The following is a 122047-nucleotide window of genomic DNA, read 5'->3' as shown; positions in this document are numbered from 1 at the left end:
ATGGTTCAATATTGACATTAATTCTTTGCTTTACTGCAAAGTAGAATAGTTGGGGAGGTGCTGGTGTAGTGGCACTACTACACCATATGGATGGCTGATCTAAAAGTTTAGAGCCCATGGGATCCAGGGCAAATTGGATCCAAATTGGCTTCTTATTAGGAGGCAAAGGGTGATGGTGGAGGGCTGCTTTTGTGATTGGAAGCCTATGAGCAACAGGAATCGGTGCTCAAACCCTTATTGTTTGTTATATAGATTAATAACTTGAATGTGAATGTAGAAGATATAATTCGTAAGTTTGCAGATGCCACAAAAATTGGTGGTGTTGTTGATAGTGAGGAGGACAGTCTTAGGCTATAGACTAATGCTGATCGGCTGATAAATTGGGCAGAGCAATGGCGGATGGAACTTAATCTGATAAGTGTGAGGTTTTGTATTTTGGGAGGTTTAATAAGAGTCGGATATACACCGTGGAACATTGAGAAATAAAGGACTTGGTGTAAAAGTCACTGTCTGTGCGGAGTTTGCATGGCCTCCCCGTGTCTGTGTGGGTTTCCTTCGGGTGCTCCAGTTTCCTCCCACAGACTGAAAGACGTGCAGGTTAGGGTGCATTGGCCATGCTAAACTCTCCCTCAGTGTACCCCAACAGGTGCCAGAGTGTGGTGACTAGGGGATTCTCACTGTAACTTCATTGCAGTGGTAATGTAAGCCTGCTTGTTACCCTGATCAATGATCTTTAAGCCTTGCTGCAGTGCTGGTCAATGATGTTGACCAGGGCTGACGCTGAGCTCCCTGCAGCCCGGGTCAGCTGGTGCTGGGGGGCGGGGGGTTTCCCACAATGCCGCGGGGCGGGGTGAAGATGGCGGCGCTCTGGTTGTCTGCTCGCTGCCGGCTCCAGCTCCAGAGGCGCCGTCTCGCCGCGCTGCTGCCCGCCGCCGGCTCTCACCCCTTCCTGAGGAAGCAGGGGGTTCCCGTCGACAGCCACCGGCAGGTGAGCAACCCCGGAGCGGGGAGCGGGAGCGGGGCGGCGGGGTGGGAGAGTGAAGGACGGTCAGTTATTGAGTCAGAGAGAGAGAGAGAGAGGGGGGAGAACCGAGAGCAGCAGTGACCCCCATCAACCCCCTCCCTCCCCCCCCATCAACCCCCTCCTCCCCCCCCATCAACCCCCTCCTCCCCCCCATCAACCCCCTCCTCCCCCCCCATCAACCCCCTCCTCCCCCCCCCATCAACCCCCTCCTCCCCCCCCCATCAACCCCCTCCTCCCCCCCCCATCAACCCCCTCCTCCCCCCCCCATCAACCCCCTCCTCCCCCCCCATCAACCCCCTCCCTCCCTCCCCCCCCCCCACCGACCCCCTCCCTCCCTCCCCCCCCCACCGACCCCCTCCCTCCCTCCCCCCCCCCCACCGACCCCCTCCCTCCCTCCCCCCCCACCACCGACCCCCTCCCTCCCCCCCCACCGACCCCCTCCCTCCCTCCCCCCCCACCGACCCCCTCCCTCCCTCCCCCCCCACCGACCTCCTCCTCCTCTCCCCCCCCCCACGACCTCCTCCTCCTCTCTCCCCCCCCCCACCGACCTCCTCCTCCTCTCCCCCCCCCCCCCACCGACCTCCTCTCCCCCCCCACCGACCTCCTCTCCCCCCCCACCGACCTCCTCTCCCCCCCCACCGACCTCCTCTCCCCCCCCACCGACCTCCTCTCCCCCCCCCCCACTGACCTCCTCTCCCCCCCCCCACTGACCTCCTCTCCCCCCCCCACCGACCTCCTCCACCTCTCCCCCCCCCACCGACCTCCTCCACCTCTCCCCCCCCCACCGACCTCCTCCTCCTCTCCCCCCCCACCGACCTCCTCCTCCTCTCCCCCCCCCACCGACCTCCTCCTCCTCTCCCCCCCCACCGACCTCCTCCTCCTCTCCCCCCCCCCCCACCGACCTCCTCCTCCTCTCCCCCCCCCCCACCGACCTCCTCCTCCTCTCCCCCCCCCACCGACCTCCTCCTCCTCTCCCCCCCACCGACCTCCTCCTCCTCTCCCCCCCCCCACCGACCTCCTCCTCCTCTCCCCCCCCCCACCGACCTCCTCCTCCTCTCCCCCCCCCCCACCGACCTCCTCCTCCTCTCCCCCCCCCCACCGACCTCCTCCTCCTCTCCTCCCCCCCCCCACCGACCTCCTCCTCCTCTCCCCCCCCCCCACCGACCTCCTCCTCCTCTCCCCCCCCCCCCACCGACCTCCTCCTCCTCTCCCCCCCCCCCACCGACCTCCTCCTCCTCTCCCCCCCCCCCACCGACCTCCTCCTCCTCTCCCCCCCCCCCCACCGACGTCCTCCTCTCCCCCCCCCCCCACCCCCCACCGACCTCCTCCTCCTCTCCCCCCCCCCCACCCCACCACCACCACCACCACCACCACCACCACCACCACCACCACCACCATCAACCTCCCCAAACCAGGCAGGGCCACCCGGAGAAACAGTTCAATAACCGTGTCCCCAGCCCCAGGAAGCACTGGCTGAGGGGTAGGGGTAGGGGTAGGGGTGGGAGTTGGGATCGGGGGGAAGGTTCAGACAGAAGTTCCTCTCAGCCTTTGCCTATGTGCTCTCAGTCAGGTTTCTGTCCAGCAAACTCCTCCTCCACTGGGCAAGGTTGGGAGTTTCCATTCAGTGGAAAATTACAGTGTGATCATTGACCCATCAACATGCTACGTTATCACGTGCATTATGTTCTTTCAAATTAATCTTTTTTTAAAAAAATCTTCTGTCTGGAGAGTGTGTTTAAAATGTGTGTAGTATTCCCAGATTGTGCAAGTGTTGCGTATTCTGTCAGTTTTTATAATGGATTAGTCACAACTAAGGTTTCCTGTAGTTGTCATCAGGAAGTGCTTGTAACCTGCCTCATTTTATCTTTGAAAAATTACTTTTGATAATCTTTCTAGCAGATACTTGACTGTGTTTACTTCTAAAACTTGGTGTCCTGAACTTTTATGTTTTGTTCAGTCCTGATGGCTGAGGAAATGGCTTGCCATGAGTGCACTGTTTGTTACCTAGAGTCAATAATGTCGAATTTGGACAAAATGCCCAGTGAAAAACAATAACATGTGACATGTTACTCTCAAAAATAGATGGAGCTGTATATCTCTTGGTGAGGTCACTCAGTCTCAATTTGAATGTGTCCCTTTGAGGGTTGAAAGATCGCAAGTTAGGAAATAATTTTCCTGTTGTTCTCCATAGCTGCTGGTATTTTGTGAAAACCTTTAATAGACAGCAAAACGTCATTATTGAAATTGTAACTTGAGAATAACTTTTTTCTTCAAATTTGCTTTTAGAGTAGTTTTGTTATAAACGATTTTCATAAAGTCTTGGTCAACCTTTTCTCTTTGAGCATAGAATAATAGATTCCATTATGCAGAAGGAGGTCACTCAGCCCAGTGAGTCTGCACCAACTCTCCGACAGAGCATCTTACCCAGGCCTGGCCCATTCCCCTGCAACCCTACATATTTATCCCACTAATCCTCCTAGCCTATGCATTTCAAAACACTAAGGGGCAATTTAGCACAGCCAGTCCATCTAACCTGCACACCTTTGGACTGCGGGAGGAAACCCGAGTACCCGGAGGAAACCCATGCAGGCACGGGCAAAAGTGCAAATTCCATTCAGTGACCTGAAGTTGGAATCGAACCCAGATTTCTGACGCTGTGAGGTAGCAGTGCTAACTACTGTGCTTCCATGCCGCCCAGTCTTATTTTATGAAATTTGCCCTATTTCCAGTTTCTTCAAACTTGCTGGAAGATATGCAGCATTTGCAAAAATGTTGGAAAATGTGTATCCTGCTGCATGTAGGTTTCTTGACAAAAGTATCCCAAGTATTTCCGCAGAAGAAAATATGTTTGTGGGAGAGGGCTGTAATGTTTGTAAACAAGTTTACTACTTTGGGTCATAAGGTGAGGAATGAGTTACAATGACTTCTGATCTAAGGCTGCAGATGATCTCATAGAATAGGTGAACCAAATTGGGTTTCTGATGACCATTGATTAGACCACAGATTAGACTACAGTTGCACCATCACTGTTTACAAGTCAAGTTTTATTACTTGCTGATGTAAGTAGTTTTTCTCCTTTTGTGTTTAGAAGGTGTTGTGCCCTTGCTGGGTATTTTTTCTGAGTTGATGGGCATCCTCCTGTTAGTATGTGCTCTTTCACCTGAGTCAAAAGACTATGGGTTCAAGTCCCACTCCAGGTTTTGAGTATCAGCTTTGTTTTTCATGCTCCAGTGCAGTGCAGAAGGAGTGTTGCAGTATTGGAGGAGACATTAAACCAAGGCCTTGTCTGTCCTGTCAGGAGGATGTTACTAAGATCCATGGAACTGTTTTGAAGAGTACGTGAGGTATTCCATTGTCCTGGCATATATTTATTCCTCGACCAACAATACAAAACAGATTATCTGATTACCTTGCTGTGTCCAAATAGACCATCATGTTTCTGACATTGCAACTGTGACTACCCTTCAAAAGTACTTCCCATTAGTTGTAAAGAGCTTTGAAACTTTCAGTAGTTGTGAAAGGTGCTATATAAATGCAAGCCTTTCTTTAATACATTAAATTTAACCTGATTGTCCTTTTTTGTATGTATTGGAGCTGTATGAAGTAGAATAAAGGGGGGGCGGTTTAGAACAGAGTTGAGGAGGAACTTCTTCACTCAAAGGGTGGTGAATCTCTGGAATTCTCTGCCCGTTGAAGTGGTGGAGGCTACCTCGCTAAATATTTTTAAGACACGGGTTGATGGGTTTTTGATAAGAGAGGGGATTAAAGGTTATGGGGAGAGGGCGGGAATGTGGAACTGAGCCACGACAGATCAGCCATGATCTTATTGAATGGCGGGGCAGGCTCGAAGGGCTAGTTGACCTACTCCTGCTCCTATTTCTTATGTTCTTATGTAATATTATTGCTTTTGCACACTATGCAGAGGACAGCATTCCATGTATGTCATGTTATTCTGCAAAGTGTTTTTAAGTAATAAATTAAATTTCACTGTAAACTCAGTGATTCCACCATAATCAGTAATCCTCTGACATTGTGAACCTTCAACTGCATATATTAATTTGGCCACTCTTTTTCTGCCATAACTGATTTTTGGTTTCAAGAGAATGTTTTGCTGGAAATATAGTGGTGAATTAGAAGGTGTTGTGTCCTTGCTGGGTACTTTGAAGTGGAATAATAGAATGGTAGGCAGTCTGAGAATCGGACCTTGGATGAGACACAAAGGAGGAGAGTGACATGAGGGTGAACTGTCTTAAGCTCTATAGAAAAATTGAGAACAAACCAAGCTAATATGCCTTGGTCAATAGACGTGAAAGGTATTGTTACAGGTTTAGTGCAGGACAGGAAATTTAAGTAGGGAGTTGTAAGAGAGGTAGGCTCATGACTGAAAGGTTGATAGCACGTTTTAAGGGAAGCGGGTTAGTGATTAAGCAATACTGGGAGAGAAGTTAAAGCAAACCATTTGAAGAGGGAATTAATAATGGCAGCTTTGAAAAAGTGAGACAAAGTGGTTCGGTAGAAGGAGACTGAGCAAGTTGGAATCGGGAGAACTGGGAAAATGATTAACTACATTCTCAACTGGCTCGCAACCTTGAATGATTTGTGCATGAATACCTCCAGATTGTGGGAGGGTAGGATCATGGATAAATGGTTTATGAGTTAGGAGCATGCCAGTTTGTCCCTGGAGCCTGCTCCTCCATTTGATAAAATGATGGCTGATCAGATTGTGGCCAAAAGTCCACTTTGCTCTCTATCTCCTATACTCATTGAGGAAAGATGTCCTTGCTATAGAGGGAAAGCAGCAAAGATTTACCAGGCACATCCCTGGGATGGTGGGACTAAATTGGTTAGGATTATATTCTCTGGAATTTAGAAGAGTGAGAGGAGAATAAAATTCTAACAGCATTGGATAGGGTAGATTCAGAAAGAATATTCCTGATGATGGATGGGTCCAGAACTAGGAGTTATAGTTTGAGGATAAGGGGTAAACCTTTTAGGACTGAGGTGAGGAGAAATTTCTTCACCCAGAGTGGTGAATCTGTGGAATTCACTACCACAAAAAGTAGTTGAGGCCAAACTGTTGTGTAATTTCAAGAAGGAATTAGATTTAGCTCGTGGGGCTAAAGGCTGGGGGTTGGAATCAGGATATTGAATTTGATGATCAGTCATGATAATGAATGGCAGAGCAGACTCAAAGGACCAAATGGCCTACTCCTGCTTCTATTTTATATGTACATACTGATGCCCATGAAATTAAAACCCATTTCTCCTGCCATAAGACATAGAAGCAGAAGTAGGCTATTCAGTCCATTAGATGTGTTCTGTCATTCAGTGAGATCATGACTGATTTGATGAGATAATCCTCAGCTTCACTTTCCTGCCTTGTTCACTGATTAAAGATCAATCTGTTTCAGCTTGAACATACTTAGCAACCTAGCCTCTACAGCACTCTGATAAAGAATTCCACAGATTCACTATCTTCAGGGAGAAGATGTTGCTTCTCCATCTCTCTTAAATGGGCAACCTCTTTATGCCATCTGGTTCATGACACGCTCACAAGGGAAACAACCTCTCAGCATCTACCCTGCCAAGCCCCTGAGAATCCTATGTCTCAATAAAGTCGCCTTTCATTCTTTTAAACTCCAAGTATGGGCTCAACCTCTCCTCAGATGAAAATCCCTCCATACTTGGGATCAATCTACTGACTCCTCCAATGCCAGTCTATCTTTCCTTAGATAAGGGGACCAAAACTGTTCACAGTATTCCAGTTGCATAATAATTAGTGTCTTGTGTGGTTTTAGCTAGACTTCTCTAATTGTATACTCTATTTCCTTTGAAATAAAGTCTAATATTCTATTTGTTTTCCCTATTATCTGCAGAATTTCCATGCTAGCTTTGTGATTTGTGCATGAGGCCCCCCCCCCTCCACCAATCCCATTTGTGCTGCAGCTTTCTCCATTTAAATAGTATTCAGCTCCTTTATCCTCCCTACCAAAGTGCATAACTTCATGTTTTCCTACATTTATATTCCATTTTCCAAGTTTTGGCCCACTTACTTGACCTATATCCCTCTGCAGACTGTGTCATCCTGACCACTTGCCTTCCCACTTATTTTTGTGTCATCTGCAAACTTGGCAATAGAACATTTGCTTTCCTCATTCAAGTCATTAATATACATTGTAAATAATTGTGGCCCAGCACGGATCTCTGTGGCACTCTACTGGCTACAGCTTGCCATCCTGAAAATTCCCCTTATTACAACTTTCAGTCTTCTATCAGCCAACCCATTGCAAGTTCCTCTCCAGAGCATGTGTCCTGAAGCCTGTTACAGGCCACACAACTGTCAACTCTTGACTGCAGAGAACTGTGTCTATTCCTTGACTGTATTCCTATTTACTTGAATAGCTTCTTGTATCATGGTCAATTCACTTTTCCATCTTCCAGCTCTCACTCTTATCCATTTAAGATAAAATAACCTCAAACCTGTTGGACAATTGAGAAGGCTGAGGCTTCTCCACTTCTACCATACTCGCCTCCCTCACAGTCCCATTCTTCTGTCAATAGACCAAATCGGAAGACCCTAACCTAAGGGATGTGACTGCCTCCTGGAATAAAGTGTCTCTAACTTCCCCCTTATTAATCGTTAACAATTTGTCCAGGAATAGATTTAACATGGACTGACAGTTTTAATTGACAAGAACAGAGACATGGTGCATAAAAAAAAACTGCACTGTCGACAACAATGTGCGTTTGGAGGTTTGTAATTCTCCTAGTCTGGCAACACATGCTTAATGATATTGTTACATCATGGTTGGCATTATCAGCACGTGACATGATGCATGAGTCTTTTTAAACAAAGCACCTAATTACTGTATTTAATGTCAGTGTTTGAGCTGTGAAGTTGATTATAATATGCAGATGCAAGATTTTTAATAAGTTTATGTTTTAAAATGAGAACTTTTCCTATATTTTGAGTGAATTTTATGTGGCTATATTCCTTGTGAAAATGTACTTTTTTGAAACCACTTTTGTTCTACTTCATCTACACACTGCTCCTTAGTGACGTCATTCAAAACACAGCATTATTTTTCACGTGTATGATAATACCCAGCTCAAACCTCACCACCACCACCACTCTGTAAAGTTATCCAATGGGAAGGCAGATTACTATCTGGCCATAAATTGAGAGGGACATGTGCGACAAGACCTGGGTGTCCTCGTACACCAGACACTGAAAGTAAACATGCACGTGCAGTAAAAAGGGCAAATGGTGAGTTGGCGTTCTTAAGTACAGGAGCAGGGGTGTCATGTTGCAATTATACAGGGCCTTGGTGAGGCCACAACATAAGAACATAAGAAATAGGAGCAGGAGCAGGCCATCTAGCCCTTCGAGCCTGCCCCGCCATTCAATAAGATCATGGCTGATCTGTCGTGGCTCAGTTCCACCTTCCCGCCCTCTCCCCATAACCCTTAATCCCCTCTCTTATCAAAAACCCATCAACCCGCGTCTTAAAAATATTTAGCGAGGCAGCCTCCACCACTTCAACGGGCAGAGAATTCCAGAGATTCACCACCCTTTGAGTGAAGAAGTTCCTCCTCAACTCCGTTCTAAACCGCCTCCCCTTTATCTTGAGGCTGTGCCCCCTAGTCCTACTGTCTTTTTTGAGCGGGAAGAGTCTCTCCACCTCTATCCTATCCATCCCATTCATCATCTTATACGTCTCAATGAGATCTCCCCTCATTCTTCTAAACTCCAACGAGTACAAGCCTAGTTTATTCAGCCTCTCCTCATAGCTCAACCCCCTCAACTCCGGCATCAGCCTAGTAAACCTCCTCTGCACTCCCTCCAGGGCCAAAATATCCTTGCGCAGGTGCGGCGCCCAAAACTGCACACAGTACTCCAGCTGCGGCCTCACCAATGCCCTATACAGCTGCAGCAAGACCTCCCTACTTTTATATTCAATCCCCCTCGCTATGAAGGCCAGCATCCCATTCGCCTTCCTGACCACCTGCTGCACCTGCAAGCTGGGTTTTTGCGACTCATGCACAAGGACCCCGAGAGTTTTGGTCTCCTTATCTGGGGAATTTGATTTGATTTATTAGTGTCACGTGTATTAACATTGAGTGAAAAGTATTGTTTCTTGTGCGCTATACAGACAAAGCATACCATTCATAGAGAAGGAATTGAGACAGTGCAAGATATCATAGGTAGGTAGTAGAGAAAGATCAACTTAATGTAAGATAAGTCCATTCAAAAGTCTGACAGTAGCAGGGAAGAAGCTGTTCTTGAGTCAGTTGGTACGTGACCTCAGACTTTTGTGTCTTTTTCCCGAAAGAAGAAGGTGGAAGAGAGAATTTCCGGGATGCGTGGGATCCTTAATTATGCTGGCTGCTTTGCAAAGGCATCGGGAAGTGTAGACAGAGTCAATGGACGGGAGGGTGGTTTGCGTAATGGATTGGGCTACGTTCAGGGCCTTTTGTAGTTTCTTGCTGTCTTGGGCAAAGCATGAGCCATACCAAGCTGTGACACAACCAAAAAGAATGCTTTCTATAGTGCATTTGTAGAAGTTGGTGAGAGTCGTAGCTGACATGCCAAATTTCCGTAGTCTTCTAAGAAAGTAGAGACGTTGATGGGCTTTCTTAACTATAGTTTCGGCACGGGGGTACCAGGGCAGGTTGTTGATCTGGCCACCTAAAAATTTGAAGCTCTCCACCCTTTCAATGTTCTTATTCTAGAGGGAGTGCCAAGAATATTTACCAGACTGATTCCTGGGATGGCAGGGCTGACTGAGGAGCGATTGAGTTGGTTAGGATTGTATTCACTGGAGTTCAGAAGAATGAGGGGGGATCTCATAGAAACCTATAAAATTCTAACAGGACTAGACTGGGTAGATGCAAGAGAGACTTTTTAAAATTATTCTTTCATGGAACATGGGTTTCGCTGGCTACCTTAGCGTTTATTGCCCATCACTAGTTGCCTGGGGGCACTTGAGAGTTAACCACGTTGCTGTGACTCTGGAGTCACATGTATGCCAGACCAGGTAAGAACAGCAGATTTCCTTCCCTAAAGGACATTAGTAAACCAGATGGGTTTTTCTGACAATTGACAATGGTTTCATGGTCATCGGTAGATTCTTAATTCCAGATAGTTTTTTTAATTGAATTCAAATTCCATCATCTGCTGTGGCAGGATTTGAACCCAGATTCCCAGAGCAATAACTGAGTTTCTAATAGCACCCCATGCTGCCATGAAACTCAAGCACTGGCAGCGGGACCTGAAAAACCTGCTAATGTGAACTCTAGAATTTCCCCTGTATGTTTTCAAGAAGATATAGCATGTGGGGCAAAGAAGATCAAACGATAAAGGAAGGGGGGGAAATCAGGATAGTGAGTTGGATGATCATAATGAATGGCGGAGTAGACGCAAAGGGCTGAATGACCATTGAAGGATAGATAGTTATACTCCCTGTCTGTATCTGTGTGCGCCTGTTCTTGCAACTTGCTTTAAAATATAAGCGTTGGTTTATAATAAGGTTTGGTAGGTAATAAATCAATCACTGAGTTTATTGAACGCAGAGGGTAGTGAATTTGTAGAACTTGCTGCCCCATAGTGCAGTAGAGTCTGAATCATCGAATAGTTTCAAGGAGATAAATATATTTCTAACAAAAGAGGATAAAGAGATACGGGGAGCTGGTGGGGAAGTGGATTTGAGACCAGGGAGAGATCAGCCATGACCCGATTGAATGACGGAGCAGGCTTGAAGAGCTGAATTTGCCTACTTCTGTTCCTGTTGAAGACATTAGGTTAAAGTACCTTTATTCTGGCTTTAACAGAAGTGAAGGTAAACAACTGGCCATTTTGGTGAGTGATTTTAAACTAATGGTGTGACCTGCGAAGTAGTGGGGCTGGATAAACTGCACACTGCTCCCATCCCACTCGTAATGGTTTTTGTTTTCCTGTAGCATTTTTCTATTTACTCCCATATTTATTAGTTGGGGAACTAGTGTTTCTGTGCAGATAAATGGCATATGGCGATTTTAATTTAATCAGATGGCAATGTGTCTGTCTGATCATTTCATAGCGTTGGTGTGAAATTTTAATGTGGAAATTCTAAGCTTCATGAACAGCCCTGTGTAAATATGCAAGGGTGTGTTTGGAGGACAGAGATCTTCAGGAAGAAAACTAGCTACGTTGAAATAAAACAAGAGATAAGGAAAACAAGAAGAGGCTGGAAATAATCAGCAGGTCAGGCAGTGACCTTGGTGAGAGAAACAGCTAACATTTCAAGTCAGTGACTTTTCATCAAAGCACAGGGATGATCAGTTGTAATGATTTGGCAACCTAATTTCTGCATTAGGAATTTTCTGGCAACTTGAATTAGATTGAAATTCATAATATACCCTTACCCCCACCCTATCTCAAGAAGTATGTCGAAAAGCAGCCAACTTTGAACATCCATCTAAATGTACAACAAGTATCAGCTGATCGGATATTTTGGACTGCCACATTGCCATTTTGTGGCACTTCAAACAATTCCAGGAACTGCATATAGGTAGGTGTGCACTGCAATAGTGTTTTGAACATTTCTTTTGCCTTAAATCAAAAATCTAAGCACTAATACAACATCACTGACCTCAGCGTTATATTTTCTGGGCACAAAGGACATTCAACATCTTATTTGATTTTACAAAATAGCATTGCTAGTTTGAAAACTATTTTGTTCAGATTTGTTTAAATGGGTCTCTTTCATTTACCTTTTTTGAACAGATGATATTTGAAATATTCTCATTTGATGCCTCTGCATCTGTGTCGAAATAATCGTTTTCACTTGGTGTCTGCTGTTTTAAACTAACTTGTTCCATCATATTTTTTGAACATTGGAAAGCAATTTTAATGTAAAGGTCATTTTAAATGCAGTATTAAATTTTGCAATCAAATTTGCTTAAAAAGTTCCATTTCACTTTTCCATTAGTATAACATCTACAGATTCAGACTTCTAATGAAACCACTACTTTATTTTTGATTCAGTGCTCTCTGTTTTATAGATTGGGATGAGTTTTAACACAGGCTATGAATCTGTATTGAGAAAATGCATTTTTCCCTTGCATAGCTGCCACCACTGAAGCTTCACAATCTACTGATGGGAATTAAGTTTCTGGTATTGACAGATTTGCCCTTCCCTGCTATTTCAAACATTTAGATAGCTTGTCTTTCCATTATATTTTCTCTAGTAAATTACATTCCTGTAGTTACATTGCAATTACATTGCAGCAGGACATAAATAGGATGCAGGACTGGGCGGAGAAGTGGCAGATGGACTTCAACGTGGATAAATGTGTAGTCGTCCATTTTGGCAGGACCAATGGGATGAACGAGTACACTATCAAGAGCAGGAGTCTTAGCAGTGTTGAAGAGCAGAAGGATCTTGGGGTCCGGGTCCACAGGACTCTTAAATCGGCCTCGCAGGTGGAGGATGTGGTCAAGAAAGCGTATGGTGTACTGGCCTTCATTAATCGAGGGATTGAGTTTAGGAATCGGGAGGTAATGCTGCAACTTTATAAGACCCTTGTCAGGCCTCACTTGGAGTACTGTGCGCAGTTCTGGTCGCCTCACTATAGGAAGGACGTAGAAGCTATTGAAAGGGTACAGAGGAGATTTACAAGGATGTTGCCTGGATTGGGAGGCATGCCTTATGAAGATAGGCTGAGGGAGTTGGGACTCTTCTCCCTGGAGAGACGAAGGTTGAGAGGCGACCTGATAGAGGTTTATAAAATGTTGAGAGGAATAGATAGGGTGGATTCTCAGAGGCTATTTCCCCGGCTTGAAATGGTCGCTACGAGAGGACACAGATTTAAGGTGCAGGGAGGCAAGTACAGAAGTGATGTTAGGGGTAAGTTTTTCACTCAGAGGGTGGTGAGTGAATGGAATCGGCTGCCATCAGTGGTGGTGGAGGCGAACTCGCTGGGGTCTTTTAAAAGACTTCTGGATGAGTATATGGGATTGGGGGTTATAGATAGGTCTATGGATTGGTAGGTATTGATGTGATCGGCGCAGCTCGTGGGCCGAAGGGCCTGTTTGTGCTGTAGTGTTCTATGTTCTAATCCTTGATATTGGCCTATGGCATTGCTTTTGGCACATTGTAGATGCCTTTGTGCACCAACAAAACAAATTCAGACGGTAAACTTTGAGAAATTGCTGTGGCACAGAGCCATACAAGCTGATAAACTCTTTCATTACATACTTGCTTACTGGAAATAATCACTAACCCAACTTTGATAACCAGGACTCTGAACTTTAAACTCGGGCGATATCTCATTGCAGGTGCTGGCGATACTTCCCTACGTTTGAAAGAAATTCTATATTGCCTGGCTTCCATAATGTTCTTAACTACAGAATTCCTTCTGTGAAAGAAACATAAGAACATAAGAAATAGGAGCAGGAGTAGGCCATCTAGCCCTTCGAGCCTGCCCCGCCATTCAATAAGATCATGGCTGATCTGTCGTGGCTCAGTTCCACTTTCCCGCCCTCTCCCCATAACCCTTAATCCCCTCTCTTATCAAAAACCCATCAACCCGCGTCTTAAAAATATTTAGCACTTGCATTTCTAGAGTACTTTTCACAGCCACCAGATCATTTCAACCAGTTAAGTGCTACAGAGTAACTGTAATGTAGGAAGAAACAGCAGCCAATTTACGCACAAAGTTCCTATGACCAGCAATGTGATAATGATCGGATTATGTTTTTGTGTTGACTTGAGGGATGAATATTGGCTAGGACACAGGATAACTTTCCTATTCCTCTTCAAAAATAGTGCCATGTAATTTTTCTATCCCCATCTGAAAAGGCAGATGAAGTGGACTTTAAGTTTAATGTCTTATTTGAAAATGGTACCACTGACTGGAGTGTCAACTTTGATTTCTGTGCACAAATCCTGGAGTGGGACTTGAACCCACAGCTTCTGACTCAGTCAAGAGTACTTTCCACTGAACCACAGATTAAGGAAGTATTTAGAACTTTACTGAGTATATAGCAACACAACCCCTGTATTAAAACATAATAAGGAAATTATGCTTGGAGAATTACAAAGTATTATTAAACTGCAGTATACCACGAGCAATAAGTGCAGAAGATGTCTCAAATATTCATACGATCTGTTGCAAATGTAAAAATTCTATAATGTCGAAATGATTTAAATTGCAGATTTCCAAAATGTATAATGCCGATTTCTGAAAGGAAATTGTAGATAAAAATCCTTCAAGAACCAGGAAATATTGGAATCAACACCTGCAACCTCTGAGTGAATCTTTGTCATTTTAACCAAAACCACTTTACTGTGGCAAAATAATGCTTTATGTATTGTATAGTATTATACTCCTCCCTGTCAGCTATCATTTTGATTTGATTATTGTCACATGTATTGATATACAATGAAAAGTATTGTTTATTGCACGTATGCAGACAAAAAGCATACTGATCATAGACTAGGAAACCAGAGAGTACAGAATGTAGTTTTAGTCATATTAAGGGTGTAGAGAAAGATCAATTTAATGAAAAGTAAGTCCATTCAAAAGTCTGACAGCAGCAGGGAAGAAGCCGTTTTTGTGTCGGTTGGTACATGACCTCAGACTTTTGTATCTCTTTCCCGAAGGAAAAAGATGGAAGAGAGAATGTCTAGGGTGCGTGAGGTCCTTTGCCGAGGCAGCGGGAAGTGTAGACAGAGTCAGTGGATGAGAGGCTGGTTTACGTGATGGATTGGGCTACGTTCACGACGTTTTGTAGTCCCTTGCAGTCTTGGGCAGAGTAGGAGCCAAACCAAGCTGTGATACAACCAGAAAGAATGCTTTCTTATATCATGACCAGATTATCTGTTTTTGTGTTGATTTGAGGGATGAATGTTGGCCAGGACACAGGATAATTCTCCTATTCCTCTTCAAAATAGTGACAATAATAATAAAATAATGTGACAATAATAAATCAAATCGTAATGATGGTTGACAAGGAGGTGTATAATATTATACTATACATAAATAATTTTTCCTCTTCAAAATTTTTTTTCATATCATCCATCTTGCTATAAGTGTTGCTAGTAGAGATCCACGAGTATCTTTACTATCATATCACATCCATTGGAGTCTGCATCCTCTCATTGCTGGCTTCCTAACACCTCTGTCATCCTTAAACAAATGCCAGGATAATGCATACATCTAAACTATCCATACCGACAAAATTACTTGCCTTTCAATCATCCTAGGACCAGATAGTACTGCTCTGCCCTTTCAGTAGTTGCTCAATTTTATTTTAAATTTAAAATTGCTGAATAAATTTGAAATGCAGCCACCTGCCTGGTTTAACCCTGTGGGAAGCCATCTTTCTGGTTGCTTTTCCCCTAGTCACATAGGTTAAAGTCCCCAATTACTTGCTTCTCTCACTGGTATGCTAATTTGTATCAAAACACCCCTTCGGACAACTTCTCATCAATCCTCCTTTTATAAAATCTCAATTTTCTAATCTGAATTTTCCTCAATTCTTAACAGTATTAGAATGAATAGAAAATTGGTAACAGACAGGAAACGCTCGAAACAAGTGGATCTTTTTCAGAGTGGAATACGAGGTGACTAATGAGATCCTGAAAGGTTTAGTGCTTGGGCTGCAGTTATTCACAATATGTACCAATAATTTGGAGGAGGGAATCAAATGTAATATTTCCAAGTTTGCTAATGTCTTAAAACCATGTGGAATTATGAGTAATGAGGAGGAAGTAGAGGCTTCAAGATGATTTAGACTGGTTCAGTAAGTGGGCAAATACATGACTGATATTATAACGTGAATAAATGTGAAGTTATCCACTTTGGATGGAGAAACAGAATGATGAGTGTTATTTAAATGGTAATAGATGGTAAATGTTGATGTACAAAAAGACCTGGGTGTCTTTGCACATGAGTCACTGAAAGCAAGCATGAAAGCAAGTGGTATGTTGGCCCTCGTTGCAAGAAAAGTTGAGTACAGGAGCAAAGATTTCTTAACTGCAGTTGTACAGGGCCTTGGTGAGACCACTCCTGGAGTAGTGTGTACAATTTTGGTCATCTTTACTGAAAAGATATACTTGCCATAGAGGGAGTGTAGCAAAGAGTCACCAGACTGATTCCTGCAATGGTAGGATTGGCACAATGAGAGTTTGGGTCAGCTAAGACTGTGTTTACTGGAGTTTAGACAAATGAGGAGATTTCATTGAAACAATTAAAATTCTGATAGGGCTGAACAGACAGGCTGCAGGAATGATATTTCCCCTTGCTGAGGAGGGCTCTAGAACAAGGTTCTCAGACTCTGGGTACAGGGTAGGCCTTTTAGGCCTGAGATGAGAAATTTATTTACTCAGTAGGTGGTGAACCTGTGGAAGTCTCGACCACATGAGGTGGTGGTGGCCAAGTCACTGAATTATCTTTAAGAAAGAAGTAGATTTCTATATACTATGCTTCTAATAGTTATAGCTACATTTTGCTCTTAAAGATATAGATAGTCCTTCCTTCTGGCTCCCACTGTAGCCTGCTATCTCCCAGCACATTTTTAAAAAGGGGCTTTCATTTAAATAGCAGGTTTCGCAACCACAGGACATCTCTTGAGTGCTTTATAGCCATGGCAGTACTTTTTGAAGTTTAGTCACTAATGTAATATAGGAAACATAACCACCAACGTGTATACAGCAAATTATCAAACAGTAACATGATCAGGACCAGATAATCAATATTTGGACATGGGGTAGGAAGAGAAATGTACAGCATGGAAACAGGCCCTTCAGCCCAACCCGTCCATGCCGACCAGATTTCCTAAACTAAACTAATCCCATTTATCTGCATTTGGCCCATATCCCTCTAAACCTTTCCTATCCTTGTACCTGCCCAAATGTATTTTAAATGTTGCAATTGTACCTGCTTCTGTCACCTACTCTGGCAGCTCGTTCCAGATACACACCACCCTCAGTGAAAAGTTGTTTTTGATTGGCCTTTTTTAATATGTACTCTCTGTTTAAAAGCTGTGCTTGTGTATTGCATGCTTTTTATAGTTCTAGTCAATTGCCTATTGGTGTTGCTAAGTCCATCATTTTTTACTGTAGAAGACAGAAAATGCAATTGTTGTTGGAAAAATATAAACACTATAACTTACAAAATGGAGTGGTATCCTTCCATAATATCTCAAATAGTATGCTATGCTGCAGTAAGCTTTTGTTCACCCTTATTAGCCTGCTAGATATTAACATTGCCATTTAATTTTGTGACAAGCATTGCTACCATCACTTAATTTGACTGATATTTAGCTGGTTAATTTTCTGGCTGGTTTGGAAAAAAAAGCTGTATCTGTATTTACTAATAATTTTGGTGAACTTTTGGGGCAGTGGCAAGGATTAACCTAATAGTTTCTGTGTATGAAAATTATTGATTCTTCTTCTTGTGTTGTTCTTTAGGCTTCTTCGACATATTTACGATATGGGACTTTGCAAAATTTGGGAGGAGAAACTGGAAGGCATATACTGGAAGTTGCAAAGGTTGGTTTTGATCTGTCATTTGTCTCTAGTTACTGTTAGGAAGAATATTTTGTGATTGGTTATTGTAAATGTATATAATTGGACAGCGGCAACAAGTCATCTTTAGGAGAATTAAAAAGTTTGTTTTACAAGCAAATTTGGCTCATTTAATTATGTAATTTATTTTGACTATTTTCTTAATACATAATTTAGTTGCTGGCTGCCTGCAAAGTACAATTTTTTTTAAACCTGGAAAGATGAGTTTCCCTATGGAATTTTCTACCTTTTCTAATTATTTCTCATAATCACCGAACTAAGACAATTACTCAAGTAACTTGCATGCAGAGCTCTATTAAGTTTCAGTGACATTGGGCAACAAGGATAAACATGAAGGCAGTCCAGACTAATGATGGAATAGTATAACCATCAAACTTGTGCTGGTTCTTACAAAGAGCAATCTAGTTAATCCTGTTTTTCCAATTCTTTTTCCAAATACCTGTTTTTTTTGGAAGCTGCTACTGAATTGGCGTTCAGGACTCTATCAGTGCATTACAAATCCTAACCACCTGTTCCTTAAAAATTAAGTCCCCCATGTTATCTCAAATTCCTTTGCCAAGTCACCTTAATGCTCTGTCCAATTATTTTTCTGTTCTGCAAAAATCAGCACTTCTGCAGTTTGGCTGAGACTTGAGAAAGGGATGTAGTGGACCGTTCATGAGGGGAAACTCTCATCCCTTCAGGAATTGGTCTCAATGTTGGGGATAAACCTCAGAATCGATAAACCAAACCCTGTCACCTGTTCTTTTTTTCATTTTATTTGACTAATTCACCTTTCACAACATTCGTCAACAGCTCTATGGATAAGTACTCTTCAGTTATATTGAACCGCACAGAATGGGAAGGTTCCAGTCAACCGAGTTGGTTGAATTTAAGTGAGGCAGCAGTGCACGTGTTATAATTGGCTTCAATGGTTAATTCTTTGGGCTTGCATATTTTGAATGGCTTGGATGAATTCCTGAATACCTGCCAACATTTGCAGATGTTGCACTCAAATGTGACTTGGCTTCATAAAGGGAAGCGAATATGATACAAAAGGCAACATCTTGAAGCTTTATTCTACTCAACCTTGCAAAATACATACGATTGGAATTCTCTTGCCCAACTGCTGGCATGTCAATCAATCTGCTACGTCTAAGCTACCAAAATTCAATCTAATCATTTAATATAAATAATTTATGGCATTCATTGCAGTATATTGGTTGAAACATTTTCAGGAAGGAGGAATTTGATTTGCAATTTTCACTAGTTGACCTTTAAAATCAATAAATTACTAGAATTTATTCAGTGGGCAACTCATATATTTCCAATTATATGGCAAGGAATAATGTGTCTCACTGCAACTGGAGGATAATAGTCTGAGGTTGAATAACCACAAATAAAAGGAAGACATGAAGGTGTTTATTCATTCTCAAATTTTATTGACTAGCTCAGAAGTAATTGTGTGCAAACTTGCTGGGTAATTGTTGTATTTGTTAAATTACTATAAATTAGTTTTCAATCAAACGTTGATATACAGGTTTAGAATATGGCTATTTAAAAACCACCTGATAGGCAAACATGTAATAATTTCCTTGTCTTAAAATTGTTTTCTCTGATCTTTACAAATAAAGTTGAATTTTGCCTCCTTGTCCATCAACAAAACAAAACCTACTCCTGGTTTTTCAATTTTGTGTAAACTATGTTTGAGCTGTTGTATGTTTAAAATGGTTTATGATTCAGAGCTGCTCAGACACATGGGACAGAATTTTACCATCTCGCCAACCACAGGAATTGTAGCGGGCAGGACACAGACCATCCAATGCTCTGTTGACCTTGGGGCAAGTGCGGCTGAAAAATCCTGTCCACTGGCTCTATTCATCCCTTGACTTTGTTTTGTCACCCGTACTATTGGTCAACCTAGATTGGTGTGTGTGTGTGTCCCCCTCCTTCATTTCAGTGGGCGCAAGAGTGAAATTGAGTCTGTTCGCTAATGATGACCCTTGAATAAAATTGAATAAATTTAATATACGCCAAATATTTTGTAAATTATAGAAAATGTTTAATCATTCATACATTAAAAGAACTGTCATTAACTTAAAGTGGTTAAAAACAAAATATACATTTACATTTGATTGGATGCAGAGGGAGCGCAAGGTTCCCACAGTCAATGTGTGCCATCAGCACACACATCACTTGTGTGTCTTTGCTTTAAGTGTGTATCGCTTAGCCACGCAGTAGAGAAAAAACTGCGCGAATGGAAACCAGTGGAACCTGGCAATCTGTGTATGGGCAACAATTGGCAAAGTGTCTCATGGGCCACATGTGGCATTTGGGCTGTACATTGCCCATGGCTGCTGTGGGTTGGACTTGGTCTGGAGACAAAGAGTGACAGGAGGAATTTTTCCCCAGGGTATCAATGTATAGTCCTGGCAGTTCAGAACAGCATTGGCATAGATTAAACTATTCACCACCTTTGGGCTGACAATGCTTTGGAAACTGGAGGGGAGGCAGTGATCTCTAACCTCACAATATTAATATAGCCATTTTAAACATAATAAGTGCTGCCACTGCTGATGCTGGAGGGCGCCACAGTCACATTCATTGCAGTGAGAAAACATGGGTGAGGTCTCTGCCTTGCCCTCCTGCTACTTTCTCACCTCCCCTCTAATAGATTTTAGCTGAATTTGCCATCTGTTAAGCTTCTATGCGCATTGTATTTTTTATATAAGAAGGAGCTGGAATGAAGTGCTTCCCTTGTTTAAATTATGCATGAGCAGCACTCCCAAGTTAATCTTCATTTTTTTTCCTGACTTGTTTAGCTCCAAAAAAATGAGCTAATTAAAAACCAGTCCCTATCAAAATCACATTGAAGGAGGGCAAAGCAATGGTTCGGTGCTAGGATGCCAATGCTTGACCGTATTTTTCCTGCTGTTGTCATTTTTTTTTCTCCGTTACTGGTTAAGCAGTCAGCAAGGTTTGAAAAGCAAGAGCTTCTGCATGCTTTCACCATGGATGTTTCAGCTATAGATTGGAACGTAAATGATATGCAAGATGTTTTCTAAGTCTAGTGTCCAATGAGTACATCATCGATGGTTCTGCCCCATACCTTGAGTGTTATCTAATTTTGTACTTGTGCCTTTGCATGTTGTAAAATCTGCTTGTATAACTTGTTTTACTTTTGTTTTCAGGGACATCAGTGGTTGCAGTTGATAAGTAAAAGGACAGGTTGGCATGGACATGCTGGTGGAGGCCTTCACACTGACCCCAAAAATGTAACTGTTGTGTGTTTGTGGTTGAGCATAAACTCTCATTGCAATTTTATCTTCAATTCTGATGCCTTATCTGAAATAGGTATTGTTTTCATGAAAAGGTGTTTGTGTAATTTATATCCTTGTAAACACATCGGACTTAATTTAATGATGTTTTCATGAAGTAACTTTTGTTATGCTAAAGGTGCTGTAATTACCATGTCACGATCCTTAACAGCATAGATTGTATAGATGAAATAAGAGTGTTATCTCTTAATTAGACTAAAAAAAGATGGAGGGGAAGGACAACAAATAAGAAATAGGATTTTCTTCATTAAACTGTTTTGATGCAGTTAGTGGATTTAGAACATAGAACACTACAGCACAAACAGGCCCTTCGGCCCACAAGTTGCGCCAATCACATCATCACCTACCAACCTACAGACCTATCTATAACCCTCAATCTCATTAAACCCCATATACTCATCCAGAAGTCTTTTAAAAGACCCCAGCGAGTTCGCCTCCACCACCACTGACGGCAGCCGATTCCATTCACTCACCACCCTCTGAGTGAAAAACTTACCCCTAACATCACTTCTGAACCTCCCTCCCCGCACCTTAAATCTGTGTCCTCTCGTAGCGACCATTTCAAACCGGGGAAATAGCCTCTGAGAGTCCACCCTATCTATTCCTCTCAACATTTTGTAAACTTCTATCAGGTCGCCTCTCAACCTTCGTCTCTCCAGGGAAAAGAGTCCCAGCTCCCTCAACCTAACTTCATAAGGCATGCCTCCCAGTCCAGGCAACATCCTTGTAAATCTCCTCTGCACCCTTTCAATAGCTTCTACATCCTTCCTATAGTGAGGCGACCAGAACTGCGCACAATACTCCAAATGAGGCCTGACAAGGGTCTTATAAAGTTCCAGCATTACCTCCCGACTCCTAAACTCAATCCCTCGATTAATGAAGGCCAGTACACCATACGCCTTCTTGACCACCTCCTCCACCTGCGAGGCCGATTTAAGAGTCCTGTGGACCCGGACTCCAAGATCCTTCTGCTCCTCAACACTACTCAGACTTCTGCCCTTGATAGTGTACTCGTTCATCCCGTTGGTTCTGCCAAAATGGACGACTACACATTTATCCGCGTTGAAGTCCATCTGCCACTTCTCCGCCCAGTCCTGCATCCTATCTATGTCCTGCTGCAGCTTTTGCCATCCTTCCAGATCATCCACAACACCACCGACCTTCGTGTCATCAGCGAACTTACTTACCCATCCCTCCACTTCCTCATCCAGGTCATTTATGAAAATGACAAACAACAAGGGTCCCAGAACAGATCCTTGAGGCACTCCGCTGGTGACTGACCTCCATTCAGAAAAAGCCCCATCCACAACCACTCTCTGCCTTCTGCAGGCAAGCCAGTTCTGGATCCACAAGGCCAAAGGCCCTTGGATCCCATGCCCTCTCACCTTCTCAAGAAGTCTTGCATGGGGGACCTTATCAAACGCCTTGCTGAAGTCCATGTACACTACGTCCACGGCACTTCCTTCGTCAATGTGTTCAGTCACATTATCGAAGAACTCAACTAGGCTTGTAAGGCACGACCTGCCCTTGACAAATCCATGCTGACTATTCCTGATCATGTCAAACCTCTCCAAATGTTCGTAAATCTTGTCCCTCAGAAGCCTCTCCATCAGCTTACCAACCACTGAGGTCAGACTCACCGGTCGGTAATTTCCCGGGCTATCTCTGTTCCCTTTCTTAAAAATAGGAACTACATCCGCAATCCTCCAATCCTCTGGAACCTCTCCCGTCTCCATTGACGACGCAAAGATCATCGCCAGGGGCTCTGCAATCTCTTCCCTCGCCTCCCACAGTATCCTGGGGTACATCCCATCTGGTCCCGGCGACTTATCTACCTTGATAGAATTCAAAAGTTCCAACACATCCTCCTCCTTAATATTCACGTACTCAATCCTTTCCATCTGCTGCAAATCCATAACAAAATCTCCCAGATCGGCTTCCACCGTGAATACTGAGGCGAAGTACTCGTTAAGCACCTCCGCCATTTCTTCTGGTTCCACACAAACCTTTCCCCCCTCACCTTTTATAGGTCCTATCCCTTCTCTTCTTATCCTTTTACCTTTCACATATTTCTCGAAGGCCTTGGGATTCTCCTTAATCTTACCCGCCAAGGTCTTCTCATGACCCCTTCTGGCTCTCCTAATTTCCCTTTTAAGTTCCCTCCTACAGTCCTTATACTCCTCAAGATCTTTAACATCTCCTAATTCCCTGAACCTCTTGTACACCTTCCTTTTCTTCCTGACTAGGTTCAACACATCCTTTGTGCACCACGGTTCCCTCGACCCACCAAAACCCCCTCGTCTCATCGGAACGTTGTCATTCAGAGCTCCAGACACACATTCCTTGAATATCTGCCACCTTCCTTCGGTACTTTTCCCTAAGAACGCCTCCTTCCAGTTTATTTGTCCAAGTAACTTCCTGACTTCTTCGTATCTCCCCTTACCCCAGACAAACACCTTCCTAGCCTGCCTGATCCTATCTCGTTCCAACGCAATTGTGAAGGAGATAGAATTATGGTCACCATATCCAAGATGCTCTCCTACCGAAAGATCCATCACCTGCCCTGGTTCATTTGCCAGTACCAGGTCAAGTACAGCCTCTCCCCTCGTAGGCTTGTCCACATACGGCATCAGGAAACCTTCCTGAACACACCTAACAAACTCCTCCCCATCTATACCCCTTACCCTAGGGATATTCCAGTCGATGTTTGGGAAATTGAAGTCTCCCATCACGACAACTCTGTTATTAAAACATCTCTCCAGAATCTGTTTCCCTATTTGCACTTCAACTTCCCTGTCACTATTGGGCGGCCTATAGATTACACCCAGCAAAGTTTTTGACCCTTTGCTGTTCCTAACTTCCACCCACAGAGATTCTGTAGACAATCCCTCCACGACATCCTCTTTCTCTGTAGCCATGACACTATCCCTGATCAACAGTGCCACGCCACCACCCCTTCTGCCACCCTCCCTGTCCTTCCTGAAGCACCTGAAGCCTGGCACCTGAAGTACCCAGTCCTGTCCCTGAGACATCCAAGTCTCCGTAATGGCCACCACATCACAATCCCAAACAGCTATCCACGCCCTAAGCTCATCTACCTTATTCACTATACTCCTTGCATTAAAATATATACACTTCAGCCCCTCAGTCTGGGCATTTCCCATCTCCACCACCTGTCTAACCTCCCTCCCATACTGCCTGTGGTCCTCCCCTACCTGGGAGCGAACCTCCTCCGTCCCAGTTTCCCCATCACAGTTCCCTCCCCCCATCCTTTCTAGTTTAAAGTCCCCCCGGTAGCCTTAGCCAGTCTTCCCGCCAAGATACTAGTCCCCCTGGTATTTAAGTGCCACCCGTCCCTCCTATAGAGGTCCCACCTACCCCTAAAGAGGTCCCAGTGATCTAGGAACCGAAATCCCTGCCCTCTACACCAGTCCCTCAGCCACGCATTCACCCTCCACCTCATTTCGTTTCTTCCCTCATTCTCCCTTGGCACAGGCAGCAATCCTGAGATTACTACCTTTGCTTTTCTCTTCCTCAGCTGCCTACCCAGTTCCCTATAGTCCCTTTTCACGAGTGCCTCCCTCTTCTTACCTACATCAGTAGTACCTATATGTACTACTACCTCCGGTTCCTCACCCTCCCCTTTCAGGATGTCTGGGACCCGCCCAGAGACATCCCGGATCCCAGCCCCAGGGAGACAAACCACCATCCGCGACTCCCTTCTACGTCCACAAAAACGCCTGTCCGTGCCCCTCACTGTGGAGTCCCCTATTAATACTACCTTTCTGCTTCCCTTTTTGATTTTTTGGCTCACTGGCTCAGCTCCAGAGAGCTGGCCATCGCTTCCTCCCTCAGATGAGCTGTCCCCCCCAGTAGTACTCAGGATTTGACTTAGGAGAAAGGCTAGCTTGAAAACCTGGTTTTGCAGATCATGTTAGCATGTAGGAGAGTGCAGCATATGCACCAAAATACTTTTCTTTTTCATTGTAAAGACCTAACTCTAGCATTATCGTAAATTCCAAACTCCAGCATTACTTGAGTTACTGGCAAAGCAGTTGGATTTTGTTGCCCACAGATTGGATAAGACAATTTAAGATGATGCATAGAACCATAGAAGCCACTTGGTCCATCAGGTCTGCACCAGCTAAAAAAAATTACCCACTATCATCCAATTTTCCAGCATTTGGTCCATAGCCCTGCAGGTTACAACACTGAGGTACATTTCCTGACATCTTTAAATGAGTTGTTGCTATCCTTTTCAGATAGTCAGAACCCCACAATCCTCTGGGTGGAAAAAAATCTTCATCTACCCTCTAATCATTCTATCAATCACTGTAAATCTATGCCCCCTAGTCACTGACCTCTCTGCTAAAGTATATTGGTCCTTCCCATCCACTCTAACTAGGTCTCTCTGTGTTATACATTTCAATCAAATCTGCCCTCAGCCTCCTCTTTCCAACCTTTCCTCATAGCTGCAATTTTCCAGTCCTGGCAATATTCTGGTAAATCTCCTCACTTCCTTCTCTAATGTAATACATCATTTCTGTAATGTGACCAGAACTATATGCACTCAGTACTCCAGCTGTGGCCTAACTAATGTTTAGAATACTTCCATCATAACCTCCCTGCTCTTATATTTTACACCTCAGCTAATAAATGAAAGGATTCCGTATGCCACCTTAACCACTTTAAGAATCTGTCCTGCTATCTTCAGGAAACTGTGGACTTTGCTCCAAGGCCCCTCACTTCTTCTACACTCCTTCAGTATCCTCCCATGTATTATGCAATCCATTGCCTCGTTTGTGCTCCTCAGGTGCATCATCTCATACTGCTTTGGGTTGAATTCCATTTGCCACTTTACTGCCCACCTGACTAGTCCATTGATATCTTTCTACATGCTGGTATATAAATGCTGTTCTGTTGCTCACGCTTAAAATTCCTTATATCTTATGTTTCTCCTCTCTCTCAGCGAGCAACTTTATTCTTTTGTTGTGGCCTTATAAAATCTACCCATGAGTTTCAGGCTGGTATTCAGTTTGTTTTCTTCATTCTTGAATGGAGGCATTATATTTGTAACCCTGCAGTCCTCTGGTACAACATTTCTATCCAAGGATATTTGAAAGACTTCATTCTGAGTTTCATCAACATTTTCAGCAGTAATTCCTTATCTATAATTATTCCATGTAATTGTTTCAACTCCCTTGTGTATCTTTTAATTCACATTGAGGCATGCTTTTATGAAAACCGTGAAAAAGCATTCGCTACCATTCTTTCTTCCTCCATTAGACTCTTCTTTTCTCTCAATTATTATGTTATTCTTTTTAACAATTTAACATTGTTGATAAAATCCTGTCTTATTTCCTTTTTATATTCCTTCCCAGTCTGTCTTTGTGCTCCCCTTGGCTTTCTAATCTTTTACTTCTCCTTTTGTATTTTCTATTTTTATGTTAATCCTGCAATTAATATTACAATTCACCCCCCTCTCACCACGAATCTGGCTAAGTTAGGGGTTCCATTCGTAGACACGCAGGGTAGAATAGGTGTAGGGTGATGCGGCGGCGCGGGCTCGTTGGGCCGAAGGGCCTGTTTCCCGTGCTGGGTTGTTCTTTGTTCTTTGAATACACACACACACACACTCTTACACGTTTATTTATCTGGATTGCACCAAGTGTTAACATTGGAAGATCTGATCATAAAATCATAGAAACCCGACAGTGCAGAAAGAGGCCTTCTGCCCCATTGAATCTGCACCGACCACAATCCCACTCAATGCCTACCCCCATATCCCCTCACATCCACCTGCCAATCCTCCTAACCGACACATCTCAGGACACTAAGGGGCAATTTTAGCATAGCCAATCAGCCTAACCCGCATATATTTGAACTGTGGGTAATGGCTAGCACAAGGGGACATAGCTTTAAACTGAGGGGTGACGTATATAGGACAGATGTCAGAGGTAGGTTCTTCACTAGAGAGTAGTAAGGGCATGGAATGCCCTGCCTGCAACAGTAGTGGACTCGCCAACATTAAGGGCATTTAAATGGTCATTGGATAAACATATGAATGATATTAGAGTAGTGTAGGTCAGATGGGCTTTAGATTGGTTTCACAAGTCGGCGCAACATCGAGGGTCAAAGGGGCTGTACTGCGCTGTGGTGTTCTACATTCTATTTGTGAATGACAGCTTTGAAATGGAAAATGATCCTACTACTATAACAGAAACTAAACAAAGAGGTGATCCTATCCCAACTTAGAAGAGCTCGATTCCCGGCTTGGGTCACTGTCTGTGTGGAGTTTGCACATTCTCCTCGTGTCTGCGTGGGTTTCCTCTGGGTGCTCTGGTTTCCCCCCCCACAGTCAAAAGATGTGAGGGATAGTTTGTGAATTAGGTACCAGGTCTCTAGGTTTCCAATGCCTGCGGTGTCATCAGGGAGGGTAAGCAAGAAATCTCACAGCAAACCGAGAAGTAAAAATTACTGAGTTTCTCATTTTGATCAAAATTTAAAATAATCGATTGGGATAAAAGTAAAGCTTCAAACTTTAAAAAATTAATTTTAAAAAAATAAGAAAACATCAAACTGGACAACTTTGACATTCCACAAATGTAAGATTAGGTTTTCATGGACACATTGTTCAGCAAAAACAGAAAATGCAGGAAAACCTGATGAAGGGTCACCCTGGCTCGAAACATTGGCTCTGTTCTCTCTCCACAGACGCTGTCAGACCTGCTGAGATTTTCCAGTATTTTCTGTTATTGATTCAGATTCCAGCACCCGCGGTATTTTGCCTTCAGACGCATTGTTCATCGGTAGTTATGACCTTAGTACATAATTAAAAATCCAATTACACTTCTTCTACCAGGCGTAACTTTTTCAAAGGTTTCTAAACCTCAAAACTAATAGCGTAAAGGAACAGGTTTTTGGCAGCTTGGTGCTTTCTACTTCATTGCAGTATAGAATCATAGAATCCCTACAGTACAGAAAGAGACTATCTGGCCCATCGAGTCTGCACTGACCACAATCCCACCCAGGCCCTACCTGCATATCTGTACATATGTATCCACTAATCCCTATAGCCTACACATCTCAGGACACTAAGGGCAATTTTTTTTGGCATGGCCAATCAACCTAACCTGCACATCTTTGGACTGTGGGAGGAAACTGGAGCATCCAGAGGAAATCTACGCAGACATGAGGAGAATGTACAAACTCCACACAGACAGTGACCCAAGCCGGGAATCGAACCCCGGCCCCTGGAGCTGTGAAGCAGCAGTGCTAACCACTGTGCTACCGTGCTGCCCAATGTGCAGTACCATGCCACCAGTATGTGTGGCATCAACTGCACACCGTGTGGGGAAGTATAAAGTCAGTTACTTTTGGTTTTGTGTTTAATTGAGTGTGCAGACTCCTGAAGTTACTGAGAGTTTCAGAGGAGTAATGACAGTGAAAGCTGACAGTTCGTGTTGTAACTACTTCAAAATCTAGGCCATAGTTAGTTAGTATTGCTGCACATTATTTTTAAGTCTGTTAGTTCTTTAAATTTTTGCCATTTCATGCAAATATAGAAAATGTTATACAAAATGTAGGTTTGTGTTGTCTTTGGCGGCACAGTGGTTAGCACTGCAGCCTCGCAGCACCAGAGCCCAAGTTCGATTCCTGGCTTAGGTCACTGTCTGTGCGGAGTCTTCATGTTCTCCCTGTGTCTGTGTGAGTTTCCTCCAGATGCTCTGGTTTCCACCCACAGTCCAAAAGACATGCTGGTTAGGTGCATTGGCCATGCTAAATTCTCCTCATTGTACTCGAATAGAACCGGAGTGTGGTGTCTATTTTCACAGTAGCTTCATTGCAGTGTTAATGTAACCCTATTTGTGACACAAATAAATAAACTTAAAACGAGCTTTGAATTTTTTGTCTATAAAGGACTACTATCTCTCAATATCCTAGTATTTTTAAGATGCTGCCTCATTAGATCTTATTTCAAAAATTATATGATTAAAAGTAATTTAAAATGCTTTGTTTAATTCATTTGATTATTTTTATACCTATTGAGTTGCAACATTAGACTTGCTGAACCCAACTCTTAGTTAAATTTGTAGTGATACAATTCTATACCACAAAAATGACTCAGCAGCTGCAGCTTCTGTTAAATAAGATAATTTAGATTGTCTGTTCAGTCACTCTTACAAACTAGAAACGTGATGTCATTAGCCCTTGCTAATCCATTATTTAAGTTTGAAAATGTCCTAATTTGGAAAATTTATCTTTCAGTTCAAAGATGTTGATACAGGAAAAATTCTCTCAGCTATGTTTACACATGTTTGGCCAAAAGATAGGCCTGATCTTCGTGCCAGAGTGGCTATATCTCTCGGTCTTTTAGGTGCGGCGAAGGTCAGTAATTTGTCATATTTTAAGAATATGCTGTGTTTTGTAACCATTTTTATTGTGCCCTCATGCTTCTTTGTGAATGTATAGATTTTTCAATAAATTCCTTTACGGTAATGTCATTTCATATTTTATTAATCCAGCGTAGTGAACAGCTTGATGTTGGTTTAAATTGAGGGAATTTAGTCCCATTGTTAGTAACAAAGCCAGAATGGGACTTCTCTTTGCAAAGGGTTATGTTACACATTAGTGGAGTTGTTATAACTCCATTTCCACAACTAAGTAAATTCTGTTCACTTCGCAATTTTGCTGTTGCATTTGATCAACTTTGAAATGGATAGGGTGACATTTTAATCTCCCAACTAATATATCAGGTTGGGACTTCAAAATGGAAGCTCTGATTTAATTTATTATTGCCACATGTATTAGTATACAGTGAAAAGTATCGTTTCTTGCGTGCTATACAGACAAAGCATACAGTCCATAGAGAAGAGAGTGTGCAGAATGTAATGTTACATTCCTAGCTAGGATGTAGAGAACTATCAACTTAGTGCGAGGTAGGTCCATTCAAAAGTCTGACAGTAACAGGGAAGAATCTGTTCTTGAGTTGGTTTGTACATGACCTCAGACTTTTGTATCTTTATCCCAATGGAAGGAGCTGGAAGAGAGTATGTCCGGGGTGTGTGGAGTCCTTAATTATGCTGGCTGCTTTTCCAAGGCGGGGGAAGTGTAGACAGAGTCAATGGATGGAAGGCTGGTTTGCATGATGGACTGGGCTTAGTTCACCACCCTCTAGTTTTTTGCGAGCTTGGACAGAGCAAGAGCCATACCAAGCTGTGATACAACCAGAAAGAATGCTTTCTGTGGTGCATCTATAAAAGTTGGTGAGTGTCGTAACTAACTTGCCAAATTTCCTTAGTCTTCTGAGAAAGTGGAGGCATTGGTGGGCTTTCTTAACTATAGTGTTGGCATGGGGTTGGGGGAACAACAACTTAAGAAAATGAAATCTAAAGGAAAGCGGAGATTGCTACTTTTGGTCAGAAAAACAATCCATGTTTTGTTTGGGGGATGGGGGTTAAGGGTGGCAGTGGGGGTGGAAATTGTGTTGCTTCTCAGCTTTCCTGCAGAAGGTTATGCTTTAAATGCAGCTTTAAATTTTGTGGTGATTTTTTTGCCCGGCCAATAATGCTATGTGTTCTCCAACATGAACCAATGATTGGTGCACAAAGGTGCACGTTAACTATTAAAGGCGTATGGGAAAAGGAATAGTTGTGAGCATAACGCCAGAGGATAAAGTTCCTGAGCTTGATTATTGCCCAATGTAACTCTGTCCTCCCCATTCCCCAAAGTTATTAATAGAGTTTAGTATGATGGTTTGATTTTCTGGTTTACACGTTGAAGCATTGTTTCTTGTAGCTAATTAATCAAGGCATATTGGCATCCATTGTTGTCAAGTCTTGGCCTTGTTTGCCTTGTTCGACGGAATTACTTTTGTGGAGGCCGGAAACTGAAAAATAAAAAGGCAAAGGGGAACAAATGTACATACAACTTTGCACTGAAATAGGATTTTGTGGAAAAGTTCCATTCATGAGGCAAAGGCATAGAAAATAGTGTGCCTAAGACAACCTTTTCTACCCCTGAGAGAAGGCTGGAGAGAGACACTAGGTAAATTGCTCCTTTGGATAAACAGTGCAGCTATACCAGGCCAAATGGTCTCCTGTACTGTAAACTATTATATGATTCTGTGAGACAGAAATGTTAGAAATATACAGTGAGAGTTGTTAGCATCTGAATTAGAGAGGTGAATATTTCAAGTAGACGTCTCTCCTCAGAACCTTTAGAGATCTATCCACAATGTTAATCTCTTTCAGAATCTGAGAGTGATTTTAAATGGGGATATTTACTTTTGACAACAAATGGAGTCTAATATTTAATTATGTATTAGAAGATAGTGCACTATATTTGCCAAACTTATCCTGATCAAAATAGGAATTATAATTAAAATCTGCAGTCTGTCCAATTATTGCTGAAACCTTTTTTCTGTGCTTTCGAGGTAAAACACAATTTTTCTCATTAAAGATGCATTCCAAAATGATGCTGGTATTCTATTTACAGTTATCAAGTGTAGTTATTTGAAATTAACTGTATACCCTGTGCCCTGAAATACTAACTTTATTCACGTGGGAATGTAATTTACATAATATCCACATGACTGCATTGCCCCTAAGCAATTAGGTCTTCAGTCCTCATGGAATAAATCTCATTATACGATGCACTGTGGCATTCTCTGTTTTTTACATGTATGGAATTTTTTTTATTACAAACTCTGTGGTGATCCTAATTTTAAATGTTAATCTGAATTGATGTGCAGTTTTAAAACTTGTTTATTGTTGCTGTCCTGATGTATATTTTATTTTTAACTTGATCCCTAATTTAAGGAATACAGTCTGTTCCACTTGAAAATGCATCATGTGATTTTAGCATGTGACTATTTTTCTCATCTGTTTCTATGGAAGCTTGCTCTCTTGTGTATATTAAGTATGCGCCTGGCAATCCATATGCACAGTAGGTCTTTTAATCTGTTAATTATGCAATTAAACAAGTTGACTACTGTTTACCTCACTAGCGAGTGTTAAATTTCATCATTGGATCAGTTAACCAAACAAAAATCCAATGCCTGACTGGCTTCTTGACATTCCCTATTCGTTAACGCCACTGGTAGACTTTAGAGATTCCAAGAATAATTCATGGTTTCAATCTTTGCCATTAGCTATCAGCAAGCTTGTTATTGGGCATCCATTCTACTGAGTTTTCAACGAGAGTTTATATTTGTGTAGAATCTTTAATCTAGCAAAACATCTCAAAGTTTCTCTCAGGAGTGTTATCAAATACAATTTTTGACACTGAGCCACAAGGAGATATTAAGACAGGTGGAAGTCAGAGGTAACTTTTAAGGAGCATTGTGGAGGTAGAGGGGGTTTAGGGAGGAAATTCCAGAGTTCTGGGTCTTGAAGGTATGGCCACCTATTGTAGATCAATTAAAATTGGTGATGCACAAGAGACCAAAATCAGAGGAGTGCAGAACCCTTGGAGGATCCTGGGGCTGGAGGAGATTAGAGATGGGTTGGGACAAGGCCAGTTAAAGATTTGAGGGAAAAAAAATGAGAATTTTAAAATCTAAACACTGATTAACCTAGGAACTGGTATTGGGTCAGTAAGCCCACGAATGATGGGTCTGGGTCTGAGTGAGGACCATGGCCATCAGAGTTTTGGATGTCTTTTACTGCAGATAGAATGTGGAAGGCCAACCAGGTGCACAGTGGGATAGTCCAGAGTTATCAGATGTTAACCAAATTTGGGTTCCAGCATAAATCTGTTACTCTTATTTCATGTCTTGTAATGTGAGCCAGGGCTATTTCAGGCTGCATTTAACAGTTGAATGGAATTCATTAAAATACAACTATTGGGGTTTATTTTCCTCCTTTTAAGCAGTATTACCTGGCCTTTGTTACCGCCCACTGCAGTCATATTTACAGTTAGGAACTTGTTACATTTCAGATTTGATGTATAGACAGCCATTGAATCACTGGTGATATGTTGAACATTTCTTGAGAGTTGTCTTTGGGCAAGGCATTGTCTGGGACTTGGTCATCAGGAAATTACAGAGTACTGTGGCTTTATGAAGTTTTAAATGGGTTGGACAGAAGAGATGTTAACTTGCAGGGAGTGACTGTTTTCCTTACTTAGCTTGTGTTTGATGTACTAGAATTTAAAAGCACAGAAATGCTATGCAACTTAACAGTAGATCTATGCTGGCCTCAATGCTCTCCCACTTCATCTCACCCGATCCTATATCTTTTTCTCCCTTCTGTATTTACCTAGCTTCCCCTTAGGTGTGTGATTCCTCTTCTTCTATTCATGGCACGTTTTGCCATTTTCTCTGCTGCTTGTTGTTCCTGAGAGTTTTGAGTGAATCTGAAGCCTCAGCTTATAGCAGATTCTGCTGAGGCGGAAGGGCTTTTGAGTAATGTTGCCGCACAGTAATTCAATTAACTAGTGTGATTCTGATGTGGAATGTGTCAACATTTATTTTCCAAAAACGCTTTTCTCACTATCTGAGGCAGCTGCTAATTCCTAATTTACCTGGGAAAATCCTGATGTGAAAAATTTTCCAATAATTTCACATCGCAAGTGCCATCCCTACAGATTCTGAAGTGTTTATTTTTGCTTTCCTTTTAAGTCATGCGTTATGCTTTTGTTCATATCCTATCAGCAAAAGAGGGTGGGAACATAGCAAGAAATGAGTCCGACATCTGTGCCTACGGCTTACTGGGCGATTCCTATCACTGACTACATCTGCAGAATGTGATCACATGGAGTTATTTTCTTTCCGCCATAGGCCTCCCAAAGTTTAATTGGTCTGGCACTATTAAAAAATGAATATCTGTCTGCGCTTTCAAAATCAAAATCCACAGCTGCCATTTTCTGAGATCCTGTTGTGAAGTAAATACAGAGGAACAATAAAATTCATCATTTCTCTTTTTTTTAATTCTCGCCTCTTTCTGGCCTAACAGTGATAAGAATGATTCCAGCACAAAAGGAGACCATTTGGCCCATCTAATTTATGATTTCTGAAACTTGGAGGGAAACTGAAAGAACTTAGGGAAATAGACCTGGATCTACTGAATATTGCACTGGGGCATCTGTTGGTGATGTGATAAGGAATGGCATTAGCAGAGGTCTGCAATCTGTAGGGTTGGTGGGGGTTACAATTTTTGCCCTGATTTCGCAGTATACAGTAGGTACCTGCATCAAGCTGTAAGTGAGATTTTTTTTTAAATGTAAAGACTGGCATTGTATTTTTATGATTGTATTATTTGTTTTAAAATAGGACAACCAAAGGTGCAACTGTGTACTTTAATACATATTAAAGAAGCTGCAGCTGTCAGCCTCTTTGTTGTTAAACGCAGACATGTAAATACAGTGAAGCAATGATAATACTAGCATCAGCTGCCAGCTATTAGATGTTACAGTGAATTAAATCTTCACTGCCAACTTTCTACAGCACTAAGGACTTGACATTTCAAAGTGCCTCCAGGACCTTTATTCAGGAAGCTGTAAATCAGTCAAATTATTCACTAGGTATAGTGTTCAACCTTTTGTAATGTTTGTTCCTGTGTCTTCGCAGCTCATGAATATAATGGTTCCCTTCATGTTTAAATATGCAGTAGATGAACTCAACCAAATGTCAGGTAGTGTTTTGAACCTGAATGATGCAACTAGTACAGTCATCACCATGGCAACAGCTGTCCTTATTGGCTGTAAGTAAAATATTTTAATTTGCTTGACAGATGTTGACTTTCTTACAGTGCAGGTTGCAATGAGTAGCAAATGTTTCTGGCAAGAGAATTGCAGAGATTTTTTTTCACTTTGCATAAATTTATATTATAATGTGCAGTAGTATCTTGATGTAGTGATTTGAGTTTACAGATTATATCAAAATACATGTAAATCATGCTGCTGTTGCGAAAAGAAGAAAGCGAGGCAATATGACAGGGTATTATATCTGAAAGAGTAATGGATTTGCAGTTTAAAATGTTTGTTTGAGAATACACAAGTAGGGTGGGACCTTGAGTCCACTTCATGATGACTCAATTCTTAGTTTGTTTCGCTGTTGTGGTAGAAGCTGTAATGGTGTTGGAGAACCATGTAGAATAAAAGCAGGTTTTTCCACCAAATAGTTTGTGTTGGCTTTTTGCTAGAGCTATCCAGTTAGCCCACTCCCCTGCTCTTTCCTTAGAGGCCTGAAATTCTCCCTCTGTCAAATGGATATAGACAGAATTGGATAATATGGAGAATTAGAATAGGTGAAAAATCCATGAGGCTACTGCAGCACAACATGAAATTTACAACACTGGCCATTCTGATCATTTCACTTTACTGCAGTGCTGGATCCATTATTCACAAAGAATCAGCAAAGGTCTTGACCATATGTCTTCTGTGCCAATTATACCTTCATTTTGAGAATGCTTAGCATTTGTCATTCCTTCTCTGATATTTCTCCCTTAAGGGTTTTGACCTCTTGTTGAGTTGCAGTTACCCACGTGCAAGTTGTCCTTCGGTATCTTATCCAAGCCGCAGTTAGTAACATATGAATTTTAATGGGGAATATGGTGGTCTATGCCGGTAAAAGCATTTGAGACAACAATTATTGATCAACATGAGCATAGTTATTGTCGGACTCACGGGGCGGTGCAGAAATACTTTCCAAAGAAAAGTACAGCACAGGAGTAGGCCCTTCGGCCCTCCAAGCCTGTGCTAATCATGATGCCCTAGCTAAACAAAAGAAAAAACCTTCTGCCCTTGGTCCGTATTCCTCTGTTCCCTCCCTATTCATATACCCATTCAGAAACTGTTTAAATGTGGCTAATGTGCCTGCTTCCACCACCATCACCACCTCTTGCAGATTGATTTAAGCATCCACCACACTCTGCATGGAAAACTTCCCTCGCATATCTTAAACTTCCCCCTCTTACCTTGAACTGTGCCCCCTTGTAATTGACACTTCCACCCTGGGAAAAAGCCTCTGACTATCCATCCTGTCTATACCTCTCGTAGTTTTGTAGACCTCAGTTTCCATCTTTCCAGTGAAAACAATACTAGTTTATTCAACCTCATAACCAACATCCTTGAGACCAGGCAACATCCTGGTGAACCTTCTTTGCACCTTTCCAAAACTTTCACATCCTTTTGCTGGTGTAATTACCGGAATTGCAATACTCCAAATGCGGCCTAACCAAGATTGTATATAACTGCAACATTATTTCCCAACTTTTGTACTCAGTGCCCCAGCTGATGAAGGCAAGTATGCCATATGCTGTCTTAATCACCTTGGCCACCTGTGCTGCCACTTTTAGGGAACTGTGGATCTGAATGCCCAGATCACGCTGTATTTTAATATTCCTAAGGGCTCTGTCATAAGGAGAGGCGATGGCCTAGTGATACTATCGCTAGGAATCCAGAAACTTAGCTAATGTTCTGGGGACCCGGGTTCAAATCCTGCCACGGCAGATGGTGGAATTTGTATTCAATGAAAAATATCTAGATGACCATGAAAGCATTGTCAATTGTCAGAAAAACCCACATGGCAATGTCCGTTTAGGGAAGGAAATCGGCCATCGTTACCTGATCTGGCCTACATGTGACTCCAGAGCTACAGCAGTGTGGTTGACTTTCAATTGCTCTTGGGCAACCAGCGATGGGCAATAAATACTGGTCAGTCAATGATGCCCATATCCCACAAATGAATAAAAAATAAATAAATTTGCAGTATAATCCATACCTAAACTTGATCCTCCAAAATGCATCACCTCACATTTGCCCAGATTAAATTCCATTTGCCGTTTCTGTGCCCAGATCTCCAATCTATTTATATCCTCTGCTGATCACCAGCGTTATCAGCAACTTTCCAATATCTATCCTGTCCTGGCCCAAAGCCAGTAGTGATGAAGCCATTTGTAATATACTCCTTGTGACCCCACTGGATCAACTGAGTTAACAATTGTTGAAGTTTGTGTTCCTTTTGGTATGTGGCGCTCAGCAACCTGTAAAATAATGGTTGTGCTGCATTTTTGCTAATGCAACGCATGTGTGACAAAGACCACAATCTCTCCATGCAGGAAGTAACCTTGAAATGATGATATATATGTTTCAAAAAGCCAATTCAAATCTTCTGAAATTCCTTTGCAGATGGTGTTTCGAGAGTTTGTGCAGCCGCCTTCAATGAACTCCGGAATGCTGTCTTTGGCAAAGTAGCTCAAAGTTCTATCAGGCGAATAGCCAAAAATGTCTTCCTGCACTTGCACAACTTAGATTTGAGTTTCCATCTCAGCAGGCAGACGGGTGCACTCTCAAAAGCCATCGACAGAGGGACTAGAGGTATCAGTTTTGTGCTGAGCGCCTTGGTGTTTAATCTAGGTCCCACCATCTTTGAAGTACTGCTTGTCAGTGGCATCCTGGTAAGTTTTGCACTTGATCTGGTTTTGGTAGATGAAATAGTGCAGAGGATAATCAGCCACTAATGTATTTCTGAATTACAGAAACCATTTCTTGGGGAAGATGAGAAAATGTTCTGTTAATTTTCTTTGCACCTTATGCATCCTCAGCCATTGTGTACTACCGGCTGACAAGAAGTGAGCAGGAAATCTCCTGGATCTTCTGCCAATATTGTCATATTTTTGACCGAGGAAAATAAAATGAAAGAGTGATGGTTCATAGGCAGGTGCTGCCAAGGTTGAAAACTAACTGGGTAAATCAGAAATTTGTGTATCAGTGACAGAGTTTTTGGAAACCTAGTTTTGCAGGAGGAAGGAAAATTGAATGAGATAAGGAATGCTGTAGGCTTGAGGTCCCAGCAAAGAATGAGTTAAAATAGATTGTGATTTTTCTTAATTTCAATAGTTGTAATTTCAATATAATTATAATGTAAGAGGAAGGAGAAGATGCAGATTTTTTTTAAGGAATGAGAGGAAAGTTTTGCTGAAGTTGGCAATACCAGTTTTGATGTAAAATAGAGAGTGATTAAAGGTAGCCATGGAGAGGGAAATTGGCTAAAAATTCAAGAGCAATTGCCCATTTGAAAAACTAACTTCTTTGAACTCCAAAAATGTGAGGAAAAAAATAGGACAATTGTTCGTGGTGTGATTGCAAAACTCTAGTCTTAGGACAATTTATTCACTGGCAAAAATGTTGGGCGTAAATAATGGAGCTAAGCTGCTGGAAATCAGCTTTAGAAATGGAAACGTCAGACAGGGATGGAGCGAATGTTATTAGCTGCCAAGTGACATGCAAAGCTGGCCTTGGATGGCGTCCTTTTCCTAGGTATAGATGTTGCTTGGACATTCAATTTGGAAACATAGGCGCGTAGGGAATTGCAAGCTGACTCTTCATTCTCCCAGTCCACAGTACACCGTTGCCCATGACCATTGACCGTTCCTGCTGATGCACTGGGAAATTAGTCTGTGACTGAGGAAACATGAATATGTTTGTTTTCATGGTGTGGAAGGCAATTTTTTAAAAAAGGTGTGCAATGTTTAAGAATGTTTACCAAATTCAAAATACACTGCATCATCTTAAGTGACTTCCATCACAAACTGAGAGAGTAATTGGTGACTGTAGGCCACTTAGCTTCTCAACTCAATCATTGTGAGACAGTAAACATCTCAATTTAAAAAATACAGATAAAATAGATGGGAAAGATTAGTAGTGTGGTAATTCAGCTGAGATTGGTCAGCATGTTTTCATGATTCAGTTGTGATTTTCAAAAAAGAGAATAAATTTGCTGAGCCATGGGTAAAAGGCAGGGCAGCAGGAGTTGCTAATGGAGTTGCTCTTACAGATGTGGCACAGGCACAACAAGCTGAATGGCTTTATCCTGTGCTGTAACAATTCTTCTATCCATTCTATGATGTCAGCCAATCTGCAGCAGGAAACTAAATTTTGGTCTACAACTATTGTGCAGTCAGTAACAGTTTGTATTAATCATCCTGAAGGAAGAAAGATCTTGCGTTAATATAGCATCTCATCACGTGCTTTGGAAGTACAAAAGTCCTTTATGACCAATGGATTGAATGAAGATTTTTTTCCCCAAAATAAGAAAGAGCTAGGTCCAATTTATTGACTCTTTCTCACTTACGTAGAAATAAAATAACCTGGCACTTGTCTAATGGAAGTTTATTCATTAACACAGTGGGTCAAATCAGTGTTGATGTTGTAATACATTATTCAAGCTTGTATGCAAAAATCTGCATTTTCCAAAGTTGTTTTGTTTTAATTATAAGTGTTGAATATGACTATAATAAATGTTAAATTATGAGCTGGAAATGTTTCACCTTTTTAATGTTTCTTACAGTATTATAGATGTGGTGGACAATATGCATTGATAACACTGGGGACTTTAACTGCGTATTCAGCTTTTACTATTGGCATCACACAGTGGAGGTACTATAGTAATGTTAAATTTGTTAATTTCATAGTTTTCTTCATGCCTGCCAGTGTCTTTACTTGGTGACTTTGCAATATTAATGTCTCACTTGCAGGACTCGATTCCGAATCGAAATGAATAAGGCTGATAATGATGCAGGCAATGCTGCAATAGACTCACTCCTGAATTATGAGACTGTGAAGGTTAGATGTGTTGAATTGTGTGTTTTTACAATTTTGGACAGTCTTGTATTGAAAACAAAAGGAAAATCCAGCTCTAAGATGACACAATTTGAATTGTTATATTCCCCTTTTGTTACAGTTCTCAGTAATGTAGAAGTGTTGTAAAATAATTAACACCTCCAGCATTTCCCCTAGCATTAATAAAACTGTATAAATTGAGTTTGCATTTCATCTGATTTCCTTATGAACTGTGGGCTATTTAAATTATGTATTTCAAAGTTTGTGATTGTTAGAATGTCCAGAAATACGTATTAAACAAAGTTGGTAAATTCAGTTGCTGCAGTGACTGTTTTGGATGCAGGAATTATACAGTGACCTCATTCTGCAATGTAGGGATTCTGTGAGAGGGTCAACTTTCTTGGGGAAAATGAGATAATGTTCTACTAATTTTCTTTGCACCTTTTGCATCTTCAGCCATTGTGTACTACTGGCTGACACGAAGTGAGCAGGAAATCTCCTGGATGGCCTTAGTTCTTGTCTTTAGTTTTTAGATTGCTGCCAGACTGGTGGATGGAAATGGCTGGCCTTATTGCATCTATCTTTAGCAAATGTTGGTAGAGCATCGACCAAAATGAGCCCTCTCTCTGAACAAGGTTCACCAGTAGATCTGTGGTAGGACATCTACACCATTCCACAAACCACTCTCCTTTAGCGATGACAATGCATTGGCTGTAAACGTCTATGACGCTATAACTAAAGCTCTGGCAGGAAGAGAAAATTTGGATTCTATGCATCAATGTTGAGGAGGAGAAAATTAAACCAGGTTCCTACTGCTGATTGTTATGCAATGAATTCTAAAGCTGATCATTGGATGACAAAATTGGTATTGGCCATGATGCCCCCTGTAGTTAAATTGCCATGTAGCCAATGCACAAGTGAAAAATTTGGAAGGCTATTGGAGACTGACATCCATAAGATAACCTAACAAAGATCCAGTGCCTTTGGGAAAAGAACAAAGCAGAAAACCAAAGAATAGGCGAGAGTAATTTCAGTGTGCATCATTTGGAAGAGGCATTTCATTTTGAAGAAAGCCTGCCATAAAGTTGGACTTCTACATGTTTCTTGTTTTCTCTAAACGCAAGTTTTTTTTTTATTGTTCAAACCCATTCTAAATTAGCATGAGTCCCATGGTTTAAATTTCTTTTGCAGTATTTCAACAATGAGAAATATGAAGCGGAGAAATATGATGGATACTTGAAGACTTATGAAACTGCATCTCTGAAGACAGCCTCAAGTCTTGCAGCACTGAACTTTGGTCAGAATCTTATCTTCAGCTTGGGTCTGACTGGAATCATGTTACTTGCAAGTCAAGGCATCCTCTCAGGTACTCCAGTCAAACTGGCTAATGTATTTAAAGATATATAGCCTGCACTTTTGAATGAGTTATCCTTTGGTGTGGTGTTCTTCTCTTTCCCTTTCCTGTTAGTTAATGTATAATTTGTACAATTCATTGACAATGTGTTGGGTTCAAGCCCATAGCTTTTTGAGTATTTTTGGAGCCACATTCATCCAAGCAGGTAGAGAGAATTCCATCACACACTTGACTTGTGCCTCGTAGATGGTGGACAGCTTTTGGGAAAGCAAATTATTTGCCTTGGAATTCTCAGCCTCGGACCGGCGCTTGCAGTCGCAGTATTTGTTATGGCTGGTCCAGTTTCATTTCTGATCGAGGGTAACCCTCAGAATGTTGATGGTTGATGGTAATGTCATTAAATGTCTTGGAGATAGAGTTGGATTCTTTCTTGTTGGAGATGGGCATTGCCGAGCTTGTGTGAGTGAATGGTGCATGTCATTTATCAGCCCAAGCCTGAATGTTGCATTTTGACATGGAGTGTTTCAGTATCTGAGGAATTACAAATGGTACTGAATATTGTGAAATCATCAGTGAACATCCCCATTTCTACCCAGTTAAATTCACCACCTTTGAGCTGAATAATGCAAATGTTATGCACTATTCAGATCATATTCATATTGCTTATATTTCTTCAAGTTGAATTGAATTTAAATCAATATAAAACCTATTCTTTTATAGGTGCACTAACAGTTGGAGACCTGGTGATGGTAAATGGACTGCTTTTCCAATTGTCTCTTCCCTTAAATTTCCTGGGCACGGTGTATAGAGAGACACGACAGGCGCTAATAGACATGAACACTTTGTTTACCTTGCTGAGTGTTGACTCAAAGATCAAGGTAAAGTGTTATAGTTCTTGAAAATCAATGGTATAGTTTTCTTAACTTCCAGTTTTTTAGCCAGAAATTGTGCAAGTATTCCATAAGTTAATTTGAAAATCTTTAATTTGAGATTGTTTGTTCAATTTTTATGAATGTCTCAATGGCGTGTCACCTTCTGTTTTTAATTTGCTCTGAGTGTTGCTTCTGACTCAGTAAAACAACTTTTTTGTGGGGGCTTTTTAGGATATTGCAAAGGCCCCAGAACTTCAGATTTCTCCTGCGAAATCTACAATCACTTTTGAAGATGTTTACTTTGAATATATCAATGGTCACAAAGTCCTCGATGGAGTCTCCTTTGAAGTTCCTGCTGGAAAGAAAGTGGCAATTGTCGGTGGCAGTGGTTCTGGGTAGGTGATCATTTACACTGGCAATCTTGGCATGTAAAATTTTTGGTTTTTTTTAGTTTATTCATCTCTTGAATTTTGAATGCTTTCTCACATGTTCCCCCCCAAAACTCACTAATGGACAGGAGTTGGGCTGTAATGGTCAGTAGCGGGGCCCTTTTTTAACAGACTAATGATCCCACTAATACTGCTTAGTTCAATTTACCTAAGAAGTTGAACCAGGGGCTTCTCTAACAAACAGTAGTCTGTAGCTGCTGCAATTTTTCTTGTTCCTTTTAGTTTCTCTTTCATTTGAAAATCAACCTTTTAAAAATGCTGTTCTAGTTATTCATTTATCAACAGTTAGCCTCTGACCAGCAAAGCGTTGGTGATTTCAGCTGCTAGCACAGGGGTGTCAGATGTCTATGTCATGTTCTGAATAAGTTTTTTTTAAAAAAAACCCAAGACGATTTGAAAGGCCAAAGCTACAGTATTTGGTTTCCGCAATTAACTCCATAGAAGCTCTACAATGCAGAAATGGCCATTTGGCCCATTGAACCTGCACTGATAACAATCCCACCCAGGTCCTATCCCTGTAACCCCACATATTTATCCTTCTAGTTCCCTGACACTATAGGGCAATTTAGCATGGCCAATCAACCTATCCCATACATCTTTGGATTGTGGGAGGAAACCCACGCAGACATGGAGAGAATGTGCAAACTCCACGCAGTCACCTGAGGCTAGAATCAAACCTGGGTCCTTGGCGCTGTGATGCAGCAATGCTAACCACTGTTCCACTATGCTGCCCTAACTCCATTCTCATGGCACTGATTCCAACCCTCTTCCTGACCATTTTCACAATTTGAACCCGGTCATGCAAAATCCTTAGTATTGTTACCTTTGTAGAGATGAGCTTCAAACTCTATCACCTAGTGTATTAATTTTTACCACCTGAATATCAATAGCCTACATCCTTACCTCACTTCTCCTACTATCAAAGTTTTTATTTGTATTTCTTTCACTTGATCTGCAATGTTCTCCTTGGAAAGTTCCTTTCATCACCTTTCCTGAACTCCCAGTGTTTCACAAGCACATGGCATATATCCTACTTCACACTGAGACAGCCTTGTCCTTGCATGCCTCGTTGTTCTTAATCCCTAAGATGCCCTGGTTTATAATCACTCCACAGTTGTTTAACCCTTTGCCTCTGGCCTTCTGTGCACCCCACTCTCTTTGCTCCACAATTGATGTCGGAGTATCCAGTTGCCTTGACCCAACACATTTATTCATTCATTAAACCTTTCTGCCTCTGTTTCTTTCTCCAGTTTCAGAATTATCTTCAAAGTTTAATTTGTTGACCAAATTCTTCCAAACTTTGGGCTTGATGGATGTCCAGAAAGTTTAATCTGCTGGGTAATTAATTTACATGAGTAAAAGTAATTCAAAATTTTGAAAATAAGTTCTAAGTACCAGTCTACCTATCCCTATCTTGTAAGACTGTACTGAGGCAGCAGTATACTAATGTTCATAAAACAAAGGTATTTTAAAACAAAACCTGAAAGAGTTCCCAAATACTGTTAGGAAGTAATAACATTAAGCCATGTATGTTGTTTTCCTTCAAATGTCAAATAACATTATGCAAAGCTGTACATAGAATTACATAGTCTAATGCACAGAAAAAGATCCGTTGAGCCAACTGGTTCACATGAACTCTCTCCTACCTCTTTTTCGAACTCTTATCAGTTCTGTTTGAAGGTCATCAGCTGAAAGGTTTACTGTATTTTCTCCTTCCACAGATGCCGGTCCTGCTGAGAATTTCATTGTTTTTCCTAGCGGCATATCTTTCTATTCCTTTCCTGTCTAACTTAATTTGTTTCCTCTTGTTGCCTCAGCTACCCTCCCTGGTAGTGAATTTCATAATCTTGCCACCTCTTGGGGAATTCAGAGGATCCTTCTCTGTGCACTGCAGAGGCAACCAGCATGAATATTATTAAAATCTATTCCTGCTGGAGAGGCTGAAATCAGCGCACTGAGCAGGCCACTGTGCAAGCACCGATCTGTCAGTGCCAAAATCGGTGCATGTGCAGTGACCCTGCACTGATGGCCTCCAGATTGCTGGCCAGTTCAATCTCTGGCCCTCTTCCTGCCCATTCCTGGGCCCACCCCAGCCCAATCTCCAGGCTCTCCCCCCACCTCCACCAATTGCCTCCTGGGACCCGCCCTCCCCATCAGGCACTGTCCCATGCCTGATGGGCAGTGCCAAGGTGCCCCCTGAGCATTGGCATTTTATCCCTAGGCAGTGCCAGGGTGTCAATGCCTCGGGGGGGGGGGGGGGGGGGGGGGGGGGGGCCTCACCACCTCCTCACCTCCCTGGCTCCTGAGCTCCAAATTCCCACCCCCTTCACCCCAGTGGGATCTGGCCACTAGTTCCCCAAAAGTGGGGAGTTACTGTAAACCCGGCTGGAGTGAAATGCTCCCAAGGACGAGGGAAGAGGCTAGCGGGCCCATAGACTTCAGTTCCGGCCTGCTAATTTCATTTAAACCACATGCAAAGTAAGATTAAAATTAATTCCAGGTCTCCCTGCCGATTTCCAGGGCAGAGCAGATGCCGCTGGAAATCCGGCACTGGGAGATGCTATCCTGTGTGTCAGCACAGTGAGATTCTCCTGGTCTGCTGTGCTAAAATATTGGCGCAGCAGAATGGGAGAATCACGGCCTTTGGCTCTGTCCTCAACCCTTCATATTCTTGAAAACCTCTAGCAGGAACCCATCATTCTTCTTTTTTAGAGCAGTGTGCCCCAGCTTGTTCAACCTTTCCTAATATAAGTATCCTCACAGTTTGCTATAATTCTAAGAAATCTTTTGTGTGCCTTCTCCAGTGCCTCTGTACCCTTTTTTTAATCATATGGAGACCGGAACTGTGCTTAATATTTCAAGCTTAATGGAACTATTCTGATTTTTTTGTTTTAATAATCTATTCTACTGGAAGTAAAGCCGAGTGCTTTGTTTGCCTTTTTTTAAATGGGCTTATAACCATGGCATTACTTTTAGCAATCTGTGTAACATTACACCCTAGACCCTTTTGTTCTTGTCATTTGGACAAAACAGTCCAGACAAAAAGCATCATCTCACATTTAACTATATTGACATTTATTTGCAAATTACAGGCCCATTCTCGTACCTCTGATTCCCACGTTCAAAACATTTTATGTAAATTGTGAACAGCAGTGGGTCAGTGTGGAATGCTCCTTCTCACTTTTTGACGATCAGAATAGTTACCCATAATTGTTTTTTGTTTTGTAGCTAACTTTCTATCCTCTCTGCTATTTATCCCCTGACTCCACATGCTCTGACCTTAGTCAGAAGTCTATAATGCAGTACCTGGGAGAAAACCTTTTGAAAATCCAAGATGTATCACTGAACTAGTCTATTCATCTGTTACTTCAAAAAGTTCAATATAGTTGGTCAATCCCCTTTTTATTTTAATTTTTATAAGCAGATGTTCTATTGTATCATTTAGTCAATAATCCATTATTTATTATACAAATGTTAAGCTAACTTATCTTTAGTTTCCTGGAATTAGATTCACATATTTTAAAACCGACAGAGAATATTATCCATCTCCCAGTCTTCTGGCACTATTCCTTTTCTAATGAGTTTTAATATTTAAAGTTTATTTAATAGTGTTGCAAGTAGGCTTGCGTTCCAACAGTCATTGCAAAACGCTGCATTGAAGTTACTGTGAAAATCCCCTAGTCACCACACTCAGTTGCCTGTTTGCTACAAATTTAGCATGGCCAGTGCTCCTAGCCAACACATCTTTCTTCTGTGGGAGGAAACCACCAGGAGAAAACTTACACAGACGCATGGAAAACGTGCAGACTCTGCACAGACAGTGACCCAAGCTGGGAATCGAAACTGGGTCCCTGGTGCTGTGAGGCAGCAGTGCCACCAGATTTATGTAATTGTCTGTCTCCAACTATTTAGATGCATGAATACAATCCATCCAAGATTTAATTCTCTCAAGTTTTAGTGATTGTCCCCATCACCGCCCTTTTCTATCTTAAATGTCTTTAACTTGTTTGATTTATGCTAATATTTAGTCCATCCTGCATGCATCAGTATTTACCAGCGATACCATCCAATTTATAATTCTATAAAGTCATGGAAAAGAATCCTCTAATATTGATCATTTAATAGTTTCAGTCATGTTATGCCAAAACTTTGTCTTATATAATTGTACAAATTTTACATGGTTTAGGAAAAGCACAATAGTGAGGTTGCTGTTCCGTTTCTTCGAACCTCAGAATGGGAACATTTACGTGGCTGGTCAGAATATTAAAGACATCAGTTTGCAAAGCTTGCGCAGAACCATTGGTGTTGTACCACAGGTAAAAATTATTGCTAATGTTTTTCAGCGTTATTCATTCAGCAAAATGCATTGAATGGATTTAAATGTCTTTGTTTAATGCTATTGCGAATATCTAGTTCATGCTTCATATTAAACTATTAGAGATAGTGTTTAGTTCTGGGAAGATCATTCTTGTAAAGGCAAGGTAATTAAAGTGTTGGGCTTTAGTAGTTACCAGAAAACCTAAAGAAATGGCAATTCAGAAGATTATCGATTTTTGTTTAAAGGCAAAATAGAAGAGATAAGAGTTATAAAACATCAAGCGGGCTTCCTTAGCTGGAGAAATTGTATATTCAGGGTCATTAGCTTAAAGGTCAGTTTGAGGATAGCCCAGAGCAATCTGTTGTGACAGAAACCAAAAGAGAAAATGTTGGAAAAGCTCAGGTTTGGCAGCATCTATAAGGAGAGAAAAGAGCTGGCGTTTCAAGTCCAGATGACAAAAGGCATAGAAAGTGGGAAGTAGTCATCCAGCATTGTGAGGGAATGGAAGATGAGTTATAACTGCAGAAACCAGAGTAAAGGGCTGCTAACGGCAGTGCATAGAGAGAATAAAGGGTGTGAATGGCCAAACTCTCAGATAAGTTAGCCCAGATGACCTGCACAGTAAGCAGAGTAAAACCCCAGCCTCATCAACTGCATGGATGGCAGATGAGGCTTAATCTCAGTTTGAATCTTCTGAGGAACAAAAACTTGAAGCTTGCCGAGTTTGAATCTAGTGGGAGAATTTACAGTGGACTTCATAAGTGTCTTATCGCAAAATAAAGTATCCAGCTGATTAATCTGGACGTGTTGGAAAAGTAACCAAAATAAAGGGACTGAGGCACCTGTAGTCGAGTGATGGTAAATGAAAGTTTTTCTTCTGAGAATGACTGGAACTGAGAGGGGTTCTCCAGAGGACTGTGGCAGACTTGTAGATGGCCCCCTATAGAAGTAAATAACTTGATTGATGTGTCTTAAAAGAGAATTCTGCAGAGGTAGTAGAAAGTAAACCAGAATGCAAACATAAGAAATAGGAGCAGGAGTAGGCCATCTAGCCCCTCGAGCCTGCCCCGCCATTCAATAAGATCATGTCTGATCTGAAGTGGATCAATTCCACTTTCCTGCTTTCTCCCCATAACCCTTAATTCTCTTGTCTATCAGAAACCTATCTACCCGTGACTTAAATATATTCAGCAAGGTAGCCTCCACCACTTCAATGGGCAGAGAGTTCCAGAAACTCAGCACCCTTTGAGTGAAGAAGTTCCTCCTCAACTCCGATCTAAACTGCACCCCTCCCCCTTTATTTTGAGACTGTGCCCTCTAGTTCTGCTATCCTTTCTAAGTGGGAATAATCTCTCTATCTCTACCCTATCCATCCCCTTCATTATCTTTTATGTCTCTATAAGATCCCCCATCAGCCTTCTAAACTCTAACGAGTACAGACCCAGTCTATTCAAACAGTTCTAAACCATATTGTCTTTTATGTAAAAAAAAAGTTTTTAGAAAAATCTTGTGGCATAGTTCTATTGGCAAGGTATTTGGATTTGTTTTTAATCCTAACCCGATTGTAGCAACATAGATTTGACATACATGGACCAGAGGGGGTGGGTGAGCACAACTGACATGCTAAGAATTTGTGATGTGGAGATGCCGGCGTTGGACTGGGGTAAACACAGTAAGAAGTCTGACAACACCAGGTTTAAGTCCAACCGATTTATTTGATAGTAAACTCTTGAGTTTACTATCAAACTTAAACCTGGCGTGGTCAGACTTCTTACTATGCTAAGAATTCACAGAAGAATCGTCCTACTCGGTGATTAAATAACATATCATTCATTGCTTTATGAATATTGTCAGCCGAGTTGTTGAATGTTTCTAGTTGCACAGCAATGGTCTGAATGATTTTAGCTTTGGGCAATTCTAACTTCTGAAGCCCAACTTGAAGCTGACTACAACAACAGATGGTAGGCTGCTTTTTTTTTCTGGTTTGGAATAATTTAACTGCATAAATACATTAGTTATGTTGCATTCTTGTGAATTTTGTCTTGCATGCTAATCTTCTGAGGTTTCATAAATGTGTTAGCTATATGCGACAATTCTTTGATTTAGTGCATCTTTTAGTTAGGAACCATTTTGAAGTCTTGGCTGGGCCACTAGATGGAGTGTTTAAATGCTGCAGGCTTTGTACAGAAGCATGTGTTTAATGGGCTTTGCCGTTTGAAGAGTTCAGAGATAATGTTGGAAAAGCTAAGACCTGCTTATTGGCTCTTATCATTTCAAATGGTAGCTGCTTTGAAGCATTTTGGAATAGCTTTCTGCGTTAGAGGTGCTATGTAACTTCAAATTAATTTTGTTTTCAAAAATTTACTTGATAAGTGTGCAATATCTCCAAGTAGCTTTTTCATTCTGAGCTCAGTTTATCTAATATATTGATTATACTAGGAATTCTGTGATGTGGAAGGTACCCATTTAGTCTCTTGTATGGTACATGACCAGACAGGCCCATATAGTTCGAACTTCCATCTCTCGTGTTTGCTGAATTCACTGATTGTGGCAAATAGATTCTTCAAATAATGCCCCTAGGGTGTGAAGGAAGTAAACCAGCCAGGATTTCTGTTCCTAATCAGTGTCCAGTGTTTGCTGGCGAAAACATGGATGTAGACAGGGTTGAGATTTATGATCAAATATCCTACCAGAATTTATAATGTATTGTTTGCACAATGGCCATTTGGCTTTGTTAAAGGCTTGTTGAAATCTGCGGAGCTACAGCTTAGAAGAGAGAACATTTTCAAGGAAAGAAATAGAGGGGACTACAATTGATTGAAATTTCAATGAGCTATAAGAACCACTCAAAAGAATACACTTGAATATATCACCATGTCTTTCTTGTCGCTGCTGCTACAAGTTACGTAAAATCTGTAGAACGAGCCATGTATTAAGCAAAAATTGGAAAAACAGTTTTAAATTTGACCAAGTTCTTTATTTCAGGACTTTTTGAAATAGTTTTAAAGCTATAAAGGAAGATTGGTATGCAAAATGCATTCTATTCTATCCCATTATGGTCTTGGTGGAGGCATTTAAAGAGAAGTATGCATGTCCAGTAATTAACTGAAAGAGCTACGCCACAAGATAACACATTTTTAATCAAAAACAAACTTTGAGAGTGTTTTATATATGTGTATATATTAAAACAAACTCCACTGAATCCAGTTTTATCTCAACCATTATTCCCCAGTCTTCCAAGATTTCCTTTATCTTATGAAATCTGAAAGCTCATTCACATTTTTTGGGTTGGTTCAATAAAAATGTCACAGCCCTTTGACATTCACCTTAAATTCTCCTTGTTCCAGCTATTCTGTGATGTGACATTTCTTAGGAATCCTTCCATTAGCTTTTAGCTGAACAATCCTCCAACTTTTTTCCAAAATGCACGACTGTGGACTGCTTAGCTGAAACTTGGGCCTCATTGCATTCTTGCTTAGACTTGGGGATTTAAATATCAGAAACACCCCTGGTTTCTAATAACCCTCGTTACTGCTGAGTGTTTGTGCAGATGCTGGTCTCAATGCTGATTCTCAACTCTTGGCAGATGCTTTCCCTCTGCCTGTTCCAAGCTGACTGACTTTCTGCCACAAGGCATTTCACCGCAAGAGCTACTGTAGATTTCTTCCACTAGCTTCAAGTTAAGCAGATCTTCCTGCTTCTTTACCCCTTACAAATTCCAAAGCTGCAAATTGAGCTCAAACCCCCACCCGCACTCTGTGCAATGAATGATAAAGTTAGCATTTTCTCTGCTTGATGTGGATACCGGGTTAACATTTGTCATCTTTTGCTCTCCAACTCAGACTGCAACCTGTACAAGAACAAAACTGCAACTGGCTTATTTGAGAAACAACCAGATAAATTAAACACACAAACTTCCTAAACCTTATGGTCCATTTCCATAACAACAAAACATACTCAATGTTTCAAACAGAAATTTTTTTTTACCTCAAACAAATATTTGATTATATGATTCACTTTCAAAAGCTTACACCTCTAATGGAGCTTTATAATTCCCTTTCCCGAAATTGCTGACCCCATCAAGAAACGCTCTTGTTTACAAGTTTTTTAACATTTTTAAAACATTTTTTAATCTGGGAACTATGTAAATCTTTCGTTGAGATATGTGTAGACCTTCTGGCTCCATTTAAACTTAGAGGTGGGTCATCTATTGTTCAGTATTTTACCCTTCTACTTCTGACTTGGTAAGGTGAACCATTGGTTAGCTTGTAACTATAATTAACCCAAGTTTGTTTTGATTTTCACTTATTCTGAGGTTATTTATCAGTTTCTCAGACATTGCCATTAATCTAGCATTTAACTTTTAGTTTTAGTAAGTTCCAAAATCATGCATTATGAACTAGATATTTGCAACAATCCTTTCTCAGTAAGCACTTTGGAATTATTGCAGGAGTAAACCAAAGCTGTCTTGTACGTGAATTAGTGCATACGTCCTGTTCAATTTATTTTGTCTTTCACCCCACCGGGTACCCAAAAGGCTTTCTATTTAGACAACAAAGTGCTTCCTTTGATCTCCATATGTGGTTCATTGTGTAACCGCCATGGGACATACACACAAAAGGAGCACTTGAGATGTGGGTGTGTATGCATTATTATATATGCAAAAGCTAGATGCAATGGAACAGTACACAATTTGCATCGTTTATGAGTTACAAGTTTGGGTCTATGATGGATGTATATTGCATGTATTTATTTAGTATTTCTGATAAAACCAGATAACAAAATTAGATGCTCACTAAATGAAAATAAACAACAATCAGCATTTTAGTAATTAATATTGATAGCATTATCTAAAATCAGTGCAAAAATTAGTATTTCTCATTGTGCCTGAGTGCAGAGACCATTTTGGTTGTTTCCTGGTAGTCACATGATGACAAAGACATCATATGTTTAATGTGGTTTTCTGTTTTAATAGTTGAAGGTTAATAACTGTTGGAGATTAAATATTCAATGAGATATTTCTATCTATTTTATCGCACATGAATTTCATTAGTCTGTAGTCATACATGTTTAATATATAAAAATGCATAATAATATTTACTAGTAACTGAAACATAGCACCAGTCCTCATCAAGTGAAAACTCCTGTGTAATCTCTTGTGGCTTTATGCTTTATAGGGAGCCAAATGGTATTTTAAAAATTTATTTATTTGTTTCTGTTACAATTAATTCAGAAATTAGCTGTAGCTCTTTGGGCTAAAGGGATCAAGGAATATGGGAGGAAGGGGGATTATGAGATTGAATTTGATGATCAGCCATGATTAAGATGAATGATGGAGCACGCTCGAAGGGCCAAATGGCCTACTCTTGCTTCCAGTTTCTATGTTTCTATCTGCTTGCTGCTGCATGGATTCCTGTAATGCATCTACCTGACAACATTCCTGAAAAATGCAGCGGAGACTATACCAAATGGTCTCTTAGCAGCGAATGAGGCGAAAAGTTTAAATGACCTGGTCAAACATTCCTCCCTATTTGCAGAAACAGTGAACCCAATATGTATTATTTCTAAAATGTATTTTTGGAGATCAAGCAAGGAATCACTGAAAATAATGAAAACTTGAAGTTAATTTGGGTAGAAAGAGATGGAGATGTTTACGGTTACTTGCGTTGTGCTCATGATATAAATGATTTAACTGTCACTCAGTAGTTATGTACATTTGGATTTATATTGCTTTTTTCCCTTGATTTTAGGATGCAGTCCTGTTCCACAACACCATCTTTTATAATCTTCAATATGGGAACATTGATGCAACGGTGGAAGAAGTGTATAACGTGTCTAGGCTTGCTGGCCTTCATGACTCCATTCTCAGGATGCCTAATGGTTATAACACTCAGGTTGGTGAACGTGGACTAAAGCTTTCGGGTGAGTTAAAGGAAAACTGGAAATTGTGATTAGAGTGCGGAACCTTATGCTTGAGTTAAATTGCTGTTGATACTTGTAGCAGTGCATTGGTGATTTGCTGAATATGCTTTCTGAACGCGTGCTCAGCCAGGCCAGCAGGTGGGGCTCCCGACCAGCATGACAACTTGAATTGGCTGTCATATGTATGTGGAAGTATTGCTACTTTTGACTGGTAATGATTGGGAACCATATTATTCCAGCTTCCATTGGACGTAGCTGTCATTATAAGTAGTGATGAATAGCTAGAAAAGAATAAATAGGTGAGGTTGGAAAAATAGTGGGCCAGCAGTTGAATTGGATACCAAGGGTTAAGTCATTTTGAATTTTTATGTTCAAATAAATGTGTTTGCAGCCATGGCAATGTGAAGTATAGATTGATTGCTGCCAGCTCTGGTTCATGCTGTGAAGCTACTGCTTTCTGCTCCTAGTGTGCAATCCAACTGAACCCTGAGTAGCTTTTGAAGCCACTTTGGTTGCATACTTGAGAACAGCTCCCCAAATCTTCAGCGACTGCACTGTGGAGGTTGACTGTGACCTCACCTCAGAATTAAGCTGTCACTTTGGCATCTCTGAACCAGAAACCTCTTTGCATAATAAGTCCATTTAGACAAACTGTCAGTAGAATCTGCGCTGCCGGCTGATCTTAAAGTTTATTTATTTATTAGTGTCACAAGTAAGGCTCACATTAACACTGCAATGAAGTTATTGTGAAATTCCCTTAGTCACCACACTCTGGCGCCTGTTTGGATCAATGCACCTAACCAGCACGTCTTTCAGACTGTGAGAGAAGATGTGTAGTATTTAGAACTGTTTAACTGCATTCAAAGAATTTGAATTTACGTATTTACGAATGTATTTTGGGAAGCTATGTCATCGTTGGTGAATTGAAGGAAGTTGTGTTAGCTTTTTTCAATCTTATTCCTTCCTACTTGTTTTTCTTGGTAGTATTGTAAATGATGAAGGAGACCGTGTACAATAGAACTTCAAAAGGACAAACAAGCTGGTGGAGTAAGCAGATAGGAGGCAGATGAACTTCAGTGTGGAGAAGTTTGAGGTGATGCATTTTGGTAGGAAGAACATGGAGAGATATTCTTAAAAAGGATGCAGGAGCAGAAGGAGCTGAGTGTATAGAGCAGGACAGGTGGAGAGAGCAGTTAATAAAACATAATATCCTGAGTTTTATTAATAGGGGCATAGCGTACAAGAGCATGGAGATTATGCTGAATTTATACAAGTCACTAGTTACATTTCTGCTGGAATATTTGTACAGTTCTGGGCACCAGCCCATAGGAAGGAAGTGAATGCATTGGAGACAGTACAGAAGAGATTTACAAGCATGGTGCCAGTGATGAAAAACTTCAGTTATGTGGATAGATTGGAGAAGTTGGGACTGTTAGAGAGAAGAAGGTTAAGAGGAGATTTGATAGAGATGTTCAAAATCATGAGGGCTGGACAGTAGAGAGGATCAAAAATGAGGAAGGTCAGATTTAAAGTGATTTGCAAAAGAAGCAAACGTGGTGTGAGAAAAAGCTTTTCACGTGACGAGTGGCTTGGGTCTAGAAATGTGGTGACGGCAGGTTTAATCGCGTATTTGAGTAGAAAAAACATGCAGGAGAATGGGGGTGGAAGCAGGGGGGTGGCACTAAGTCATGATGCTTGTTGGCAAGGGCATAGACGCAAAGGGCCAAATGGCATCCTCCTGCACTATAACTCTGATATCTCTTCTACCCTTCCCAATCCCAGTGCTATTAGATAATTGACAAATTTTAGGTTTTTAAGCTCAACATTCCAAATAAACTTTAGAACTCCTGTAGAAAATGTTGGTTAACTAATTAAACCTGTTAAAATATGGAAATATGTCAATTTCAGAAAGATCTTTTTGTATAAATTTGAAATAAACTAATTTCCAGTATTTGCAAAATTTGTAGCAGCCACACTTGTTAATATTTAACAGTCACCCACATTGCTGTGGGTCTGGAGTCACACATAGGCCAGAACAGATAAGGATGACAGGTTTCCTTCCCTAAAGGACATGAGTGAACCAGGTGGGTTTTTCCAACAAATGACAATGGCTTCGTTAGACTTGTAATTCCAGGTTTGTTTTTTTGAATTCTTATTTCACCATCAGTCCCAGGTCCCCAGAGCATTACCTTGTGTCTCTGGATTACTAGTCCAGCGAGTGTACAATTATGCCACTGCCTTCCCTTTTGGTGCAATAAAATCATAGAATCATACAGTGCAGTAGGAGGCCAACCGAACCGAGTCTGCACCAACCTCAATCTCACCCAGACCCTATCCCCACAACCTCATGCATTTATCCAAGCTAGCCCACTAACACTAAGGGGCAATTTAACATGGCTAGTCCAGCTAACCCATACATCTTTGGACTGTAGCAGGAAAGTAGGACACCCAGAGGAAATCCACATAGACATGGGGAGAACGTGCAAACTCCATGCTGATAGTCACCCAAGCTGGGAATCGAACCCAGGTCCCTGGTGCTGTGGGGCAGCAATGCTCACCACTGTGTTACCATACCGCCCAGTAGTACTTTAATAAGTTTAGTGAAAATGTGAACATAAAATGCTGATCCCACTCTTCTTGTTATTTGGAATCTTTTGCACTTGGATCCAAATCAGGCTGTAAAAACTACCTTTGGTGCATTATTTTTATGAAAGCTTAAATTAAACCAGGAAAAGTGCAATTCAACATGTAACTTCACACTGTCAAATGTAGTGTGATGCCTCATTTTCTTCAAATGAAAAGGCAATTGTAACTATATTGTCTTTTTACATACCTCTTTACACAATCAACTGTTGTTTTTATTGTACCAGATGATATGGGAAAGTATTACACTTCAAATTGTCACAAGAAATCTCTCCCACGTTACTACATTTTGAATACGCTTTAAAAGTATTTAGTTGACTGCAAAGCACTTTGCGACATCCAGTGGTCGTGAAAGGTGTTTTTTAAAGTTTATTGGTGTCACAAAGTAAGCGTACATTCACACTGCAATGAAGTTACTGTGAAAAAAGTCCCCTAGTTACCACACTCCGCCACTTGTTCGGATACATTGAGGGAGAATTTAGCATGGCCAATGCATCTAACCCCAGCATGTCTTTTGGACTGTGGAGCACTGAAAGGAAACCCATGCAGATACGGGGAGAATGTGCAGACTCTGCACTGACAGTGACCCAAGCCAGGAATCGAACCCAGTTCACTAGTGCTGTGAGGCAGCAGTGCTAACTACTATGTCACCCCTTGCTATAGAAAAGTAAACCTTTTCTATCTTAAGTGTGCTGGATTTGCAAAATGTCAGTGACGTGCAAAGGTGTTCATTAACAAAACATTTTTAACAGTCTCAAATATATTCATAAAATAAATCACTATTTTACCTTAAACTGACTACAACTTTCTTATCTGACAATTTGAAACTCGAAGCTATTTGCATAATTTGGTTTCATTCAAGCATTCTTGCTGATATTTCCTGGGCTTTAGTTTCATAAACCCCAATGTTCATCTCAGTGCCACTACAAAATGGCTTCTATCTTGCTGCGTGATCCAAAATAGCTAAATGCGTATTACTGGAACTTGGGAAAACCATTCAGATGGATCATAAGATTTACAGGAGAGCAAAAATTGAGAAGAGCAGACTTGCATGAACAACGATTCTAGACAAGAAATAAATAAAATGAAGAAAAGTAGATATTTTTTCATCAGCATTACCTTGTGCGAGTTTGAAATTCTCTCTTTAAAAGCTGGATCTCTTGTCCTTTATTCAATATTACACTGACCTATCATAGCACCAAAATAACAGGTAATTGCAATGAATTTGCTGTCCTTGCTGAAGCACAGGTTGGGTCCATAGTAGAGTACAGAAAATGTTTATCTTCATTTCTAAATAGATTCTTCAGCGGAATCTGCAGAACCACTTCTTCAGTAGTCTAAATGTCTTGGATTGACCATTTTTCCTCTAAATTATATAATTAATTCAAAATATGTGACTCTCAAATGCCATCCAGTTCATTACGTCTCACCAGATTTCAATATAAAACTTTAGACCAGCAGCAAGAATCACAGAATTGCTACGGCGCAGCAGGAGGCCATTTGGCCCACTGTATATGCAGCAGCTCTCCGAACGATCATTGTGACTTAGTGCCATTTCCCCGTACCCCTGCACATTGTTTCTATGCAAATAATTATCCTGCGCCCTCTTGAACATCTCGATTGAACCTGCCTCCTCCATATTTCCAGGTAGTGCATTCTAGGCTAGAACCATTTGTTGTGTGAGAAAGCTTTTTCTCACACCACATTTGCTTATTTTGCAAATCACTTTCATTCTGACCCTTCTCGTTCTTGATCTTTTTACTAGCAGGAACAGTTTCTCCCTGTCTACTCTGTTCATTCCCCCTCATGATTTTGAAGATCTCTATCAAATCTCCTCTTGGCCTTCTGTTCTCCAAGAAGGGCAGTCCCAGTCTCTCCAGTCTATTCTCATAACTGAAGTTTTTCATCCCCGGAACCATGCTTGTGAACCTCGTCTGCCCTCTCTCTCCAAAGCCTTCACACCCTTCCTTTGATTTGGTACGCAGAATTGTACACACTATTCCAGTTGAGGTTGAAATAATTTATCGTATAAAGTGCAGCGTAACCTCCTTGCCCATGTACTTTACGCTTCTGTTAATAAAGCCCAGAGTACCAGATATTTTGTTGACTTCTCCACCTGTCCTGTCACCTTCAATGATCTATGCAAATATGTACCCAAGTCCCTCTGCTTCTGCACCCCTTTTAGAATTTTTACCCCTTATTTCATTGTCTCTCCATGTCCTTCCTACCAAAATGCATCACGTCAGACTTCTAAGAAGAACATAAGAAATAGGAGCAGGAGTAGGCCATCTAGCCCCTCGAGCCTGCCCCGCCATTCAATAAGATCATGGCTGATCTGTCGTGGCTCAGTTCCACATTCCCGCCCTCTCCCCATAACCCTTAATCCCCTCGCCTATCAAAAACCTATCAACCCGCGTCTTAAAAATATTGAGCGAGGCAGCCTCCACCACCTCAACGGGCAGAGAATTCCAGAGATTCACCACCCTTTGAGTGAAGAAGTTCCTCCTCAACTCCGTTCTAAACCGCCCCCCCTTTATCCTGAGGCTGTGCCCTCTAGTCCTACTGTCCTTTCTGAGCGGGAAGAGCCTCTCCACCTCTATCCTATCCATCCCATTCAACATCTTATACGTCTCAATGAGATCTCCCCTCATTCTTCGAAACTCTAATGAGTACAAGCCTAGTTTATTCAGCCTCTCCTCATAGTTCAACCCCCTCAACTCCGGTATCAGCCTAGTAAACCTCCTCTGCACTCCCTCCAAGGCCAAAATATCCTTGCGTAAGTGCGGCGACCAAAACTGTACACAGTACTCCAGCTGTGGCCTCACCAGTGTCCTGTACAGCTGCAGCAAGACCTCCCTACTTTTATATTCAATCCCCCTCGCGATGAAGGCCAGCATCCCATTTGCCTTCCTGACCACCTGCTGCATCTGCAGGCTGGGTTTTTGCGACTCATGCACAAGGACCCCGAGGTCCCTCTGCACCATCGCACGCTGCAGTTTTTCGCCACGTAAGGGCATAACTTCTCGGCGTGGAACTTCATCTGCTTTCTATCTGCCTACTCTGCCAACTTGTCTGTGTCCTTTTGGTGTTCTACACCGTCCTGTTCACTGTTTGCAATGCTGCAAAGTTTAGTATTATCTGCAAATTTGAAATTGTCCCCTGAGTACCAAGGAAAAGCAAGGGTTCCAAAACCAACCCCTGAGGAACATCACTACAAACCTTCCTCCAGCCTGAAAAGCATCCATTGACCTTTGCTGTCTGCTTCCTATTATTCAGCTGATTTTTGTATCCACGTTGCTACTGTTACTTTTATTTCATGAGCTATAACTTTTCTCAAGTCTATGTGGCACTATATCAGACGCCTTTCAAAAGTCCATGCACCAACAGCATTACCTTCATCCATCCTCACTGATACCTCCTCAAGACTCCAACAAGTTTGTTAAACACAATTTCCCCTTTGGAAAGCCATGCTGGCACTTCCTAATCAACCCACATTTTTCTGTGATTTAATTCTATCCTAATAATTGTTTCTACAAACTTGCCCACTATTGATGTTAAACTGATTGGTCTGTGATTGTTGGGGTTATCCTTGCAACCGTTTTTAAACAAGGGCATAACACTTAGAATTCTCCAGTCCTCTGGCACCTCCCTGATATCTAGAAAAAACTGGAAGAGATTATCAATTGCAGGGGCACTGGCCATATTCCCTTGATACCAAGCAATGGAGTACGTTATAGAACATAGAACACTACAGCACAAACAGGCCCTTCGGCCCACAAGTTGCACCGATCTTATCCATACCTACCAGGCCTATCTATAACTCTCAATCCCATTAAATCCCATGCACTAATCCAGAAGTCTCTTAAAAGACCACAGCGAGTTCGCCTCTGCCACCACTGACGGCAGCCGATTCCACTCACTCACCACCCTCTGAGTGAAAAACTTACCCCTGACATCTCCTCTGTACCTGCTCCCCAGCACCTTAAACCTGTGTCCTCTCGTGGCAACCATTTCAGCCCTGGGAAATAGCCTCCGAGAATCCACCCTATCTGTACCTCTCAACATTTTATAAACCTCTATCAGGTTGCCTCTCAACCTTCGTCTCTCCAGGGAGAAGAGACCTAGCTCCCTCAACCTATCTTCGTAAGGCATGCCTCCCAATCCAGGCAACATCCTTGTAAATCTCCTCTGCACCCTCTCAATAGCTTCCACATCCTTCCTGTAGTGAGGCGACCAGAACTGCGCACAGTACTCCAAGTGGGGTCTGACAAGGGTCTTATAAAGTTGCAGCATTACCTCCAGACTCCTAAACTCAATGCCTCGATTAATGAACGCTAGCACACCATATGCCGCCTTGACCACTTCCTCCACGTGTGAGGCTGATTTTAAGAGTCCTATGGACCCGGACCCCAAGGTCCTTCTGCTCCTCAACACTGCTAAGAGTCCTACCCTTGATATTGTACTCCTTCATCCCATTGGACCTGCCAAAATGGACCACTACACATTTATCCGCATTGAAGTCCATATACCACTTCTCCGCCCAGTCTTGCATCCTATCTATGTCTCGCTGCAACTTCTGACATCCCTCCAGACTATTCACAACACCACCAACCTTCGTGTCGTCGGCAAGTGTTCTTCCCTTGAACACTTCACGTTTCCATATTGGGCACTTGAAAACATTAGGAATCAGTGTTTGGTATGCTGAATTCTTTGGTAATATTTTAATCATTCACTGCCAACCATTGAGAGAAACCTTTATTTCCAAAGCAAATGCTATGGATGCTGCAATCTGAAATTACAACAGAAAATACACCAAATACTCAGTAGCTCTGCGGAGAGAAAAACCAGCTTGACATTTCAGATTGGTAATCTTTGATCAGAAACCTTCATTTGCTTGTTTATGATCAATAACTCTGCTTAGTTCTTTCAGTTGAAGCATTGCTCTCAATTTCAGACCCAAGCTATTTACACCATAAAGTCTACCAGGTTAAAAATGCCAATTTTGTTAGCGTTAGGTGATACATTGCTGTATCTGTAAAACACTACATCCTTGTCATTCCTTTCTTACTCCAATCTGGGGATCCAGTGACATTGTTCACAATGCAGCATAAATCCATGCTGATTGTAACTGATAAAAATGGTAAATTATTTTGTAAAGTAGTTTAACCTTCAGCACATTAAAATGTGGCATTATATGAAACCAACGGGGAATATGATGACATTTCATAGTCTTTTAACTTTTTATTCATTTTTTTCTCTTTCTCCAACCTTGTGCATAATGTTTGTGGAAGAACTGAACCATTGTAAATGGACCTTTTGTCATTCATAGCCTGAGGTAAATGTAAACCGATGTTTCTTTCAGGAGGAGAAAAGCAGAGAGTTGCAATTGCTAGGGCAATTCTGAAAAATCCTCCAATTATCTTGTATGATGAAGCTACATCATCTTTGGATTCCATTACTGAAGAGGTATGCCTTTGTTTCTGGTCAAACGTCACTCTAAAACAAAACCACTGCTACCCCAATTATAGCACATTTCAAGTCTGCAGTATTTGAATCAAATGTCCTTTTTAGCACAGTGGGGTAGCATCCCCACCTCTGGTGTAGAATCTCTGGGTTAAGTTCAGTGCCAGGACTTGTTAACGCATTTAAATGGGCTGATAATCTGCTCGGGAATCCTTCCACCACTTCCCCTATTATTCCTCAAAGGGAGAAAAGTGCGTGTATGAGTCTGCCTGCATGTGTCTGTGCCTGTGTGTGTGTGTGTGTGTGTGTGTGTGTGCGCGTGCATGTATAGATATGCTAAAAATAAGCTTCACAATATTGAAAATAATATTGTTAATCAACATCAGGAATAAATGACAATTGTAAATAAATGATTTAAACTTCTCTATTTTGTTACAGATGTATAGGTTTCATAGTTAGAGTCTTTGGTTTTCAACTATCTTTACAATGTTAAGGGATTAAATTTCTGCTCTTCTCCACAGAATATTCTCAGTGCAATGAGAGACTTGGTGCACCAGCGTACATCTGTGTTCATCGCTCATAGGCTCACTACAATTGTTGATGCAGATGAAATTCTGGTTCTGGATAAGGTAGGGAAACCAACATTTTAGAATATTTCCCATAATTAAATTATCTTTGAGTAGAGTTGCTCACAAATACCAAGAGGATCCTTGTAGCGCTACACAATATGATGGGACATAGATCGGGTGGATTCTCGGAGGCTATTTCCCAGGGCTGAAATGGCTGCCACAAGAGGACACAAGTTTAAGGTGCTGGGGAGTAGGTACAGAGGAGATGTCAGGAGTAAGTTTTTCACGCAGAGGGTGGTGGGTGCGTGGAATCGGCTGCTGTCAGTGGGGGTGGAGGCAAATTCGTTAGGGTCTTTTAAGAGACTTCTGGATGAGTACGTGGAACTTAGTAGGATTGAGGGTTATAGGTAAGCCTAGTAGTTAGAGATGTTCAGTGCAACTTGTGGGCCGAAGGGCCAGTTTGTGCTGTAGTTTTTCCATGTTCTATGTTTCTGTGTTCTATTCCTTATTTCAAGTGACTGTCCAGCAGTCTAACTAAAAGCCTACCTAGAGGAAGAGGAGGGGAAACCACTACAGGAATGATTTACAGGTCCATTAAAACTATTGAACCTGCAGTTTTAATAAAGCCTTTAGTACCTGTTTGATGCTTGCGTAGTCTCACTTCCTTTACTCTTTCTCACTATGAATTCCAGCTCTGGCAACATCCCATGGTTTGCAGGCTGTGAATCTTAGATCTGTCAAGCTGTGAAGGAGGCAGACTGAAAGTGGCCACCTGTGGCCACAGTATGAGTACCATTGCCCTACAGTGTTTAAAAAAAAGTATACTCAGGTTTCTTTTTGCATTTCTTTTTTTTGCAGGTACCTTCAGAGGCTGTGGCACCTGCTGTGTAGTGTCATTTAGCTAAAATGGTCACGTTAGTTTTCATAATATCGACTAATGTATTTATATTTGGATTTTGTGCACTTTGGTTATAGGGTGCTATAATATTTTTTATGTGCATCATTTGCAAATATATTCTGAATAATGAATATTGATTTTCATTATAGCACTCATTTCCTTGTCAACTGACATAAAATTGAGTTTGGGTTTTTTCAGTCAGAACTTGACTGTATCTAGATGAGTTAGGGGGAGAAGTGAGCTCATATTAAAGGTTACCATGCTTCATACTATTCAGAGGAAGAGGAGAGGGAACAACTACAGGAATGACAAAATTATGGAACCTGCAGATTTAATAAAGTCTTTAGTACCTGTTTGTTTGATGCTTGGATAGTCTTGCTTCACGTAGTCCTGTCAATCCCAATTCCCCTGAAATGGATCTTGCTCATGGAGGAAGCTTTCATGTGATGGTTTTCTGGGATTCTAATACAATCTCTAAACGCCCAAATATTAAAGTTTGTTTATTAGTGGCACAGGTAGGCTTACATTAACACTGCAATGGAGTTACTGTGAAAGTCCCTTTGTCGCCACTCTGGCAAGAGGGAGAATTTAGCTTGACTAATGCACCTAACCAATGGATCTTTCAAACCATGGGATGAAACCCATGCAGATACAGGGGGAACGTGCAGACTCTGCACAGTTAGTGATCCAAGCTAGAAATGGAATCCAGATCCTAATACTGTGAGGCAGCAGTACTAACCACCGTGCCACGCTTCAAACAAGGAAATTAGTATTTGAAACCTGCGAAGTACATAGACTTTTTACTGTAAATTAATTCCAGTAATTTATGGCTTCATTTAAACAAAAATATAGATCCAGTGGAGGAATCTAACTTTAAATTGTTTACTTAACAGATTTGCATCAATGGATCTTTAGTCACATCTGAATAGAAGTTGTTCATTTAAGGTCAAATACAATGCTTCTGGTATTTTTCTGATTCCTTGTAATTTGCTGCAGGGTAAGATAGCAGAGCGTGGAACCCATCAAACTCTCCTGAATAATCCCAACAGTCTCTACTCTGAACTCTGGCACACCCAAAATAGTAGAATATTCAACACACATTCCTCCAGTAAAGAAGAAAAGAAGGAACTGTCATCCAAGGAAGAGGAAAGGCGAAAACTATCAGAAGAAATTCTGAACAGTGTTAAAGGTTGTGGAAACTGCTCTTGTTAAAACTTCTTAGAACTTTTGTACTGGACATTAAACTCTGCTGACAATTTGCACTGGAAATATCATTAGATGCTAATACACAGGTAGACCATTTTGAATAGGACGGCTGATGAAACTACTCTTTTTAGGGAAGGATTTTATTTTTTTATGGTAAAATGGTCGAATATTTTTGATTGGTAACCCTGATGTGTTGAAAGACCTTTCGTGGAACAGCAAATCAAAATCTCATTTAGAGATGGATCATTGTGGGTAGCATCCATACGTTTTTCTAAATATTAACTTGAGGCAGGTGTGCATTACTGGCGAATTGCTACAACGTAGTGGTTAACCAATACTGTATCAGTATTAGCATGAACCACGTCGCAGGAATTGTCAGGTGAAGCTAAACCATTGTGTTTGATTTCTCAATGAGTACGTTCTGGACTGAGAAGTAGATTTATTATAATCCGTACAGGGGTAAACACTTAACTTGGGTACTATGGTCTTCTTACCTATCATAGTTTTTAATTGGGACAGTACTTGGGATACCAGAATCAACAGAGGAACTAACTTGGGAATGAGGCAAAGCTGAACCAACATTTACCAATAATGCACATTTTGAACTTTGTTCGCTGCCGTAATGATACCTCAAATGATTTAACCGAGGCACGCTAATTTCTGAATTATTAATCTGAGATGTGCCAATGTTTAATGAAAGGTCATCTGTATTTAAAAAGGTTGTAAAAGTATCTCTTTTTTTCCCTTGGCTTATCTGTTCAACAGCATTGCCTTGATGTATTTGTCATCCTATTCATTGAACATCCAAACTTCTATAAAATCATCTGTTTTTGTCAGACATCCAGTTCTGCTTTGTTATCCTTCACATTTAAACCCCTGTATCATCTTTAGTTGGGAATGAAGGCAGAGCTGTGCGGTAAAATATGCAACTGAGGATCTGCTGAGGTTTTTTTCATCTCCACCCTGCCCTCCCTCCCTCCCTATTTTTGTACCTCACAGAGAAGGTTTTGTCTCTGTTAGCTCTCCCCAGGCAACCCTTTAAGAGTCCAGGACCTTGGCACATAGAGAAGCTTTAGTGTAGTCTGGAGGTTTAGCACTCTGTAATATAACCCACCTTGGCACTAATCTCCTCTGCACTGAGCAACTAACAATCTCCTTTAAAGTTATGGTCATGAGAAAAAGACGACATGTATTTTGTGATCATCAGTAGTCTGAGATGGTGTGGACTTATTTTGCAGTCTTGAGGAAATTTAAATGAACTAAAACCCTATTGTATTAATCTGTAAGAATTAAAACTAAGCATTCGGCTCTGAAACTGTCAAGTTTTTCTTTTCATATTTCTGTTTCTACAATCTTTTTGTTCTTCTGTAATTGAGATAGTGTTTTTAAACTTGGTGTAATGGATTTAAACTAAATGGTACAGTTTTTCTGGCAATTTGGTCCCCAGACAGATAGGAATATTAAGCTGTGGTGTGCACGTGATTTCACTGGTTTATTTCCTTTTTCAGCACTGTTATCCAATGTTGACTCAAAATAATTGCTTCTTTCCCTCCTATAAAATGTATGAGTTGTGCCTTTGCTGTTGTGTTTTTTTGTGGTGGGGTACGTTGCTGTACTATTGTACCCAGATCGCTGCTTAGTCCATTGTATTATACTAGTTTGCACCTCTGAGCACAAGTTAAGGTGTGTGTGTGTACTGAGCCAAAACTAGGCAAGGTCAAGCTTGGAATTGCTGTTTGGAGAGGATATTCATTTAGTTCTGCAGACTGTGGTACAAGGTTATTTTGTAAGTGCTGTAAGATCTATGAGTGCCTAACTGTCTTCACTCATTTGTCTTTGGCTACAACTGATTTTTGTTTAGCAAAAGAAAATTACATTTGTTTGCCTTTCAATTTTTTTATTGTTCCTGTTCATTAATATTGAGATTAACATGTCTAATATCTGTCGCAATGTACATTTACTTGACCTTTTAGTTATGTAACCAGACCTGTAAACTAACATACAGTGCTCTAGGTGCAGGCAGCAATTTACAACTCTAAATTGACACACACACAATCATGAAAATTTAAACACTTGTTGCGGTGACTCCAGAATTGATGTAATCCAATAGTGTTTCGAAATCTTACTTCAACACTTGTACAGACTTTCCTAGATATTTTTACTTCCACCCTTACAAAGCCACATTTACTATCCAAGATATTTTCTAAACACATTTTGAACATTTAAATTATTGGTGTGGGTGCCTCAGTAATTTGAATCCAAATATCATCAGATATGGTTTGATTCCAGTTGCAAACCTAACTTGCTTATGACTTTTATTTGTGAGCTATTTGACCCTTTCACTTGTGGAAAATTAACCAATCTTGTATATGCAGTAAATGATTTTACTTCTAACTACATTTGGTAGATTTTGTGAACAGATTAACTTAAAACTGATGCAGGTATACAGAAACTACATTTGCCCCTTTTTAAGTATCAAACTTGATCTGATGTATAAATCTTTAAAGGTATTTATTTGTAAGATGTCATTAAGTAGTGCAAAGCCAATATCCAAACACCTTCATAATTGGATAAATACTAAGTACAAATTATATATTTCTACAAACTATGCTATATTCTTTTCATTCCACTTCCTCAATTGAAAATAGGAACAGGAGATGAAGGATGTTTTTACATGATATGTACGAGGGCTCCATGATCACTTGATCAAAGTGGTGAAATGTTTAGTGTTCTTTTACTTGTGAACCATTTAAAAGCTTACCCAGTATTCTTAGTCAAAGCCTGAATGCTGTTTATGGGGTTTTTAAAGCCACCATTTATGTTTTCAAAGTCTATTTCACCTGTAAATCCTGGAACATGTTTGCAGAATTGGTTGGGCCAAATAAAATCTTGACCGTATCCATCAAATTTACTGTGTCTTGTATTTCATCAACTTTGCAACTGTCCTCTTCTTCCTAATGGACACAAAGCATACTTAAGTTTTCAACTTCACAGACCTTAAGAAAGAAATTCCTCACTTTTAACAAGTCAGTAGAGCAGCAGTAATATCAACAGATAAATCAGTTCCAGGTGCAGCAGGTGATCAAGAAGGTGAATGGAATGTTGGCCTTTAATAAGAATGTAAGAACATAAGAAATAGGAGCAGGAGTAGGCCATCTAGGTATAGTGCCAGGTATAGTCACAGGTATAGTGCCGGAGGATTGGAGGATGGCGAATGTTGTCCCATTGTTTAAGAAGGGGAACAGAGACTTCCCTGGGAATTATAGACCGGTGAGTCTTACTTCTGTTGTGGGTAAGGTTTTAGAAAAAATTATTAGGGATAGGATTTATAGTTATTTGGAGAGTAATGAATTGATTGGAGATAGTCAGCATGGTTTTGTGGAGGGTAGGTCGTGCCTTACTAACCTTATTGAGTTTTTTGAGAAAGTGACCAAGGAGGTGGATGGGGGTAAGGCAGTTGACGTATATATGGACTTTAGTAAGGCGTTTGATAAGGTTCACCATGGAAGGCTTCTGCAGAAAATGCAGATGTATGGGATTGAGGGTGATTTAGGTAATTGGATCAGGAATTGGCTGGCGGATAGGAGACAGAGGGTGGTGGTTGATGGTAAGTATTCGTCATGGAGTTCCGTTACGAGTGGTGTGCCTCAGGGATCTGTTTTGGGGCCACTGCTGTTTGTAATTTTTATAAATGATCTGGATGAGGGTATAGTTGGGTGGATTAGTAAATTTGCTGATGACACCAAAGTCGGAGGTGTGGTAGATAGTGAGGAAGGGTGTCTTAGTTTACAGGGGGACTTGGACAAGTTGCAGAGCTGGGCCAAGAGGTGGCGGATGGAGTTTAATGTGGAAAAGTGTGACGTAATTCACTTTGGCAAGAATAACAGATGTGTAGAGTACAGGGCTAACAGTAGGACTCTGAATAGTGTGGATGAACAGAGGGATCTAGGTGTATGTGTACATAGATCCCTGAAAGTTGGGAATCAAGTAGATAGGGTTGTTAGGAAGGCATACGGTGTCTTGGCGTTTATTGGTAGGGGGATTGAATTTAGGAGCCGCAGCATCATGTTGCAACTGTACAGGACTCTGGTGCGGCCGCACTTGGAGTATTGTGTGCAGTTCTGGTCCCCTCATTATAGGAAGGATGTGGAGGCTTTGGAGAGGGTGCAGAGGAGGTTTACCAAGATGTTGCCTGGTATGGAGGGGAGGTCCTATGAGAGAGACTGAGGGATTTGAGGTTGTTTTCGTTAGAAAGAAGGCGGCTAAGAGGGGACCTTATTGAAACATATAAGATGATTAGAGGTTTAGATAGGGTGGACAGTGATGGCCTTTTTCCTCGGATGGCGAAAGCTAGCACGAGGGGGCATAGCTTTAAATTAAGGGGTGGTAGTTATAGGACGGATGTCAGGGGTAGGTTCTTTACCCAGAGGGTGGTGAGGAATTGGAATGCCCTGCCTGCTGCAGTTGTAAATGCGCCTAGTCTGGGGGCATTTAAGAGATCTGTGGATAGGTTTATGATGGAAAGGGTTTGGTTTAGGTTAGAGGGTCATTGCTTTTTAACTGGTCGGCGCAACATCGTAGGTCGAAGGGCCTGTTCTGCGCTGTTATGTTCTATGTTCTATCTAGCCCTTCGAGCTGCCCCGCCATTCAATAAGATCATGGCTGATCTGTCGTGGCTCAGTTCCACATTCCCGCCCTCTCCCCATAACCCTTAATCCCCTCGCTTATCAAAAACCCATCAACCCGCGTCTTAAAAATATTTAGCGAGGCAGCCTCCACCACTTCAACGGGCAGAGAGTTCCAGAGATTCACCACCCTTTGAGTGAAGAAGCTCCTCCTCAACTCCATTCTAAACCGTCCCCCCTTTATCTTGAGGCTGTGCCCTCTAGTCCTACTGTCCTTTCTGAGCGGGAAGAGTCTCTCCACCTCTATCCTATCCATCCCATTCATCATCTTATATGTCTCAATGAGATCTCCCCTCATTCTTCTAAACTCTAACGAGTACAAGCCTAGTTTATTCAGCGTCTCCTCAAAGCTCAACCCCCTCAACTCCGGTATCAGCCTAGTAAACCTCCTCTGCACTCCCTCCAAGGCCAAAATATCCTTGCGTAAGTACGGCGACCAAAACTGCACACAGTACTCCAGCTGCGGCCTCACCAATGCCCTATACAGCCGCAGCAAGACCTCCCTACTTTTATATTCAATCCCCTTCGCTATGAGGGCCAGCATCCCATTAGCCTTACTGACCACCTGCAAGCTGGGTTTTTGCGACTCATGCACAAAGACCCCGAGGTCCCTCTGCACCGTCGCCTGCTGCAGTTTTTCGCCATGTAAGTAATAGTCTTTCCTACCATTATTCCTACCAAAGTGGACCACCTCGCACTTGCCAACATTAAATTCCATTTGCCAGTTCCTGGCCCATTCGCCCAGCCTATCTAGATCCTTCTGCAGACTCTCCACACCCTCCGCACAATTTGCTGTTCCACCAATCTTGGTGTCATCAGCAAATTCCGACACCATACACTCGGTTCCCTCCTCCAGATCATCTATATAAATGGTAAATAGCTGAGGCCCCAGTACCGACCCCTGGGGCACTCCACTAGTCACCAACCGCCAATCCGAATAGCACCCATTGACCCCCACTCTCTGTCTCCTATTTGACAACCAATCCTCTATCCACGCTAATACCTTACCCCCAACTCCATGCCCCCTTACCTTCTGCAATAACCTCTTGTGAGGTACCTTGTCAAACGCCTTCTGAAAATTAAGAAACACCACATCCACCGGCTTTCCTCTATCCACCGCCCTAGACACATCCTCATAGAACTCCAATAAATTTGTCAGACACGACTTCCCCTTAACGAAACCGTGCTGCATCTGCTCTATCAAGCAATTCCCCTCAAGGTGCCTCGATATTTCCTCCTTGATGACGGAGTCTGACATTTTACCTACAACAGACGTTAAACTAACCGGCATATAATTCCCTGCCTTTTGCCTGGCACTCTTCTTAAACAACGGCGTAACATTAGCCGTTTTCCAATCTTCCGGCACTTCCCCGGAATCCAGCGACATTTGGAAAATAATCACCAAGGCCTCCACTATCACCTCTGCCATTTCTTTCAGAACCCTCGGATGCATTCCATCCAGTCCTGGCGACTTGTCCACAATCAGTCCCTCCAGTCTGTCAATCGAGGGGGATAGAATATAAAAGCAGGGAGGTCTTGCCGCAACTGTACAGGGTACCAGTGAGGCCACAACTGGAGTACTGTGTGCAGTTTTGGTCGCTGCATTTGCAGAAGGATATATTGGCCTTGGAGGGAGTGCAGAGAAGGTTCACCAGGCTGATACCGGAGATGAGGGGGTTAGCCTATGAGGAGAGATTGAATAGACTGGGTCTGTACTCGTTGGAGTTTAGAAGGCTGAGGGGGGATCTTATAGAGATATATAAGATAATGAAGGGGATGGATAGGGTAGAGGTAGAGAGATTCTTCCCACTTAGAAGGGATACAGAACTAGAGGGCACAGCCTCAAAATAAGGAGGGGGGGGCGCGGTTTAGATCGGAGTTGAGGAGGAACTTCTTCACTGAAAGGGTGGTGAATCTCTGGAATTCTCTGCCCGTTGAAGTGGTGGAGGCTACCTCGCTGAATATATTTAAGTCACAGGTAGATAGGTTTCTGATAGACAGGGGAATTAAGGGTTTTGGGGAGAAATCGGGAAAGTGGAACTGATCCACTTCAGATCAGCCATGATCTTGTTGAATGGCGGGACAGGCTCGAAGGGCTAGATGGCCTACTCCTGCTCCTATTTCTTATGTTCTTATAGTTAAAAATCACTTTTAATTAAACTTGTAAACTTTCTGAACAAGAAGTTTAAAGTTTATTTATTATTGTCACAAGTAGGCTTACATTAACACTGCAATGAAGTTACTGTGAGAATCCCCTAGTCGCCACACTCCAGCGCCAGTTCAGGTACACCGAGGGAGAACTTAGCACGGCCAATGCACCTGATCCACATGTCTTTCGACGGTGGGAGGAAACTGAAGCACCTGGAGGAAATCCACACAGATACGGGAAGAACATGCAAAGTCCACACAGGCAGTGACTTAAAGTGAGGGGGAAGAGGTATAACACTGATATAAGAGGGAGGTTTTTCACACAGAGGGTAGTGGGGGTATGGAATGCTCTGCTGAGTAAGGTGGTGGAGGCAGGCATGCTAGAGTTGTTTAAGAGTAACTTAGACAGGCACGAGTGGGTTGGAGATGGGAGAATAAAGGAGATTGTTTTAAATAACGTTCATTAGCATTGGGACGTCCCTGGCAATGTAAAAGGATGTGGTATGATAGTAATGTTTTTCTCTTTTAATTCGCAGGTTTTAAGTCGGTCTGCCTTGTTGCCCAACGAAGGGCATACACGCGATGGGTTGTACTTGGGCTGCTCTTGAATGTTCGAGATTGGCCTAGTACTTCATGTCGTTAGTGTGCGCTTAAACTGGACCAGATGCTGGGCAACACGACAGCTCAGTGACTATCGCTGACTGCTGTGCAGACACATGGATTTGGGCCAGTGTCTGTGGGAGTTTGCGCATTCTCCCCATGCTTGCGTGGGTTTTCTCCGGGTGCTCCGGTTTCCTCCCACACCCCAAAGATGTGCTATTAGGCTGATTGGAGGTAATAAATTGTCCCTAAATTAGTTTCCCTCAATGTGGAATGCCATAAACAATGGATAAGGGTCATGGGTGGGTGGGGGGGGGGAACTGGTAGTGTTAAAATGGCGGCGCGGGCTCGTTGGGCTGAAGGGCCTGTTTCCCGGGCTGTTTTTGTTCTTTGACTCAAGCCAGGAATCGAACGCAGGTCCCTGACACTGAGGCAGCAGTGAATGACCAATGTGTTACTATGCCATTCAGAGTACATGATGGAGCATGTCAGTAAGATTTTATATTTGTGCATTTGAAGCTAGCCGCAAGTTACTGTCATTTTGGTACTTTATCATAGAGCAATATTATTGTATAATACCACATCTTGTTACATGTTCAGGTGTATGTCATGCAAATGGCAAATTACCAAACTTATTACATTGGTTGTAATAGTTGCCTTGTTTTTAAATCTTGCTCATCATGCCTAATTATCAAACATGTACAATAAAATTGAACCTTTTTCATAGTATTTGGTAGCCAGCCCCCCTCTATTGCCTCAAAGGGAGTCAGATGGATCGTGTTGAACATGGATACAGTAGCATAATGGTTATGTTAATGGACTTTAATCCAGAGGGCTAATGATTTGAATACTTGAGTTCAAATTCCACCCTGCAGCTGAGGGATTTGTATTCAATTAATTAAATAAGCCTGGAACAAAATGCTAGTATCAATTATGATCATGAAACTATCGAAATGTCTCATAAAACTGACCTGGATCAGTAATGTTCCTTTTAGAGAGGAAATCTGCCTTCTCTGCTCTTGTCTGACCTATATGCGATTTCAGACCCACAGGAATGCTTTTTTTGTCTCTTAATTTGCCACTAACGCGCCACTCCTTTGTTTAAAAGAAATGAATCTCCACCACCACCAACTCGGAAATTTAGGGAACAGAAATTGTCCATGTCCCACTAATGAATAACAAAAAGGAAGTTGTTAATATTTGGGGATTTTAGACAAATCGATTAAATCAATTTTTCAACAAAATAAAGAACACAAGTAAATTTTAAAAGGATTTATTAGTTCAAGGAAAAAATCCAAGGCTCATTTTAGCAGGGTCCGAAAGAAGTAAGATTAATATGATACAAGACTTGAAGTATCCCATGTATTTGTGAAACATGCAAGTCTAAATTTAATTATTGTACAAAATGCATTTTTCATTGTGATTTAGGCGCTTTAAAATACTTACATGCATTAACTGTAAATTGATAATTCAGCCCAGGACTTAATACAAGAATGGAATAAACAAATCTTGGTCTCCTTGGGATTGCTGGCAGAAGATTCTGTTATTCTCTGAAGAACTAGCAGTTTCATCAATCTAAATAATTAAAGTCTTGCAATAGGTTTATGGCCTCTATTAACACCATTAACTCTTAATGTAAATGGCAGAATGATGAACAGCTAGAAACCTGAATGCAAAAGCAAGGGAAAAACAAAAGTAAAACCAAATTTATGCACAAGGCATCAATCTAAAATGTTGACTTTCTCCACAGACGCTGCCAGACATGAGTATTTTAAGCGTTTTCTGTCTCTTTTCAAATCTTTTTAAAGCAAACGTGATATTTTGTTTTCATGTTGTTACACCAAGATGGAAGTGGAATGAGGTAAGGAAAGAACATTGCACTTGGGTATATTTTGCACCCTATCCTTCTCCCTGTATGTTCTATGAACAGTGTCGTTCGTCTGTGTGTTACACAAGAAACAATTTTTACTGTTTCCCAGTGCATGTGAAAATAATGAGTCAAATTAAAAATGTTCGGACAGAAACCGGGAAGGCAACAAAGGAGGCTGGTGTGGTTGATTATATTATATGGTGCCAGGCCTCAAAGGTACAGATGAACCCCATATTCTCTCTCACCAAGGTCACTCTGGCACAGATAAGGTGGGCAATGAGTGACCCCCAAAAATCTTATTGAGGGAACAAGTAGTGGGTCTCCAAAAGACAGCTTTGGAAAATGCAGAAAAGGAAACGGGTGAAACTGAGAGAGGTTGGTGGAGTTAAGGGAGGAATCAGTCGTATGAATCAATCTTAGACACTTGGGACTCCGTAACCATAAAGAGTGAAATACTGGGGGTTATTCTCTGACCTTGCCATGCCTGGCGCAGATCGCACTGGTCCCAGAGAATAGTGCACAAGCTTAAAAATCAGTTTTGTGCCTGATAGTAGCTGCGCTATAGCACAGGTATAAATCAAGAAATGATGAGAGTTTATATACAATAATCATGGAGCGATTACCTGCACCTAATTTCCTGCATGCAAGGGTTTTATAAGAAGTGGCTGCAGAAATAGTGAACATATTGGCTTCCAGATTTCCAAAATTCTGGGAAGGACCTAGCAGATTTAAAAACTGCAGATGTAACACCACAGTTCAAGAAAGAGATACAGGGATCAGGAAACTGTAGGCCAGTAAGTCTGGTATCTGCATTGGAAGCAGTTCAGAGAAGGTTCACAGGCTCATTCACCAAATGAAAAGATTTGTCTTATGAGAAAAGGTTAAGCTAGTTGGGCCTGTATCGAGTGGAATTTCGAAGAATGAGAGGTGATTTTGTTAAAACGAAAGATCCTGAGGGGGCTCGACAGAGTGGATGCTAAAAGAATGTTTACCCTTGATGCAGAGACCAGAACTAGCCACACACATTACATATAAACGATATCCCATTTAAGATAGACATAAGGAGAATTGATTTTCTCAAAGGGTTATTAGTCTATGGAATTACCTTCCACAGACAGCAGTGAAGGCTGGGTCATTGAATATTTAATGATGGAGGTTGATTCCCTTGTTAGTCAAGAATCTATCCAAGGATAATGGGGAGGCAGGATAGTGACGCTGAGGCCACAATCAAATTGGCCATGATCTTATTGAATGGCAGAGCAGAGGGAGCAAATGGTCTACTGCTCTTAATTTGCATGCGTGTATGTATAATATCGAATGGGGGAGCAGGCTCAAGAGCTAAATGGTATACTCGTATTCCTGTTCTAATTTCTTATGATCTTTTTCTTTTTTTTTTATAGAATCACAGAATAAAATCCCTACAGTGCAGAAGGAGGCTATTCGGCCCATCGAGTCTGCACAGGCAACAATCCCACCCAGGCCCTATCCCTCTAACCCCATATATTTACCCTGCTAATCCCCCTTTAAAATAAAGTTAAAGTTTATTTATTAAGCAAGGCTAACATTAACACTATATGAAGTTTTGTTAAATATACTTCGGAGTACAGTTTGGTTTCTTATTGGGAAAAGCATGACTTTTCCTTATTATCTGGAAATACTCTTCCAACTGCTTCATCCTCGTTTCAAGATCTTCCATCTTGGAAATTATTTTAAAGACATCTTCGGGAACATTAGAACGAACGTCATTCTCCGAACTTGAATCTACATGAGCAGGGCACAGACGGTCCTTCCCTCGTGAGGGCCTGGTCCACCTTCTCTTGACAAAGATTAAAAGGGAGACCAACAGCAGCAATCCCAAGACTTGGAATAGAAAGCCTTGACTTGTGAACCATTCCGGGACCTGCGTCCCATTCTCAAAGCATATTGTACTGAGTGGATACGGTAGACACCACTGTGATAAGTCAGGCTGTTTGACAGCAAGGTCCTCAGGGAAGACTTCCATTCCAACCCGGAACCAAGCTGGGGGGGAAATGGCTTCTGAGGAGTCGGCACTTAACGAGAAAATTAACACAGAAAGCAAAGAGAGCCACATTTGAAACTGCATTTTCCAGACAGATCTCTCTCCAACACATTGCTGCCAGATACTCAAAAATCTTGTTAAAGGCCAATGATTTCAGCCAAAGGACAGTACAGTAGGAGTTCGTCAGTGTTCAGTACTACCTGGAGCACTGTGTACAGTTTTGTTCTTTCTTGAGAAAGAATATACTGGCACTGGAGGGGGTGCAGAGGAGATTCACTAGGTTGATTTCAGAGTTGAAAGGGTTGGCTTATGAGGAGTGAGTGAATGGACCGGGGCTAGACTCATTGGAATTCAGAAGAATGAGGGGAGATGTTATAGAAACACATAAGATTATGAAGGGAATAGATAAGATAGAAGCAGGGAAGTTGTTTCCACTGGCAGGTGAAACTAGAACTAGTGGGTATAGCCTCAAAATAAGGGGGAGTAGATTTATGACTGAGTTGAGGAGGAACTTCTTCACACAAAAGGCTGTGAATCTGTGGAATTCCCTGCCCAGTGAAGCAGTTGAGGCTACCTCATTGAATATTTTTAAGGTAAGGATAGAAAAATTTTTGAACAGTAAAGAAATTAAGGGTTATGGGAGCAGGAATGTAAGTGGAGCTGAGTCCACATAAAGCTCAGCCATGATCTTATTGAAAGGTGGAGCAGGCTCGAGGGGCCAAATGGCCTACTCCTGCTCCTAGTTCTTATGTTCAGCTGTTTCATCAGTTACTTTCTCTCCAATATAAGGGCATGTTTTCCACGAGGAGATACCTTAGTAGTTTATGCCCACATGCAACAGGACCTACACAGTATTCAGGCTTGGATTGATAGGTGGCATGTAGCATTCATGCCACACAAGTGCTAGGCAATGACCATCTCCAACAAGAGAGAATCTAACACCTGCCCTGGACATTCAGTGACATTTTTATTCATTCATGGGACATGGTCATCGCTAACACTTATTGCCATTTTTGAGGGCGTTTAAGAGTCAACCACATCAAGAGCAGCATCTGACCAGGTTAAGATGACAGATTCTCTGCCTAAAAGATATTAGTGAACCAGATGGTGTTTTCTTTTTAAATGATAATCAACAATGGTTTCATGATCATCATTAAACTTTTAATTCCAGATTTCTATTCAATTCAAATTTCACCATTTGCTGTGGTAAGATGTGAACCCTGGTTCCCAGAGCATTACCACGGGTCTCTGGATTACTACTCCAGAGATAATACCACTGTGCTACTGCCTCTCCTACATTACCATTGCTTAATCTCCCTTTGACATGCAATGGGAGTGAATCCTGCACTAACGTCATGCTGGAAACGGAACAGGATCTGTCATTTAAATACCGTGACACGAAGAGCAACTCAAATACTGGGAGCTCTGTGGCAAGTAACTCACTTCCTGAGTTGCCAAAGACTGTTCGTTATTGACGAGGCACAGGTCAAGAGTGTAATGGAACATTCTCCACTTGCCTGTGTGAGTGCAGCTCTAACATTCAAGAAGCTTGACACCATCCAACAGAAAGTAGCCTGTTCAATTAGCACCAGATCTCCCATGTCCCCCCACTGACATAGTGGCACTAGGTCAAATTCCAGGAACACCCTCTCCACTATGGGTTTATCTGCGACACTGTATGGACTTTAGCAGTTCATCAGCAATACCTCTATTGCAGTTCAGGATGAACAATAAATGTTGGCCTTGCCAGCAATGCTTTCAACCCTCAAAAGAATAAAAAAGATAACGACAAGACCAAAACAGCAAAAATGGAAAAGTTGAGTTTAAGTTATGATAGGAAGAGACGAAAGCAAAGGAAAAGAATAGAATAGTAATTATACGTTGTTTGATTACAACGTGACTGTCTACCTGGATCTTTTATAATGTTGCAGAATCATTATTTTTTTAACAGGATCATTTTTGTTCTTTATAACTAACACAAACTAACATGTATTTTTGCAATAGCTTATCATATCTCTCAGAAAAGCCACAAAGTGTCTCACATATGTTGAATTGCTTTGAAAATGCAATTGCTGTTAAATAGATGAATCTCTACCTTAATTTAAATGTAATGTTAGTTCTACCCAGTAATTTTCTTTGCATCCTTTTGTGTGACACGTAGCATTAAGCGAACAGGTAATTTATTTGCTGCACTCTGCCAATGAGACTTATAAACTGAGATTAAGTATGACAATCTGAAGTGATAGGCTTTTCTCCTCACTTCTTCTTACAACTTCTTTGTTTGGTGCCTTCATATTGCGACATTACCACAATCAGACATTCATCCTTTTGAGTAAGATTGTAACCTTATCACTCCATGGCACACTGCGTGAAGTGTATCATTTTTACCTTGAGAAATAAAATGTAATCACTGGGGTTGTCTTTAAAGAGGAGACAGAAATTATTGGAGAAATTAGATTTCCAAACTGATCCCTTAATTTTGTGCTTGTTCTGAATTTGATAAGCACAGCAAGAAGTCTCACAACACCAGGTTAAAGTCCAACAGGTTTATTTGGTAGCAGATGATTCAAATACACAGATCAGTCACTCATTCCACCTATTTACATCAACACAATGTCTGCTTTAACTGCGAGTGCAATGTGTACCCAATTTCTGGAAATGAATTAGAGAAGTGATAGACTTTGTTTATGTTGCACCTTTGGCTGGTGCATCGGGGATCAGTGATAACTTCCATTGATGTAGCACCTTTAATGTCCCAAGATGCGTCACAGGAGCATTGCTGAAACAAAATGAAACGGGTTTTTATAAAGTTGTGGATTATGCAGCAAACCCACTTTCAGAAAGGCAATGCTTCCTTCACAAAGGCTTTGGTATCAGATTTTAAAATAAAATTGCATCCTGAGTTGGTGCTCAACCAATAGTAGCCATGGCAAAACCGGCTGGTTTATATTGCTGCATTTCCCCACACGAAGAAGGCAACAAATGGTCCCATGAATAAATGATATGTGAAATTCCTGCATAAAATGTATGAGCCATTCAGGTATGTAAGTTGGGCAGCACAGTTGCCTCATAACACCAATGACCTGGGTTCAATTCTGGCCTCAGGTCACAGTCTGTGCTGAATTTGCACATTCTCCCCATGTCTGCGTGGGTTTCCTCTGGGTGCTCCAGTTTCCTCCCACACTCCAAACTGGTGCGGGTTAGGCTGATTGGCCATGCTAAATTGCCCCTCAGTGTCAGGTGGATTAACAGGGTGAAATACATGGGATGATGGAGATAGGACCTGGGTGGGATTGCTGTCGGTGTAGGCTCGATGGGCCGAATAGCCTCTTAAGTGTAACTTTCCCAAAATTCCGAGTCACAACTGACTGAACAACAGAATAAAATGTTGGAAGGGAATTTGATTGTGGCCTAAGTATTGATGAAAAGGAAAATCAGATAAAAACTGGTCAGTAAGTCAGGAATTAGAAGGCACAAACTCAAGGTAACTCTATTAAAAGAATGCAGGGGTCAAGAGTATTTTTGCTTTCCTTAAAGAAAAGTTGTCAAGGTATGGAATGCATCAGAAACATCTATGGAAGAACTTTCAAAAAAGAAAATGGATAAAGAACTTTCAAAATAGAAAATGGATAAAGAACGTTCAAAAAAGAAAATGGATAAATATTAAATAGAAATATAAAGGATATAGGAAAAAGGCAGACAATGGGCATGGGTATGGTTTGTTGGCCTTTCTCTACTGTTCAGTTCCATGACTTTTAGATTGGGATTATGCCACCAAACAAGTTAGAAGCAGGAATGAAAACAAGTATCAAGAAAGTATAAAAATAATTCAAAATATAATAGCTGCCATTGAAGCATCTACAAAGCGAAGGTGAGCAAAGAATCTTTTCAAAAGATCTTTCAGGCAGCCCAGCCACCATTGTATTCTCAATAATCAGAGGTTATTGTGCCAAATGAAATCTTGAAAAAATATTGATATTAAAATTGTATAGAGTGTGTTTTAATAGACTTAGTGAACTTTTCAATCCATCCGAGGTGTCTGCTTTACTGTATTCTCCAGATCCTGTACAAAGAAGTTCTGTAAAGTTCTGAAATGCAATGTTGCTCTGCTTTGCAGGTTGTCTGGATGGACTACAATTTCCACAATGCACAAGTGCACGTTACCAGACTGATCAACAGCATTCTGGGAGTTGTGGACAAAGACTGCCTTGCTTTCCAAAGTACTGGCAGATATGTGGGGGTTCTAATAGGAAACTATGGATCTTGCTATCAACCTGCTGTTTTAAGGACATCCTAATCTTCTAATTCAAGACAATTTTTGTCTCTTCTACGTAAAGCCATCTGAATGATGGCAAATAAAAATGGCCAGAGGTGGGGAAGAAGAAAAAAACTTTGAACATTTGTAATCATAGTTCATGGCAGTCCTGTTGAGACCAAATAAGCCATACAACTCCATTTTCAAGTTTGCTGACAACACCACCGTGGTGGGTCAGATCTCAAACAATGATGAGACAGAGCACAGGCAAGAGAATCTGGTGAACGAGTGCGACGATAATGATCTCTTCCTCAATGTCAACAAAATGAAGGAGATTGTCATTGACTTCAGGAAGCATAAAGGAGAACATGCCCCTGTCTACATCAACAGGAACGAAGTAGAAAGGCTCGAGAGCTTCAAGTTTTTAGGTGTCCAGATCACCAACAACCTTCCTGGTCCCCCACACGCTGACACTGTAGTTAAGAAAGCTCACCAACATCTCTATTTTCTTAGAAGATTAAGGAAATTTGGCATGACAGCTACGACTCTCACCAACTTTTACAGATGCACCATAGAAAGCATCACTTTTGGTTGTATCACAGCTTGGTATGGTTCCTACTCTGCCCAAGACCACAAGAAACTACAAAAGGTTCTGAATGTTGCCCAATCCATCACGCAAACCAACCTCCCATCCATTGACTCTGTCTACACTTCCTGCTGCCTCAGAAAAGCAGCCAGCATAATTAAGGACCCCATGGATTCCAGACAACCTCTTTTTGACCTTCTTCCATTGGGAAAAAGACATAAAAATCTGAGGTCACATACCAACTGACTCAAAAACAGCTCTCCCCTGCTGCCATCAGACTTTTGAATGGACCTACCTTGCATTAAGTTGATCTTTCTCTACACCCTTAGTTATGAATGTAACACTACATTCTGCACTCTCTCGTTTCCTTCTCTATGAATGGTATGTTTTGACTGTTTACCACGCAAGAAACAATACTTTTCACTGTACACTAATACATGTGACAATAATAAATCAAATCAAATCTAAACATCTCTTAGGGCTTGGGATTTAAAATGTTGATTCTACAATTCCTCTTGCACCATTCAGGCAAAAAACAAAAATGAATTCATCATCAGCACCCACTTAAAAGCAGAAAAATGTTGATGTGCAACAGCATGTCATCCAGAAGTGTAATAATGTGATATAGAAGATGCAAAAATTCAGAAAATAAATGGTTTAAAAATAATTTACTCAAATATATTTTAAATGTGGTTCAATTACAGTCATGGGCTTGTGAAAGAGTCAATTCTAACTAAGGCTCACAAACACATAAACCTCAACATATTATGACTGAAGGTTAATGTTTTTGTTCTGTTGATATTATGTAAATCCATAACTGCATACTATCAAAAGGAACAGTCCAGTGTGGTACAATTGCACACACTAAACTAGATGCAATTTAAGATTTGGATACAGGATATTTTCTTACGCATTGAATTTGATAATCAGCCATGATCAAAATGAATGGCAGGCTAGGCTCGAAGGGCCAAATGGCCTACCCGTGCTTCTCGTTCCTATACACACGATTGCAGAATATTACGTGGCATCTTAGTCCATTGAACCATTTCACAGGAGGCCACATTGCCAGCTTAACAAATACAGGAACTTATAGAAATAAATGCAGAAAAGATCCTGAAGAAAGGAAAACTAATTTTGTTTGTATTTTCTGGTATTTTTGCGACAGAGAAGGAAGAGGAATCATAGTGAAGATGAATGAATTTCGTATGGTGTTTGAAGCCTGGAGCATGGTTTGATATTTACCAGTCCTGCTACAATCTAAACACAAAAGCAGTTCACCCCACGATTTGATTTGATTCGATTTATTATTGTCACATGTATTGGGATGCAGTGAAAAGTATTGTTTCTTGCGCACTGTACAGACAAAGCATACCATTCATAGAGTATAAAGGGAAGAAGGAAAGGAGAGTGTGCAGAATGTAGTGTTATAGTCATAGCTGGGATGTAGAGAAAGATCAACGTAATGCGAGGTAGGGTCATTCAATAGTCTGATAGCAGCAGGAAAGAAACTGTTCTTGAGTCAGTTGCAAATGAGACCTTCGAGACCTTAGACTTTTGTATCCTTTTTTCTGATGGAAGAAGGTGGAGGAGATTATGTCTGACGTTCGTGGGGTCCTTGATTATGCTGACTGCTTTTTTGAAACAGCAGGAATTGTAGATGGAGTCAATGGACGGGTGGTTGGTTTGAGTGATGAACTGGGCCACGACGGATTAATCCAAATTCCTCATTCATTCACTCTGAGACATGCATTTCTTCTTCCTCGTCTTTCTTGGGCTCATAGTCCCCATCACTTGCCCTCCCCATGTCACTTAGTGTTTTGTGACCAGATGCCCTTTTTCACGTTCACAACCCTTTGTAGTTTCTTGCTCTCTTAGACAGAGCAGGAGCCACGCCAAGCTGTGATACATCAGAAAGGATGCTTTCTGTAGTGCATCTGTAAAAATTGGTGGGAGTCATAGCGGACATGTTGAATATCCTTAGCCTCCTGAGAAAGTAGAGGTGTTAATGGGCTTTCACAGTTAATGTATTTGAAGTGCAGTTACAGTTATTATATAGGCCAATGAATCAAATAGGTGCCTGTTATTTCTTGGTAAACAGTAATGAGTTGTGTGATGGGTATTTTTGAGGATGAAATGGTTCACATCAAATGCATGAGCCTCATGTCAACAGAGTTTAGTTTTTTAGTCAGGGGAAAAAAAACACTTTTTAGATTTTTTTTTCTTTGAAGACAGTGGTCAAAGGAACAATTGCTCAAATGTCATTCCATCAAAGCATAACTGTAATGATGATTACATGAAATGCTAATGAACAGCTAAAAGCAGATTGTCTGAGACCAATCAAACATCTGCTATATTTCTTACACTATACAATACAGTCCATGCCTCAATCAAAGCAATGTTATCTAAACCCAGGCCCCTGCCTTCTCTTTGCACTTAGCAAAGGCGGAGCCTCCATTTTAAATCCTATTTCAAATCTATATCAACAATGACAGATATTTTATTTTTAACACAGAGCTGCGGAGAATATATTTCCCATCTTTTAGAGAAAAGCTTTAACAATAAGTACACTCAGGTGGGATGTGACAGATAAAAAGATTGGGTTTTGATGCGGCAGAATCCCCAAAGGCACAAAATGCTGTATAATGTTTTTAACGATTTGAAAATCAAAGGCAAGTTCAGGTCTGGGAATTGGGAACAACAGCGGAGACTCTAAGCCAACAGGGAAATCCAGCAATGTGTCCAAGCTCTGCCAACAGGAAGCAATCCAAGTGGACAGGAAGCAGACAGAAGGGTAATACTGGCAGAATCTTGGCTCTTTCCCATCCCTTTTCTGTTGTGAATCTCCCACCTGGATCATAATTGCCATTGGGAATCTTTGCTTATATTGTTAGCACCGACCAAGCAGTTCACTCAAAACCAACACAAGGCTAAATGAATGATTTTCATGCTGATTTACTTATTTGTATTAGCCCAACCTAAATATCATCCTGTTGTACATAATCACAGCACACACATAACTTTAAAGACTTTTTTTTCTGCTAAAGGCTGATTTATGTATCATTAAGGGGCCGTAAGAACTGTGTTGCATCATTTAAACTAAATTTCTACAGAAGAAAGATACAATATGGCTGAAGCACCAGTTTGGTACGGCTCTTGATCTGACCAAGACCGCAAGAAACTATGGAACATCATGAACAAGGTCCAGTCCATCACGCAAACCAGCCTCCCAACTGCTGGCTCTGTCCGTATTCCCCGCTGCCTCAGGAAAGCAGCCAGTATAATTAAAGACCCCACGCACCCCGGACATTCTCTCTTCCACCTTCTTCCATCAGGAAAAAGATATATAAAAGTCTGAGGTCATGTACTAACTGACTCAAGAACAGCTTCTTCCCTGCTGCCATCAGACTTTTGGATGGACTCACCAAATATTAAGCTGATCTTTCCCTACACCCGAGCTATGACTGTAACACTATATTCTACACCCTCTCCTTTCCTTCTCTATGTACGGTATGCTTTGTCTGTGCAAGAAGCAATACTTTTCATTGTATACCAGTACATGTGACAATAATAAATCAAACTAAATCAAATGATATAATTTAGAGGTTTTAATTTGACAGCTCTGTATTATAGCCTAGCTAAAGCTAAATATTTACCCTCCCCTTCTCCTTCCAGTTGTGACTACCTGACCCATTTATCTGATTAAAACATCCTGATGTGTAATTCTTATGAGCAGATACAAAAGCTGTTTTTGTCTGGACTATTTAGATATGTTTGGCAGCAACAGACACTCACACCATTGGCCTTGCCTCGCGTATGTTGTTCTTTCTGGCAATTAAAGCATAGGTTTCAGCCTGCCTATTTGAATCAGATCCATTGTACTATTCCACCTATTTAGGGAGATAAGCAATTCTGAGCAGGCAGTTAAAAAATATTTTCAACAGATCCATAAGTCGGTCCATTTAAGTCATTCAGTTTTTTGTGTTTCTCGCTGAGGTTATTGAATGTATTTCAAACGGATTGTAACTGAGTCACACCTTACTACAATTAATATTGAAGGTGTGCAGCAATTACAGGTAGATTAACAGGAGTTTATACATCTTAATTATGAGAGAGCACCTGCCCTTTTTATCATCATCTTGCCACAGATTTTTCTTTTTTTTTAATTTGAATTGCTGTATCAGGAAATGTTTGCTCAGAATGTCCTACAGGTGATAAAGTGAGACATTGTTAATTTTTGTTTCGTTTGTGGAATTGGATCAGGTTTGGAAATCCAATTTTAGATTCTGGCAGGTGAAAGCCGCTGTTTTCTTTTGTCTGGTTTGCACATATGCCACTTTTGGCATCAATTCCTCCCAGTCCTCTTCCTTTGTCAATTTTCTACTCTCCTGGTAAGTCCACAAAAGGGGTTGACTTACTTTTAGGCTATGTTACCACAACCACTAAGCCTGCTAAGTCTAGAACCAGAGGGCATAACTTCAGATTTTTTCTTTACTCATTTTGTGGGACGTGGGCGTCGCTGGCTGGCCAGCATTTATTGCCCATCTCTAGCTGTTCAGAGGATAGTTAAGACTCAACCATATTACTGTGGCTTTAGAATCACATATAGGCCAGACCAGGTAAGGATGGCAAATCTACTTTCCTAAAGGACATTGGTGAACCTGGTGAGTTTTTACAACAATTGACAATGGTTCGTCAGTGGATTTTTAATTCCAGATAGCATAGAATCCCTACATTGCAGAAGGAGGCCATTCGACCCATCGAGTCGGCACCGACCACAATCCCACCCAGGTCCTATTCACGTAATCCCCCTGACACTGGGGTCAAGTTATCTTGGCCAATCAACCTAACCCACACATCTTTGGAGTGTAGGAGGAAACTGGAGCATCCAGAGGAAACCCACGCAGACATGGGGAGAATGTGCAAACTCCACACAGTCAGTGACCTGAGCCAGGGATCGAACTTGAGTCCCCGGCGCGGTGATGCAGCAGTGCTAACCACTCTGCCACCATGCCACCCTAATATTTTTAACTTGAATTCAAATTCCAACATCTACCGTGCTGGGATTCGAACCCAGGTTCCCAGATCATTAGCTGAGTTTCTGGATTATTATAACAGATCAGTCATCATTTCACTGAATGGGCCCATTGAATGACTCGATGGGCTGAATGACCTAGTTCTTCTATGTCTTATGGCTTTACGGGCTAAGCAGCGATGTTGGTGCCACAGCCAAGTCTGATTCTGATCCCAAACAAAAACAGAGAATGCTAGAAAAACTCAGCAGGTCTGGCAGCATCAGTAGGGAGAGAAAGCAGAGTCGATGGATAGGGTCAATTTGATGCTCTTTCAGAACTAAACGAGAGGGAAATGGGTTGGATATTCTACTGTACCAAAGGGGTGAGAGAGCTGGAACAGTGATTAATAAGCGCGGCAACAAAGATCTAGCAGATTTTGAACAAGAGACAGATGGTCTAGGGGTGGAGTGGTTTGCATTGAGACAACAAATGTATAGGATATTTTAAAAAATGGGATTAAGATGGAAGAGAAAGATCACAGTCTAATGCTGTTAACCTCAAGGATGAGTCCTGTATGCTTAATTGGAATATGTGGCCAGGCTAAAATTCCCCCTTAGCGAACCCAGACAGGCACCGGAGTGTGGCGACTAGGGGATTTTCGCAGTAACTTCACTGCAGTGTTAATGTAAGCCTACTTGTGACACCAATAAATAAACTGCTTCTGATCCTGCCTGGTTCCCACACGTACAATCTCTAGCCGACAATGTGTGAAAGTTATCAAGAATGGGAACTCTTTCCTCTCAACCCAAAGGTATTGAAATGCCTCCATTGACCACCATCCCCCCACTCCTGGACAACCCTCACCAAAACCACACGAGTTCAGCACAGGGATTGAATTAGATCCCATTTAGGTTTGTTTGGTTCAGTTATTCTGTACAGATACCAACCGAGCTAATTAAGAAGCTCCACACAGTTTTTACCTATGATAATCAAGTGCTCAATCTGCTCCTTTTTTCTCTTAAGCTAAATGCCTCCCTTATTGCATTCTTATGACAATAACTCCTGGTAAGCCACATATTACTCGATTTATTTTCTGTATAAGTCTGCTATTGAAAAAAGGCTGATAATAATACGTAAATGACTTACGACGATAATGTGCCTGTTGCATAACAATTGAAACTCATTATAATAATTTTTTTCATCTTTTGGAGAGCAACAGCTGGTAGCAAACTGCTTGTGCAGTTTATGATATTATCATGACTGTTCAATTGAGTTATTGCTTTGTACTTAACTGCCATCTATCTATTACTCTATATTTATTGCCCTAATATAGTGGAGCTAAAACTGAGTTAATGTGCATTCAAGTCTTTGGACAAGACTAAACATAGCTGAACCGTAGTGCGTTGCCAAGTGTTTATACGTGTGGAGAAAATTTTTATTTGATTTCTGTGGGAACATTAAAGGAGGATAGTTGTACAAAACACCTGCTGCGGTCAGTGTGTCCTTATACAACAGGTGTTAGACCGTAATCTCTTGGACACTTCCCGGTGTTTTGAAGATAGTCTTGTGGAAAGTGTGCACGTCCACAACTGCAAGTCACTGTGCCCTTTGTACACTGGGGAGCTATTATTATTCTTCTATCACCTGATCTGTGCATCAGAGAATTGAAAACCAATTTCTGTATGACAGATCCTATTTTATGGCATAAAAGAAATGTTTAGTTTTATAAGTACTTCCAGGTGAAAGCATAAGGTAGCTACAACTATTGTATATTCCTTTCATTAAATAATTATTTGGAAAAAGTGGATGTAGGCTGCCAGTGTAGCGTAATAAGTCTTTCCAAATAAAACTTAAATTCCTTTCCCTTTCCCCAGTTCCTGGAGGTACCAGTTCATGCAACCAATGTTGTGACATGTCGTTAGTCCCTACGTGGCTTCTATGTTAAATTCTATACTTTCTTTACCAGGCTTCCATACATTTTCTTCCAACAAGGATTACTGATTTGTGACCTTAATCTGCAACTGTGGGTCAGTTTCACTCACATAACCTGTGTGTGTTACAGCATGGTAGTCAACAGATCCAGTATGGTCTGTATCACTTATGGTACTTACTAACTGAAGTATCAAGGAACTCCTGACATTGAAACTTTCATGTCAATAAGACCACATGTGGCACTTCTATATTCCCATTCTATCGTTGCTGATTGTTCACCCAGTTGGTCAATTCTTTCTACCCAACAGAAATTTCACTGACTGCCCAAGGTGGATAAATAAAGTTCATCCTGTCCTCTGTTCCCAACAGTGATAGAACCATTGAGTCATAGAGCAGTACAGCATGGAAACAGGCCCTTCGGCCCAACTGGTCGATGCTGACCATGGTACCCTCCCAGCTAGTCCCAATTGCCCGTGTTTAGCCCATATCCCTCTAATCCTTTCCTATCCATGTACTTATCCAAATGCTTTTTTAAATGTTGCTGATGTACCTGCTTTGCTGTTCTTGGCAGTAAACAACCCAGTATTGTGGTGATTTGATCCCATATTGACTCCTTACTATTTCTGGTGGTACAGGTTATTTATTTTGGCTGTTGGCACCATTGGAAACAACTTAAGACACCTGCCCAAGGCAACCTTTTGGTTGCCAGAAACGCTCTTATCCTTTAAGACATGTTATAGAAACATAGAAACGTGGAAGGTACGAGCAGAAGGAGTACATTTGGCCGATTGAGCCTGCTCCGCCATTCATCGTGATCGTGTCTGATCCTCCAATTCAATAGCCTAATCCTGCTTTTATCCTGCTGTTCGTTAATATTGGTACTGTATCTTTTATCCTTCTTTTCAATTTTGGTGGAATTTTGGTATTCCACATTAGTCTATTCCGAGACAACAGAAAATGGATTTTTAAGAGAAGGAGCAAAGACTAAACAAATGAATAAACAGCCTCGATCTTCAATAAATACCTAAGCAAATCCACAGGGCAAAAATGTTAATAACTGGAGACAGGGTTTTTTTGGGAAAAGAAGAACCATCCTTAGAAAAACTTGAAGATACAAACATTTACAATCAGTGGAAGGTAAATTACATTAAAATATAATAATCTCTGAGATTTGTGTCTTTCAGTGCCAGTAACACTTATAACATTTTAAACTTGTGTCAATCACACAATGCATTGTTCTGATGAAAGGTCATCGATTTGAAACATGAAGGGGGTGATTCTCCCAGCCCACTGCCCTCCTCTAGCAGCACAGTACATAGAACATAGGACATTACAGCGCAGTACAGGCCCTTCGGCCCTCAATGTTGCACCGACCAGTGGAACCAATCTAATGACTCTCTAACCTAAACTATTCCAATGTTATCCATATGCCGATCCACTGACCATTTGAACGCCCTTAAAGTTGGCGAGTCCACAACTGCTGCAGGCAGGGCATTCCACACCCTTACTACCCTCTGAGTAAAGAACCTACCTCTGACATCCGTCCTATATTTATCACCCCTCAATTTAAAGCTATGTTCCCTCGTGTTAGCCATCACCATCCGAGGAAAAAGGCTCCCACTGTCCACCCTATCCAACCCTCTGATCATCTTGTATGCCTCAATCAGGTCACCTCTTAACCTTCTTCTCTCTAACGAAAACAACCTCAAGTCCCTCAGCCTTTCCTCATAAGACCTTCCCACCATACCAGGCAACATCCCCAGTAGGCTGGGGAATATAAGAATGTAACGGTCTTCTGCTGGGCGCCAGGGCCTCCGCTCATTTCTGGCTACTGGATCTCCAGCGTCATCAGCTCTGCACCAGAAATCGGCACAGAGCTGATTAAAATATTTGAATTCTAATTTAGTCTGATCAGCGGGCCCAGGATGGAAGTCTCCGGGTCCACTAGCCTTCCACCGCCCCACCAGGAGTGTTTCACTCCAGTGGGGTTTACAACAGCCCTCCACTAACTGGGAACTGGATGCCCAACCCCACTTGAGTGAAGGGGGGCCATGGAGCCCCCCCTCCCATCTCCAGGAGGTTGGAGGTAAGGGTGCTCCCCTCAGCCATTGCCAGCCTGGTAAGGTCAGTGACAATGCCCAGGCGACACCTTGGCACCACCCACTGGGCATCGGTCAGTACCGAGGGGGAGCAGAGGGGTGGGGTCTATAGACGGGGCCGTTGGGATGGGAGATGGGCAGGGGGGAGGGGGGGCCTTGGTGCTGGCAATCTGCACTTTGGATCAGTGACAGATGGAGGAAAGGGCTGGTCGGGGCTGGCTGTCGGGGTTGAGGGGAGGGAGGTGGGGAGATCGGGACTGCTGGGAGTGAGGGAGTGGGGAGGTCGGGGCGGGCTGGGGGTGGGGACGAGGGGAGGGTGTTGGGGCTGGCCTGGACACGTCCAGGAGGCTTGGGGGGGAGTCGGGAGTGGCAGCCATACAGGGTCACGGGGTTGGCCAGTGATCAAGCTGGCCAGCAATCGGGAGCCCGGCAGTGTGGGGCTACTGTGCCTGGTGTCCACTCTAACAGAGTGGTGAATGCGCAGTGGCCCCCCCCGCCCCGCTCTGCACCACGCTGCTAACCTCTTCAGCGGGAATAGGCCCCACCCCTGGATTTTTAACAAGGTTCACGCTAGGGCACTGTGTGATGCACAGAGTGTGGGAGATTCATTTTGAAAATCCCGCTGACAAAACCAGTTCAATTTACCCCAGGGTTTTATGCAAATTTGGCATTTTGAATTTTTTTGGGAGAATTCCACCTCTTTCCAGATATTGTCAGACCTGCTTCAATATTCTCTGCTTTTATATGTGATACACTGGTGCAATGCGTTTCTTTACTCAGGCAATAGAAAAAAATGTTTAAACGGCTGTGGAACTTCAGATAAAATTAGAAAGCTTGTTCCATAGCCTAAACCACCCACCAGTAACGGCAGGAGAAATCAAATATGACCAACAGAAAAAAAACAATTGTTTTAGTCTGCTCCTGTCCTTTCAGTCAATTTCCTTTCATTTTGATGGTTTCTTTTCCCCCTTTTGTATTTGTAACTCTGTAGCCATCCACTACTTCAGGTATCAGCCTTGGCTCGGAGATAAGGGCATAGATCGGTTAGATAGTCAATATCTTTTCCCAAAGGTAGGGGAGTCTAAAACTAGAGGGCATAGGTTTAAAGTGAGAGGGGAGAGATACGAAAGGGTCCAAAGGGACAATTTTTTTCACACAGAGGGTGGTGAGTGTCTGGAGCGAGCTGCCAGAAGTAGTAGTAGAGATGGGTACAATTTTGGCTTTTAAAAAGCAATTAGGCAGTTACATGGGTACAGAGGGATATGGGTCAAATGCAGATAATTGGGACTAGCTTAGGGGTTTAAAAAAAAAAGGTGGGATGGACAAGTTGGGCTGAAGGGCCTGTTTCCATGCTGTAAACCTCTATGACTCTATAACACTCTTGTCTCAGTCAGATTGATATGACTTGATTTGACGAATTACTGTCACATGTATTAATATACAATGAAAAGTATTGTTTCTTGTGCGCTATACAGACAAAGCATATCGCTCACAGAGAAGGAAAGGAGAATGCAAATGGAGTTTTACAATCATAGCTAGGGTGTAGAGAAAGATCAACTTAATACGAGGTAGGTCCATTCAAAATTCTGATGGCAGCAGAGAAGAAGCTGTTCTCCCCTTATCTTAATACTGCTCCCCCTTGTTCCCCAGCCAGGAGAAATAACCGCTGTGTCTACCCTGTCAACCCTTACAGAATCCTAAAAGCTATCAAAGAGATCACTTCTCCTATTTCTAAATTCCATACAATATACACCTGAGTTACTAAGCCTCTCATCACAAGATATCCATCTTATCCCAAGAACCAATCTAGTGAACCTTCACTATAATGGCTCCAACACAAGTATGTCCATTCTGAAATGGAGAGCAAAATTGCACACGATATTTCAGGTGCGGTCTCACTAAAGCTCTAATCCATTACAGCAACATTTATTTATTCTTATACATCAATCTCTTTGCAATAAAGACTAACAGGTCATTGACTTTCCTGCTGCTGTAACTGCAGGTTAACCTTTTGTGTTCTTTCTGAGTACACAGAAATCTCTTTGAGCATCAACATTTACATGTTTCATATCTTCCAAAAAATATTCTATTTTTCTATTCCAACAACTAAAATGAATAACCTCATACTTTTCCATATTATACACCATCTGCCACTTTGTTGTCTACTCACTTAACCTACCTGTATTTTTAGTAGCCTTTATGTCTTTGCAGCCTCTTTGTATCCTCCTCAAAATTTGCTAACTCTGTGTCATCAACAAACCTTGGTACATTTCATAGAATCATAGAAACCCTACAGTGCAGAAAGAGGCCCTTCGGCCCATCAAGTCTACACCAAACACAATCCCACCCAGGCCCTACCCCCATATCCCTACATATTATACCCACTAATCCCTCTAACCTATGCATCCCTGGACACTAAGGGGCAATTTCTTAGCTTGGCCAATCAACGTAACCCGCACATCTTTGGACTGTGGGAGGAAACTGGAGTACCCGGAGGAAACCCAATCAGACACAAGGAGAATGTGCAAACTCCACTTCTTTCTTTTTGTTTAAGTCCTTAATGTAGATTGTAAATAGTGTCACAAGTTGGCTTATATTAACACTGCAATGAAGTTACTGTGAAAATCCCCTAGTCACTACACTCTGGCGCCTGTTTGGGTACACTGAGGGAGAATTTAGCACGGCCAATACAGCATGTCTTTCAGAGTGTGGGAGGAAACCGGAGCACCCGGAGGAAACCCACGCAGACACAAAGAGAATGTGCAGACTCTGCACTGGCAGTGATCCAAGCCGGGAATCAAACCTGGGTTTCAGATGCTGTGAGGCAGAAGTACTAACTACTGTGCCAACATGTCGCCCAATTTCACTGTGCCACCATGTCATTGTGGCCCGTTTCAGAAAGGGTCAGGCCTATTTCGTGTTGGCAGGGCAACTGTAAGATTCTGGCCTGGTGTAGATCAGGGAATGTTCTGTATCACAGTCAGTGTTATGGTAGCTATGTGTGTTGAGAATACCATTCAGAGAATCACTGCTGGTGTTGATCAGATCCAGCTGGTGCCACTGCCCCGATCTTGGGTGTCTCCAGGACGCCGCATGACATGTTTTCTTCTAGAAGATGGTTATAAAAAATGCACAATAGTAGCAACGTTCCAGTAGTGTCTGATTGTTCACACTTTTGTCTTTCTCAAGCTCATGACATCCATACCAGGAGGTCATGTCTCATGGTCCCCTACCACCTTCAGGAGGTAAAGATATTCAGACTCTGGGATTCTCCAGATAGAAGTCTGACAACACCAGGTTTAATGTCCATTCTCCAGGTATCAGGGTCAAATTCCACCCATCCAGAAGATCTTTGCGTGAAATTTTTTCACACAAAGGATTATGAATCGTTGGAATTCTCAATGCCAGAGGGGTTGTAGATGTGCCTTTACTGAATTTATTCAAAGATGGATGGTCAACGTTTTGGTCCCTCAGGGAACAAGGGATACGGACAGCAGGTGGGAAATTGAATTGGAAGCCCAAAGTCAGGCAAGATTATATGGAAAGGTGGAGCAGGCTCAGTATCTGTATGGTCTTCTCCCACCCCAACTGATTTGGTGTAATTAAACATAGAGAAAGCTGAAAGCAGGTCAGGCAGAATCTATAAGACCATAAGAAATGGGAACAAGAGTAGGCCATTCAGCCCCTCGCACCTTCTCTAACATTCAATAGGATTATAGCAAATCTAACATTCTTCACTCTTACTTACCTGCTCTTTCCCCAGAACCACTGATTCCCTTACTGATCAAAAATCTATCTTGGCCTTAAATATACACAGGTGGGGGACGGCGGTGGCGGGGGTGGGAATTTTTCCTGTTCTGTCCGCCACAGGAATTGTACCAGATGGGGCATGGACCTTGCAAAGATCCGGTGACCTCAGGCAGGGATTTCCAGATTTGGGACGAACATGGGCCATAAAATCCCGCCCAAGGACTCTGCCCCACAGCACTCTGTGGCAAGGAATTTCAAAGACTCACAATGCTTTGAGAGAAGAAATTCCTCCTCTCCTCAGTGCATCCTGGGTCATAAGAACATAAGAAATAGGAGCAGGAGTAGGCCATCTAGCCCTTCGAGCCTGCCCCGCCATTCAGTAAGATCATGGCTGATCTGAAGTGGATCAGTTCCACTTCCCCGCTTTCTCCCCATAACCCTTAATTCCCCTGTCTATCAGAAACCTATCTACCCGTGTCTTAAATATATTTAGCGAGGTAGCCTCCACCACTTCAATGTGCAGAGAATTCCAGAGATTTACCACCCTTTGAGTGAAGAAGTTCCTCCTCAACTCTGATCTAAACTGCCCCCCCCTTATCGTCTAGTCCTGCTATCCTTTCTGAGCAGGAAGAATCTCTCTACCTCTACCCTATCCATCCCCTTCATTATCTTGTACATCTCTATAAGATCCCCCCTCAGCCTTCTAAATTCCAACGAGTACAGACCCAGTCTATTTAGTCTCTCTTCATAGGCCAACCCCTCATCTCCGGTATCAGCCTAGTGAACCTCCTCTGCACTCCCTCCAAGGCCAAAATATCCTTCCGCAAGTGTGGCGACCAATGTCATGGAGGAACCTCAGCTGGAACCAGGCAGGAGAAGAAAATTGGTGTGTATTATAGTTCTGTCAGATCCTTGGTTGTACACACAGTAAACTGTGGGAACATATTGTTGTTAATAAGTCAATTATTACTTAAAGCCACAATGAGTTGCTTCAACTTTAGTACACTGGCGATGAGGAAAAACGTCATTAGCTGTCAGGTGATCACAGTGCACAGCTAAAGTGGCAAGAGAGTGAAAGGGCTCAGAAAGGACAGTAGGACTAGAGGGCACAGCCTCAAGATAAGGGGGGGCGGCAGTTTAGAACAGAGTTGAGGAGGAACTTCTTCACTCAAAGGGTGGTGAATCTCTGGAATTCTCTGCCCATTGAAGTGGTGGAGGCTACCTCGCTAAATATATTTAAGACGCGGGTCGATAGGTTTTTGGTAGGCAAGGGAATTAAGGGTTAATGGGAGAAAGCGGGAAAGTGGAACTGAGCCACTACAGATCAGCCATGATCTTATTGAATGGCGGGGCAGGCTCGAAGGGCTAGATGGCCTACTCCTGCTCCTATTTCTTATGTTCTTATGACAGTCAAAGCTATGAACAGACAGGTACATATGCCATGTAAAAATGCCTTTAATTGCAAAGATTGAGTCGTTTGAACGAGAAGTGGAAAACTGGTGGCAGTATATCAAAAGGTTGTGTTACTAGAATTTATATTTGGAGTGGCATGGTGACACAGTGATTAGCACTGCTGTCTCAGTGTCAGGGACCCAGATTCGATTACCAGTTTAGGTCACTGTCTTTTCAGAATCTGCATGTTTTCCCCGTGTCTGCGTGAGCTTCCTCTGGGTGCTCCACTTTCCTCCCACAGTCCAAAAAGACATGCTGGTTAGGTGCATTGGCCATGCTAACTTCCCCCTCAGTGTATCTGAACAGGCGCCAGAGTATGGCGAGAAGGGGATTTTCACAGTAACTTCATTGCAGTGTTAATATAAAGCCTACTTGTGACACTAATAAGTAAAAATGAAATATTTCCTTGCAGCTCATGAGATCACAGCGGAGGAGAAAGGAAAGGTGATACTACTCACAGTCTGTGGCCCACAAATGTACAGTCTAGTGAGGAGCCTAACATCACCTGATGCTCTAGCAACTTAGGATGGAGATAACATGTGAAGATGATTATTGTGTTATAGTGCCACCTCAGGGTGACAGTTTTTATTAAAGTAATTGCACATCGCACTCTCTGGACAAAGTGGGTTGAAAGCCCGAATTTCTGTTTGGTGGCTGGGCTTCAATACCAAAATCAAAAGAATGATCAGCTGGTGCCTGAGTGGTGAAGCCCAGCAATCACTGGCTGGGTTGACCATGGTCAAGACTTTGTATCGACTTTGCAGGACCGTTTGTGGAACACATGTTCCTCGTCCTGGTTGATGCTCATTCTGAATGGCTGGATACCCAGGTGATGAGTCTACAACAGCTACAGCCACCTTTGACAAGTTGCGGCAGGTTTTTGCCATCCACGGCATTCCAGGTGTCTTAGCATCAGACAACGGCACAGCATGTACAGCAGAGGAGCTTCAAAAATGTGTTAAATCGAGCGGTATTCACCATGTTCAGTCAGCCTCTTACTACCCAGCTTCCAACGAGTTAGTAGAATGAGCTGTACAAGCTGAATAAGCCTGTTCAAATCATCTATGAAAAAGCAACTTCACGGACCATTATCGTTACGTTTGGCAAGCTTCTTGTTGTCATACAATACCAAGCTGAATGCAACCACAAGGGTTATGCCAGTTGAATTACTAATGGAATGTCTCCTATAGACCTGTTTGGATTTGACATTTGGCAGGTAGGGTGGAGACTAGGCAAGGCTCTCAGAAAGAAAACTCAAGGAAAAGGGACAGAGTTTTCAAAATTGATGATTTAGTCCTGGCTAGGAACTTTGCAGCTGGACTGACATTGGTAGCTGACAAAATTCTGGAAAGAATAGGACTGGTTTCCTATGCTGTAGAAGTACTAGGGCACCATATAATAGAGCATGTGGGTCATCTGAGGATGAGAGTTTGGCCTGATACAGGGGATCAACAGGTGTGTTCTGCAGTGGATTAATGTTCACCAGCGATTGATCCTAGGATCCCTGTTGTCAATGTGGAGCTGAGGTGACCAGCAGTTTCTGAAGCTGAGGGAGTAATAGCTACTGAAGAGGATGTCACCACAATTGAAGAAGTGAACACCTAAATTCTTTCTTCACTAAAGGATCAAGCGCCAAATTGAGACATTCTTCCAGGGTCTGGGAGTCTCCTGACCGACTGAATTGGTGAAGAATTGGTTGTTGTGCCGTGCCTGCCCACATTTAATGATGTTCTTTTTTGTTTCATTCATAGGTGGACTCAAGAATCAGGGGGAAAGAGTGTGTAAACGTAACCTGTTTAAGGGGACAATCCTTGATAGCCACATGATTGGGCTGCACCCTATGGAAAGGCAGGAGAAAGCCATTCAGGAGAAAGGACGCATGTCCTGGGTTGCAGTCAGAGAGAAGAGTAGACATGTATTACAATTCTGACAGACTATTGTTTGCACATATATAAATATTGTTGCTAATAAATCAAGTGTTGCTTGAAGCCACAACGAGTTGCCTTTGGATATACTACATACTGGAATTGCATTAAATACTAGTTAAACAACATCTAGAATGTTGCATACAGTTCTGGTCACCACAATACAGGAAGGAAGTGATCGCATAAGGCAAGACATGAAGATTTATGATGATGTTGCCAGGAATGGAGAATCTTTGTTATGAGGAAAGATTGGATAGACTAGGGATTTTTTTGGATATGGGTGGCTTAGGAGAGATTTAATTGAGGTGTAGCGTGAATAGAAAGCGCTTATACCTATAAGTAGAGGAGACAATAACTGGGAGGGTACATTTAAAAGTAATTGGTAGAAGGATTAAAGGGAGGAGAATTTTTTCCACCCAGTGAGTGATGGTAATCTGGAACTTGTTGTCTGAGAGGGTGGCAGCGGCAGAAACATTCATTACATTTACAAGTACTTGGATATACTTGGACCTGTCGTAACCTACAAGGCTAGGGACCAAGGTCTGGAGAGTGGGATTAGGTTGGATTGTTATTTTCTGGTTGGCACAGAGATGATGGCTGAATAGCTTCCTGTGTTGTACATTTTATAGGTTTCTATGTGTGCTTGACATCCAGCAACACTCTAGTAGAAAAAACTAACTCCAAATTTTAATTGTATCGTTTTTAAACCTGTCCTATTTTCATAACTGACCCACAGGGTTTCTGTCTCACATTTCCCCTGGACTCCCACTATTTGCACGTTTTACTTTGTAGGCCTTATTTCTTCTGTTTTTATTGCTTGGCTGAGAGGGTTTACTCCCTCATTTCACTCAAGATTCCTAGAAAAATAGAAACCCAGAAAAACTACAGCACAAACAGGCCCTTCGGCCCACAAGTTGCGCCGAACATGTCCCTACCTAATAGGCTTACCTATAACCCTCCATCTTACTAAGTTCCATGTACTTACCCAAAAGTCTCTTAAAAGACCCTATTGAATCCTATCGATTATTGGGAGAAGGCAGGGGAATGGAGTTGGGTGAATTGTTCATTGGAAGAGCTGGCACAGACACATTGGGCTGAGTGGACTCCTCCTGCATTGTAAGAGTTCTGCGAATGACAAGTGAAACGAGTTCCCTTCTACCTGCTTGGGTAGATGTGAAAGATCACTTATGGGTCTGTTGTGAAGAAGATGGGAAAAGTTATTCCCATGTGGAATCCACTGTGGATGCTGGAATCTGAAACAAAAACAGAAAGTGCTGGAAAATCTCAGCGGGTCTAACAGCACCTGTGAAGACAGAATAGAGCTTGAAATGTTGGCCAGTTCTGATGAAGGGTCATCCAGATTCAAAACATTGGCTCTATTCTCTCTCCACAGACTGAGCAGCGACAGATCAGCCATGATCTTATTGAATGGCGGGGCAGGCTCGAAGGGCTAGATGGCCTACTCCTGCTCCTATTTCTTATGTTCTTATGCTGTCAGACCTGCTGAGATTTTCCAGCATTTTCTGTTTTTGTCCCATCTGGCCAATATTTGCCTCTCAAAGCTCTTGGGACTAAAGGGATCATGGAGTCATAGAATCCCTAAAATATAGGAGGCCATTTGACCCATTGAGTCTGTATCAACCACAATCACACTGAGAGCCTATTCCCGTAACCCTCATTTACCCTGCCAATCCCCCTGACACTAGAGTCAATTTAGCATGGCCAATCAACCTAACCCGCAGGTCTTTGGATTGTGGGAGGAAACTGGAGCACCCGGAGGAAACCCACGTAGACGCAGGGAAAATGTGCAACCTTCACATAAGTGACCCAAAGCTGGAATCGAACCCGGGTCCCTGACGCTGTGAGGCAGACGTGCTAACCATAAGGGATCAAAAGATTTGGGGGGTGGGCGAGGGGAGTCAGGATATTGAATTTGATGATCAGCCATGATCAAAATGGACACAGTAAGAAGTCTCACAACCCCAGGTTAAAGTCAAACCCATTTATTTGGAAGCACGAGCTTTCAGAGCACTGCTGTTTCACCAGGTGAGACTCAGGCAGTGCTCCGAAAGCTCGTGATTCCAAATAAACCTGTTTGACTTTAACCTGGAGTTGTGAGACTGCTTACTGTGCCCACCCCAGTCCCACGCCGGCATCCCCTCATCATCATCAAAATGGATGGCAGAAGGGCTGAGTCGTCCCCTCATCATCATCAACATGGATGGCAGAAGGGCTGAGTGGCTTACTCCTGCTTTCAGTTTCTATGTTTCTGAATCAACATCATACAAAGAAAAAGGCTTCCTTGGCACTGCTGTTTGGGGGGGAGGGGAGAGAGGAGGGGGAGGGGAGAGAGGAGGAGGAGGGGAGAGAGGAGGGGGAGGGGAGAGAGGAGGGGGAGGGGAGAGAGGAGGGGGAGGGGAGAGGGGAGAGAGGAGGGGAGAGGGGAGAGAGGAGGGGAGAGGGGAGAGAGGAGGGGAGAGGGGAGAGAGGAGGGGAGAGGGGAGAGAGGAGGGGAGAGGGAGAGGGGAGAGGGGAGGGGAGAGGGGAGGGGGGAGGGGAGAGGGGAGAGGGGAGAGGGGAGAGGGGAGAGGGGAGGGGGGAGGGGAGAGGGGGGAGGGGGGAGGGGCGAGGGGGGAGGGGGGAGGGGAGAGAGGAGGAGGAGGGGGAGGGGGGAGGGGGGAGGGGAGGGAGAGAGGGGAGGGGAGAGGGGGTAAGGTGATGGTTGCAGGTCCTCTCCTACATTAATACGGCCACTGACTGCACTTCAAAAAGCCTGTCGGCGGTGGTGACGACGATGAAAGGCGCTATACAAATGAAAGTCTGTCTTCCATAAGAACATAAGAAATAGGCCATCCAGCCCCGCCATTCAATAAGATCACGGCTGATCTGATAGCGGTTCAGTTCCACTTACCCGCCTGCTCCCCATGACCCTTAATTCCCTCATCGATCAGAAACCTATCTAACCGTGACTTGAACACATTTACCTAGGCAGCCTCCAGTGGACAGAGAATTCCGAAGATTCGCTACCCTCTGAGAGGAGAAGTTCCTCCTCAACTCTGTTCTAAACTGACCCCCCCCCACCCCCTCCCTCCCTTTACTTTGAGGCTGTGCCCTCTAGTTCTTGTTTCCTTTCTAAGTGGAACCAATCTCTCTCTGCCTCTACCCTGTCTGGCCCCTTCACTGTCTTATATATGTCTCTGTGGGGAGGGAGACTTATGATGGGAAAGGGTGAGGGAAAGGGTGAGGGTGAGGGTGAGGGAAAGGGTGAGGGTGAGGGAAAGGGTGAGGGAAAGGGTGAGGGTGAGGGAAAGGGTGAGGGAAAGGGTGAGGGTGAGGGAAAGGGTGAGGGTGAGGGAAAGGGTGAGGGAAAGGGTGAGGAAAGGGTGAGGGTGAGGGAAAGGGTGAGGGAAAGGGTGAGGGAAAGGGTGAGGGTGAGGGAAAGGGTGAGGGAAAGGGTGAGGGTGAGGGAAAGGGTGAGGGTGAGGGAAAGGGTGAGGGTGAGGGTGAGGGAAAGGGTGAGGGAAAGGGTGAGGGAAAGGGTGAGGGTGAGGGAAAGGGTGAGGGTGAGGGTGAGGGTGAGGGTGAGGGTGAGGGTGAGGGTGAGGGTGAGGGTGAGGGTGAGGGGGTGGGTGGGTGGGGGGGGGAAGTGGAGAGGGAGCTGAGGACTGAACTCACCTGTGCTGGAATAGAACAGTGTGTGAGAGAGAGAGAGAGAGGGAGGGAGCACAGGTAAGGGGAGGAGCGCGCCGCGCGCTGTGGTGGTGGTGGGGAGGAGGCGCGCGCGCTGCTGGGAGGCTGGGGAAGGGAGGGAGGGGGGGGGCGGGAGTGCGCCGCGCGCGGTGGCGGGAGGGGGCGCGCGGCGCGTTCACGCGCCCCCACACTCGGTGCACGCGCTCTGGCTTTCAGTCGCAGAGGCTGGAAACAATGGCACAGCACTGAATGTAACATCCAGAGAGACGGGGCACATCCCTGTGCAGGACAAGGGGGGGGGGGGGGGGGAAGGATATATATATATATATATATATTTATAAATGTCTATATAATAATCAACAACACCCCCCCCAAAAAAAACCCTCCCAATTTTAGTTTTTTTTGCCATCTTCCCATATTAAATTAGTGTCTTTTATTTTCCTCTAGAGCAAATAGTTGGTTTATATATAAATATATATATCATTTCCCTCCCCCCCCCCCACCCTTTTATTTGCTGTGTGTTTGTCTGGGAAGCCGTGTGGAAGGAAAAGATGTAAAGAAAGAAAGGAAAGAGGAGGAGGAGGAGGAGGGGGGAGATAAGGAGGAGAAGGAGAAGGGGGTGGGTTTGGGAAAAGCCTTGCCTGCATCCGAGAGAGAGGCGCGACACCTGCACTGGGAAAAAAAAAGACCAGGCGTGGAAGGAGAGGGGGGGGAAAAAGAGAAAAAAAAAAGCTGGAGCTTGGACAGTGCCAGAGGCCTTTCCCCCCTCCTCCTCCTCCTCCTCCCTCTCTCCCTCTGCCTCCCTCCCTCCCTCCCTCCTCACAGACAGACCCCCTCCTCCTCCTCCTCCTCCTCCACCCCCTCAAAAAACACAGCCCAGTGCACCCTGCTAGTGGGAATGCTGCATTCGGATCTACAGGTATGGTTCTGCTTTACAATCATTTCTGTGTAGCTACCAAGCTGTTTCCCTCCTCCTCTCACCCCCCAGCCTCCCCTCTTCCTTTCTGCATTTAACATTGTAGCAAATCTTTGTCAAAGCGAAGTGAATCATTCAGTAAAAAGGTTACATGTACAGTCAGGCCTGTGTGGAGATACCAATGGTAGCAATCAGTGTGTGTGTGTGTATGTATGTATGTATATATGTGTGTTTTTTTTCCTTCCCCCCCCCTCCCCTTTGCAACCGGATGGAAGGTGTCTTCCCCCCCCCTCACTCCCCAACCCCCGCTTGTTAGAATGCAGCAGATTTGCTTTTTCGACATGCTTTCTCGTTTAGAAGCGATTAATGCAGCCTGTGTGTGTGTGTGTGTGTGTGTGGGTTTAGTAGTGTAGTGGATTGGCCTACAGCACATATGAATGGGGTGTGAGAAAGAGGAGCAAGAAAAATAGGAAATGTTGGAGCATATCCTCCACTAAATTAGTCCTCTCTATAGCCTGTGATGGAGTTTTAACGCGAGATCAGGGAATAGACAATAAATCTGCATACCAACTGATTTATTGAGCCACTAATGAATTTCAGTTTGCCAAGAAAATATTTTCAGAAACAGTGACAGCCATTCTAATTAAATTAAAACCAGCCCATTGTATCTCTCCCCCCCCTTTTTTCAGTCTGTTGCTGCAGGTTGGGGGAAGGGGAGAGTCCAAGCATGACAGGTTACTGTATGTACACAGAAAAAAATCCTGTAAGTGTTTTTTAATGTTTGGTATGTAATGAATGTATTCACACATCTAGAAAAGATCACGTCTACAGCAAGCAGACAAAGACCACAAATATAGTAGATATGGGAACTAGTACTCTTTCGTTTTGCATCAGATCTTGTCAGATGTTCAAAGCTTGTTTACTATATCCTTTGGAAATGTGGTAATATTTACCTTTTAGACCATCTATTGCATCTGTTAAAAGGAATACCATTCCAACACTGACTCACTGCACAGTATGAATGTTGAAGTCGTACTTTTCTGGACAACAATAAGATTTTTTTTCTCTCTTCGTTCAGTGTTCGAATCAGGTTTCCTGCTTTTAACTTTTTTTTGAAAGAATTGTTAAAGGATACCCACTTTGAACTGCGAATGTTGTTATGGATTCTGTTATTCTGTAATCATCTGTTAAAACATCGACATTTGTCAGGCACACCTTGTTCTTTTTGGAGAACTTAGGTTGCACCAGCTCAAGTCATTTTCCTAAATTTAGAAGGTACAAGATTTCATACAAGTTTATTTTCCCAAGAACTTATAGTTTATCCAGTTTTATCTAATGTAGCATGTATTTTGATTTAATGTTGTACATGTTGACAATGTATTTCTTAAAATATCAAGGTGGTATGTTGACTGAATTTGATTTCGGATGAAATTTTGTTTGGCTAAACAAATACCTGTTGAAGATTCCTGGTTTTATCGAGTGCTTTAAATGGGAAATAATGTTGCGCAGCGTAGTCTAGTTTACTGGCAGCTTCTCGCATGTTTTTTTTAAAAAATGTACAACATGTCTGATGAGAAACATAATTCAAAGGATTTTGTCGTTTTAAAATGTGCTTGTCATAGAATCCCTACAGTGCAGAAGGAGGCCATTGGGCCCGTCGAGTCTGTAATGACTCTCTGACAGACCATCTTACCCAGATGCACCTTATCCCCGTAACCCCAAACATTTTTCTCGCTAATCCCCCAAACTACACATTTTGAGACACCTAAGGGCAATTTAGCATAGCCAATCCACCAAATGTGCACACCTTTGGACTGTGGGAGGAAATTGAAGCACCTGCAGGAAACTCACGCAGACACGTGGAGAACGCTCAAACTCCACACAGAAAGTCACCCAAGACTGGAATTGAACCCTGGTCTCCGGTGCCATGAGGCAGCAGTGCTGACCACTGTGCCACCGAGACATTCTCGCGTAAATCAGATTTTTATATTTGTGGTATAACATTTTGTGACGCAGTGCCTTGGAATTCAGTAGAACAATTGGGCTTTGAGGTGTGCTTTTTCATGTTCTGAACCTCATAGTAAGGTGAGTTAGAGCACATGAGTATAAAGAATGAGGGGGAAGAAGTGTGGCACGGGGCAGTCAGGGATACGACCAGGCAAAACGAGCCTGTAGAAAATGGGGAGAACCATAAGTATGCTGTGTTGCAGTAAATATTAATATTTTGTGCCGCATCAAGCAATCTTACATCCCTAGTGCTGAACATCCTTTAAAACCTGAAAAGCATCTGGACACAGGTCACCTGCTGTTGATCTGTTTCTCAGGTTCCTAAACTTCTTATGCAATTAGAATAAAACCTTGTAGCTTCTCCCTAGATATTTGAATGTTTTGTTTTAAATCATGGAAAAGAAACAAATGCATTTTTCTCACTCCCCTCCCCCTCCATCTCTCCTGAAGGTATTGACACTTGCCCTGAAATTTCATGGGTGGCTTGTACTCTCTGGTACCTCTGCAAAGTGGTCATTTTTCATGTGTCACCATTGACAGTGAGTACTGGCAGACCCTTCAGCTGCAAGGAGCCTCACAGTCAAAGTTGAAACTGACCACACTTAATGTTGTGTGATGTAATGGCCGGTTCAGAAATGGAAATACCGCGTGTTAAATGTATTGCAAGGATTTATTTTCCAGAGCAGCCTTTATCAAATATTGACCCCATTCCAGGAGCACCTATAAGTTTGGTTCACACTCGCAGCCCCAACCCTGCCCCCCAGCCCCCCATCCCTCCCTCCCCATCCTGACTTCAAAGGGAATGGAGCCTCAATTGTGGAAAGTCTTTTTGTTAGTACGTGTGCACCAGAGATAGGTCACCGAGTACAAAAATATGGAATTGAGAATACAAAGACCCTGTGCTTGAGGCACTTGTACATGGCGGGCAACTGACAAGACACGACGACCTCTTCAAACTCCTGGGATGCCCCCTCCTTGATTCTCTTGGAGAATGTGGGTCCCATATTAAAAACTTTACACTCTGGGGACATGGCCAAGACCACTTTCCCCCTCAGCAAGCTTTAATCTTTGATGTTTTATTTGGTGCATCCTGGAACAGACCTTTCTTTGTGCACACTTAAATGTTTTTGGTTGAGTGTTCTTTGGAGGAGAGAACAGACCCACTAAACTGGACAAAAACAACTGTGTGTGTGCTGACAGTGTGCTGTTATCTCTTAACTGTGTGTAAGCCACAACAGCTGATTGACATCTAATGTATTACGCCATGCTGCTTTGTAACCTAGTATCTATACACAAGTTGCTATAGGTTAATGCCAGGACTTTGAATAAGAATGGAGCAGGTAGCATTCATTCATTTATTTTGGTTAAAGGACACTCTCTTACTCAGCCTTATCCTTCTTACATAAGAATGTAGAAGTGAGAAAAGACTCTTCAAGCTATTCCAGTGCACTTTTTCATTTATTTAACCCGTTGGCCCTCACAACACTTGTTTTGGAAAAATTTACATATGATTTGTTCTACATTCAAGGCTTAGATTTTACATTATGGCAAGAAAGCCAAGGTGTGGGACCCAATTGGAAACTCTGGAAGAGATGACACAGGTTCGATGGGCTGAATGCCCATACTCTTTTCATTAGACTCTCTTATTTAAATAGCAAAGACAAAAAAAAGACTAAAAATACCTTCAGGGGATTTTAGAAGTGCGCTTGGGCCAGAAATGAAATTGTCATGATTCATCCGCCAAGATACCGGTGGCATAACTTGAAGAACTTTTAGCTTTCTGCAGTGCTAGGAACTTCCATTGTCTAAAATGACGCACGCTTGTCTTTGAAAATTGAGTGTATACTTTGTGTACCAACATATATCCTACATCCCTGTGGATGACTAAGTGCATGTAATTACAAGGGTCACTGGATAATGTTCAAGCGTGAGTTAATTTTCTCTCTCTAACCCAGAACTACCAAGGCCAATTTCAGCAGTACTACAGTCACACTAGCTGAATGCAGCCACCTTAGTAACAGTGGAGGTTGACGCTGGGAGACTGTACAGCTCAGTTACTGACTGCAAAAGCTGCTGAGTCATCAGGGTATGATGATACAAGAAATGTTGTTTCATTTTGTCATCTTTCTGCATTGCCCTGGCGAGGAAACAGTTGCAGGGAAAAGAAGGGGTTTGTAGATTTAATTCACAGCTCTTTCCAAGAGTACGCACATGCACAATGGGTCAAATGGCCTCCTGTGCTTCTCAGTCGAAGGATGGTCAGCTAATCTGATCCACGCATCTGTCATTGCAGCATTTTGTGCAGTAGGTGTGCGGGTGTGACGGCAACTTCGAAGAGATGCTCTATCTTTCATTTTTCCTTCACTTAATGGACCATGGATCTGCTCAACTCCCCCAGAGCCTCTCAGAAGCTGTGAGGAGCCTAGTGGGCTTGGAGAGATGGATTAAATCATGTTCCGTAGAAATTGAGATTGGAGTTCTGAAGCATAGATAAGAATTAGTTACCCTGAATATACCTGTAATTATTGTACTTTTCTGAGAACTATAATGACACATCTTGTATTTAACACTAGTGCCTCACAGTGCCAGGAACTTGGGTTTGATTCAGGCTTTGGTGACTGCTTGTATGGAGTTTGCGCATTCTCCCTGTGTTTGCATGGGTTTCCTTCCACAGTCCAAAGATGTGCAGGTTAGGTGGATTGGCCATGTGAAGATATAAGAACGTAAGAAATAGGAGCAGGAGTAGGCCGTCTAGCCCTTCGAGCCTGCCCCGCCATTCAATAAGATCATGGCTGATCTGTCGTGGCTCAGTTCCACATTCCCGCCCTCTCCCCATAACCCTTAATCCCCTCTCTTATCAAAAACCCATCAACCCGCGTCTTAAAAATATTTAGCGAGGCAGCCTCCACCACTTCAATGGGCAGAGAATTCCAGAGATTCACCACCCTTTGAGTGAAGAAGTTCCTCCTCAACTCCATTCTAAACCGCCCCCCCTTTATCTTGAGGCTGTGCCCCCTAGTCCTACTGTCCTTTCTGAGCGGGAAGAGTCTCTCCACCTCTATCCTATCCATCCCATTCATCATCTTATACTGCGGTAGTGGAGCTTGAGTGGAGGATACGGAGGGGGTGAATCTGGTTGGGATTCTCTTTTTTTTTGAAAAATCAATGCTGACTTGATGGACTGAATGGCCTCCTTCTGCATTATAGGCATTGTACGGATTCTACTGGCAACTTGTTTCATAGAATCATTGCAGCACCGGAGGTGGCCATTTGGCCCATCATATCCATGTTCATTCTCCTAAGGAGCAATTCACATGCTGCCACTCCGCTGCCCACTCCCCACATCCCCGCATATTCCCCTTTTTGGATATTTAGAAAATGTATAAAAATGTTTGGCACAGAAGGAGGCCAATTTGCCCATTGCATCTGCACCAGCCAAATACCAACTGGAGGTTACAGAACTCGGGTTGCATATCCTGCCACGTTTTAAACGAGCTATGGGTTTCTTCCTGTATTACTCTTTTTAAGATGGTGAGTTTTATATTGCACCTTTGATGTAATAAAATTTGACACCAAGCCATGCAGTCACTAATTTTTGTTTTGAAGCGTGCAGCCTTTTTAAATTTTTTAGTTTGACTGTGCAAAGGGTGGTCCAGTTTGGGCGCAAGCGTTTGGGTTGCTGACTGGCAGGATAGCTTTACACAGTAAAAAGTCTGACAACACCAGGTTTAAGTCCAACCGATTTATTTGATAGTAAACTCACAAGCTTTCGGGGTTTGTCCCTTCGTCAGGTGGGTGGAGAGTTCTGGCCTCGGACAGAGCATATAAAGCACAGGCAGTTTAGAGATTACTGATTAGAATGCGAATCTTTACACCTAACCTGCTGTTCAAGTCTTAAAGTGGCCGACAATGTGAGTGGAAGGAGCACTGATCACAGGTTGAAGAGATGCGTATTGTCTCCAGACAGTACAGTAAATGAGGTTTCGCAAACCCAGGCAAGTCATGGGGGTTACAGATAGTGCGACGTCGCATTCTAATCAGTAATCTGTAAACTGTCTGTGCTTTATACGCCCTGTCTGAGGCCAGAACTCTCCATTCACCTGACGAAGGGACAAACCCCGAAAGCTTATGAGTTTACTGTCAAATAAATCGGTTGGACTTAAACCTGGCGTTGTCAGACATTTTACTGTGTTTACCCCAGTCCAACGCCGGCATATCCACATCAGGATAGCTTTGCCACAGAGAGATATTTGGTCAAAGAGGGTTGGTCTTAAGGTGTGTCACAAAGGAGGGAAGAGGCAGAGAGGTGTAGGGAGGATACCCCAGAGCTGAAGACACGGCCACCAGCAGTGCACTAGAATTAGGTGACTGACTATAACTCGGTGCTGGAGGAGATTACAGTGATAGGGGAGGGGTGAGACCATCGAGGGTTTTGAAAACTAGAATGAGAATTTTAAAATCAACATGTTGCTGGACCAAAAAACCTAATGTAGGTCAGAATGCACAGTGATGATAGGATAATGGACTTGATGTGAGTTAAGACAAAGGCAGCACAGTTTTCATGGACACCTGGAGGGTTGAATGTGGGAGACAAGCCAGGAGCATGTTGGAATAGTGAAGACTGTAGGTAACAAAACCACGCTCACAAATAATTGCACTTTTTCTCTGACTGCACATTTATCTGCTACCTGTTGTGTTCTTTCTAAATTCTTTCCAGAATGCGCTGTTTTTCAAAGTAAAATGTCATCCCAATTGCTTTTAATTCTAAAATACATTTCCGATTGGGAACGTTCACGTTTTTATCAATGAATCTTGACCTTTCTTCACCGGCAAATTTCACTAGGTTTTAATTCAGTCTCTTTGTTTTTAGATTACTTGGTGACATACTCAGTGTTTTAGTTTGAGGGTGGATGGTGGCACAGTTGCTAGCACTGCTGCCTCACAGTGTCAGGGTGCCAGGCTCGATTCCCAACTTGGGTCACTGTCTGTGCGGAATCTGCACATTCTCCCCATGTCTGGGTGGGTTTCATCCAGGTGCTCCGGTTTCCTCCCACAGTCCGAAAGACTGGTTAGATGCATTGGCCATGCTAAATTCTCCCTCGGTGTACCCAAACAGGTGCCGGAGTGTGGTGACTAGGGGATTTTCACAGTAATTTCATTTCAGTGTTAATATAAGCCTACTTGTGACACGAATGAATTTTAAAAAAAAATGGCTGGGAGGAAGACTTGTGATTACCAGTGGGGTGATCTATGTTAGTGCCAGCAGAAAGTGCACGGCCAACTCTTTGTATGAAGCAAACTGCTAGAAAACATTGCATAAAAGATCATGAAGTATATAATGAAAAACCGATTTGTAAATCAGGAGGACTTCAGGAACAAGAAGAGGCTGTTGGGTTCAACAAATTTTCCTTTTCTATAGAGTTTTTCCTGTTCAAGCCCTTCTCTTTCTGGAAACAACTTTGCCCCCTAATGCATTTAAACTCTCGTCGTTCATTACTGCACTGCAGTGTTAAAGTAAGCCAACTTGTGACACTAATAAATGAACTTGAATGTAACTTAGCCCAGAATGCCATAAGTACTTCTGCATTTTGAACGCTGTTTAAATGTTAATATTTCCTGCACTTGTTGGCTTGCAGGAGATAATGCTCACTGGCTAAATCTGGCAGCAGCATAGACTTTCAGTTTTTTAGAGGTCTAAACTTCTGCAGCCAAAACAAAGCGGCGGTTGTGCTGTGCAGCATATCAAACTGATTCACATGTTTGTCTTCTGACAATATGAGCAAGAAGGGGGAGACTGACTGTGTGCCTTATCCTTGGCCTGCAATGTTATATTCTGGAAAGCTAGAAAATTATAGAAGCATCTATAGTATTCTGGGCTAGGCCCAGAAGGATTGGACAGGAGCCAATGTTTACTCAATCTGGCATTTATTTAGAGTGAAACGTTTAAAGCATACGCCTCCTAATTCATCCCCATCAAAGTTTCAGTAAGTGTGTCTTCATTTGTAATCAAGTGAAACCCCAATTAATGCCCACATTCTGAATATAATTAAACACAATTAATATGCAATTCCAATTGTTTAAACCCAGTGAGTTGAATTGAATTAAGTGCTACCAATAGGAGAAATAGCAAGCAACTTACTAGCCCCTCATATAGCAACAATTTCTCTCCCTTGAGTCCAAAGGATGTAGACTTTAATGTATACGGTACTTAATCTAACAACTTTTTGCGAGCACCTCTGTCACACTGATTTCAGCGGTTCAAGAAGGTAGACCTACCACTGCTTCTCGAGGGTGACAAAGAATGGGCAATGAATATCAGCCTTGCCAATGGTGCCCAAGAATGGGCCAAGAATTAATTAGCTTTTTTTTTTAAAGAAATCCTGATCCAGCAAATTTATCACCAATTCTGACTGGATCATATCAAGCACTACTGGAGTGCTCAGATACCTGCTCCAGCTTCTTTACTCCGCACCCAGCCATCTCCTTGAACTCCATTTCTCTGACCACCTATCATCACGCCTAACAGCTGGAGTCAGGAATTCGTGAAAGGTCTTATCGCTGAGTTTGAGATCATCTATTTAGCTGCCGTTGCTGCATCCTTCCACTTGCTCATCAAACCAAACCTCCTGTCCTTGGAGAAGACCCAAAGCCATTACCTGTGGCCCTACTGCAAATTCTGTTCCCTTGCTGCCGATTCCTCCCCACTCCTAGTCCAATGTTTGAGGCTGAACTGGACTGTTTACAACTTCAGACCTCTATTCGATCCTAAACAGGTCTTTGGGCCCCGTATCCACGTCCACGCAAGGACCACTTACTTTATCCATAACGCTGCCTGCCTGTGTCCCTCCTCAGTTCATCTGCTATTGAAACTTCTCATTCATACTTTCGTTATCCCAATGGTCTGCTATTTTACTATGAATTAATTAAACTTGAATTTCCTCAGGAAAAAAAAAACACTGTGCTATATTTATTCTGAAAAATACCTGGAAATTATGGATCTTTCATACCCAAAATGTTCTTGAAATTCCTTGCATGAAAAGTTTCTAGCTGATTTTTTTCCCTTTTGCTCCTGATATTTTCCCACACGTTAACGAAATCATTTCACTGGTATAAATCTTGATGTAATCAGATTAAATGCATAATTTTTTCATGTGAAGAATCCATTAGGTGGTTGGGTACGCAACTCTCCTACAACAGTTCAATTGCACTGCTTGTTTTATGTACTAAAAGAACAAAGATTCTTTCATATGTAAGCCATCACAGTTCAACATTAAATGCTACTTTAGAATTCATTTCAGGTCATATGTAGGGTCTATTGTCGTTTCAACAGAAACCACAAAGCTATACATTCCAGAATTCTGATGCAAGTGTGATCGATTGAAAGAGATAAAAAGACATACAATGTGATGATCATTCCTTCTTTGCAATCAGCAGAATACCACAACTAACAAGTAAAACTTGATGAATGAATGAAGAAATGTTTCAATAAAGATTGACAAACTCAGGAAACGTAATATAGGAAATTTTAATCTCTTTGTTGCATTATCAGAGACAACGACCGCTAAAAGAAAGATCTCCTGTTTCTATAGTGCCCACCACAATCTCAGTGTTTCACAATCTCAGTGTTTCACAGTCCATTTAATTACTTTTATCGTGTAGTCACTATATTCATGCTAATTTGCGCACTTATCTACAAACACCAATATGGTGAATGATCAGTTAATTTATTTTTGAAAGGATACCTGTTGTGCAAAAGAACTCAGAGTTTTGAGGAGTTAGGAAGTGAGAAATTTGTGACAGAGAACACAGCCTCTGCCCTTTGTGGACTACCATTACATTGATCTAGCTGCCCCAGGACCACCAAGATGTTGATAGTGAAGGACGCAGTAATGATAGCCCCTTCACTAATGGTGATGTTACTAGGTATTGGACAAAGGGAAGCTTTCTCAAGTTTGCATTCGTCGTTTAGCTGGTAGTAAATGGTACAAGTGCTGTTTGTACACCCCTGGATTTTTTTATAACACTTTGGTGAGCTGGCATAGGGCGCTTTATTATTGGAGGATTGTCAATGGAATTGAACACTACACACATAAGCAAACACTGCTCCTGGCCTCGTGGTGAAAGGGGAGGGGATGGGTGATTGATGAAGCAGCTGAAGATGGTTTCACCGAGGATGCTTCCAAGTAGAACTCTTCCAACAATGTCCTCAGGCTCTGATGATTGGCCTTTGACTATCTTCCTCTTTATCGGGTGTGACACTAGCTAATCTGGGGACACAGGTCTTCAACACTGAAACCAGAGCCCATTGCCAGAGCTGTGTCCAATCCATTTTATGATGCTATATCAAGTGGAGTGTATCAAATTGCCTGAGCATTAGCAACAATAGTGGTGGGGCCACAGTAAGAGACCAAGTTCAGAATACAATTGGCTGAAATTGCAAAAACACTTCATATTATTTCTTGCTCTCATATACTGGGCTCCAGTATGGTTGAAGATGTGGATGTTCTGGAGCCTCCTTTTACTTAGTTGTGCATCACCATCCTTGACTGGATGCAGTGGGCTCTGATTCATTGGATGTGAAATCTCCTAACCGTGTCTCTCGTATGCTGCTGCTTGTCTCCAACAAGAAGATATCCATATGTAGAAGTTTCATCCTCATTCTTGTTTTGCTTAAGACATGCTCTCTATACTTCCCAGGATTGGTTTCTCATTTTGATGATGATCGAGGAGAGAGGGATGTGTTGGGGGAGCAGTTACAGATTGCAGTGAAATATAATTCTGCTGTAAGGCCACGGTTCAGCCTGCTGGAATCTGTTTTTCCTCTGCCTTACTTCCTCCAGTGTGGTCATTCCACATTATGCATTGGAAGGTATCCTTGAGCAATACACTGAGTAAATACTAGAAGAAGTGGTAACAGTTGGGTGGCACAGTGGTTAGCACTGCTGCATCATAGTACCAGGGACCAGGGTTCAATTCCAGCTTTGGATGACTATCCGTGTGGAGTTTGCACTTTCGTCCTGTGGGTTCCCTCCGTGTGCTCTCGTTTCCTCCCACTGTCCAAAGATGTGTTGCTTAGGTGGGTTGGCCGTGCTAAATTGTTGTTCAGTGTGCTAAAAGATTTGTAAATTAGATGGATTAGCCATGTTAAGTGCGTGAGTTTACAGAGTTGGGGAAGGGATGGGTAAGATGTTCTTTCGGAGCGGTGCAGACGCGATGGGCTGAATGGCCTCCTTCTACACTGCAGGGATTCTTTGGAGATGTGATATAGCAACGTGTGCTGAATTAATTAATAATTCTAATATTTGCACCTTCAGTTGACCCCTCGATACTGAATTCCTACTGAAAGAAATCCCTAAGGAAAAGACAATAATTCCCACCTCCCACTGTGACAGGGAAGGATGAAAGGAAAATCTGAAGGATTGTCATAATGTGGCCACTTTCTGGTGGCTGGCTCAAAGCAGCTACCCCTGCAAGATGTTGAAGTGATCATGCTTTACATTGCTTTTGATCAAATTCACTCTCAACATAACTGCTTTATGATAATTACATCTCTGGGATTTTTGATTGCAGTTATTTTCCACTAAGACACAGGCGTATGGGAGGGAGCAGATTTTACGAATAGCAAGTGCTGCGATACTTTGGGAGTGGCCATGCTGGCTGTCAATCATGAAAATCATAAGCAAATGCTGGAGTGTGTAGGCTGTTAACCTGTTTGAGTTTCCTGTTGACTGCGATATCACTGGAGACCACCCGAAAGCATGGACCTCTACCAGGAGGCATTGGTTGTACTTTCTGCTCAAGAGAAGCTTATTTTGGATGGTTACATTTAATAATTTCCTAGTAAATTTTGTGATTTTTGTTATATTAGAAATGTTAAGTAAGTGTTGAATTTGTTAGGGGACCCCAGGTGGCAATTGAAAAAGTTTGAGAATTTTGGTTTGTCTTCATTGGTGATGCTGACTGTAATTTAATGGTGATTCTCATGAAGAATATTTTTCGTTCTTGCTGATTTTGTTGATTCATGCAGCGCTTTCCAGATTATTTGTATGCTTTGTTACTAAAACAAGAACAGGAAATGCGGGAAATGTTGAGCAGGTCTTGCAGCAGCTGTGAGAAAGAGTCAACGAGCACTTGGGGTGCATGGGATCAAAGGTTATAGGTCTAGATAGGCTGGGCGAATGGGCCAGGAACTGGCAAATGGGTTGATGGGTTTTTGCTAAGAGAAGGGATTAAGGGTTATGGGGAGAGGGCGGGAATGTGGAACTGAGCCACGACAGATCAGCCATGATCTTATTGAATGGTGGGGCAGGCTCGAAGGGCCAGATGGCCTACTCCTGCTCCTATTTCTTATGTTCTTATGTTATGGGGGTAAAAGCAGGATTAGGCTATTGAGTTGGATGATCAACCATGATCATAATGAACGATGGAACAGGTCAAAGGGCTGAATGGCCTCCTCCTACTCCTATCTTCTATGTTTCTAGGTTTAATACAGATGGGGGTGAGTGGATGTGAGGTGATAAAGATGGCACCTCATCCCCCGAGCCTGCACTGACCATGCTGCCCAACTGAACTAAAACCCCCTACTCTTCCAGAGATCACATCCCTCTATTCCCATCCTATTCATGTATTTGTCAAGATTCCCCTTTAAAAGTTCTTTCATGTCTGCTTTCATTACCTCCACCGGCAGTGAGCTCCAAGCACCCGTCACCCTTTGTGTAAAAAAAAACTCACCTCGTACATCTCCTTTAAACCTTGCACCTCGCATCTTAAACCTGTAACCCCTAGAAATTGACCTTCCACCCTGGGAAAAAACTTCTGACTATCCACTCTGTCCATGCCCCTCATAATCTTGTAGACTTCTATCAGGTTGCCTCTCAACCTCTGTCGTTCCAGTGAGAACAAACCAAGTTTCTCCAACCTCTCCTCGTAGCTAATACCCTCCGTGCCAGGCAACATCCTGGTAAATCTTTTCTGTGCCCTCTCCAAAGCCTCCACATCCTCCTGGTAGTGTGGCAACCAGAATTGAACACTACATTCCAAGTGCGACCTAACTAAGGCTCTATAAAGCTGCAGCATGACTTGCCAATTTTTAAACTCAATGCCACGGCCGATGAAGGCAAGCATGCCCTATGCCTTCTTGACTACCTTCTCCACATGTGTTGCCATTTTCATTGACCTGCGTACCTGTACACTTACGGCACTCGCCCTCCCCCCATATTATGGTGCTTCTCAGCCTTTTGGCTAAGATCAAGCGTCATGTGGAGCCCAAGATGGGGTGTAATGCCTCATCTTGTCAGCTTAAATCTTGTTTGTCTCTCTTGTGGGGACCATTAATTGGATTCAGTTGGAATCTGAATTTGGTTTTTGGAGCACCCAAGAAAAATGTCTGCATGTGTGGTTAGTTACTGTCTGTCCCAAGTTTTATAGTCAGAAATCAGGTACAAATAATACGTTTCTTTATAGACAAGTACTGTGGAGAACACATACTAGATGCAGTACTTTGACACACTAGTTTATCTTCTTTGGTACTGCACATTTATGCTTCCCTTATGCTTGGGTGTGCCCAAGTCAACATAGAAACCCTACAGTGCAGAAAGAGGCCATTTGGCCCATCAAGTCTTCACCGACCACAATCCCACCCAGGCCCTACCTCGTATCCCTATGCATTTTATCTGTTAATCCCCTTAACCTACGCATCGCAGGACACTAAGGGGCAATTTTTTTTTTAGCATGGCCAATCAACCTAACCTGCACATCTTTGGACATCTCAAGTGACATAATTTTTTAAAACCGGTTTAAGACTGCTTGAAAAATGTTTCAGAAAATGAATGAATAAATGGTGCCTATACGTTATTAAATATCATATCAATTTACATAAACACTGACACATAACACAAGGAGCAGCCCTTTGCTATATGTAGATGTTGTGTCTTCACTTCAAAGATTAGGGAATATGTATATTAATTTCCATGTTTTTTCTTAATGTATCTGCAATAGTACTTAATGCATTTAAACAAAATTTATTTGCAAAAGACTTTTAATTAGAGACTTCAACTTAGAATTCGCTTCAAACTTGAGTAAATGTGCAGTTCGTGTTAATGTAAACAGTTAAATTTATTTTACCCCCCACCCCACGTAAATATGCAAAAGACAGGCACTACTGTGACAAGTTGGAATATACTGGGTGGGATTTTCCAGCCTCGCTCGTTACGAAACCTCGGGTGGGATTTTTCGGTTAGCGGACCTTTCCATGGTCCGCCCCTCGTCTGCTCCGATTCCCGTGGCGGGCAGGAGGCCAAAATTTGCCCCGCTGACTCAGATTTCCCTGTCAGAATATCGGAGAGTCCAAAGGCATTATTATGTGTGCGGTTGGTACAGCGACCTCGGATGGATTCACAGTTAAACTCTGCTGTCTGAGTTGTGCTGTTCCAGATTTGACTTCATGAAAATGCCCTCTTGCTATCTCCCTCTCCATTACAATGCATTGAATGATGTGAAGCTGCTGTATTCGCGTAGTAGGTTTCATCTTTTGAACCAAACAACATCAAGAAAGTTGAAACCTTGTCCATTCCATTCCACGTACAGGTAATGTTCACCACTGCCAGCTTCTCTGCCACTGGAAAATTAACCTGGTGTTGTGAGACTTCTTACTAGAAAATTAAAAGTATAATATTTCATTCCTTTAGGGTTGTAGGCGATTTTAAAAATGTACATTTCTTCACATTTCCTATTTTTATCCTCCCGCTCCTCTCCAATACAATTTTCTTATCTTCTCTTTATTTCTCTATTTATACGTAATTTACCAATTAATTCACCCACTCTAATTCACACATCCTCCTCAGTCCTTGCACTGTTAATTCCACAATCCTTCAATCTGAATGATTAAAGACATACACAGTTGCTTCCCCTGATGACTCTGATCCCAAATACCCATTTTCCAGCGCTTTGTTACAAGCTTGCAACTTTCCATGTTAGAAATTTTAAGGAGGTGGTGTGCAGGAGCTCCAGTGGTTAGCACTGCTGCCTCACAGCTCCAGGGACCTGGGTTCAGTTCCGGCCTTGGGTCACTGTCTGTGTGGAGTGTGCACATTCTTCCTGTGTCTGTGTGGGTTTCCCCTGGGTGCTCCGGTTCCCTCCACAGTACAAAGGTGTGCAGGTTAGGTTGATTGGCCATGCTAAGTTGACTCTTAGTGCTTGGGGGTTAGCGGGGTAAATGGGTGAGGTGGTGGGGGCGGGGCCTGGGTGGGATTGTGGTCAGCACAACTCGATGGGTTAAATGGCCTCCTCCTGCACTATAGAGATTCTGTAAGAGCAAGTCTAACTAATGGCAGACTCTGCTAGAAGCCCTGTTGCATCAATATCTAACCATTATAAAATTTGATATCAAACGTGTAACCTGAGATAAGCAACCGTTGAATGTCGCAACCTAAATTTTTTTTATTTTTGGAAAAATATCCCTGAATAAATTGAACAGCTCTAGCTGTACTTTGTCTTTGAAACTTGAAAAATATTTTTAAAAAATTAATTATTTAGCACTGTGCTAAAAGTGGTTCACTGGGAACCCTGTAAGCAGTAAGTTTCCATTGTAGAGACTCAGGGTTACAAACAGCCGGCGCACACTCAGGTGTTAAAACATTCCAGCCGTAATATACATGGATCCATGCTGGGCGCTATATTTCCAGTTAACATCAATAGTCCTGGGACTCTGAATGAATTTGACACAGGCTTCTGATAGAGAACATTATTAGAATAATTGCAGAGGTGGAAAATGTACTTTGTAAACATATTTCATGCAAGCTTTAACACAGATGTCAGAGGGACGTACTTTACACAGAGGGTGGTGGGGGCCTGGAATGCACTGCCAAGCAGGGTGGTGGAGGCGGACACACTGGAATCGTTTAAGACTTACCTGGATAGACACATGAACAGACTGGGAACGGAGGGATACAAACGAATAGTCTAGTTGGAAGCATGAGTGGCGCAGGTTTGGAGGGCCGAAGGGCCTGTTTCCTGTGCTGTTTTGTTCTTTGTTTGTAACTGATAGAACATAGAACATAGAACACTACAGCACAAACAGGCCCTTCGGCCCACAAGTTGCGCCGACCACATCACCTACCAACCTACAGACCTATCTATAACCCTCAATCTCATTAAACCCCATATACTCATCCAGAAGTCTTTTAAAAGACCCCAGCGAGTTCGCCTCCACCACCACTGACGGCAGCCGATTCCATTCACTCACCACCCTCTGAGTGAAAAACTTACCCCTAACATCACTTCTGAACCTCCCTCCCCGCACCTTAAATCTGTGTCCTCTCGTAGCGACCATTTCAAACCGGGGAAATAGCCTCTGAGAGTCCACCCTATCTACTCCTCTCAACATTTTGTAAACTTCTATCAGGTCGCCTCTCAACCTTCGTCTCTCCAGGGAAAAGAGTCCCAGCTCCCTCAACCTAACTTCATAAGGCATGCCTCCCAGTCCAGGCAACATCCTTGTAAATCTCCTCTGCACCCTTTCAATAGCTTCTAGATCTTTCCTATAGTGAGGCGACCAGAACTGCGCACAATACTCCAAATGAGGCCTGACAAGGGTCTTATAAAGTTCCAGCATTACCTCCCGACTCCTAAACTCAATCCCTCGATTAATGAAGGCCAGTACACCATACGCCTTCTTGACCACCTCCTCCACCTGCGAGGCCGATTTAAGAGTCCTGTGGACCCGGACCCCAAGATCCTTCTGCTCCTCAACACTACTCAGACTGTTACGAATACAAAAAAATGTTAGCTTGGACGTAAGCATTTTGAAATTTAAAAAAACATTGATTGTACCCTCCCTGAGTCCTTCAGTGTCTTTCCTATCTCCCCTCACACCATCCATGAGTTTGTGTTGTCCATCCAACCAACCTGCTGATTCCTCAACCTTATTCCGACTGAACTACTGACCACCTAACTTCCCTCTTGGCTGTTATTATAGGGCCATTATAGGGTATTGTCCTCACCGTCAAATCAAGAATCAACCCTCAAATCGTCTCTCACTGTCCTTGCAAATTACTGTTCCAGCCTCCGTAACCTTTTCAAGTCCTTGAACATGTTGTTGACTCCTTAGTCCATGTCCATCTTTCCCAGAACTCCATGCTTATATCTCTCCAGTCAGGTTTCCATCTCTACCACTTTGCTGAAGCGGCTCTTATGAAAGCTGTAAATTACACTGTATGTAACAGCTGAGCTATCCCTCATCGTCCTTTTGACCTGTCTGTGGCCTTTGACCCAGTGATCATGTTATCCTCCTCCAGCATCTCTCAACCATCATCCATCTGAGTGGAGCTGCATTTGCCTGGGTCCATTCTTATCTATCTGGTCATAGCCAGATAATCACCTACAGTGGTATCTCTTTCTGCACCTTTATCTCTGGTGTCCCCCAAGGATTGCCCACTCCTGTTTCTCTCCATGTGCTGCCACTTGGTGTCATCATCTGAAAGCATAGCATCGATTTCCACTTGTACACTGCTGCACCCAGCTCTACCTCAGCACCTTTCTAGACCCTCAGCTGTTTAAGGCTACTTCTCCGTTATCATGTACTGGACGAGCAGAAATTTCCTCCAATTAAATATTGGGAAGACCAAAGCTTTGTCCTGAGGTCTTGCCACAAACTTCATCCCCTAGTCACCTGCTCCATCCCTTTTCCAAGGGAGCTAATTGAGATTGAACCAGACTGTTCCCAACATTGGTGTCAAATTTGACCCTGAGGTGAAGTCCTGACCACACAATTTCCACCTCTATAGCATTTCCTACCTTGATCTTTAGGACTGAGGTGAGGAGAAGTTTCTTCACCCAGAGAGTGGTGAATGTGTGAAATTTACTATCCTAGAAAGTAGTTGAGGCCAAAGCGTTGTGTGATTTCAAGAAATTAGATATAGTTCTTGGCAGCCAAAAGGATCAAGGGAAATGAGGGGAAGGGGGATCAGGATATTGAATTTGATCAAAATGAATGGCAGAGCAGGCTCAACAGGCTAAATGGCCTATTTGTGCTTTTAGTTTCTATATTTCTATGTTTTTCTGATTCTGCTTTAGCTTATCTGATATTCAAACCTTCATTGATGTCTTTGGCATTTCTGGGCTTGACTATTTCAATGCATTGTTGTCTGGCCTCACATTTTACCTGTGTGTAAACTAAAGGTCATACAAAATTCTGCTGCCCTTGGGAGCCAGCCCCACCATCCATCATTCCGTGCTAACCTACACTGGTTCATGGTTAAATGCTTCAATTTAGAAATTTCCTCCGTGGCCTCACCTCTCCCTATCTCTATAATCTCCTCCAATCCCAAAGTCCCCTGATATCTGTACTGTTCAAATCCTGGCTGCTTGAGTATGCTGGACTTTGAGCAGTCCATCATTGGTGGCTTTCCCTTCAGATGTCAAGGCCCTCCCTTCTGAAGGTCCCACTGACCCTCCTTAAACCCCTCTACCTCTCCTTCCTCCTTCTCAGATGCTCCTTAAAATCTCTTTCTTTGACCACACTTTTGTTCACCTGTCCTAATATTTGCTTGAAGTTTTGTACGGTAACACTCCTGCCAAAACCTTGTGATATTTTATTACATTAAATATGCTAAATAAATACAAATTATGGCTCCTTTGTGTGCTCTCTTTTATTGGATGCTATTACTGATTTCTGTTTTTAGACTTGTAATTTTTTTAATTAATGGCGGTGTTCATTCCTGCTTGCTACTTGCCAGTTAGGTTTCCTCCTTGTTAAGTCGTGCCTTCCTGCTTTGTTTATGGAATATGAAATTTGGATCGATCAGCTGGAAACAATTTGCATATGAAGAAGTATTGCAGATGTGTTCAAAAAGGTGACAGACGTGCAGTTGTTAGATAGTGGAATAGATATGGATCTATAATGGAGTTTCCTATGCTTTATGTTACAAGGAAGTAAGTTACACATTGTTGTGTGATTATCCAATTGAACTTGCTGTCCTACATGAAAATGAAGCTTGTTGCATCTTGTGATTAGCCTGTTTTAGGTACAGCGTGTACAGTCTCATATAAATTGGTTTAAAAGTCGATATCAGTGTCGGCACGAATGAAAATCAGTCCTTCTCCATTGTGACCTGCACAATACCCTATATTCCCCTTTCCATTGTGTACTGCCCACAGCTAGAGTTATGCATCTGACCATTCCTTTTTCAAGGACCTATATGTGCGTAAGAGCAATTGGGTGTTTGTAGGAATAGTGCTGTCAACGAAAGAAAAGCATACTTTCCAATTTCTAACTTTAATTGCCTCAGCAACCTAGGGTGCAACTCATTTGGATTGGGTGAGTTTTCTACTTTGAATGTTGCCACCCTTTTTACCTGTCCATCATCTGGTTCCATTTTCACTACTACATCCTCTTTTGCTGTCACATTAGTAGCATCCTCCTCCTTAGGGAAAACTAGGTATAAAATGCTGAGTTTGTACCTCAGTAATGTCCTCTTGCCTTCACAAGAAGATTTTTTTTTGATTTTTTTTTTCTCAGCCCCATCCTTTCACTATTTGTGCCCATGTGCAAGACTGTGTGTTCCCTGCTATATTACCGCTATCTGGTCTCTCTGTTTTTCTTATTTCCTTTTAATGTTCTCCTCTGCATATTCAGTCCTTGTTCCCTACTCCGCAATGAATCCAACATCGATCATTAGCCTCCTTTTTCTGTTTCATTTTAATCCCTATATCTTCAGGCATCCAATGAGCCATACCAAGCTGTGCTACAACCAGAAAGAATGCTTTCTAAGATGCATCTGTAAAAAGTTGGTGGAGTTGTAGCTGACATGCTGAATTAACCCTGGTCTTCTGAGAAATTAGAGGCATTCGTGGGCTTTCTTAAGTACAGTGTAGACATGGGGGGACCAGAACAGGTTGTTGGTGATCTGGACACATAAAAACTTGAAGCTCTCGACCCTTTCTACTTCGTCTCTATTGATGTAGGCAGGGGAATGTTCTCCTCTATGCTTCCTGAGGTTGAAGACAATCTCCTTCATTTTGTTGACATTGAGGGAGAGATTATTGTCACTGCACCAGTTCATCAGATTCGCTATCACTTTCCTGTACTCTGTCTCATCACTGTTTGAGATCTGACGCACAACAGTGGTGTCATCAGCAAACTTGAAAATTGAGTTGGGAGTGAATTTGGCCATGGGTGTACAAGGAGTGTCCCAAGACCGCAAGAAACTAAGTGTAGCCCAATCCATTACGTAAACCAGCCTCCCATCCACTGACTGTGTCTACACTTCCTGCTGTCTTGGCAAAGCAGCCAGCATAATTAAGGACCCCACGCACCCCGGACAATCTCTCTTCCGTCTTCTTCTGTCGGGAAAAAGGCACAAAAGTCTGAGGACACTTAGCGACTGACACAAGAACAGCTTCTTCCCTGCTGCTGTCAGACTTTTGAATGGACTTATCTTGCATTAAGTTGATCTTTCTGTACACCCTAGCTATGATGTAACACTATATTCCGCACTCTCTCATGTCCTTCTCTATGAACTGTATGTTTTGGAAAAAACAATACTTTTCACTGTATGCTTAATACATGTGACAATAATAAGTCAGATCAAATCAAAATCAACGACCTCAAATCTGGATTCCCTTTGGTTCATCCTCGTGTGTGCGTTCGTGCCTAATCTGTGCCTAAGCAAAGGCCTCACGTTGCTCAATTGCTGTTTCACCTGCTGCTGTTTGATTGGAATCCACCTAGTTCAGATCCCTTTCCAACTCACTAAAATTATTCCTCCTCCAGTGAAATGTTTTCACGTTTGGTTTTACTCCTTTTCCCTTTCCATGAATATGATATTGTGATCAAGATTTCTCAGACGTATCCCCAGTGAAACGTATTCCACTAGTCCTAGTTCATTCTCAGGACTGGGTCCAGCATCGCTTCCTTGTTGGGCTGGGAAAAAAAAATCCCCTTGTGCCATTTTTCAAAGATTCACTCCCTCTTGCCCTTTACGCTGCTATTTTCCCCAGTCGATATCAGGCTAATTGAAGTTGGTCCCATGAATCACTAACGTTTGTGCATCTTTTCTGCATTTTACCTGCAATTTGCACCTCCCCCCACTCCACTTTCCGCCCCACTATTACCTCAGCTACAGCACTGCTGAGTAGCCGATCCTGATGGCACTCCCTGATAGCTGTTGAAAAGTAAGAGTCTACAATTTAGCCCGAGCTATTCCAGCAAGAGGCTGTCACCAGGCACATTCCCATCGCCACCGCTGCACAAAAAAAAAGTTTGTACACGTCATCGTAGATGGAGAATTAGATTAAAAAACAATTAAAGCTTAAAGGTGCTGCAGATTTATCCTTGAGAACCTTAGCGTCCTTTAAAACTTGATCTTTGCAATGCATGGTGTTTAAATCAGTCTTTGGGCGTGTGTCCCTGGATTCTGACTCTTTTTTTTAACTCGGCATACTATTGTAATAAACCAGCTGTAAGAAAAATGTTGGTTTGAAATAGAAGTTTTTTTAAGATAATTTGTACATTTCTCTTTGAGACATTTTCATTTTGCCACATTTGCATTTTTTTAAATCGAAGAAGTGTGGTAATCCTAGACCCAGTTGAGATAGAATGTAACTTGCAGGTGCATAGATGATGATCTGGTCTTTTCTTATCGGCAAGAGTATGGTGCTGAGAGCAGTTTCGTCACCTTACTTTTGATCTCACCCCACCATTACGTCCTTCAGTTTCTATCTTGGCCCAGTCTCCTCCTAAAAGCATCTCGGCCACTCCAGGTGGTAGACTCCCTGCTCTTTAGTGACCATCTCATAGAATCCCTACAGTGCAGAAGGAGGCCATTCAGCCCATTGAGTCTTCAGCGACCACAATCCCACCCAGGCCGTATCCCCCTAACCCCATGCATTTACCCTCCTGATCCCCCTGATACTAAGGGGCAATTTAGTG

At 42.3% G+C, this 122047-nt stretch overlaps 1 protein-coding gene across 1 annotated transcript; it reads left to right on the top strand.

Moving 5' to 3' along the window:
- Positions 1–835: 835 nt before the first annotated feature.
- Positions 836–66080, top strand: abcb7 (ATP-binding cassette, sub-family B (MDR/TAP), member 7). The gene is made up of 16 exons (XM_080187916.1): positions 836–988; positions 17482–17562; positions 20769–20852; positions 29184–29303; positions 34486–34618; positions 37047–37315; positions 39208–39296; positions 39395–39482; positions 40671–40845; positions 41554–41711; positions 41937–42100; positions 46341–46470; positions 52223–52394; positions 60400–60503; positions 61022–61129; positions 62964–66080. Exons 1-16 carry the CDS (start codon positions 836–838, stop codon positions 63177–63179), a joined length of 2244 nt encoding a protein of 747 aa, XP_080044042.1. The 3' UTR covers positions 63180–66080.
- The last annotated feature ends 55967 nt before the right edge of the window (positions 66081–122047 follow it).

Source organism: Carcharhinus amblyrhynchos, chromosome 4, assembly GCF_965287045.1.
Source record: "Carcharhinus amblyrhynchos chromosome 4, sCarAmb.v2.hapA, whole genome shotgun sequence".
Lineage (NCBI taxonomy): Eukaryota > Metazoa > Chordata > Chondrichthyes > Carcharhiniformes > Carcharhinidae > Carcharhinus > Carcharhinus amblyrhynchos.
This window is presented reverse-complemented; position numbering and strand designations above follow the sequence as displayed.

Excerpts from the sequence above, each read along its gene's own strand:
- abcb7 (XM_080187916.1), top strand. The coding sequence starts at position 836 with ATGCCGCGGGGCGGGGTGAAGATGGCGGCGCTCTGGTTGTCTGCTCGC. Across the intron at positions 34,619-37,046 it reads AACAGCTGTCCTTATTGGCT|ATGGTGTTTCGAGAGTTTGT; the intron begins GTAAGTAAAATA and ends ATTCCTTTGCAG. Across the intron at positions 41,712-41,936 it reads GTGTTGACTCAAAGATCAAG|GATATTGCAAAGGCCCCAGA; the intron begins GTAAAGTGTTAT and ends GGGGCTTTTTAG.